Genomic DNA, 126844 nt, shown 5'->3' with positions numbered 1-126844 from the left:
TAAAGATTTTAGTCTTGGACTAGGACATGTCTTTGGGTGATCAGCAAACAGACCTCATTGACTCATCACATCCTTATACTGGGCTCTGTGCTGTGGCACCTACACAAGCATCCTGGGGTTAAACAAATAGAAAATGGACTCAAACTGTGTTAATGTCTATTGTAGAAATGTGTGCAGGACTGTGTCTCTCTTTTATCGTTTCTTTCTAAATCACATTAACTGCAGAGTTTTTTGTCTTTTGTTTGTTTGCATCCACTGTTGACAGTTTCTAAAAGTAGTTGGTTCTGTTTCCCAAAATAAAAAGAATCGAGTCAGTTTATATAAACCACTACTAACCAATGTGACTGGGATAAAGCGCTTCCAGCAGACATGTTAAATGTGCCAACGGTTTAGCAAGTTCCAGGAGCTTCATGTTTGCTTGTACATAACTAACCCTTTGTTTACAGTAGCAAGCAATGTCAATCAATTTCCTCAATTCTTTGCATGTTATGAATCCAAGGATTCCTCAAAGCAGTTCTATGGTACGTGTGAGGCAACATTTCTCCAGCTCACAGCTTCACAGCCTATTTGCAGTTTATCCTCACAGAAGCTTTAAAAAAAATCAAAGAACCATGATTTCATCTAATTCTGTAATATTTGACCTCTTATTACATGCATATAGAGACTTTACAAAGAAAAATCTAGGCTTGGATGGAAGTAGCAGATATTTTTATACTTTGCTAATCTAATTAGGGAGTCCTGAGAGTACAAAGCCAAGCACATAAGACAAAAGAACAACTGATAGTGTGTGGTTTAATTTGTTGATTGTGTTGTTTCAGAAGGTATTTGTTGAAAGTAGCTGCTTCTTTTTATTACCTTTAAAAGTGCTAGCTAGGCCACGCCTACTCAAAGCAAAATCATCCGATTGTAGCATGCCGGTGTGAACTTTGTGTAAATAACAACCTCTACATTGGGTCCTGCAGGATTTGGGAACTGCAGAGACTCAAATCTGAATGCGTTTCATCCACTGACACATGAAGAATGGCTGACGTTATTTGACATGTCTAGGTAAAAATAGAAAGAGAGAGAGAGAGCATGGTATGACTGTCATCAGTCAGTAAATTTTGTACAGTTTAATTTTAAATCCAGCCAAGGGTTTATCTGGACATGTGTTCTGTCCTCATGGATGATTTGCTCTGTGTTTCATATTTTAATCATTTGCTCATTATTTAGTGTGGCCTCACTGGGGTTTGAAGTGACCGAGAAAGCACAGGTCCTGAGGTCCAGCGCAGCAGGAAGCTCTTCTGATCCTCTCGTACACTTGACTTTGTGAAGCTGAAGAAACCTTCTGAAAGAGAAACTTGCCTGATTTGTGCATTCTGTCAAGCAAAATTTTCTTCTCTCTTTTTTTTTTTCAAAATCCATCCTGTGGAAATGAATCAAAGTCAAGAACAGAGCCTTTGCATCTTTTTTTTTTTTTGTTTGTTTTTAATTAAATTTACTCATTCGTAGTCTCCTATCTTTCTCCAGAAAAAAAATCTCTAAAATTGAAATGCACATTTAAAAAAAAAAGTATTAAATCATGCATGTGCAATAGCTGTTCCCTCATGCATAATGTATACCACCATTCAAATTCAACTGAAGAAAGGAAAAAAAAAGGTCTTCTTTCTTCAAGTCCCGCCCACAGAGTTTGACTGACAGTGCTACCTTGTTGACAGGAAACGCAAATGAGATTATGTAAAGATGAAACATTGCAACATTTAAAGGAAGGATTGCAATTAGCTTTTCAGCATTGCAAAATCATACCGGTTATGTGCAATGAATTTACATTTTTTCTCAAATTCTGCATTAAAGGAAATCCAGTTGCAAATGGAGGTTTTTTTTTCTCTCCCCAAAAGTTTAAAGTCCAGAAATGCTGCAATATTCAATATCTTTGCATGTAAGAAAAATTTACATTTTGAATTATTTGAACTGAATGAATGAATAATAAGCATGAAGTCTGGTCTTTCTTTTGTCTTTCTGAAGTTGGTTCATAAGCAAAACTGTTTGTCATTAATCAGTGTGCTGCCACGAGAGTTTCTTGACCCCCTGTTGCTCTGTATTGTTGTGCAGCCTGATCGGTTCAGGGCAGGTTAGGGTTTTAATTTCTCCCACACTGACTCTCTCGCCTCTGAAAGCTCTCAGCAGGGCATCGGAGGCTGAAAACACCAGCAGGTGCAGCTCTGTTCCAGGAAATGGCTCGGGAACACAACTGATTAAGATACGCAGGGGCAAAAAAACACAATAGGCGCCGAACGCCGTGGGCCACATCAGGGTCTCGTGGTTTTTTGCGTCAGACAGAGTAGATAACACTTTCACACAGTAACTGTTCCGAACCTTTTCACCGTTTCAGTTGGTGGGGGTGAAAGATGTTATTAGTTATTGCTGACAGTTTGGAGTTAAGAGTTCTCACAACCTGAGACTGAACCTGATATAAAGTGATAATGCTGTCTGGAACCGAACAAACCTTAATGGCCTCCAAGGTCAGGTTTATCGTCACGTATCTCCATATCCTTGAGATTCCTGCGAATGGAATGCTGAAGGTCGAAAAATAACTTCTGACAAATAACGTCAAATACTCCAGGCTTCATGCGGCAACGAAGGTTTTGCTTTTTTCAACTCTGTATCCAAGCAATTTGTAACGAATCAAATACTCCGAAAAAAAAGCAAAAACAAGTGGATGTGATTAAATCAAGTTACTGTTCACATCCTGAGATCTCAAAGTGACTGATATCGAAGCACAGACACTGGAAACTCCTTCCATAAATGTTAAATAAACACATTTAATTCTTTTTAGATTATGTAGAGGCTCTGCTATACAAGTCCCTGATTTAGCTATTGCTGTAGAAACCACAACACGTCATTGTTAGTTTAAGTATCTCAGTAAAAGTTGGTCTTTACATATCGTTTGAAGACGGTCGGTGACTCCGCTGACTGGATATCCAGAGAAAGTTTATTCAAACACCTCAGTGTCAGAACAGAGAAGTCTTGATACATGACTTTCTTGTCTCTTCCTTGTATTAAACCTGTCATTAGTGTTACAGCTGGAACTATTGTCACAGCTGCTGTTATAGAAAATTAATCCACATCTCCAGACAGTGTTCAATTTGTGAATGAAGCAGAGCTGTGCTACAATAATGTAAGGATGTAATGCAATGATTGTGTAAGGTGCAGACGTGTGCAATCGTATTCACAAAGGGCCGGAATGGGTGCAGCTTTTCATTTCAGTCATGCACCTGATTCACACCAGCCCTCTGGCTGAAATTGTACAATCTTGGTATGTGATGGGAATGATAACACGTTACCATACTGCTCGTTTGATTTGAATTCTTGTTGCTACGAAGCAGTTAATCTCAGACGATGACATCATACGAAGAGCAATCAACTCACCTAGAGCACGAATGCATTAAGATCCATTTAGAACATTTTAAACCCGGAATGCTAATGAACTGAATGCTCATCATTGTGTATGGACATTAAGTACAACACGGGGTGGATGTGTAATCCTTGCTTTTGTAAACACGGTCATGTGCAGGTCATCAAGCAGAGGGAGGGATTTTATCCACATAACAGAAACAAATCTAAACAATTTAAACAGATCATTAAAGTTATACAAAGGTTTTTAAAGTGCAATCATATATCTTAAATGAATTGTGCATAACATAACATGTGGGTCCTCAAATTTCAGTGGAACTCCAAAAATCTGCATATGTTTAAATGACTCCTGTGAGTGTCAGGTGATGTACACATGACTAGAGATCCACACACACACATCCCAGTGTGATTAGATCATCAAACAGCTACTTTGACCCCACAGGCAGACAGGATTGTGCCGTTAGTTCTATTTGAATTCATATCAAGCTTTTTATAAAAATGAAGATAGAAAATTTCTTGGAACATCAGGTCAATTAAACACATACTTTGATAAATAAGTGCACCTTCACTTATAATGAGGTTGTGCTTTACTGTTAATACCACAGGACTGTAGAATTGGAGATTGTGATTGGTCAGAAGTTGCTGATGACTTTTCTAGACCAATCACAGCTTTATATAATTGCGCTCCTTCTAATATGTTATTATTTCTATGAAGATGATATGGTTACTATATACTGGTATACTTGTAAGGTGGCAGTGCTTTGTAACAATCACTAACCTTTCTAAACATTATCCTTTTCGTCAGTCATCAAGACAAGGAGTTTACACCTTGCATTTTATTTGTAACATGTTTTTTTTTTTGGTCTTTGTCTTATTAATGTTAAGAAAGAGAAAATAAGAGGCTGGTAAAAAAGTCTTAACTGTAAATGGATAAAAAGCAATTTTATTTTTAATTACTGTTGTCAAATCAGTGCATTATAAGAGGAACAAAACACTTTTATATGTGGATGCATATTTACTGAGATTTGGTGAATACTAAAAATAAAAGTGGTCTTTTTTCGGGGTTTATACGAGTTTGCAACGGATTGTAAACATACAGATGCAAAGCAGTTATTGTGAGGATGTGTGGTAGTATTTCAGGCTTAGTGCTGAAAGCATAACCATGTTTTGCTTTGGAAATCTCACATTTCCATAGATGACAGTAACTGCTGTAACTGATAACACCCTGCTGCAAACGAATCAAACCGAGGAATCTGGCATGTTTGCTGAAGGTACCGAATACAGATTACAGAATGCAATACAGAGACCAGCCACTCAGCTAGTGATGTTGGAAACTTATCAAAAATGATAAAGCATCAGTCTGAAATATCAGCCAAGTAAATAATAAATAGATAGATAAATAGATAAATAAGTAGAAATAAATAAGCATGTTTCTAACCTGGACACAAGGTAGAGGAAACCAAATGTACACAACGTTCTTATTTGTTTTACTTTTCTTCCCATTTTAAAATTTTATCACTTTCACTCCATCTGTATCTCCATCAGTTTACATCTTACCTGGTTATATATTATAATTTATAACTTTATGTTAAGCCATTATTATTTTATGCTTTAAGAAAAATTACTTCTGGCTCCAGAGAGGCACAACAGAAAAGCATCTGCCCTTCCATTGGAAACCTGCAAGGTTGAATCCTGCCATCTTTGGCCAAGGGTCTAGAGATTGTATGTTCTCTCTCCTTCTCTCTCTCACCAATAACCTTTGTTTTTGTGTAAGCCAGTTATTGATTGCGGTTGTTTCCAACAACCAATCACCATTTTTCCCAATGACCAAACACTATTCACTGTTTTCAATGACCAATAGCATGCATTCTGAAAGTAGATTTATTTTCCACACACCTCTAAACTAAACTGTGTGTGAGTACAGTAATAAATAATGTCGAAGCTGTGTGTGTGTGTGCGTGCATGTGTGCATGTGTGCATGTGTGTGTGTGTGTGTGTGTGTGTGTATACACTCTAACAGCTCTTTGGTTCGACTGACCTTTAATCTGTTTGTTTTCTTTTAGTCACTGTGTTGTATGTGTGTGTGTGGGCCTGTGCGTGTGTGTGCACACTGAGCAAAGTATCAGAATGAAAAAGGTGTGGTCATTATTCACCTGTAACTTTGGCCTTTTCATCTGTGAAACATTGCCAGGATAAAGAATATGTACACAGATACTAGTTCATGCTGGGACATTTAACCACATTACACCTGCCGACTATTAAAGGAACAGCTTAACCAAAACTCTAAACATACACATCTTCCTGTTGCCTTAAATTCAGTGAGAGGGCATTTATACATAAAGTTATTCAAACCAGCATGTCTGTGATAAAAATTGAAATATACACATCTTATTAGACTTACAATCTCATCTGAATCACTTTTAATGACAAAACTCCTTTGTGAAACATTAGGCAATGCCACCTACCTGCGTCTGACACCAATGTATGTGCTGCAGAAGAAGAAAATAACTTAATACTGCACATTTTTCACTTTGTGACTTTGTACTTGTACATGTTAATAGATAACAGCATGTCATACAGATTCAGAAAGCTTTTCTTACTTCTTAGAAATATAGCTAACAAGTCAAGTCAAGAAGTTTTATTGTCATTTCAACCATATATAGCTGACGCACATAATGAAATGAGACAACGTTTCTCTAGGACCATGATACTGTATAGAACAAAGACAGAGCTGCATAGAACAAAGACAGAGCTGCATAGAACAAACACAGAGCTTCATAGAACAAAGACAGAGCTACATGGAACAAACACAGAGCTTCATAGAACAAAGACAGAGCTAAGGACTTAAAGTAAGTTAGTCCTAGCCACATAAAGTGCATCTGTGCAACCTTGTGCAAACAGACAATACAAAAAACTACAAGACAATACACAAAAGCAGCAGGGATCATACTGTATATTCTGTATTACATGTGCAAAAATACAGGAATGAACACTTAATATAATAGCAGCATTATGCAACAAAGACAAAATAAAGTAGATATTTTTTAATATACAAAAATGTTCGATGTAGCATCATCACTGACTTCATGCACTGATGCTTGTGAACATGCCCAATGGTTTTAAATTGAACTGAAAATATTTTACCTAAAGTTATCAGTGTGTGTAGAATTCTGGCTCGAATTTGTCAGAACATTCGTTTTCTGTTCTTTTTCTTTTCAGAAGATTTTTTTTTTAAATGAATTTTGTACAACAGCAGCTCTGACAGCAGTGTACTTGCAAATCACACATTTATATTAATGCTCTTATACTAATAAGTTGACGTTTCTATAGTAACAGCTGGGACCTGTATAGCTGACCCTGGATTAAAAAATGTCTATAGCACTTTTGACATGGTGAAGTTTCCTGTAAGGAGAATTGTATTTACATTCAATACGTAATGAAAGAGTGTCCAGTGTCAACGCTCTGTAACTTGAAGGTTTACATAAAAATGCACAAGATTAAAATGCAAATAATAATAGTTCAAATAAGATGGATTCGTTCTTTAATAAATAAAAATATATATTAGTAATTTTACCAAATCACTAATATAAGAGATGAATAAAACTGATTCAGGCTGTTATAAGAAAAGATTTTACTTGAACTGTTTTTAAATGATTAACAATTTGCTACCCTTACACTAGAGATTGGATCGTGATGTTGATCGAATCCTTGATAAATTGACGTAAGTTATGGAAGTTAGAAAAGAAATACATTGCATAATCATATTTTCTTTATCTTTGAGAAGCAGCAGTGAGAAAATCCCGATCCGCGCCCCGGTGGTTCGGATCCGTGTTTTGTCGCGCGCCGCGGATCGACCCGAGCTGACTTGTTTACTGCTGGAGGGACACACGGAGAGAGACAGGAGTCCATACGAGACACGACGACCAATTTTACACACTTTTTTGTCTACTTTCTACTTTATTAACGCTTTCATACGTGTTTAACGAGAAAGAGGTTTGTGGTTCGGTTTGTGGTGTCGGGAGGCTTTAAGACTGTCGTTAGTGACGGCGCGGCGCTCACGTCCAACACAAACCGCACCATTTTGACTCGGAAAAAACACCAAACAGAAGCTTTCCAAACGCCCGACTGAATGCGACTCGTCTTAAAACGGAGTATCTCCAGCGTGTGTGTGTTTCAGAGGGAAACCCGTGTGCTTTACATGCTATCTGGAGAAATAAACACGGACTTGTTGAGGAAGAAAACAGCAGCGGATTAAAACGCGGATTTCTGCTGGAACTAATCGAAAGTCGTCTCAATAATCCTTTTGGGATCTAAATAACGGAAAACGTCTATCTCTCTTAAGTAAACAATAGAAAAATAAACGTGTGAAATCAATAAGTTCGGCGTGTTTTTGACCAGTAGTTTAGAGACTCGCTGGATTTTCACTGAACAACCTGCAGGCCTGATAAACACATGTCAGATTTTTCCCAAACCACCGTCTGGATTTTTACTAGTTATTTTTCTAAAGGATGTCCAAAACGACCGGCTACAATGAATGTCTGCGTCGGTTTGTCTGTCTTTGAGGATATAAGCTCACGTTGTTTACCGTCAGTCCCCTGTGTGGACCATCAGTAGGAGCTCCCAGGAGCTGCAGAGCCCCAGGAGCAGAACTCACTCACACACTGAAGCACCACGTTGGGCTTGTGGTCCGTGTTCGGGCCGCTTCGCCTCAACTTTTCCCAACTTTCCACTGGACTTATTAGACTCTTTTAACTCTTGTTTTCTTTCCCATAAGCAAGAGTTTGTTGCAAAGCTTTGAAAGCACCGCAAATAGGATTTAAAGATATTTTTCCCTCCCAGTAAACAGAAGAGTTTAAGAGACACGATGCGACCGAACTCGTCACTGCTTATGTTCTTGGTTTTAATCAGCCTTCTGTGGCATTATGGATGTTTACATGCTGAAAGTGAGTATTAATGATTATATAAATGACTACTGTCTCAGCCACTTGGCTTTGATACGGTGTGATCTCGACGTAAAGGGGTTTGTTTACAGCACAAGGCGGAGGATTAAGTGTTTTGGTGCGCGTGCAGCATTGTGTACATTCGGCTCAGTTTTATTGCATGTTTTTTTCCTCTTTCATGAAGAATTTTACAGCCTCTTCCTTCCTTCCTGACACACAAAAGCGTTTACTTTGACTTGATCTGGTTTTCCACTCGAGCTCGAGTTTCTCCCTGCTCGGTAACGTGTCCCTGAGGCCTGGATGATCCTGCAGCCTGAAGGCCACATTAGCTCTCCTTCTCGTTGGACTCGGCTAGTCGGAACCGGAAGTAGTGGCTGGCCTCTTCCGCCTCGAATTCCAGACGATATGACAATGCCGTAGATCTCGGTTACGCCTGCTACGATAAAAAAAACCCAACTATTTGTTTGCTAGGGAATTATTTTTACTATAGAACAAGAATAAACGGCGGGGGAAACGCAAAACAATGCCGCGGCTTCGTCCCAAACCACATAATTCCTTACTTAATAGTGTGCACGCGACCACGAGTTACATCATGTTGCCATAGTTACCGCACTATTTTGATATACCATTTAGTAAACTAGCTTTCTGTTTTAAATGACCAAAGGATATTCACGCAAATTACAGTATAAAGTATTAAGAAATATCGAAATTTGTTTTTATACCAGATCGCAATTGATTTATTCATCAAACGAGTAACAGGCGTTTTTATTTATTTTGTAATTAATCGACTACATGTATAAAACGACCTGCTACTTTTACACACGTGCTGCAAGCTTTGTTTATGTAATTGTTCGTACAAACAAAAAGTAAGTTTAGTGTTTCACTTACTAAAAAAACACGAGAAAATCGTTAAATAATTGTTCCGTTTTCAACGATAACGTTTAGTGATCTTAGTGATTTGTGTAATCCTTAAAGTGATAAGAAGGTACATTTTATAAAATGGCAAATTTTCAAAACAACACACGTGTTTAAATTGTCCTCGAAATATAATAGTTCTCCTAAAATCTTGTAGTTTTGATTGTTTGGTCTGTAAGTTGATGTAAATTGTTTCATTCTTTTTAATGTTTAAAGCAAGTTATGTGTTATTTGTATGTAAATCTGAGGTCCGTGGTCTTCTACATATAAAAGCACTCTTGGTGCAGTCAGTAGTGGTGTGTTCACGTCTCCACAGTCCCTGGGTTGATCCCGAGCTCGAGTTACAGTGTATGTGGTTTTCCATGTTCTCTATATGGGTTTCTTCTGGGTTCTCCGGTTTCCTTCCATCCTCCAAAACCATGCCAGTTGGTGTATTATATAAGAGGAATTACACATGTGAATGTGTACGTGGTGTCCTGCAGTGGCCCGGTGTCCCATCAGGATGTATTTCTGTACTCCTTTGTTTCACAATATGTTTTTTGAGATGCTGCACATTCTTTTGAGATGCTGTTTCTTTTTGTTATAAATAACTGTTAGAAACTCTTGAACGTCTCTTTAAAAAGGTAAAACTTTCCACTGTTATTTTTGCAAAAGAATTGAATAAGGGTGTCAGACTCGTAGTTAATAGTTTTATTTAACTTATATAATTTTCAGGTAATAATAAATCATTTCTGTTTTTCAGTTCATTCCAGGGAGCCTTTATCTATGGGCTTAACCGCTTTATCTTCCAAGTGCACCTGCCTTTATTAAAGAACTCATTTAAAGACATCATGATCCAAAAACAAGCAGTTAATGGTGTATTATTTTGTTTACTTTGATAAAACTTGTAACTGTATTTTTTGTAAAAAAATACAGTCTCCTCAGAGAGTATTAGATTCTCAAATCATTTGTTTTTACTATAGACTGAAATCAAAAGATTTATGAGACAGTAGATCAGAATGTCAGCTTTTACTGTGTTAAAAACTAAGAACATTTAAACCCATCTATTTTTAAGTTATCATAAATATTGGGACATGTGACTGACAGTTGGTTCTAGTTGCAAAAGTGTGTCCTGTTTGAGCGATAGCTTAAGAATTGTGTTTTGAGCCCTTGGCTTGCCTGTGAAGACCGCAGTTGTTAGAAAGGATAGACACTAAAGCTGTCTGCTGGGGAAGCAAACCATTATGAATTTGTTATAGAAAATCACTGATAGCCATTGCACAGTCGTGTGTGTGTGTGTACGTACACACATCATATCTCCTGATATCATCTCGATTATATTTTTATGCACTAAAGTGGGGTTAGAGATTTTTAGTTGGACAAAAGATTGTGTGTCCTGTAGTTCAGTCTGTTTCGGCCGTTGCTGTCTCGTGTTCATGCTCCTCTGGCGCTCTGCTCTTTGGAAAGGTATTTCTCCCAGAGTGCATTGCGTGTGGAATGTCTTTGAAGTGGCCCACCCTGTAGGTTCCCTCACTGCTGAAATGGGGGCTGGAAGCAGAGTTTCTGTTTGGCTCCTTCTACTGACCTTTTTTTTTTTTTTTTTCTTCCCCCAGGTCACAGGGCTGAGCATGTACTGTTTAATATATGTTAAGGTTATATTTTTAGGTTGTTTATTTAAACCTTTTTGTTTTTGAATTTTAAGTCAAAAGAAAAAAACAGCAGAAACTAATCTGTTTTGTAAAACAGAGCGTAAAAAAAAGAAAACCCATTTTACCAGGTAGAAAAAAAAAAGACTTTTTTTTTTGCAGCAGCAGTTATCTTGAAATTCTGACATGTTATCCCCAAGCTCATTATCACAAATTTCTGACTTATGTCAAGGTTTTGACTATCTCAGATTTCTGACTTACCCTGAAATATTTATTCAATTATTCTAAACCTCAGACCCATTATTTCAAGTTTCTGACCCCCAAATTCCGAATTTTATCAAAACAAGACTTATCTTAAACTTCTCACTAGTCCCATAATTCTTAGTTTTTTCCCCCCTCAAAAACTTTCAGGTTATAAGATAAAAATGTAAATATATTAACAAATAATCTGCTGCCTCTTTTCTAACTGGTGGAAGTATGTATTCATGGAGCATAGACAACCAAATGTTAAAACATTTAAACATAAAATCCCGTTAAAAAGTGTGATTTGGATTTAAATAGCTTAATGGTCACGTCTGTTTCGTTTTTCTTATATATATTTATATGTATGTATGTATAATGATATAAAACTGAATTCCTATGGCAAGTGCAATTAATAAAAGTGGTGATGACACTTTATAAACTTGGCATCCGTGGGAATAAAAGACAGTATGTGATTAGGATCAACTCTTTCTTTCTGTTTCATAAGAAGCTTAAATAATCCATCATGTAACTGAAGCTTAAAAATGTGTCGTGTTACTGTTACTACATGCAGCTTTATAAAGGCACAATCCTAACAACTTTTTCACAGTGAGAGTTGGCTGAACCACTGAGCTTTATTATGTAGTCTTACAGGGCTACTGTTTTTGTTTTTTCTTTCTCTGCCATTCATTTTTTTTAAAAAATTTTTATGATCTTGTTTGTTAGGCTGTGCTTGTTTAAAATGCACTCAAATGCTCTTGCTCAATTTTTTTTTTATTAGAGCTGAACAAAGGAAGGTGGCTTTTGAACCCTAAAATGAAACCTGTGCATCATTCACATATAATTCATCCAACACCAGCATGTATTTGTACATCTATAGAGTACATGCATATAAATAATCAGAATACAGCTAAATGTGATCTCAATGGCTTTAACTGGGACCTGGTTATTGGTGCCTGATGGGCTGGTTTCAGTCATTTTAGAAACTGATCTGGGATTTTCACACACATCTTTAGAGTTTATACAGATTGATGCAAGAAACTAAAAAAATAGTGAGTGAATGATATGGGTGAGTGGGTGTAAACACAGAATAAGAGGACATGGCTAGGAAATGGCCAGATTGGTTCAAGCTGTCAGTAAGGATACAGGAACTCAACAACAACTATTATTGTATGAGTTATTGTATATCAGAAAAGCATCTCAGCATACACAAAACGTCAGACCATAAAGTGGATGTGCTCCAACAGCAGAAGACCATATTGGGTTGCACTCAGGTCAGCTAAGAACAGAAATCACTTCCTGTTGTCGTTTGTCCAGGTTGGTTGAGTCTACACTGATTTTATATTTTCTATAACAACATGAATGTGAAAGTCCTAATAAAATTAAGTAAATCAGTGAATCAGTGTTTCTGGAGTAGTTTCTGAATCCAGCACCCTCCTGACCAGGCTAGACAATCTGGAAACATTGATCAGTGCCAAAGCAGATCCTGTGTGGTGTAGCATAAAAGGTAATCGACAAATGAGTTGATTTATTTAAACCTGTGATTTACTTTCAGACTTTGATTTCAGCGTTGAGCTTTTTAAAACATGTAGCTGTCAAACTTCTTATTATAAAGCTTCTTGGTCTGAGATCTGACTTTGGTAGGCAATACTCTGCACCAGTGTTGAAATCATGCCATGACAATTTGATCCGATGAGCTTGTTGCTGTTTGTAGCTGTAGGTGTCAATGATCTCATGCTTTAGCGACCCTGTTGAGCCATGCTTGTGTTTCTGGTAGCTTGGTTACAGTATCTGACGGGTTAAATGTATTTTAAGAAAGTGCCATATCACTGGAATTTGGAGGAGGCATGACTACTTGCCTTGCGTTCCAATACTGTTTTAACACGCCCTTGTTGACTTTCCCTCGCAACTCGGAAATATGAGTGGTTTGTTATATAATACTCTGCAATACTCAACATGATATTGTTATCATGGACACTTCAAAAATAACATCCCTGCCTTAATAGCATGTTTGGGCAACATTTCTTTTCCTCACACACGTTCCTGGTGTGATTTGTAAAGAGTAAAAGTACTCTATAAAAGTTTACTTAAGTTTGGTCAGATTTAAAGCTAGCTTTGCATGTGACAGTTTGAGATGTTCATTAGAGTCCTAAACGCATGATGAACATAAGTTGATTCCAATTCAAAAAGCAAGTCTCCACTGCCATACTTAATTTAATTTAAAGTCAAAATTGTTGAGCAGTTCATATAGAACAAGTCTGTTTAAAAATATTAGCTAAGCTAGCCCACTCGGCTAGCCCACTTTTCACTTTTAAGAAGCTTTAGATTAGAATATTATGAGCTTGTGTAAGAGTGAAATCCTGTTAGCTATCAGGCTAATTCAATCTGTGTAAATCTGAGATGTATATAAGGGTGCTTCCACATCTGCCTTGTTTAGTTCGGTTGAATCGTACCAGAGTTCGATTGCTCATTTGGTGCGGTTCGTTTGGGCAGGTGAGAATGCAGCAATCGAACTCTGGTGCGCACCAAAAGTGGACCAAACAAGCGTACCGAGACCTCCTTGAAGGGGTGGTCTCGGTACGCTTTCAAACGAACTCTGGTACAGTTCGTTTGTGGTGAGAACACGGTCCGAGATCGGATAGACCTAACTGCAAAAAGTATTACGCATTTTGGACTAAACCAGCTGCCATAGTGGGTCGTTGGCAATATTTTCGGAAGATGAGCATGTCACAGTTTCGCAAAAGCAATGCTCGCCGCCTCCTGAAGTGTCTTGCGATGCGTCTTCGCCGTTTGCAGTGCATTAAAATGATATTTTCAAGCCGCATCCGCACTTTATTCTGAAAATTAAGACTTGCTTGAATGTTGTATACAAGCGATGTAGTAGATTACAACCACGAACATAATTGCAGCGCGCAATCTTCTCTCCATGGTGTATTTTCCTCTTTTTGTTTACTTCCGGAGTTTCGTCGAAATTTCCCGCACGTTTATTCTGACCAATCGAGAAGCAGTTTAGGAAATACGCTCAAAGACATGTGGCCAATGAGTGATGTGGATGTTATCACATGACTGCATTTTGGTTCATTTCAACTATTGATGTTTTGTGATGCTACAAAATGGCACGCTTCTTAATTGTATGAAAAGAGAGAAAAGAGGTTATTAAATAGAAGCACTTTTTTGGACAGAAGATCAGGACCATAATTATTTTTGATACTGCCTTATTCTCACTTTTAGCAGCACTAATTACAATGTCAATATTCACTTTTACTTTTGTGCGTGAAAGAATTGAGGTTTTTCCCCCTCGGGTAAAGGACAAGGTACTTTATCTTGGCGATATTAAAGAACTTCTGTTATTGTTGGAATGCATTAAATGAATAGTTTAAAAAAATCACATTCATACAATGTTGTCTGTGCTGCAAAAGTAGTTGATTAGCCAAGACAAATCTGTGTCACCCAGAAACATTTCTCTAATAAATTCTTCATATCAAATCTAATTCATAAGATACATAACTGAACCGGTGTACAACAGGATGGCTGTGTTCATACAGTTTTGTTTGTTATGGTGGAGTAAATAATCAGAGTTAGTTTCCACCCTGAAGTTCATTATTTTTTATTGTTACAACAAGATGGTTTTCAATTTTATTTTATAAAATGATGTTATGGATAATACATCAATACAATAAGCAAGAATACAACTGTACAAAGTCTTGGAACTTATTTTGTGAGTTCTATCATTCAGGATGTTTTCTGAATTTTATAGGAACATTAAATAGATTATAAACCTTCCTGTACACCTGGAAGCATGTGAAATGACTCGTGATGGAAATGTTTGATATTTCTAAATTTATGGGTTTGTATTATAAACCTGAAATACAGGCTACTCTCCCACCTTCATTAGTGTGTGTGTGTGTGTGTGTGAGTGTCTGTTTCTGTGTCTGTGTGTGTGCGTGTGTGTGTGTGTGTGTGTGTGTAAAGGGGGGCAACTAGGGAATAAGCGTGAACTCACTCACCTGTTTCTAAATGAGGAAATCTTACACACACTTCTCACTGATGCAGGTCCATGTTCATCGATCCAGAGAACCTTTTTAAGAAATATCCCGCATTAACCTGTTTAAAAAACAATCCGTTCTATAAAAAAAGACATATTCCTTCATGTTGTAAAAATACAAGTGTAAAGGGGATAAAGGCTATATTTCTGGCTTTAGTCATAGATTTAAGTCATAGCTTTTATTGTTGTCTCTTAAAAACAAAAGCAGCTTTAACCTACTCATCTAGTCAGTGATGTAGGAGATGTCTAGCATGATGGCCTGGATAGCTATGTGGAACCATAGTTTGAGGTGGTGAGAGATATAGACAGAGGGAAACATTTAAGCTCTGCTGCATCAGTTCTCAAACTAAGTTTGCACAATTAGATTTTTTTCCCCCCATCACTTTGACATTTCTTGCCCAATTCACACTTGACCTACACTGATACAGGTTTACAATATTTTTAAAACGGGCCAGCACAAATATGTAAGGTTGCCATTTATTTATATGGTTATATAGTATTTTCACAGAGCTACTGGAAATTTAGAAAAATGTGTAGTGTGTGTTTCAGTTCAGTCTTCTACAGTGTGTGTTTTTACTGCTTGTGGCAGACGCTGTAGCTGCATGGCTCGCATTCAGAAGCAATTTTCAGAAACGGGTCAAAATACCGCAGTATGCCAACTGCTGAAGCCACAGCTCGTGCCAGTCTGGGAAACATGCCAGGGGGAAACATAACAGAGATTAATACATACTGAATATAACAATGCTTTACTACAGAGGAATGGACTTGGTCTACAACTACACACTATTTCTTGTGCTATACAGTGGAGACCATGAGTATTTGGATAACATCAAAAATCTTTCTCTGTACATCATTACAGTGGATTGGAATGATCAGGATGTGATTTAAAGTGTAGGCTTTCCGCTAAGGAATTACAGCCATTTAGTCCCACATAGTCCCTCGTTTTCACTGACAGAAGTCTGCAATCGAGAGACACCTTCAGGAATGTAAATCCAATCGAGTTCCTTTGGCCTTGCTGCAATACGAGCGTCTGAAATGACAAAACTAACAGTGCTGTGTGTGAATATTTACTTTTCACCATTATGACAACTAGAGAGGTGATTTACAGGAAATACTAAAAGTAAAAATAATAGCATAAGCTCCTGGGTTTGGTGTGTTAAAGTAATATTTCCTAGTAATAATTGGTACTTCCCTTTTAAACGTCAAGGTCGATTATTTTGTGAATAATTACATTAATAGAGGTCATGACATTATTTTACACCATATGTAGTGCAGGGGTATAGCAGCACACAGAGCTTTAGCCATCCCAAGAAGTCTAGATAATTACAAAAAAAAAACAAACATGCAAAGTATTTCCTCCAAAATTGGGAATAATAATATAATGTGGTGTAATAACAAGGCATGTAATCCAAACCACCTTATACATGAGAGTTTGGCAGACATCTAAATGGGCACCATTAGGACCTAAATTATTGTAAATAAATCTATCAAATTTAATGATGATTAACATTTTACTGCGGGGTTTTAGCAGTGTTTGTTTTTCTACCTGAATATACACTCCCGACCTCCCCAACATTTCTTCATTAAATGCCGATTATTTGTTATTTTCTTAACCAAAGACAGAGAGACATTCCTCATAAACATATTTTTCTAATTGCAGAATTTAATGAGATTACTTTCAATAATAATTGGACACCTGGCGTTTTGGAATTATTTGGGAATTTATAAAAAATAAAATGTAATTAATAAGCAGATAAATCATGTTAATTTCCTACTTAATCATATTTTTAGTTGTATTTTTTTAAATGAATGCAACAATAAATTTGAGTGTTTTATTAAAACAAAAATAAAGTTGTATTTTTATTAGAAATGCTTATTAAATCATTAATAGAATTCATTAACATTCGCTGTGGTGTTATAGAAACGAGACCTTTTTCGCAGACCTTCAGCAGCGTGACGTAGTGTTTTATTCATTAGGTATTTTGCAAGGTGTCTGTGGGTCTTCATCACATGGGTTTGTAATCCTGTCTGAAAAACAACTGTCTGGCAATAAGCTAAACAGCCCTCTGTCTTTCGCTTTCGTTACGCTCATGATGGATTTATGTGTCTTTTCCTCCTCCTGTTTTGGGTGTGAACTCTGAAGAAAATTCACAGAATAGTCAGGATGCCTTTTCCCATCTGGTTTAGCAGAGGTGTGCTACAGCTACTGGAGTGTCTCAGAGCCTCGGGGCTTCAGCGGCTGCTTTCAGAAAACAACGGCAACAGTTTGTAGAAATATTCATACAAACCGAGTCGACCATCTTTCTAGAGCTTTCAGAACAATTTTCTCAAACAGTTGAAATATTATTTGAATTTGTACCGTATTTACACTCGCAAATGCAACGACCTCTACATGAATGTTCACTTTGAAGGTAGACGTGAAGCTGAAGTCGTGCCATGTCACCAAGGCTCACTAGAGTCAAAGCTCATTTGTACAACTAGTTTATTCTGCAGGCATTTACATTTTAAAATGCAACATTTCTGGCTATGGAAGGGAAACGAAGATTAGGAAAAAACACAAAGGAAATGAAATTGGTTGCATGAGGCTAGACAAACTCTTTGGAGAGTTTAGTGTCTGTGTTTTATTTATTTATTTATTTATTTTTTATTGAATGCATCTAGAAAATTGAGACACAGATGAAAAGCTGCTCCTTAATTATGAGCTCGTCTTATTGGTTGTGCTTTTACTACCGTAGGGTTATCGTAAGTGACATGTGCACTGTGGCACAGCGTCAGCTCCTTGACTTCAGGCAAAGTGACACCACTCTTGGCTTCACCAACTCTCAACAGTTTTAATGCTGATCATCTGTAGGCAGCATAACACAAGTCCTTCCTGAAATTGTTGGCTAAATGACCCCTTGCTAAAAAATTATAAAAAATATTCAAATAAGGAATGCGGTAAATTTCATTTTTGAAAGAGAAGCTCTTGAGATGTTTCTTCTGGACCCCGATGTACACTTTTGTGCCATTTGTGTTGGGAATAAATATTTAGGTGGAGCTCCGTCCTCCATTTCCCAGCTACCCTGCAGCTGTGTCTGTATTTCTGTATTTCCTGTTTCTTTCCTCACTGTAGTAAAGTGATTAATTTGAATATCTGTAGTGAGATTAATGATGTATTTATTTATTTGTTTATTTATTTATTTGTGGAACACTTCTCCATATTTGTGTAGCGTAGCACACACGTTAACATGCTTTGTCACCAAATTTCCTGCACGGTTGAAGCTTGTTTGAGGCTGTGGATGTTCTAGGACAGGGAACATATACTACATGCGAGCTTCCTTTCTGGTGCTGGTGATTTATGTTGGGCTGTTCGCTGTGGCGGTGAGGCCGTGACAGTGGCGGCTCTCGCTGTGTTTTTCCTCCTGTAAGACAGGCTATAGAAAAAAACACCATCACGGTGACGGTGTGCATCAGCGTCCTGATGTTTACTCAACTGTATTTAACTTTGAATCGTAATCAGTGTTTAAAGTCAGAGTTCATTTTTTCAGCCGAGATGGAGCCGCAGCTGTGAGTCGCAGCAAACAAAAGCACAAATCATGCGCCTGTGTAATTTACGGCCCATCTGTGGGACTTTAATCGCTCTTCTTAGTTTCCGAGTAATAGAAATGTCACACCGGGTTTTTAAAATACACAGCTGGCTTCTCCAAGTGTTACGTCTGTTAACACGCCACATGTTCCCAGCTGTTTTAATGCAGCGTTCACTTAGCACATTAGAAATGCGACACAAGTGTCATGTAGACTTTGGCTTTGATGATTTGGAAGTATAGTCTGTAACTGTAAGATAGATGAGGAGCTGGGATAATTTGCCTGCAAAGGAGGTAAAGACAGAAAGGTGGGCAAAAAGCGTTGAATCATCATCTCACTAAAAGTGTTCTTATTGTATAGTAACCTCTGTGTTTTGGCTAAAATCCTTTGAAAAGGTGAGAAAACAAAAACAACTCATGAGCTATATTCATGACTTTTATTACACATCCAGGCTAAAGTGACCTGCTGAATTCTGGGCTCTGAATGGACAGAAGGTATTGATTCATTTCCTATAACAGCAGCTCTGAGTGTAGGAGCTACAAATCACATTATTATTATTATTATTATTATTAGTAGTAGTAGTAGTAGTAGTAGTAGTAGTATTATAAATGTGCACTAATAAATGTGTGAATGTAAATCGTTTTACTCAATTAATCTTAGGACTAATTGCTTTTATATTACATATGCATATTTTATTATTAGAATATTACTTGAACAATTATATATTTTCAGATGTACAATGGGTTTGGTGCTACATTTATATATATACATATATATATATATATATATTTTTATATATATATATATATATATATTTTTATATATATACATATATATATATATACACACACACACACACACACACACACACACACGTGTGCATGAGACATTTGAAAGATGATGATTAATTAAATCTGCTTAATCAAGGATGTTAGCCTAAGTGACGTACAAATGGAACAGGAATCATCAAATAAATAATAACTGGCATTTGCTAAGTGAGCACAATAAATAATGACCAGGTTTGTGTTGTGAATAATCAAAGCACCACCCGCTTGGTGTGTTTGTTTAGCAGAAGTATGTGTACGTGGAGAAAACGGCGTATGAGAGTCAGGAGTTAACCCTCAGTCTCTCTCTCTGTCTCGCTCTTTCTTTCTTTGTCTGTCTGTTTCCTTCTTCCCTCTTTCTCTATGCTGGGGCAGTTGTTTTTTTTTTTTAAGGACCTTAGGAATGTGTGTGTGTTGTGTGTTGTCACAGTTAAGGCTAAGATATTTCAAGCCAATATAAATCATAAATAATATTCTAGAGTTAATTTTTTGTGTATCTATGCGAATGTGTATGCGAACTATGTATACGTTTACAGAAAAATAATCATTTATTGAATCAAATAAGTAAAGTCTCAATGTATACTAGCAACAACAGAGTGTTTGTTATTGCTTAACAAAAAATGCAATAATTTTCAATATTTTGGAAAATTCCTCTGAAATATATTGGTAATATTATAAATATTTAAACAATTGAAAGAGTAAAATATGTCGAATATCATACGACTTCTGCGAATACGAATATTATATTGTTTGTAGCAAATAAAATAAGTAGGTTTGGAAAATATAAATCGATGTCTCTTCTCAAAACAGTAAGGAGGTTGATGTTACATGTGCGTTGCAGCGACACACACACACGAAGCACTAAGACTCTGATGTGTAGGTGTGATAAGGAGTCCCAGGTGCTAATCTAGTGTGTGTCTGCGTGTGTTTAGTGCGAGCGATTCCATGACATGTTCGTTATGCTTTCCACTGCTCAAAAAACCCTGAAGCATGTCATGTTTATGGAAGAAAGCCCAAAGCGTAAACTGAAGGTGCTGGAAATGATAGTCACAGCTTTACCACTGGCATTGAGGAGTTTTTCTGTAGATGTTGAATTAATAGCTCCTTAACAGAAACTTTCATGTGACTTATCTGTCATACAAGTCCCTGTGAATGAGCTGTTACTATAGAAATGATCGAGAAAATGGTTGCAAATGGACATGCAACACCTTCTGATTAAAAAGAATGTAGAACTGAACGAGCCCGAGGAGCAGACGAACAGAGAAGAAGGAGCACTAGAGTTAGTAACAGGGGAGGCGTGGACGCACAGACTAGAGCGAGGACTAGAGTTAATAACGGAGGGGAGGAGTGGGAGTACAGAGAAGAGCGAGACTAGAGTGAGTAACGGACGAGAGGAGTGGACGTACAGACTAGAGCGAGAACTAAAGTAGGGCTGAAACGATTCCTCAAGTAATTCAAGTAACTCGATTACAAAAATTAATCGAGGCAAATTCCTCTGCCTCGAAGCCTCGTTTAATTAATCTTAAAGCTCACGTCACGTTCTTGTGCAATTATTGTGTGTGTGTGTGACAACGCGCTTACAGTACCTCAAAGCGGATGGAGACGCAAGGAGTTATTAGCGGTCTTTTGATTAGAGCGCGGGCGCATGCGGGCTGAAAATGTAAAGGAGCGATAACAATGTCAGTGAGCAAAGAGAAGAAACAAAAAAGAGAAAAACGACAGAAAATGTCCAAAGGAAACATTGCTTCAAAGTGTGGGGCAAGTCTCAGTTCTGAGCATGTTGATATGTTTACCTTTCTTCATTGCAATCACACTTTTATATTCTGATTAATATATATATATACTTAAAGCATGAAACCATGCATGGCCTCTAGGTCCAAGTTCATGTTTTTTGCCTCTTAAATACCACAAAGTATTTCAAGAAGACAGTAAAGTTTTATGTTATGCCTGAGCTGTAGATTTTGAAAATTTTAGTTCTGAATGTTAAGTTGATTTAAAGGCAGTACTTTTACTTATTTGTTTGTTTGTTTGTTTGTTTTAATGTATGCCTTAGTTTTGATACTTTAAAAAAAAAGTAATTTGAAAGTATTTTTTGTTTTGTTTTTGCATCTCAGAAAAGGGTTCATTTAAAGCCCAGAATGTTTGGCACTTAAATGTACTTAATTCTTTTCAGTCAACTTTGTCGTTGTTCACAGTACAAGTACAGACAGAGAAATAATGGGTAATATCTAAATGTTTATTTTTGATAGAAAATATTGTTATATGCACTGGATTCTATGCATTTAAAAAATAAAAGTTCATTTCAGTCAGGACCACTTTGTCAAATGAGGATTTATTAGACGATATGCATACAGTTAGTGTTGGCGGTATGGTTCTGTTCTGGGCCTGCCTGAACTAACGCGATGCTTGATTTTTCTAAAAAAGGAAACCAATTAGTTGTTCATTTTAAGAGACCCGTCTTATTTTCTCTTGTATATTTAATATTGCTCTTTAATTTAGCAAAAATACATTTTATCTGATTAATCGATTACATTTTTGGTAGAATACTCGATTACTAAAATATCCGATTGCAACAGCCCTAGACTAAAGTGGACATACAGACTAGAGTGAGGACTAAAGCAAAGAGTGGACGCACAGGTTGAAGCGAGGACTAGAGTGAGTAACGGACGAGGGGAGTGGACGTACAGACTAGAGTGAGGACAAAAGCAAGAGGTTGACGTACAGACTAGAAAAAAGAGCAGACACACAGATTAGGGTGAGGACTAGAGCGGGGAGCCGACCTGAGCAGAGGACATGGAGTAGAGCAGAAAAACATACGTGCATGAAATTATCATTGAGACGAATAAGGAAGGAAACAGCAGTGTGAAAAGCTGAGGGACAGAGAGAGAAAAAGAACAACAACAGAGGAGAGAAAATAAGAGGGTGTAAGAGTAAAGGAGATGGAGAAGAGCGAGACAAAGTGCGCTTCGGATAATGAAGAACATTGAATAAAATTTTTCCCCAGGATGCCTCACTGCCTGTTTATTAGCCAGTGTGTACTTTTAAGAGCTTTTCACTCAGAGACATTTGCTCTGTATTACTGAGTAGCATCAGAAAATGTGCTTTATAGGACATTCATTTATTTATCCTAACATCTCCGATTTGTGTTAGATTTTAGATTCTGTATTTAGATCTTTAGATTCTGTATTGATTGGTTATTTTATTCCATTTCATGGTGTATTATATTTTCTTTGTTTGTTCAAATGATAAATAAACACAGGTTGTGTTTTAGGGCCACTGCAGTTTTTGTAGTATTCTTTAGCTCTTGGCTGCGAATCATTCTCCCGGATATTTAAAACAGCTTACACATCCCCAAGACTACAAATCATTCTGTTTGTTTTTGTTTTTGTTGTTTTTTTGGACGGAAGGAAAGGCTGTGTTATGTGTAGCGACACACAGGCGCACACACACTACACACTTTAATGTTGTAACAGCTCCGCAGCACAAAATTCAATTTTCAAAATTCCAAACTCTATCAGTATAAAGGAAGCTACTTAAGCTGCTCTGTGAGAGATTTCCTAACTGAAGAGGGTGTTAAGTTGCAGGTTTGTTGTATTACACAATCATACACACACAACACGTTAAACATTCACAGTAGATCAGTCAGCGTCTTTAGCGTTTGAACGGCTCTCTTTACAGGAGCCCTGATGCTAATGAAACTAACAAGCATGGGAAGATTAAACACTCGTGTTCATGTTTAAAATCCTCGCACACACTCCTCACATTCCTGTGTGTAGCCAATCCAGAGCTCAAAGATGGTTCAAAGGCTAAAAACTTTGCACAGCGTCACTCATTGATGGGGGTTTGATTGTGTGATGTGTCTCGTTAACATGAAATTGAAGGAGTTACAGTTTAAATAGCAGTGCTCATGTCACAGCGTTGTTAACGGATTGACTCGGGAAATAAATTTCCAGTTACATTTTTTATAGCGTCTCAAAGCAGCTTTTCACAACATAAGAAATGTAGTACAAAAGTTCAAGATTATTATTAGACTTATATTTAAATGTGATTGCATTGTCACCCAAATGAGGATGGGGTTCCTGGTTCCTCTCAAGGTTTCTTCCTCATATCGTCTCAGGGAGTTTTTCCTTGCCGCCGTCGCCTCTGGCTTGTTTGTTAGGGATAAGGATAGATATATTGTATTTAAAATTTTAAATACTATTAAATTCATATTTTTAAATGAATTTTAAACTTTACTTGTATACTAATGTATTTATTTTTCTTCTTATTTTTTCTTCTTATTATATATTTTTTCCTTTTTTTTTTCTTTTTTTTTTCTCTCTCGCACTTGTTTCCATACTTCTGTAAAGCTGCTTTGAGACAATGGGAATTGTTAAAAGTGCTCTACAAATACAGTAAATTGAATTTGAAATTTGAAATATTTATGCACAATGAAGAAGCCTGAGGTGACTGTGGTGAGGAAAAACTCTTTTAGACGAAAGAGGAAGAAACCTTGTGAAGAACTAGACTGAAAAGGGAACCTGCTCTAGACAACAGAGAGTTTTACTATGAATAATGTCCTTTCTACATAAATGTCACAATCGCACCACAATCCAAAAGAGTGCAGCAGCTCTGAGCTCATAAATAGTTTAAGTTAAAGGTGTTTAAAGTGAGCAACATGAAGTAATCAGGCGAAGAACTTTGTATTGAAGGCTTCACACACACACACACACACACACACACACACACACACACACACACACACACACACACACACACACACACACACACACACACACACAGAGTCAGTATGCATCTGGACCTGCTGCTTTTTCTGGTTGAAATCTTTAAATGCATCAATTTAACGCTCACTTGCGTGTGTTTAACGTGATGTAGATAAGTTCCTAAAGCACAAAATTCTCTGAAAGAGCTCTTTTCAACAACTTTATAGGTTAGTTTTGGGGGAAAAGAATCACAGTGTATTCTAATGCAGTGATTTCTAAAATAATGCCTTTTTAAAATTAAAAAGATATTTCAATAGAAACTCTGAATACCTGATTGCTGACAAACTGACAGCAAAATAATTGTCGTATTTCAAAAAAAAAATATCTGATGATAGTTTTATTAAACGTCCTCAAATATCAATTATAGAAATAAAGATCAAATGCATTATAAAGGTAATAGTTGAGTGTGTTGAAGATTCTTTACGACTTTAAAGATTTATGGAAATTGTTTTTTTTAAATCATTTTGCCATTGTAAAGTCGGTGCAAGCTTTTTATCACACAGTAATTTTACAGATCAGCAAATAAATATATAATATAATATATAATATTAATATTTTTGAAGTACAAATTGTACATTTGACAAACTTATTTACAAAATGGTAACATTTCTTTTTTAAAGATTCAAAACACTATATTTAAAATCTGGTTAATTTTATGATGACATTTAACAGTTTAAGATTTAGTACAGAAGACATCAGAACTGATGGTGTAATTGTTATAAAATTACTGCCTGTATTTGAGATCTATTCTGTAAAAGTGGAATGTGTTTCGTCTTGTTGAGTTTCACTTGGCTAGTCTTGGCTGTCCTGCTACAAGGCTTTACTACCTTAGTTATTGCTGTAGAGGAAACATGAATGTGTGCTAAAGTGCTTAACATTCAGCAGTGATTTTAGCTAATGCTGTACATCAGTCAAATTAGTCAATCAGTAATGTATGTCTGTAGGCAAAAAGACCGAGGTAAAGGAACGTGTCCTGTGATCACGTTTTGGGTTTTTTTTATTGTGTTTGATTGAAACACTGACTTGTGTTTGCAGTATTTATTGGTTTTGTCTCAAACCACTGGACTAATTTTTTTAAAATCTGACCCATCTCTCTCTGTGTTCTCTCCCGCTTCAGTTTGCTCCAGCAAAGACATCCGGAATGACGTGACCAACATGCGCTCTCTGGAGAACTGCTCAGTGATCGAAGGCCACCTGAAGATCCTGCTCATGTTCAAGACCCGAGCTGAGGACTTTCGTGGCCTGAGCTTCCCCAAGCTGGTGATGATCACTGACTACCTGCTGATGTTCCGCGTCTACGGCCTGGAGAGCCTTAGGGATCTGTTTCCCAACCTGGCCGTCATCCGCGGCAACAACCTGTTCTTCAACTACGCCTTGGTGATCTTCGAGATGCTCCAGCTGAAGGAAGTGGGGCTTTACGGTCTGATGAACATAACCCGCGGTGCCGTGCGCATGGAAAAGAACCCCGACCTCTGCTACCTCTCCACACTCGACTGGTCCAAAATCCTAGACTCGATGGAAGACAACTACATTGTGGCAAACAAAAACGAGCGCGAGTGTGGCGACATCTGTCCTGGAACCATCGTTGGAAAGATCACATGTGTCCAGACCACCATCAACGGCCATTATGGAGAGCGCTGCTGGAACCAGGATCACTGTCAGAGGAGTGAGTGTTACTCCATTTATTCATTTATTAGCTCGATTTCAATGCTGTTTAGGATGTCAGGACCAGTTTCACCAGATTTCTTTAGATTTATGTATTCAAATACAACCAAAAACAACATCCTGCTTTTAAACTGCCTTTATACTGTGTAATGTTTGGCCTGAGGCAAATATACAAATCTCTGATAAATGAAATTTTAGCGTTAAAAAGTAATCGGAGTTAATACCAAGAGGTTCTGTGGCCTCCAAAAAGCTCAGCTTCTCGTAGGGAAATGCTGCTCAAACCTATGAGAGTAATTGACACTTGACACATGCGTGTGAGTAAGAGAGTGTGACATTTCCTGAGCATGTGTCCCTCCTCTGTGATGGAGTAACACACACTCCCCTGGTAGTAAACACTCATTTGAAATGCAAAGTTGCTATAACAGAAATGAGAGAGAAATGGATGTTGTTAGCAGGAACGTATTCAACGTGTGTTAAAAATACTCTTTTAGCCGATTGTGGTTACCTTTACTGTTGTACAACGCCCATGATGCCAGTCGTTTCCTGTTCTCATTCACATTATAGCAGCAATAAACTGTAGTTTCCTCAACAAGTGCACAGCAACATTAGCCAATCGCACCTCTGTGAGCCGAAGCAGGTGTTAGCGGTAGATAGCTCTTTACGCTACACTTTTGTACAAGTGTTTGCAAAAGTCAAGCTCCATTTCTGGAGAATGATGAAATGGCAGAAGCAGAGTGGATTCGGTAGATGGCTTTAAATGTGCACTACTGTTACAGGAGCTGTGTGTGTGTGTGTGTGTGTGTGTGAGAGAGAGAGAGAGAGAGAGAAAGAGAAGGAGTGAGTATGCTGAAAGACTCCTCACTGGTATGGCTGTGGTTACACTCACACTGAAGTATTTGAGTGCTTTTCTGCTTGAAACTACTCAAGTGTGTGTAAAAGTGGACACATGACGATAAGAGATGATGTGCTGGAGCCCAAAGGCAGCTGAACTCAAATACACAGCAAAAACCAGCAGAAATGTGTACATGTGTATATACACCACTGTACTGAAGCTAATAATAACCATCTATAACCACTTATACCCACTAATCACCGCAAACAGCATTAATAACCATTACCAATATAATTACACAGTAATAACAACTAGTAAACATTTATAAACAATAATACCTACAAAAATGAACAATAAGAGAGAGAAAGGAAATGTATACACAGTGTCTGTCTTTCTTTGTTTCTTGCTCTTTTTTCCATCTTCTTTTATCTTCTTGTTCAGTTTTGTTGTTTTGCTTCATTTTTTTCTTTTCTTTACTGCAGTGTGTGCTGATGACAACTTATGTCTATGTGCACACACACTCACACACAGGGTTGATCTTGTGGTTAAATGAGTGATTTTCTCCTTGGGCACAGCATGTTCTTGCACACCATGTTACGCAACCTCTGATTTTCAGGGTCAGAGTTCACTGTCACAGTCAGAACCGTTTCTCCCTCTGCCCTAATAACGCACTCCTCAGCCTCGGCTTCAGATCAGATCAACAGTAAAACTGATTATTGTGTGTGTGTGTGTGTGTGTGTGTGTGTGTGTGTGTGTGTGTGTGTGTGTGTGTGAAGAACTTGGTGTGATATCACAGCTGTCTATGTGAGGGTGCAAATTATTGAGTTTGTTGCTGAGCGAGTTGAAGGTGTCACATCACGGAGGAGATTGAAACAGTTTCATCTCTACTGTGACGCTGTCCACATCCCATCACACACCTCACACACTGTCGCAGCTTCTCTTTCTTTTCTTTACTCACGTCATCATCCTTTTGTTGTTTTTCAGTTTTGTCTTTGTTCTTACTTTCTTTTCTTGCTTCACTCTTTTTCCTGTTGGTTCATGTGAATATATAATTATATTTAAGTGGTTTTTACTTGCTTAATATGTTTTCATTCTTTCTTCATTCTTTGCTTAATTTGTTCCTTTTTCATTCCCTCGCTTTTATTCTGTTTTTAAGAACTGTTTATTTTATTTTTTCATTTATTTGCTTCTATCTCTTTCTTTTTTTTTTTCTTTTCTTTTTTTTCTTTTCTTTTCTTTTCTTTTTTTTTTTTGTTGCTCCTATTAACATTTTTCACTTTTGGTCTTTCTCACTCTTGACAGTTTTTATTTTTATTTTATTCTTTTAATTTCTTTCTAAACCCCCCCCCCCACACTCTTTTTTTCTCCTTTTAATTTTTTCTTCTTTACAATACACTATTTTTGTTCTTTTCATTTGTTTCTGCTGCTTTCTTTTTTCTTAGTTCAATTCATTCTTTATTTATTCTTGTTTTTGTTTTTCTTTGTTCAAGCCTTAATTCTTGTTTTTTAGAGGTTGTTGTTAGAGGGTGAGGTGGAGGGGGAACAAACTGAACACATTCCGCACACAGTTCCCAGTAACTCTCACACACACTTTGTGGGGTGGGTGTTTTCTGGTCCACTCCCACTTCCAGGGAAAGTGCCCTGACGTGGGCAGATAAGGACCTCGATTGCACCTTCCTAGCATGTTAGCATCTCCTGCTAAGTTTGTAACTTAGTCTGTGTGTGTGTGTGTGTGTGTGTGTGTGTGTGTGTGTGTGTGTGTGTGTGTGTGAGAGAGAGAGAGAGAGAGAGAGAGAGAGAGAGAGAGGGGTTAATCTCTCACGCATGACCACGTATGGCATGTTATTCCCTCGGTCGTTCTAAGTGCCGTTAGCTCAGTGTTCAGGGAACTTGGCTGTGACTCAAGACATCATGAGTTTAATACCAGCTGCTGTAATGCCACTCTGTCCTTGAGCTAGGCCACTTGATCCACGCTTCCTCCAGAGGGAGCACCCTTCTCTCTTCCAGCACTCTTGATATGACGCATCACGTAATTCTGGATGCGTCACGTCTGTATGTATGTATGTATGGATACGAAGCTAAAGATTACTAAGCTAGCACACGAACACTACACAGTGCTTCAGCTGTAGGTTTAATGCTTTACTCTTCAAGGCATGGTAGCAATTAGTCTCAGAAGGTAACAGCAGCTCTGACACTAGTGCAGCTGGTTTATTTTAAGGTCCTGGATTTTATTACTGTATGGTTTCTATGGTAACTGCATACGACAGTAGACTGTCCACGCTAGCAGGTGAAGCTGAGGTGAAGCTTTGCACAGATTCTTTGCTGATTCCAGGTACGACTAGCACAGGTTCCTGTAGCTAACAGACTCGACCAGACAGCAAGTCAGAGTTTCACTAACAGGAAACAGCACAAACGTTCACTCCATAACAGTCAGACATCAGCGAAACGCATCGTAAATCAGATCCTCTAACAAATGGCAAAGATTGGATTTGGGAAAGAAATGTGCTTTGGAACTGGAAATGTTTAGCTATAAAGAGGAGGAATTGATTCTGTAAATGAGTTTGTGTGAAAGAGTTGAACTATGAAGTGCCTCAGTTTAAAACAAATCTGTCGCATGTCAGCAGACAGACTGCATCAGACTTACAGGTAAAATGACAACTGATGTCAAATCAAATCAAAGTCTTCTTTATAGACCTAACGAGAGTTACTGTTGATTCGAAAAACGTGAGGTCTGTGTCATTACATCACTTAAAACACTTTTGCTTGGAAAGGAGTCACTTCTAACCTGAGTGTAGGATATTTTTTCTTTTTGGCTGGATGATTCCTGTAGTAGCTGAAGAAGAGTATCTAAAGTTTCACTAGATTTCATTAGTTTTCCACCTTCGGACTATGAGGCTCATTTCTTTTGCTCATTATGCAAATATCCTGTGTGTGTGTGTGTGTGTGTGTGTGTGTGTGTGTGTGTGTGTGTGTGTGTGTGTGTGTGTGTGTGTGTGTGTGTGTGTGTGTGTGTGTGTGTGTGTGTGTGTGTGTCCGTCCAGCAGAGCAGAAGAGCTTTTTGTTCAGAGGAAGAGTGGTGACCTTTGTTCCCTATACATACACACACACACTGAGAGCAGGGTGCTTTGTTCTCTGGTTGTAATGGGAGGTAAATAAAAGTCTATTTCTGTGTCTGTGTCCTTTAATCAGGTGTTTAGAGAGAAACTGAGGCACAGTAACTCGCTCATCATGTTCCCCATGTGCTCTTTCTCGTTCCTTATTGTTTACTTTCTTGATTATTTATTTAATTATTTCTGCACTTCATTACTTGTTCACTTGTTTGTTTATTTAATATATACGTGTTTATTTACTAGTTTTAGCTTACTTACCTATCTACCTAGCAAACATTTATTGTTCTTCATGACATCTCTGTACACACGTAATGAGAGGTTGTATATGGCAGGACATTATGAAGTCGTGCTTATCTATTTTTCTTCTATTTTGGTGGGAGCTCAGTGCTGGAAGGAATTAATGTTCAAACAAATAGCTTGTATTAGTTCTTTAAAGTTGTACCTGATTTGCCTAGAAATGAGAAAATATTTATGCAAGTAATTGTGTGTATATACATGTTGCATTAAAATTTGTGTGTTCGCTGTCTCTACAGGAAGTGATGTGACGTGTCCTGGAATGTGGCACTGTAACGACACAAATTAGAGCTGTTAGATCACATGACCTTATTTTGTGTGTGTGTGTGTGTGTGTGTGTGTGTGTGTGTGAGAGAGAGAGAGAGAGAGAGAGCTGACCTGCTTCTGGGTGGTATTCGTATCCCATAGTGTGTGTGTGTGAGTGAGTGCGCGTGCTTGCATGAGCGTGCATGCGAGCGTGAGTGTGTGTGCGTGTGTGAGCGTGCGTACGTGCGTGAGCTTGCGTGCGTGTGTGAGCATGCATGTGTGAGCGTGCGTGCGAGCGTGAGTGAGTGTGCGCATGTGTTCGTGCGCGTGCGTGATTGAGTGTGTGTGATTGTGTGTTGTGCTACACCAGCCTCTATTCATTAACATAACAGGAAGCCCTGAGGGATCCAGAGGCCTTGTTATCAATGACTGTGCTTTTAAAAGCCGTATTTGCATAACAGCAACACACACATTATTCTCTCTCTCTCTCTCTCTCTCTCTCTCTCTCTCTCTCTCTCTCTCTCTCTCTCTCTCTCTCTCTCTCATTCAGTCACTCTCACACATACACACTACAGTGACTTTCCAAGCTCACAGCATTGGAACAGCTGTGTCACACACACAGTTGAGTATAAAACACTACACAACTCGGTCACATGATTTGACTGTTGTCACGTATTTGAATTTCCGACTGCGAGTCACAAAGCAAATGTAATTAGAAGTGAAAGATGATTTAAATGACTCGTCATTTTTCACAAGAGAAAAAAGCAGACTGTGCTCCTTAAGGACTTTTCCGACCTACAGTGGCAGTTGTTCTCATCGTGATGGAACAGGTTCTCTTTTCTGGAAACAGCAGTTCAAGGGAAGGGAAATCCACTTCAGCCGACTGAATAACTTCTGCTCGTATTAGCAATGTGCCGCTCCAGATGTTCCATAACACAGCTGGATAGCTAGCATAGTTAACAAAAGTCCAAGGTAGCATGAGTGCATTCTGCTGCTTGTTGAAGATGTGTAGTGATGAGCAGAGATTTATCAGCATCGTGAGACATCACAAGAACTAAGGTACAAACTATAGCTTTTCACAAGAGGTAGAAATTAAGAGTTTGGTTATGTGAATAATAATTTCTTTTTTAATTTGAAATCTGTAATGTGTTTACATTGTAGTAATAAATGTCCACTTGCAATCATGGCACTACCGAAAGTGATTTGGAGGAAAACTCTGACTCCTTAGCAGTCACGTCTCATACTCCTTAAAGTCTGTAAGTCCGTGGCAGAGCTTAAGGCTTGCTGAAAGTTGCTAGGTTGCAGGTGATGTGGTGCTTGAGGCTAGTGCTTAACCGCTGCCAGATTTTGAGTGGCTGATGTCAATGCAGATGATATTTACTGAGCAGGGGCTGACAAAGTCACAAATGGTTCAAAAGCCTACTTTCATATCAGGAGAAATTTAAGTTCTAATGTTGAATATTTCTAATAATATTCTGAACATGGTGAAAGATGTGTAATTACATTTTGGCAAAAAAGTCTAGTGAAAATCTGGTTACAGCAAACTTCGAGTGTGTGTGTGAAATCAGATACATCCTCTGAGACTAATACATGACTAACTGTTACTGCTTTAAATAATGACTGATCATCATAATTGATTGGATTTTTTTTTTTTTGGCACTCATTAATTACTCCAGTCAGATTATTCCGAGCAATTATCCGAATAAAGCAACGGATTGGATTCAGGAGGATGTGTTAAACACGGGAACGTGCGTGTGCATCATACACGCCATCGTTTGGTCTTCTTTTAGCCACAGCCAGTGCTCTGTCCTTATTAAGAGCTCCAGCTCAAGCCAAGCCCAGCCGTATATCAGAGCTCACACCGCTGACCTCAAAATAATACCGGCACGCTCAGAACAGGAGTGCAGACTTAGTGCACAAGGCTGGATGTGGACACAGCCTGAAATGGCCTTCTCTAGAAGCTGCTTCAGGATGGGCCTATTGGATTCCTACTATTATTATTACTGCTAATAATACTAATACCAATAATAAATCTGTGTTTGTATAGCAGCGACCAGAACTATAACGGAATAAAGACGTCTTGCGTTGATGCGTCTGGGCTACTGAAGAGATTTTAAAGTGCAGATAACGGTGTTTGTCCTCATTAATCAGACACTTAGTAAAGCAGTGTGTGAAGGTTTCCACCACGCTTAACCAAGTTTTCCTGCCAGATTTATAAGATTTGTTTCTGAGATTTTGTGCATACTTGTGTGCCTGCCGATTCACGGCACAGCTCACAAAACTGCATAAAATGCTCCCCGAAGCCTGAAGAGAGAGAAATTGTGGCTGAATTATGAAGGAGCACCTCCAGTGTGCGGCGTGTGCTAAATCTTTAGCTAACAAAACGGCAGCTTTTTTAGGGCACCATTACTTTTGGTCTATTTGAACGATCACGGTTAGTCGTCACTAACTATACAGTTTAATGCTGAACAGTCCGGTTCAACGTTAGTGATTGTGACCATACAGAAATCTGCACACGCACAGCAGCAGCATGGAGGACGGACACTTCTCTCTCAAATAACTGGATTTTCATATCGGTTCTCCTGTAAGCGAGCATCGAATTCATTACTCATAAATGAGGCCTGCTTAATATGGTGCAACCATGGCAACAGCTGTCCATTTCTTTTTGCTGTCTCAAATCGCACCCTTACACACTATTCTAGAGTCGCGTGTTTTACTGTGAAAGTTCCAACATGAAGCAGTACACTTCAGAGCTCTGCATAATGCACTTACTGAGCTGAAAAGAAACAAGTGCGTGAGATGTACAGAATGAAACAAGTCACTTCGGATACATCAGACCAACATTACAATTTGATTGGTGGACATACTGGTGAGCAAACCGTTGTTTCTAGCTCCTATAATCCAAGTGTTATAGCTTCCTGGGCTTTGTAGTAGTTGGAGTTGGGTGTTAGGGGAGAATTGAGACTCTTCAGGACATTCTGTTAGGAAGGTTGCCGTGTTTGGAGTGATAACAGTAATTCTGCTTCATCATGTGTCCTTTACCTGTAACAACTGATAGATGGCAGGAAATGGCACTAGTTCATCATAAGCAGTGGTGATTAGTGGTGCAGTGCATGATGGGATTTTGTGTTTATCTGTTTGAGTAGTCTCACTCGAGTTACAGATTCTATTTTACCAAGAGTTAATAACACTGGAAACACAGTTTGGTTGCTAAGCAATATGACAACATGCTGTGTGTGTGTGTCGCTGTGTTTGTCTACATGCGAGCACACGTGTGTCTGTTTAGTTCTCTCTCTGTGTGTGGTGTCTGTGTGAATGTCTCTCTCTCTCTCTCTCTCTCTCTCTCTCTCTCTCTCTCTCTCTCTGTGTGTGTGCGTGTGTGCGCGTGTGTGCGCATGTCCCCATCGGGCAGTTGGAATGTGTGTGTTGGAGGAAACAGTGGCGCCATGTTCGTGGCCTTCCTGACGTGAACAGTATGACCTTCCCGATTGTTTCCTGCATTTGTGTGGCCGCTTCCTGTTTCACGTTCATGAATGGCCTTCTGGGACTGCGAGATGGAATCTAGACAAGTGTGAGACACTGAATTTGGAGCCAAACAACAAGTGGGTCTATGTAAGGATTAAAGAGATATGATATACTGTATTAAACTATAGAGTTGCTATAGACACACATTATATTACCGTTAGTAGAGAAATAAAACAACAGCGTGGGAAAACAATCAGTAACGATGTGCTCTGAAGTGGAGTTATTTATGATTTCCTATCATAGCTCATCCTCATGTGTTTTATTCCTCCTCATCCACAGATAATTACCCACCGTTTTAATATTTTATTTGTTAAAGAGCGAAGCCTTGTGTGTTGTAGCCATTTATAGTCGTTCCACTTGCTGTGCACATAGAACCACAACGTTAAATAAGTCACTTCCTTATCTCACATACATTAAGAGTCATTTCCTCACTAGCCTCTGTTTTTATTCTACCTTAAGACAAGACAAAAAGGAGCTTGTCGTGTTTGAGAACGAGCTGCTCTGTGCCTTTGACTGCTACACAGCTCTGACACTGGAGACTCCTTATGTAAATCCATTCATGATGAGTGTTCACCGTACACATCCCTTCAGTAGAAATGTTTTGATTTTCAGCTGCTCTATTTTCCAGAGCCTCTGTTAGAGAAAATGTACCTACTTGATAGTCTGATCAATTGGACTCCAGCACTATACGGAGCTGTAGTGAACGCAGAATTAGAACGAATCATTTGTTTTACTGATTTTAATGTCAGAGCATGCTGTTTCACTTCTTACCTGTGAACCTCTGTGTGTATGTTTTATTGCATCCAGCTGAGTAACTATTGTGGGGTGTGTGTGTGTGCGCAGCTGTGAGGAGTCACCTTGCACAAGCTGTTGGGAATTCCCCTCTTAAATGAGCCATGTTTGGAGAAGCAGAGGCCGAAAGCCTGCTGCTTCGCCATATTCTCTTTGGCGTGTTATTCAGACTGAAAACAAACACACACACACACACACACACACACACACTGTACTCCATCTTTGACCCAAAGCTAAGCGCTTTTGGCTTAGCGCATGCACACACACACACCAGTTACTTGAGCTCCGGGTCACAATCTGAACATAAACACTTTTTTCTTTTTAGGGATTGAAACATATTTTTAGAGCTCCTGCCGCTTGGTGTCAAAGAGTTCGGTGAGGAGTATTTCAGGGTCCTCATCTCTCATAAAAATAACCGCTTCAGCTGTGATTATCGGCATCGTGTGGTACTGCTTGGTCCCGGACGCATGGGCTATTTACGGAGCGGAGCTGCGGATGCGTTCGGTTTGGGAGAGATGTCGTCGCTGCGCTCTGGCCTCATTATGCATGGAATGTGACCCGCAGACACAAGCTCTTATTTTCACTCGCAGACTTGTTGCTGCACAACAGACACACAACAGCATCTTCTGTCTGATCATCATTTATACTTCATACAGTTAAGAAAAAAGAACCTGACCTCATTTCTAAAAAATCTTAATGGATTTGGTGAAAGGCATGAGCTCAGATTTGATCAATTCTTATTACTAAAGTCATTAGAGAAGTTGAGAATAATATCCCCGCCCCTACCTGTAGGCTTCTCTAACCTTTATAACTCGTCATATGAGTGTTGCAGATGATTAAAGGATGCGTAAGATGGCAGAATACCTGTCTTTCTTTGTGACAGGAAAAACTCTGATAATCATAGAGGGACTGATACAAAGAGATTCACAATATCTTAGAAAAAACAGATTGTACAGAATTCTAGTCCTCAACCCTGTTAGTACCCCATGGGTTAAGTATTAATACAAATACATTCAAAATGAAATATTAAAGATTAAAGAAAATGGAAACACTTGAGTGAATTTGTGAATTGTCCTCTGGTTTCTAAATAAATATCTAGAACGTTTGAAAGCCGTTTATGTCCAATTAGATCAAGGCGAGTAGATCAGTATGTAAATCACATTCTTTCTGTCTTTCCCTCTGTCTCTCTGTCCTCTCACTCTTGTCCATGATGTGGTATGCAGACAGGCTGGAATTTTTTTGGGCCTCCAAATGATAGACCAAACATGTCATCCCTGGCTCGGGTTACAGGAAAGAAAGATGGCCGCCTCATGCGTGGGGATGTGGTGTGTGCGCACGAGTTCGGACTCTCTGACCTCGCTGCGTGTTACCATGTGTCGCTTATGTACTGCACTGTGGATGAACTTATCAAAGCAGCCAGTTCATTTTGTGTTCTCACACACACACACTGCCTGCAGATCCGCTCTATACTTGGCTTCTCACATTCCACATCTGCTGTTTCCATTTCTCCCTCATCTTGCACGTGCATTCGTCGCCGTTCTTTCTTTTTAATGGCTTCCCTGGTTTTCTCTCCTTCCCAGGGACCACCATTAATCATGCTTAGGAATCAACCATGCTGACTAGCATGCTAGCACTGGCCTGAGAAAAGCCGTTTGCCAGGTGTCTGTCGCTTTTTAGACCAAAAAACGTAGGCTGGTGTATTTTTCCACAGCTCGTGGTTCGGAAACTTGATGATTCATCGCAGAGGTATTTGCTGTTCGTAGTTTGCTCAGAGCGACATGCCGCATGTTAGCCACCCTCACTAATATTTAACATGCCTGTCTGCCCTCGCGTGATGCCATTGTTTGAACTTGGGTAGACATGGCTAGTGAACCTTCTTTTCATCTTAACCACTGATGGGCCTACAAATACACTCTTTCTAGACATTTTTCTTTTCCGCATGTGGCAAAAGGTGCATGTTTCCCCCCCCAAAACGCTGTATTACAATCCTGTTGGTCCATGTTGAGCACTTATCTCAACATCTGACATCAACTGCAATATAATGTTCTATGATTGATCAAGAACACACTAACCATTAGCAAAGAAACTATTAGAAAAGCTCCATCTCACTACTGTTGTTCTGTCCACATGCTGTGGATACAAAACCCAGCTATAATTGCAGTGTCTAACACGACCCCCCTGTTGCGAGCTGCGCTCCTCATATCAGCAGGAGGAACCTGGTGACGGCAGCGCATGGAATCTGGCACGGATCTGGGAAAGGAAGAGGAAATCCAAAGATTTATGGTGCTTTCTGTTGTATTTGTAACTCCGGTTGCTGAGGCAACAAACAGAGTTCGTCTCAGAATCGCGCCAGGAAGATTTCAACCCCGGTTTGAACTTGGTGTCCAGACGGGGTGAGATGGTGGACAGAGATAGTGGTCAAGGTCGCGCCCAACAGTAAAACAGCAACACAAAACACTGCTGTCCAACTCGACCAGTTAAACTTTATTATGAACCACATGGTTACTGCTTGTTTATTCACTTGGACTGCGCCTGAACCAAACGGATACCGGCTGTTTGAGGAAAGCTGGATGGCTCCAACTCCGTGCCACTCGTGATCATCATCAGCTTTTAGCCTTGTTAGTAAATGTCTAGAAGCGTAAATGAATGTTTCTTCATCTGTCTGAACTGATCGACTCCAAAATCCCCACCAAATAACATGGACGATGTTCTTCAAAAGAATTTAAATATATAAAGAACCTTACATTATCTTTGTGCTGTGAAATGGGTGTGTAAATATAATCCATCCATCTGAACATGGTGGTGAAGATCATTCAAGGACGTGCTCATTCTTTTTTTTTTAATGCATAAACCAAAATGAAACCAGTTTTAAGGTGGGGTCTCCGATTTTTGAGAAATGCTTGCGAAAACTTGAGTCGGGCCGAATGCTAAACAAAAATCAAAACAAAAGGGGCGGGACTTGTCAATACAGGCGGAGAGAGTGTTCAGTGCCCATGTGTGAAATTAGCAGAAATCGGTTTTAACATTGACACGGAGGATAAAAACAAAGAAAGAAAGCGAAGAAAGGTTTACGATAAGGCAAGAAGTAGGACGTGTTAATATAGGATCAGCTTTCCAGCGCTGTAGAGAACTGAAGGAGCAGGAAGTTGGCGCATATTTACAGATTGGAGTTTCCTGAGTCAATAACTCCTGAGCTAAACGCTGTTACTACACAAATAACACCTCTTTTCTATCGTAGTAATGTAGAGAGGCAGCTACAACCGCGTTTTGTGTAGTAACAGCGTTTAGCTCAGGAGTTATTGACTCGGGAAACTCGAATCTGTGAATGTGCGGCCAACTTTACTTACGACGCCGGGGCTCTTTTTTCCTTCTCGATAGGTGAGTAACGTTGGTTTTGCTAACACAGAACTAAGTTATGCCGTCCTTTGCATGATTATGCTTGTGTGTCATTTTTGCTTGCTTGTTTATCTGCAATCGTATTGTTCTTCCCTTCAGCTATGATAAAGACACTTCTTTCTTTCCAGTAGTTGCCTGGGTTGCGTATGTGTGTGTGTGGGCGGAGCTATCAATACAGGAGTGGGACCCATTTGGGTTAGGAGTGTCTTTGTTTTGGTGATTTTATATGTCAACATTTGCTTTCAAAAATCGGCGACCCTACCTTTATACAATAAAATCTAAATGTCTTTATTAAGGGTGTGACAGAGGAGTGGTGATTCTGGTGGTTTGGGGGGCATTTGGGTAAAAGATTCCAGATTAGGGACACTTTATATGCATGTTATGGTCATGTGACATATACTAATGATCCCTTATGGCATGTGAATTGATTAGAATAAACAAAAAAGTCCTCCTCTAACGTTACTTAACACACATTTGTACAAAGTCTCTTTTCATAATTTCATTATCAATATTTTCCTTCATTTTCACCACCAGCCTGTGTGTTTTTAACACGGGTGATTAATAGCCAGAAACAGTAAAGCTGTGATGTATTGAGACTAAGTTCTTTTAATTCTGGTCGTCATAAAGCAGTAGCCCCGAGTCCATCATAGTTCAGTGTCTGATCGAGTTAAAGAGGTTTTGTCTGATCTTCTGCATGGTTAGATGTCACTTCCTTCATGGTTATGTCTCGTAAAGCATCAGATGATCTTTCGTTCCTCAGCGCTGCAGCTCTCCTGCTCTGTTAATCTTTAACACTCCAGCTGCTCGCTCTTGTCCGTATGTGCCCTCAACCATGGGCTCAAAGAGTCCAGATCCTCCATCTGACATGTACCGCTCCTTCTACCATTATCACAGATAATTATCCTCTTAATGCTGTCTCTGATTACAGTGTGCGTGTTGGTGTGTGTGTGGGTGTGTGTGTGTGTGTGTGTGTGTGTGTGTTGGTGCGTGTGTGTTGCCAGCCAGACTCTGTAGAAGAAAGATGACCGCCAGTGTGAGCCTCACTTTAACGATGCATGAGCTCTAAGCTCTAATGTGTGGACATTACGGCTATTTATTGAATCATTAAAAGGAGAAATGCACTAGCTTTTGATGAACGTGGCTCTCTCACGGTGTATTCAAAGGGTTATTTGTGACTATCTGTGGCTGTGCAAGGGGAAAAACAAACTGACAGAATGTTCTGGCTCTCTCTGATTAACAGAAAACATTTAGCGTCTCGTGCTGTTACTGTGGCACTCGTTTCATTTCACAAGCGTTGAACTTTTTTAGAGACAAATAATATCAATAAATTGTCTTATTTTTTTCATCTTTCTTGCACATAAGAAAGAAAGATAAAGATGAAAATTGTCTGCTGTAGTTTTTGTTTTCAGGACTTTTTTTGGGATGGGGTAGTTGTAACTTGACTTAAAGGATTTAGAGAATGAAGTATACCTTTGAAATGAATTCAAAGAACATGAGACAACATTAAACACCGCTCTTTACACAGTAGATCTTTTTCCCCCTGAGGTTGGAGAAAATAAATATCTATAGTCTGGAGGGATTTGTAACGGTTAATGTGAAACTGTACACTTTATGGCCAAATGTTTGTGGACACGTCAGCATCGCATCCATATTTGACCCTTCTCCAAACTGTTTCCCCAACGTTAGAAGGGAAAAGTTGTGTAGAATGTCATTGCATACTGTTGCATTATTATTTCACTTCATTGGAACTGAGCGGCACAGACCTGTTCCAGTATGATAGTACAAGAACTGTCCACTACAATAACTCTATAAAGACATGATTTGCCAAAATTTGCTGTGGAAGATCTCAAGTGTCCTGCACAGAACTCTGACCGGAACCCCACTGAACACCTTTGGGATTAACTGGAATGCTGAAAATGGCCCGGACCTTCTCACTCGAAATGAGTTCCCACCTGACAAATGCTATTGTGGCTGACTGAACAAATCCAAGCAGCATCTCTTCAAGATCTAGTAGGAAGCAACGGTACATACGGGTGTAATGTTCAGGTGTCCACAAATCTTTTCCATATAGTGAGTCTTCTGTTTAAACATCGGTGCATGAAGAATAAAATTCAATTAGAAGGTTATTCCATCTGTAGTAAGGCTTGCTTCAGATAGACGCTGACTCTTGCCCAGCCCTGAAACTGGAGACTTCTTCCATAAGTGGAGGAGGAATTGTATTTGCTGGTAGTCCATCTGCTCTTTTGTGAGATTCCCATTGGCACAGTATCTCAAGAACACATTGGGAATTGGTTGGGAAGTATTCTTAAAAAACCATCAGATAAATAGATTAGAGTTTGCCACGGATCCAAACAATGTCAAGGTCACAGCAAGGTCATGCCTGGAATTTTTCTTCAGTAATGAAGTTTAAGGATTTGTGGCCACTGAGAAATAATTACTTTTAAATCAGTATTTTGCAACAAGTATCAAAAATTCAGTAATTTTTTTTCCAAGTTTACAAATTAGTAACAAGAAGGACTAGACTTCAGTAGAAACATCACTGTTTAAGTCTTTAAATAGCTTCAGGTTTATTGTCATGCGCATAAAGAGTGTTGTTAGCGTCACACACTCTTACTCAGCTACAGTGCAAAGATCACGAGTAGAATAGAAAACTATAAACAGTCATAAAGTGACAGTAAGTATCCTAATTTATTAACGTAATAAACAAGTAAACTAATTATTTGCTTAAGCAATGTAAAGGTTATATCCCATCCAAAAGTGTCACAGTGGGGAGTATTAACAATTCATAACATTTCGATTGTCTCGCAGAATGAATGCAATAAATGCAAATCTTTGATTTACTGCATTAGTGTCAGAGCTGCTGTTGTTGAAATAATGAATCAATATCTTCAAGAATTCAACAGCAGTGTGGTGTAACAATGGAAGACGAAGCGCTAAAATAATATCAAAAAGCCGTCACTTTTACTCTGGTTTCATGTCACTATCAGTGAAGAATGTAGTGTCTGAATTGGGCAGCTGATTCATCTCTTTAAAAACATTGCAGTATATTTAGCTTATTCTTATTATGAACTCTTCAAAATAGATCAGAGTTTCTCCCCCTGAATGAGGACTCCTAGGTAATCATTGTGTTTCATGTGTCCTTCTCCTACCCCTGTTTACCGTACACCAAGCTCTATAACAAGCCAGCAAACACACTTCACCCAGTGAAGAGCAGTGTTTAACAACATTTATTTTTCTTATCCGACATCTCAATACCATAAGCCATATCATGATATGAAAATGTGATCAGTCATGCCTATAAATTCTGCACAGATTTTTTTTTTTTTTGGTCATGCTAGTTTGAAACGGAAGTCAGGCACCTTTTTTTGCCCTTCAGCTACTGCACTGTAGTTATCTAGCATGACTCATTCTCTCCACTGGCTTTGCATGCGTACACACACACACACACACACACACACACACACACACACACACACACACACGCACCTAGCAGGCAGCACAATTATTGTCTAACTTTGTAAGGTTCCTGCATTAGTTGCCCTATAGTAATCTCCAGTGCCCTTAAGGACACATCTGCTGAGACAGCAAGAATCGCATATGTGAAACACGTGTCCAGTATGAACACATCCCTCTGTCTAGCCTCTAGATTACATGGAATTGATTTATTCTTATTTTTGTGGTTAATCAATCATTAACACAAAGGTAAATGATTAGCAGTGTCTTAGCATGCAAGCTAGAAAGGGCAGTGATTTGTTTAGCCTGATATGATGTCAGCAATGTCCAGCTGTCCTTCCAAAGATGTTGGAAGATTTGCTGAGTTTGATAGAATTTTTTCTTCTGTTGTTTTAATTAGTTTTAATGAGGTTTCATTCTGGTTGTCTGAATCACTTTGTGGTTTGGCTCAGTGTTGGCACTTTGGATTGGTGTCGATAGTTTGGGACATCACTGGAAGTTTTGGATGGATTTTGGCTTTTCATCTTTGATTTGAGTTATTGTTACAGGTTTGAATCAATTCTGCTGGTTTGGGCCTGGCTTGCTGTTGCTGATTGACTATATTGGTGGGTTTTGCTCAGTGTTCATAAAGTGTTTCATTATGGAAAAACTTTTGGGGTTTTCTTTTGCATTTATTTTTGCTTTTCGTTGGGTTCTTTAATTCGGAGTTGTTTTATTTCTTTAATTCAGATTTGTCTTATTTTTTTTTTTCGGTTATGCCTGGCAGTGATATTTTGTTTATCATCAGAATATGAGAAGTGTTGGTGTTTTGATTAGCTTTCGGTCACATACAGTTGTTAGAATGCGGTAATCCATTTTGTGAGCTGTGTGTGTAGTGTGCTGCTGAAGAGGCTAGCATGCTTAGTGCTGTGTGTTGAATATGAAACAGCTCTGTATCTGCAGTGCAGCCATTACACTGCTGCAGGGTCAAACTCACACACATGGCACTTTGTTCCCGACTGCCTGCATACTTCCCCTGCATTCAGCACCCACAATTACTTCCTGAATCAATGTATTCTCTTTCTTTTGACCTTTAAACATGTATTTTATAGCTTAGTTTTTAACTGCTGACAAAATGGTCTTTCTTAGCACTTTTTCCTGGTTTTTGTCTTTTTTGTTTATTCAGCATAATTAAAAATATTTAAACTTTCTCTCTGTATGTATTTATTGAGAGATTCATTCGTTCAGGCCAGTGAGACCTCAAAGCGCATGTTCGGCGTGCATGACGTGCTCTTTAAAACTGAAGTGATTGATTACATGAACTACCTTTGTTTTTAATCTCATCCATATATGGCTTTATTGTAGATGTAGATTTAAAGTCATTTTAAATCGTTGTATTGGTTTTCATACTTAAGGGAGCACTTCACTCACACGCTGGAAATGTTGAATGAAACTCATCCAAATAAGGCTACACGAACTGCTTCTGACTAGCATTTACACCGTAACAATTTTGTATAAACGTGCTGGTGGGCCGAGGCCTTCACTACAGCAGGATTTCAAAATACCAGGATAAGGAAGACCTAAGATACGAGTTCCTATAAAATCTCTATTTATAGCTCTGAATTTTCATAGTCTTTGTTGCCATCACAGTTCTTGTGGCTAATCTTTAAGCTCCGGCAGCTTTTCTGAACTCGGTGATACAGGATTACAGTTTATTTTCCAACGAATTCTGAGGGAGAAATGAATGAAATAGTGGAAATGAAGAAGATTTGAAGACAGGTTTAGTTTTCTCAGGTTGCATCGAGTTAACATGTGAGCTTTCCCTGCAGCACAGCTGTTTGTGATGGAAAAAAATGAACCTGAAATCTTACAGCTGTGCAGAATTAGCTTACCTAGATGAACTGACAGGAAACAAAGCACAGGTAGCTCGTTTGAAGTCTCGAACACGGATCATTGCTGGGGGATCGTCTGCATAGAAACAACGCAACTTAAATGAAGATACAGTGAATAGGGCAGTGTTTAGAAGACAATGCAGGCGTGTGTGATGGAGGAGGAAATGCAGACTGGCTCCAACGCTAGAGAACATGAGGAAATCAGTGGCAGCCCGATGCCACGAGATGCCAGAAATTGTAAGCTGAAATCGCGGATGAAGGTGAACAGGAACATGCAGAGTCTTCTGGATGATGTGTGACAGACGAAAAAGAGAAAAAATAATCAATGCACATGGAGCCACATGCTGAACTTTCATTACTTACGCACTTAGAGGGAAGCTAAACACTGGATGAGACCATGACCTTATCACATGCCTGACTTTCTTATGGAGCTCAACAAAGGGGAATTAAATCTGTTTATTATTCATCTTAAACCTCATGGCTTATAAGATTCACGTCATGTTTTGTCTTTTCAGGATGGGGACAAAATAACATTTAAAAATACTGTGTATTTGAGACACACTATATGACAGCTGGTGGGCTGGGTGTGTTTGCTTGTGTGGGTTAATATTGAGCTAATATACATATGAAAAATGATGTCACTATGATTTTTCATCTTTGATATCCTGGATATCACAATGTCTTTTATCACAATCCGGTCCAAATTGGGACTTTTTAAACATGGCTTTAGTTCAGTTCTGGAGAATAACGTGAATCTCAATTTAAACATGAAATACACCAAGCTTTTTTTCCTCATGTAAAATGTGTGGCTTGCCTTGCTACTTAAGACAAGATCTCAATATAACACATTGTTTCTATTTACAATACATTAACTTGAGATTATTAAGATTTTAAGATTATTTCTAGCTATTCCTACACATATATGATGCTATATTTGACATTTTAAAGTTAGATTCTTCATAGATGGTTCTTTAGGTGTTACAAGATTTTATGAGCTAAACATCATTTATAGGACCTTTTATTCTCCATCTATTCAGCCTCCAAAACACACACACATGCGCGCACACACACACATGCGCGCACGCACACACACACACACACACACACACACACACACACACACACACACACACACACACACGCATCCCCAAAGACCAGGTTGAGGTATGAGTCATGTGTTTAGCAGCTGCTGTGAGTTAAGTAGCCTTAACGCTAACACAGGTGACTCACCTCGCCTCTGAGGCATTTGTTTATTTTTTCATTATCTTTTATCAGACATGTCATTTTCTTGAGTTAGTTCGACCTGGCCATGTTGTTTTCGTAAATGTGCTTTAATAATAAACTGGACACGACTCTGCTCAGCTCCACAGGAACTTGTGACTCGGTCGCTGTTGGAACATCCTGATTGGTTCAGACTCTGGATGTTCCGTTTTCTGATATCTAATCAGTTATTTGAGCTTAAGTCTGATTGACCCTTATTTGCCTGAGTGAAGCGGATGGCAGTGATGTTAGACCTTTGCCCGAGGCTTTGATTGCAGGAAGGAGGAAAACATGACGTCTAAAACATGACACATTTCACTCATTAATGACCAGGAAGAAATGGCTGAGATGTTATCAGTGTAAGGAAGACAGAGTTTACTCTTTATCCTGCTTTGTTTGCCACAGTTTATAACAGTGTTTGTATTGTATGCAGACTTATCTCATTTAAAATGAAAAACTGAATATTTACTCAGCATTTATTTTATTTAAAGTGAATTAGAGGTGACCTCAATTCGTGCAGGTCTTCATAAATCGCAAAATTTCAGCCATTTGTCACGTGTGCACAATTTTTAATGGTTAAGAAATTCGAATCGGTATTTATGACCAGTGTAATGTGTCTTGGAGCATATTAGAACTGGGGGGAGACGACAAAGAGTAAGTGTATTTTCTCTAACATCCTAAATAATATAGAAGCCCAATCTCATTTGAATTTTGTATATTGACTTTCTGAACTTTTATGTGAAGTACAAGTAAACAAGCTAAGTATTAGACTTGATTTATAAAAACGTGATAGCAGTAAACAAGCCAACTCTCAAACTATTATACTTAATACCAGTCTGCTAATTTCATCCATAAGTGCTTTCATTTATTATTCATTCTGCTTATATAGCAATAAACAAACTAGCAGTGTAGTAAACAAGTTACTCATGAACAAGGGTTATTAGTGAAGAAGGTAACTCTCACACTGTGACTAAACAGCCGCTAACTGGGACAGTGTGAAAAGCCATTAGAGAAACAGTTCAGTAAAGTACACCACAGATCTGCTTTAACGCCACACCATCCAGCCGATCTGTTTTTTGAGCGCCTTTCAGAAAGTCGCACATCATTTATGGATATGTTGTAGATGATCAGAGATTAAAGGTACTGTTTGATGCCTTTGTGTTTTAAGTCAATAGTGAATCACTCTTTGTGTTGTGGGGAAAAAACAAGATTAGCGGATGTAGGAACCTCTTCTTTTGAGGAAGAGTCTTTTACAGTACTGTTGAATCACCTCACCACTGATTCCACTTCAAACGAATCCCAGGTGATTATTCATACACAAAGCACGACGAGGGGAAAGGTGAGGAGTCAAGTTCAGCATGATGGCTTTGTTTCTACTTGTTTTTTTATCAGTTTATTAGACTGTGGTAGGTTTGTGTCTCATATACTGCTACAGCTGTAGTAAACAGGCTATCCTGAACTAGCAAACTGCGTTCTTGTTAGCACATAAGTGAACTAGCGGTTTAGAAGGTGATCATAATAAGGATCATAGTACATAGAGCAAAACAGCTTAGTAAATAACTTGGTGCTTAGGAGCTGGATATATTTGAGCAGATCATTAGCTTCAGTCTTTAGCTAGCATAAATCCCAATGAGGGGTTAATAAAGGTGTAAAGTATGGGTGAATTACAGTTACTGTAAATGTGTTACTTTTACTTTGGAGTGTGTCACTCCCACAACTTGCCCAAGCAGGCCTATGTTTCATTCCTCTGCATTCTCAAGACACACAGATTAATACAGAGCATTAACCAGTTTATTCTACACTTATTTGGCTTGTCTGTGTGTGTGTGTGCGCACACATTTTAGGGGGGTTAGAAGTTGTCACTCAGTGTGTTGCATGTGGTGGCAGGTTGTCCCACGCTTTTCCATGAACGTCAATTACATATCATGATTGTGATAGAAACATTAAAGCTTTGTGTTTGGTCACAGTGTGTGACTATGAAATATACGGCTTATTCACTGTGCAGTATATTTGGGGGTGTGGTGGAAAGTGGTTGTAGTTATGGGGCGCGTGGTTTTTAGTGGGAGTTTCTGGGAGCTCTTGAAATAATAAACATTAAACAATTATTATCTCTCTCAAAACCAATCAAATCAAAACCCATTGTCCCTCTTTCTCCTGCCAGTAGTAAAGAAGCTCAACTTCTGCATCCGTTATGAGTTGACTGAGCTCAGCTTCTGTGTGAATTTGGTGCAAGTTTCAGGATCACAGTCCTTCTCATATGAGACACTTTTCCACTAGACACTGTGGCACAGTACAGATAATAATCCAAGTCCACTACTCTCCGGGTTGAATCCCTGTATCCGGTTTCCATCACAGTATTACAATACCTGTGGAAGTAGGAGGAGTTTCTCTGGAGGCACAAAATGTTTCTCTTTAGAAATAAACAATCCCATGGTACTGGAAGCACACTGGAGCAGCAGTTTGTCATTTATTATAAGACATTAGTTCCTTTTCATTCTTGGAAGAGATGTAACCATTCGTTCTCACCAGCCGCTCTCTTTTTTTCATCTCCCTAGTCATCAGGTGGATTATGCATTTAAACAATATTTTTTGAATGGAGAAAAATGAGAGAGCTCAGTAAAGCATCTGGTTTAAGCCAAAAAACACTTCTCACTTTTCATTCCGTCCAGTAGGCGAATCCACAGTGTATTCAGCGCTGCTTTTTTCAACAATTTGAATCAACAAATTCTATCAGCAAGCTTGTTTGACGACTTCAAATTTTACTTTTAGTTAAATGACTCCCGGTTCGCCAATATTTAATTAATTAAATGTCCTGTAATGTTCCCTGTCAATCTGTCAGTTCCTCAAGATGTGATGTTTAAAATTCTCTAAAAAGTCTTTTTTTTTTTTAACTAACAAAAATGACACAGTATTAAGAAATGAAAGAACTGTTATATTTCTTTTGACTTTTGAAAAGTTTTCGTATATAAAGTAAACATGCGACTCTATTATATTTAGTCATTTCTTCCCTTATTATTTCTTTGTTTAAATTTTTTTTTTATTATCGCTGTATGTACTGGACAACAAAATGCCATCACTGTACATTTTAAGAGACATGAAATATTTGCATATAAACTAGCAGCTAAAAAATACCCAAAAATAAGGATCATTAAAAAATGGCCGCACACAAATCAGTAAAAAAAACAACAACAACCAAATATTAAGTGTACTTTTAATATTATTTGTTCATATTCTTTTGCTAAAGAAAATGGTTGTCTGCCACCAGATGTGTGCTGTTAGTGTTCTAAGTGTTAAAACAACTGGATGTACATGTGAGGAAATGAAAGCTGACATTCTGCTCATCTCATGTTCATCTTTTGGTCTTAAACCCAAACGCCTTCAGTGTACAGTAAAAACAAAAGAAGTGGGCCACGCTGTGTGGGTGTGTGGATGAGCTGCATCATTTATGTTGAAGCTCCATGTTTTGTGGGCGTAACAGTAAATTAATTAATTATCTGAGCATGCGCGCGCCCTTCTGTGTGTGTGTGTGTGTGTGTGTGTGTGTGTGTGTGGGCTCCTGGTGAAAAGACTTGCCTTTGGGATCAAGTCGTGTTTATTGTTCACATAGTTAAAGGGCCGGGTTATGTTCCTGAGCCGGAAGCGCAGTTCCTCTGCGTCCTATATCCGTGTGACGCAGACAATGTAAACATAGCTGCTTTATTCGTGGGAAACACACAAACGTGAAGTGTGAATGGAAGTGAGAAGCCTCACTAAGTGCAGATACGTGTCACACTGATCAGGAGGGGTGGTGTGTGTGTGTTTGGGTGGGGATTGAGGGGGATGGGGCCTAAGTGGGGAGACCAGTACTGTTGTAGCCCTGCGTTATGGCTTTGTCTTAACTCACATTTATTCCTGTTGCATTCCTGGAGGTGTGTGTGTGTGTGTGTGTGTGTGTGTGTGTGTGTCTGTCAGTCAGCTTGTGAGGGGTTAATAAGGGGCGGATCTCTCTCAGCAATAGAAGAAGCCATTGAATGGCTGCCTTCCACGGACAGCAAATACATTGGTTAAGGGTGAGGGCGGATCTCGGGCTGCAGTGAAACTCCTGAGTGGAGTTTTCCAGAAACAGGAGTGAGTGCATGTGTAAAAGGAGCGTCAGTGAAGGAGAGATGTTTACACGCTGCATTCTCAGGATTGGTTTAGTCTTCTAAGTGACAAGTGTACATTTTCTTTCTTTCTTTCTTTTTTGAGGATCATTTCTGTATATTAAAAATATATATAAAAAGAAATGCTTGTGCAACAAAAATACACAAGGTTTAAAAGTAAACAAAAAAAACCAAAATTAAACGGTAAAGATAAAGAAATACAAAAGACTGCTCTGGGCCACATCACTGTGTTTGTTTGTCACATAATCCCTGTTGTGATGACTGCAGCAGAATCGGTGAGGACTACACGGCAAATGGCATGTTTTTTGTGAATATAAAATTGAAATATAAAAGCAATGAATTTGTTTGCGTCGACAGTCTTTGTGCCTGTGCTGATAGTCTGTATAACTGCACTCCTGCTTGTGATCCTGTTTAAACATTCATTTGAAATATAAACGAATGTAATTCCCTGTCCTGTATATTACATTTAGGACCATATCAATTAGTAATAAATATGTTCACCATTTCAGCAAAACTGTTCAATTATCTAATTATTCATTGAAATAGAATTGAAAATGAAATCTTAAGATTTCAGCATTAACACTTGTTCTCAGCTATCAGCACTTATTTAAGCACTGTTGATTCTGATTGCTCAGAAACAGTTGATGAACGTGTAACTTCATCTCTGACAGTAGTGCAGCTTCACGTCACACATCTCCACACATTCGTGTTTTGTTTTATTAGATTTAAGATAGAAAAATATATACAAATGACCAAGTCCTATAAGGGTTAAGTCTCCCACCCTGTCTATTTTTTTATTTATTTTTTTGGGAACCCGCCTCCTCTCCAATCTTCCGCTGTCCAGTTGTCCAATCAGGACAATCTTCATGCGTCTTGAACTCCTTCACCCCTGTCCCTCTTCTCAGCCAGGCGGAGCTCCAGGCTGCTCAACACCGAAGGGGGTTTATGTTGTTTTGTTCCAGTGAGGCCCCCTAGTGTCACATGACGCAGGGGTTCTTACAGGACATTAATGAAGTCCGGCAGATTTAACGCTGATGTCACACTGCAGACAAAAACACTCGCAGTGCAAAGGCTGAAAAATCCTGCAAGTGCACTGAACTCTCTCCATCTGCCCCCCCCTCCCTCTCCATCTCTCTCCCCATCTCTCTCTCTTTCTCTCTAAATCTCAGTCTTTCTGGTTTTTTTAATGACTAAACAAGACATTCATTCATTCAATCCTTTATTGCTTCTTTTTTTATATATATATTTGAATATCTCTTGTAACAAGAAGCTGCATTCTTAAAGTATAAACTATTCTATCGATTCACAACAAGTCACTTTTCTTTTAGTATTGTCATAAAATCCAGCTAACAACCAGACTTCAGGCCACATTACTTTTTTTTTTATTAAGTATTAATTGAAGATTTGGTTAATGATGATAATAAAATTTCAATGCTAATAATAAAAAGGGTAATGCTACTCATATGAGTACTGAGGTTGTATTTTGTCTGTCCTCAGTTTGTCCTACTGCGTGTAAACATCACGCCTGCACGTCGTCTAATCAGTGCTGTCATGAGCAGTGTCTGGGTGGCTGTAAGGAGCCGGGGAGTGCCAGGGCATGTGTGGCGTGTCATCACTACCTGCATGAAGACAGGTGTGTGGAGCGATGTCCTCCCGGTTACTACACCTTTAAAGGGTGGCGCTGCGTCACCTTCCAGTTCTGTCAGGAACTTCACAACCACTGCAAACAGACCAAGAGCAAAGACTGTCACCAGTACGTCATCCACGACGGAGCATGTATCCCAGAATGCCCTTCAGGATACACCGTCATGGACTCAACGTGAGTAACACGTTTCTTTACACTATATTAGTTTATATATTAGTCCTGAACAACATGAAAACTTTCTCCCAGGGACAAGTGTACAGTTCTAGTATCTGTAGCATGCACTACTGTTTTCAAAAAAATCTATCTTTCTTTCTTTCTTTCTTTCGCTTTTTCCCCCTTACTTCACGCTTTTGCTCATTCTTTTCTCTTCTTCTCATTATTTTTTTCTTCCTTCTATCACTATTTTTCTTTTTAAATTTTGTTTTCCTTTGTCTTTCATTCTTTCTTATTCATGCTGTTCTGTTTTTATTAATTCTCTCTGTTCCACTCTACTTCCTATTTTACTTTAATTCTCCCTTCTTGTGGTCTTTTGCTCACTTGTAGTCTTTCACGCTGTTGCTCACTCTTCTTCATTCGTTTTTATTGACTTACACTTTCACTGTTTCTCTTGTTCTTTGGCTCATTTGCTTTCATTTGAACTTTTTTTTTTTAATCTTTTGCTTTATATATATATATTTTATTCTTTCAGTCTCCTGCAACTTTTGCTCTCTTTTTTGTTGTTTATTCTTTAACAGATTTATTGATGATTATATTTTCTTTGTAGAAGCCAACATTCTGATTTCCTATTTAAGCTTAGACAAAAATGTATAAATAGTAACTCCTCCTAGGGATTTCGTGCCACATGCACCAAATTCGGATATGTTGTAGACCCCGGTCTGGAGTTTGTTGCTAAGTGGCCTTTTTTCCCCATAGACTCCCATTATAAACTTTGGAGGTTTATAACTCAGCAAGCTTTCAAACTACCTACACCAAACTCGGCCAGCTCCTTTAGGGTGATACTCTGAACAAAGATTTAAATTGGTGTACCGACTGGCCTTTCGGTTGTGCCGCAGCCCCGCCCCCAATATATGCAAAATCAAAAAACTTTTTACAACATGGACATGTGACATATAAAAACACTCAGAACAATGAGGGGAACTTCCTCATGGGTATTCTGATGACGTCACATGGCCTCGTGTGACGTCATGTAGCCTCGTGTGACGTCACGTGGCCTCACGTGACGTCACGTGAAAATAAAAAATTAGCACAACATGGCCATGTGACATATCAAAACACTCAGCCCAATGTGGGGAACTTCCTCAAGAGTATTCGGATGACATCACATGCTCGTCTCCAATTGCCTCCAAACGTTTTGTCACCCTAGCTTTCTGTCCTCTTGACTCCAAACATAACACTGATCCTTATGTCCACTCGCCTCCAAAAAACACCGGCCTTTGCGAATACTTGCTTTGTCAAAGCCAACATCAAAGTTTGTCGTGTCAAACTTTAAAAATCTAGTTTATTATTTCTTTCTCTCTTTCACGCTTTTGTTTATCTCTTTTGCTGTTTTTTTTGTTTGTTTTTTTTTTGGTTCTTTTACTCTTTCTTTGTTTCAGTTGTTCCTGATTGTTTCTTTGTTTCTTGCATGCAGTCTGTAGATTTTAGTGACTTGATTGGATTTCTCTCTTCCAAGGACTCGGAAATTGGTAATTTGGTTGTTTTTCTGCTGCAGCCACCTTTGCCTGGCAGGCGTTCACTAATAAGCCCTCACTCCCCCTCACACAAACAGTTTTTCCTTGCTGTTGTTTCTGCAAGTAGACATGATAAACCTTTCTGTTGGTTCATTTGTTATGTTGTTTTCTTCTCAGACTCTCTTTTGTCCTGGAAAAAAAAAACACCACTCTCTGATAAACCACAATGTGTAAACTCAATGTGTTCTGCACCAGGTCACAGCTTTACCTCTGACACCGCCAACTCCTTCCATAAATGCTAAACCGTGTTTTGTCTTTTGTTCCAGGCTAAACTGTACTCTGTGCGCTGGCCTCTGTCCTAAGCTGTGTACCGGAGTGCAGACGATCGACTCGGTGACAGCGGCTCAGGCTTTGCGTGGATGCACCGTCCTCAATGGCAGCCTTATCATAAAGATCCGCGGTGGCAGTAAGCACCATTTAGAAGATTGATTTCTTTTCCTCCCCAGGAAATGTGAAATGTCTGAACAGTCCGTTTGATGTCTGAACATGTTATAGTGCATATATAATGAATAATACACATTTCAAATGAGATGAGGCGATGATTTGACGGGGCAATGATTTGACAAGGCATCACTCAGCGGTAGTGTGACTCTATTTTAAAACGCCGCTCTGTCTTGTGGATAATGAAAATAAATAGTAACGTCTACAACAATCAAGGGTTTCTGCAGAAACAAACAGGATTGGGATAAAGTAGATCAGAACATTGCCCTGGGGGTATAAATAATCATTAGTGGAAATGAATGGCTTGACTTTTTAGTGTCTGTGTATGCTATGTTACTATGAAGAAGTTCAAATATCAAGCTTTTATGTGATACCTCAAATATTTTAACTAACTTCATCATCTCCTCATCTACCAAAACCGTTTCCAATAAGATTAGCTTTGTTTAATGCTACGTGCTCAGTTGGTTTAAACCCCTGATAAGTAAGAGTTTCATTTACACTATGTGCTTTAGATATAAGAGATCTAGTATTCAGCAGTGTTAGGCCATGTTCACACTGCAGGTATAATTGGCCCAAATCTGATTTTTTTGGCGTCAAGTGACCAGGTCAGACTTTTTCAGGAGTAGTGTGAACACTCAAATCTTGCCCCGATCTGATTTTTTCAAATCAGATTTAGACTTTCATATGTGGTCCTGAATCAGACCCAAATCTGATTTTTTTCCAATGTGGCCGCAGTGTGAACAACCAAGGCGGGTTTGATGCGACTTTTACGTCAATCTACATCGACATTCGTCACAATTATGCGCCCGGCGATTACACACACAAACGTGACTACGCCTACAAAATGAAGAACAGTGATGGAGCAAGTCAGTGGAGGGAGAGTGAGGTGTGAGACCTAATTAGTATATGGGGAGATACTTCTATTCAGGCAAAACTGTTAATGTTACGGCTGCCATTACACAAACAGTTTGAAAGAAAAGCGAAAATGCTTACTTCTTCCATAACCTCGCCAAATTTTTAGCGCAACGGCGTGTTGTGTGTGACGTCATCGTTATTGTTCGTTTGCGCATGCAGGTCAGTTTGAAACAGCAAACAGTGGTTCACACTGGTTTCTGATAGAGGCCACATTTTAAAAGGTAATGTGAACAGTCAAACAAAAAAATCAGATCTGAACAAAATATCTGAACTGAGCATTAAGACTTGCCGTGTGAATGTGGCCTTAGTTTCAGCACGAAGATGCGCATTCTTAATTTTAGTTTAGCTGAGTTTAGTAAAAGCTGAGTGATGACTGAAGGTAGCTAGCATACGGTCACTTTAGTCTGAGAGTCTGCTCACTGGCCTTGGCTCTGGATCGTGATGGATTAACTCGGGTGGTTCTGAGACGGAGAAAATTTTACTCTCCTTCAATTAAGAACTAAAAATATTTCTTTTTTCTAACAATAAATAAAATGTTATTCCATGTGGCTGTGCAAGGGAAAGTTTACTAAAATAGCCAAGAATAAATGTGGAGTTAAGAGTTCCTGTTTATGTGGTTAAGCGGTTCCTGTGTTCCTCAGATAACATTGCGGCGGAGCTTGAGGCCAACCTGGGTCAGCTGGAGGAGATCACAGGCAACCTGACTATCCGCAGGGCTTACGCGCTCGTCTCGCTGTCCTTCCTCCGGAATCTCCGCCTAATCCGCGGAGAGGCTCCAGAAATTGGGTATGGCCTCAGATCAGCACGTTCACTCACAAGCTCTGTATTCTAGAACATTCCTACGAAATATAAGAAATATGATGGGGCTTTTCTCTGCCAGGGTGCTGTGATGAGCTGCATTGTAGATTTACTATGTTTCTATTAAGCTATTTTTGTACAATTTTGGCATCAGCGTTTGAAGCCACCCTGATTTACCTAAAAAGATTTATTTCTCTTATATCATGCTTATAATGCTGATTTCAGTAATCAAATCTATATTTGAATAAATAAATTGTTTAAAATTTGGCAACAATTTAGTTTTGTGTTGAATTTTATTGGTTGTTTTTGCAGAAACTACTCATTTTATGCGCTGGATAATCAGAACTTGCGCCAGCTCTGGGACTGGTCCAAACACAACCTGACCATCCAGCAGGGCCGCATGTTCTTCCACTACAACCCCAAACTCTGCCAGTCTGAGATTGAGAAAATGGAGGAAGTGACAGGGACCAAAGAACGACAAATCAAGAACGACATTGGACCTCGCACCAATGGGGATCAGGCCTCCTGTATGCTTGCATCTTTCCCATATTTATCATTTACATTTACATTTACATTTACAGCATTTGGCAGACGCCCTTATCCAGAGCGACGTACATAAGTGCTTAAATCTCTAACACTGAATACATTAATGCTGGTTATCATGTTATAACCCTTGAGACACAAGAAGTATCATATAGCACTGAAGTTTGTACACTCTCTTGCATGTTTTCCAAAATCATTGTTTATCCACCAAGCACTTAATCCGCACTTTATTATAAACACTGATCAACAGATGAAGTTTAGATTATATTAGTCTTATTTTACATGCCATTAATTTCTGTACATAAAGTATGTACCTTTTATGACTATTTTAAATTGTATTCATTTTTTCTCAAAAATATTTCTAAAAAATGTTTTTACAGTCACTGTTTAGATAGATAGATAACATGGTCCTAGGTGTCAAGGTCCACTTATCGATCTGAGTCCACCTTTCTCACCACCTCTCCGATCTTATTTCTCTTAGGTGAAAACCATATTCTGAATTTTACCAGCATCCGTACGATGGCCAAACACATACTGATAACATGGGAGCCGTTTTGGCCACGTGACTTCAGAGACCTGCTGGGCTTCATGGTGCTGTATAAAGAAGCGTGAGTGTCATACGTGGTTTAGATATATAACACACTCCAGCACCCAGTGTGTGTATAACTGTTTACTAGAACAGAGCAACCTAACTTCCCTCTTCCCTCCTTCTCTCTCTCTCTCTCTCTCTCTCTCTCTCTCTCTCTCTCTCTCTCTCTCTCTATACTGTCTCTCTCCAGTCCGCATCAGAACGTGACTGAGTACGATGGACAGGATGCTTGTGGTTCTAACAGTTGGATGATCACAGACGTGGAGCCACCAGAGAGGACAACAGACATGAAGCGTGACCCCGGCTCTCTCCTGACACAGCTGAAGCCGTGGACACAGTATGCCATCATGGTGAAAACGCAGCTGTCGGTCTCTGACGACCAGCAGGTCAAAGGAGCCAAGAGCAAAATTATCTATGTCCGCACCAACGCCAGCAGTCAGTGCCTTTTTATTAACTTTTTAGTTAAAACAATATTGCATTTGTTTTAATTATTTTAATGAGGATGTGACTGAAGTCGGTAAAAACAAAGATACTTTCTAATTTGTGGGTTTTCTGTATTTCATTGCAATTTGTAGTCATTTCAAAAATTAAAACATGAAATTGACTAGATTATTTTTAAAACTGTAGTAAAGATCTGACAGAAAAAAGTTAGAAATTATTGGAAAAGGTTTCATTACCTTGCATTCCATAAAATATCTTTTTTATAAACATATATTTTTTTATATATATATTATTTAATGTACAGGGAAAGAATTGTACTCAAATTTACCTAAAATGAAAATGTGTTAAAATGTAAGTGTGCTTTTGTTTTTATTTTACTTTCTTTAACTAAAATTAGTAGATGAAGTAATAAATGTTTGTGTGTTTCAGGACCCTCTGTGCCTCTGGACCCTGTCTCCATCTCCTCTAACACTTCATCTCAGATCATTCTGAAGTGGAAAACCCCCTCAGAGCCTAATGGGAACATCACACACTACCGTGTGTCCTATCAGAAACAAGGGGAGGACAGCGAGCTCTACAAGTATGACTACTGCCAGAAAGGTCTGAACCCTGCTTGTCTTTCCTATGAGGTGTAAAATATTTTGTCTTTGTCATGGTGTTATGGCAGTGTTGAAGAGTTGTCCTGGTTGTTTTTCCCCTGCAGGAATGAAGCTGCCATCCCGCACTCCCACAAACCCCAGTCAAGACACCAATCAGAAGTGGAATAACACTGAGGATTACAACCACGGGAAGGATAAGTGTTGTAGCTGCCCCAAAACCGAGGCACAATTGAAGAAGGAGGCAGAAGAGCGCGAGTTCCGTAAAACCTTTGAGAACTACATCCACAACGAAGTGTTTGAACCCAAGTAAGCGCTCACTAATGAGAGGGTCAAGAATGAATCAGCACAAATCAGATGCGAATCACACTGATTCAACTCAGTGATCGTCTGTCAGTGTCTGGGAAATTAAATATGTACTTGTTATTTGTGGAAGGATACCAAGCAGGTACCACACAGGTTTATCATTGCAGTTGTCTTGAAAGACATGGAGAAAAATCACTTTCGCTCTCTCTTTGCTCCCATCTTTAGATCACACCGTCGTCGCCGCTCAGTGGGAGTGGCTAACTCCACCTTCTCCTCACCCGTTACCCCACCCCCTCTCTTGGACAACGGGTCGTCCCCTACTCCGAAACCAGAGGAGAAGTTGGTGCTGAAGGTCGTTGGGAAAGAATCGATTGCCATCTCGAACCTGCATCACTTCACCAGCTACCAGATTGAGATCCAGGCGTGTAACCACCCAGAGAACCTGGATTTCTGTAGTGTCGCCACCTTCGTCAGTGCCCGCACCATGCCTGGGGGTACCGTCTCCAACTCCATCTTTAACCTTTATTCATACTATTTGCTATGTTACTCAACTCTGCATGTAATAATGTTGTAAGACTATCTCGTCTGCCTAATCTTAATCTAATCCAAAAAATCAATATAGGTTACAAAACAGATATTTACTGTTTTCACTGTAAAGCCCATAAATAAGCTATTTTTAAATGCATTGTGGTTACAGCATTAGTGTAGAATTTCTTGCTCTGTTTTGCCCCCTAGTGGAATAACAGAAACTTGCACTTTTTCTAAGACTTCAATTTAAGTACATCCACAAGATGAATTTGATTTAGAGTATTTCATATAGAATTTTGTTTGTTGAGCCAGATAATCTAAATGTCAGCCTAGTTCCAGTACATGGGGCATGTCACCCATGTGATATGATGTCTTTAACTTCTGTTTGCTGTTTTATTTGCAGTCAATGCGGACAACATTTTGGGTCGTGTGACTCATGAGATCCTCCCCGAAGAGCCTGAGTTTGTGTACATCAAATGGCAAGAGCCCAAATCCCCAAACGGCATGATCATCCTGTATGAAGTCAACTACCATCGGCTGTCTGATAATGAGGTCAGCTCGGTGTCTCTCTCACAAAAACACACCAACCTGCAGCACACACAACACAATTTAATTTTATACGTCTCTCTCTTCTTCGCTCTCGCTCTGTCCGTCTGTCTCAGGAGATGCATCACTGCGTATCGAGGATCAGTTATGAAAAGAATGGAGGTTGTAAATTGAGAGTTGGACATCCGGGGAATTACAGCGTGCGAATCCGTGCCACTTCCCTGGCAGGAAACGGGTCCTGGACCGAGCCAGTTTACTTCTTCATGCCTGACAGTAAGATTTCAATGAGTTCCATGTGCATTCTGTATGGGTTTTTCTTTATATAGCACTCTCCCATGCAGCTGAAATGAATAATTTACCACCACTTAAGCTTATTAATATTTTTATTATTGTCGTTGTCGATCAGTCATCTCTAAACTGTCTCGTGCTCCCTTTAGACCACATGAATATGAAGATCATTGTCGTCCCAGTGATTCTGCTCATCCTCTTCTGTTTTGTTGGAAGCATTGTCTGTTTCGTACTCAGGAAAAAGTACATAACCTACACACACACACACCCTGATGATTTCTTTACACTTTAAAGTTTCGATACTGGTTTTTGCTGACTATTTAAACTCTTTGTGTCACCTCAGACAAACTGAAGGACCAACTGGCCCTTTAATTGCCTCGTCAAACCCAGAGTATATCAGTGCAAACGATGGTGAGAGTCAATATCATAGTCATATTAATATAACATACCTACACATTCATATCCATACATCTACAATTATATATGTGTATATAGTTAAAATAATAGATAGAAAGAAATAATAATAAACTTTTTATTAAATGTAGCTGTGATGTTTGTGTGTCTCTTATGTGCAGTCTACATTCCCGATGACTGGGAGGTGGCACGTGAGAAGATCGCTCTCCTGCGCGAGCTTGGTCAGGGCTCCTTCGGTATGGTGTACGAGGGAAACGCTAAAGATATCATAAAAGGTGAAACGGAGACGCGGGTGGCCGTCAAAACAGTTAACGAATCTGCCAGTCTGCGCGAGAGAATCGAATTCCTTAACGAAGCTTCAGTCATGAAGGCATTCAGCTGCCACCATGTGGTGAGTGTGATTTAAGGTAGTAGTGATAAGACATATGTTACTGCTGTGTCAAATATTGTCTGGACAGTTATTTGAGGTGCCAATATTTACAGAACCGATATAGGTGACGAGTGATTCGTGAAATTTCCTTGTTTTATTGTTTTCCAGCTAAAGCAGTGAATGAAAATGAACCTAGTTCAAAACATTTTTACTGAAGTGGTAAAGAAACACGTTTGCATCCGTTAGCAATAGCTGTGGGTTTGTTAGGCTCTGCCTTGGGAGCCAATAGAAAAGAAGTGGATGAGGCAAAAACACTCCTTTATCTGTCAAAGAATGTTGGAACTGTTTATTATTCAATAGGCTTGGACAGAATTTTGCCTCACTCCACACATCCAGAAAAGAAATTGGCGATCTTGTCCACTTACTTACAAGAACCTTATTGCTTTTTCTGGTTAGCCATGTTGCCACCTTGCATGCGTGAGGGGATGTTTATAATTCGCCTCGTATTTTCCAGCACACAAATCCAGAGGTTAAACCAGCCGATACAGAGCACGATGTATGGCAGTTTAATAACAAATTAACATTATGTTGCTCATGCAGCCCAAGATGTTTTTATTGTAGCTCTTCCATAACCACAGCTTACACAAGACACGGCTGAGCGCGAAGCCAGTTTGTAAAGCTTTCTTCAACATGACCCAGAAATCTCTTCTATCCAGAAAGAAAAAATGCACAGTTTGGATTGGAGGTGATATTTAATCAAATATTGAATAAGGTGGTGTGTGTGGTGTGTAGGTGCGTCTGCTGGGGGTTGTATCGAAAGGACAACCGACATTAGTGGTAATGGAACTGATGACACACGGAGATCTGAAAAGTTACCTGCGCTGCCTCAGACCTGATGCTGAGGTACACACACACACACAGAATCACACATGCACACGTACAATCAAACATGAGAATGCCCATACGAACAGATACAATCACATCTAAACCCACACACACTCATACACAAAACTACTAGATGTGCACACACAAACAAGCACTTATGAATACACACCTCACACAAAACAACATGTACCCATAGAGAGAAATTAACACACATGATCACAGATTTGCTCACATGTCCATGGAAACTCACGCACATGCATGCACTCACACATGGAAGTGTACAAACACAAATATACACACAGGTGTAAACAAAAAAAAAAAGAAACACACGTGCACAACCACTAATATATAGGTATGTGTATATATACTGTTTATACATACATAGAAAAATGTTTATACACACACACACACACCCTTTCATAGTGTCTGGGATGTTTTTTTATACCCACTGATTCAAATGATTCTAAAGATTTATATTCTTTACTCTCATGAATCTGTGTGCATCTCTGAGCATGTCTATATGTTCCCTTGTCGTGTGAAGTCTAATCCCGGCCGTAGTCCTCCCACACTTAGCGACATGATCCAGATGGCTGCAGAGATTGCAGATGGCATGGCCTACCTCAATGCAAAGAAGTTTGTGCACAGAGACCTCGCCGCTCGCAACTGCATGGTGGCTGAGGACCTCACTGTGAAGATAGGAGGTACAACAGAGAACATTATAGGAGTAAACAAGCTAACTTGGAAACTAGCATTATATTTAACAGGCTAAATCCTACTAGCATTATAATAGGAGACACACATTAACCTGCTCATTTTCTGCAGACTTCGGAATGACCCGGGACATTTACGAGACAGACTATTATCGTAAAGGAGGGAAAGGACTGCTTCCAGTTAGATGGATGGCTCCTGAGTCGCTGAAGGACGGAGTGTTCACTGCTCAGTCAGATTGCTGGTGCGTTTTTCTTCACAGGGTTCCAAACAGTTTTCAGTAAAAAATAATAAAATTCTGCAGTTCCACTGCCAAAGCTGTAAACCCAGGTTAGAAAACAAATAAATTAAAACATTGGTAAACTGATTGTGTGTGTTTTTGTGTGTGTTTTGCAGGTCATTTGGTGTGGTTTTATGGGAGATCAGTACATTAGCAGAGCAGCCATATCAGGGCCTCTCCAATGAACAGGTGCTCAAATTCGTCATGGATGGAGGATATCTGGATCGGCCAGAAAACTGCGCTGAGAGGATGTATGGTTAAAAATAATTATTATATTACACAAATACTGAAAACCTTCAAACACTGCTGAGCGTTCCACCCACTGAACACAGTCATGTATATTGTTGGTGTGATTTTATTTGTCATCATTCTCTTTTAGGCACAACCTGATGCAGATGTGCTGGCAGTACAACCCAAAGATGCGTCCCACCTTCACTGAGATTATTGAGATGCTGAAGGATGACCTTCATCCGTCATTTCAGGAGCTCTCATTCTTCTACAGTGAGGAGAACAAACCTCCTGAAAGTGAGGAGTTTGACATGGACTTTGAGAACATGGAGAGCATCCCGCTGGACCCATCCTCCTACAACCAGAGGGAGGAAGGTAGCTTCAGCCGAGACAGCGGCCCCTACGACGAGCATGTGCCCTACACACACATGAATGGTGGCAAGAAAAATGGTCGAATCCTCTCTCTGCCTCGCTCGAGCCCTTCATAACATTTCCTCATTGCGCTGCTCTGTTTTTCTTTATGTTTTTCTTAGATTTTAATTATTTTTTCAGAGGCCCTTAAAACAGATCTCAGGTCTTTTTTTTTTCTTATTTTTGGACTTCCTTCCTGCTGTGGCGACATGGTTGCAACGTCTTTTCTCCAGATTCATCCAAATCGCAGTTTGCTTTCTTCTGCTTTCATTTTGCCAAGTTTCCTGGTCGATGGAGAAATTATTTAAAAAAAAAACTGTGAATATGAACCTCTGAAAACCAGAAGGCTGCTTCAGCACAACCTCTTTTCCCACTCAACCTTTTTTTGCTTTTTTTTTTTTTTTTTTTAATTATTATTATTATTTTTATTATAATTTTTTGATTTTCAGATTGTGGCCTTTAGTAAGTGGCCTACAAAACAAAGAGAATATCCATTTCCTCTGAACAATGACTTTAAAGACTATCAGAGGACTTCTGAATGAGGGACGGCACAACATTTTCTAAGAACAAACATCATCTTTGCCTAAAGGAGGATTTTTACTTCTGGAGGATCCTTGATTCTTTTCGCTGATCCACTCTGGTGTTTGGTGAATGCGTGCTTAATTTATTGGCTTTTGTTTCCTTTTCTTAGTTTTTGCTTGTATCCTTTTTTATGACTGAAGGATATTTAAAACAGTTAAGGATTGGACAGGGGCGTTTCCTCAAGACTGACCAAAAAGCTGCTGCTTTGATATCTAATTGGTATAAATATATAATATATACAATATATAGAATATTGATGGGATGTCAATATTATATATATAATAGAGGCAACATTGAAAATTTTGTACATAGTTCGGTTTTTTTATGTCTTCTACAGATGTTTCATATTTTTCAGTAATGAGTGTCTTTTTATTTAAAACATTCACTCACCCATTAAACAGAATCACACACTACTCAGCACTCACACAGGGAAATAGCTGTAATTACTAATATAAAATGTAGGGGGCGCTAATTAAAGCAGGTGAGACAGTGAGACCTCAGATTGTAGAAAAATGTAACCCATATTTTAGCCAATATCGGTTTGTGTTCGTGGTTCATTTTTGACTCACTGCGTTTTAGGGTTTAGCTTAACGTTCGGTTGATGGTGAAACGTCATTTCAGGGTTTTAACCATACTTACGAAAAAAATATCTGAAAAATTTTTTTTTTGTCAAACACTGTTGTGTTGAATATTCTACACAAAATGGCTGAATTGTAAGAGCACTACATCCAAAATTGCTTTAGAATATGTTGCTAATTAGCTAAGCTTTTAACAGCTGAGCTACTAGCCACTGTGACAAACACCATGCCTCAGAACAGTACACCATCATAGGCTACAAAATATTATCACCACGTGTTACAGCGTTGTTTATCTTCACTTTATCCATATGCCAACTTATTACCTCAGAACTTTTTTCTTTTAATGTTTAGGTGTCAAACATGGGTACTAAATAGTAATAATAATGCTAATGTCTCTGAGGACTGTGTGGTGGTCATGAGGCTGGATGTTAAAGCATGAGGTTTGGTTAAACCATTCAGCAGACATCAAGACATTCCAGTGAGCTTCCCAGATTTTGCAACCGTAATTTAAATGTCACATACGGGGGAAATTTTGACCGCTATTTGACAAAACTGATCCCAGAATTTGACTGGAGACTAGATGCATGAGAGAAGACTGCTTTTTGGTTTAAGTCACCAGATGTAAAGCAGTGAAGATTTAATAATACATTTATATGGTTTTGAAGGTGGACAAGTCTCTTTATTTGTGCTGGTTAAGTAGGTGATACAGGGTTGATGCGTGTAAAGGAGTGGCTAATGTGCTAGATGGTAAATAGAACATAGCAGGATATAAAGCCAGGATTTAGAATTACTGTTAGTCCTTTTAAACTCCATAAATGTTAACATGGTTAAGAGAAACTAGCATTAGTTTTCAAAGGTTAGTGTGTCTGTTAGAATTTATGCCCTGCTAACTTCCACAATTCTTAATGTGGCTAACAAATGAGCAGAGCATTAAACCCAGAGAAACTAGTAGAGTATTAAAATCCATTATGGAATGCTGCCAGTAACTAAAGATTAGCAGAGAACTAAACTCATGTTAGAATTAACATTACTGTGGGTAATCATCAAGTAAATTATAAAATTGTTAGCACACCGATGTTAGCGTAGCATAAAAGTCAACACTGTTGTCGGAAAAGGATGCTGTGTAGAAACTTGTACAAGCAGTCAGGGAAGCTAGCAGAGAATAAAACCCACAGAATTCACACTAGGTTAACAGTTATTAGCAGTCAGTGTTCCTCAGATAGTAACTTACAGAACTGCTGACATGGTTCAAATTTCTAACCTTCTCAGTCTAAAGTTGTAGAACTTGCTGACAAGAAATAATATAAACTCCTCACTGCTGTCTACAGGCAATTATCATGAAGGTGTGTGGAATTTTCTTCAACAAGATGACATATCTCTAATGTTTAACATATTTATTTTTATTATCTCTAACCCAGGGTACATCCTCGTTCAAATAACTAGAGAGAACAGGTATTATGGCTGAACAGTCAGACTCGGTTTAGTTAAAAAATCATTCTATTTTTAATAGTTTGGACACAGTCTACCTCAGTAATTTACAGAACAGAATTAAGCAGAGGACGTTTCTTTCTATCTCTCTCTCTCTACAATTCTGTTATTCAGTTAACGACATTAAAGGTGATGGTTATCGATCGTCCCCAATCAGAGTTCCTAACTTTTTTTTTTTTACACCAAGGATCTTTTTTTTTTCCTTTTCCTTAGGGGAAAAGATTGATTCAGCTGATCACATCTCAGTATATTTCACAAAACAAATCTCTGCAATGGGACCTAACCGAAGTGCAGAAATTCTCTTCCCACCAGGACACGTCATATTTTATCTTAAACCATTATGTGATTTGTTCATTTGGTATTTAATCTAACCTGTTACTGTAAGACAGGGTCTCTAGACGAGAGTACACTTTAGATTGAGCGCCCCCTTTCGGAGTTTAGTCAGCAGTGTGTGATTACCTCTGGTCAGCGTTTCAATACATTTCTCTAGACTGAATAAAGAACAGAAAATATCTTTACCACAATTTCGGTTATGATGGTGGTCTAGATTAGCACAGAAGTCTAATGCACACACTCACTCAGCAGGGGCTCCAGAGATCTCTGCTGCTTCCTTCCAAACTTTATTGTATGCCTCTATACTTGTTTAACGAGAGCTGGTGTATGACAGGGTTAGATGAAACCATGGTAACAATTTTGTCTACAAAATGGGAGCTAATGGCAGGTAAGGATTCAAGGTGGGAGCAAGGAACTGGGTCAAAGTCACAGCACACGGTTCGTCTGAGGAATCTTTTCAGCCGAGCGATTTCTCACCCCACAGCGTCGTCCCTAAAGAAAGAATTGAGTTTCAGTTCAGATCTGGTTTGTTACTGAAACTCCGGCTGTTTGTCAGGTTTTAGTGTGAATGCAGGAGAAGGGTCATTTTGAAATCCATCAAGAAGTTTACAAACCGTATTTTTGTTGAATGTTTAATTGGTACATTCAGACAAAAGTCAGCTTTAAACGAGGCTCTAAATCTTCGATTTCAAACGTGGGACTACTTTTGTGGGACTACTACTAACCTTTTTTTTTTTCTTTTACTTGATTACTGTCACAATGGAGTTAAATAAAACTCCACGAGAACCACTAGGGTGAGATGGTCTTCTAACAGCCTTACTGGAGTTAACATTACAGAGATTGTGGATTAAAGAAGTTTTCTGTCCTTTTCTCAGTGAATGGAAATGTTTAAAAAGTTCTTTTCTTTGGTAATCACACAGGTGCTAGGGCTATGATGGAGCTAGAGTTTTTCTTTCAGATTCAGTGTGAAAAAAGGAGAATTTACATTCAGTCTAACAACCTCAAACAAACCTGTCGTTTTATTCACACATCAAACTTTATTAAAAAACAAACAAAAAAAAAAAAAATCTGTGGAGGCGAGTGATTATAGAAATGTGTCACAGGACACACAGAAATCCAGCATAAGCTTTTTACACTCTTGATTTTTTTTGTTTTTTTGTTCTCGTGTCAAATTTTTTTCTCTTGTTCTACACAATATGAAATGCCCTCGTCATGTCCCTCTGTTCTGTGAACTGAATGTGTTTCCTCTTCAATGTTTTTGTCTGTTGTTTCACAATGTATTTTTCCTTACTGTGAAAATGGAGAGTTATTTGTAGTGGTGTTGATTGGTTTAGGGGAGATGGACGCTATAATCCTCCCCTTTGTGCATGGGTTAGCTCTTCTAGGACAATCCTGTGTGCCAAAAATGTTGTATTAATGTTTTACTTTTCTTTCAAACAAATCTCTGCTTAAGATGAATTCTCAGGAAGGCTCGAGCATGGGAGGCACTGCTTGCTCCCTCAGCCTCTTGATCATGCTAGAAATTTGTTGCGCTCTTTTTAGGTTTAATTTTCCGGCGGATTCTAGCGACACGATTGAAGAGCGTATGTGGAGTGTCGTGTAGCCTGAAGGCTCTTACCCACAGTGCCTTGCACAGACTTCAAACCAAACCCAGCCATCAGACTTCCCTGGACTGGAGCGTTCCTCTCAGACAGAGAGAAGAGCCTTGTTTGGGACACGTCCTGTCGTATTAACCCATCAATGGAGTTTTAAATGCTTAGTCTGAGATAAAGGTGAACTTTTAATGGGTTAAACATTTTTTTTGTTTTTTTGTTTCTCTTCTTCTGCTTGGCTCAATATTACTGTATGGGTATATGTGAATGATATTCATATGTTGTTGTTGTTTTTTTTTCTTCTTCCCTTTGTGTTCTTTTCTTTTCAAAGTTGAACTTGTCTCTGCTTGGAATTGCTGTGGCGTTTTGCTTTAACGCAGCAAAGCGAATGATCATTTTCACATAAACTTTCAATCGGTCCCTCGTTCATTACCAGAATAAGATCCTAGTGTGGAAGAAATCACAGAGCTAGAAGCATATTTTATTTAGTAATTGCAATTATTTATAGAACACATGATGAAAAATGTCGTACTGTAGATTGCAGCAGGTTCCCTACAAACACACAGCACTTAATTTTAAGTTTAGGAATTTTTTTTTTTTTTTTTTTATAATTAAGAAAGAAAGCAAGCTGGCAGTGTGACAGGCTGAAGACAAGGCATTGTATGTATTTTATTGTTCTAAAAAAAAAAGAAAAGGAAAAAAAAGGAAAAGTATTACATTATTATTATTAGAGATGTTCATTTCTATTTTTTTAGGCAAAAAAAACAGGGAGGGGCAAAAATTCAAACTACTTTTCTGACTGTAAACTTTTTTGCTATTCTTGTACATTATGAAATGAAATTTGCATTAACAGTGTATATAGTCTTTTTTGAAAAGAAAAAAGGAAAAAGCGGGACGTCCTTTTGGCCACCGCGGTCATGTTTGTGTACAGCCGCTTGTTTGCCTTCCATCAAATCATCGCTGTCTGTTTCTAAATGTTTTTGTATCACCGATCTCACATTTGTATGTACGTGTGCTTTGTGCTATTTGAATGAAATGAAACTGTCCGTGTGATGAGGTGTGAAAACACAAGACCATTCATGAAGGCTCTCATGATCATCTAAAATAACTTAAAGTTTAACTAATGCAATGATCCAGTGAGTAAAATTCAAATTTTGATCTAATTGAAATTTTGAAATCCACTGCTTTAGGTGAAGAGGCTGATGGAGTTAACAAGTACTCAGTTTCACTCAAATGATTTTGTGTCGACTACAAACATGAAGTAAACGTGGTGTAGCAGAACACTGGAGCTTAAACGCCGCAGCCGCCCCTTTGTCTTTTAGTGTAGTTTAATATCACATCGCTTCACTGCTTAGACTCCACTAAAGATTAAAGCTGTACATTAACATCAGTCATTTCAATTTCTCAACAGATTCCACATTAAAATCTGAATCCGATTTAAATTCCAAATTAAAAATATATTTTGTATCATGATAGTTATGTTTGTTTTGGCACTAGTGCAGCACATTTTTTTAAAACTCATATTTAGCATGAAATAAATAAATACGGCAATAAATAAAAGGCGGCAATATGAAAATAAATAACATGGGCGTGAGTCCCTTAATTGTAATCAGCAGAGTCGATTCACTCAGATGTCTATAGTGAGTATTAATAAATGCTCGTGCTATTAAGATTATATTCAGAAAGTTAATGGTATAATTCATAATAATAGCACTAGATTCTGCAGTGCTGCTGCTGTCGGTTTATAAGATTTGGGTACAATTGAGATTACAGGAGCTTATCGATATCATTGGAAATAAGATTGTGATGTAAAATCTGGGCTTGTTTTGACTGAATCATGTGAGTGAGACGACCTTCTTTACTTGTTAGCTCATTTAGACTCCTTGCTTCAGGAAGAAAAAATAAAGAAGTAAATTTTTAGGCTAATTTTTGAATTTCTAGATCTCAAAAATTGCAGATTTCAAAATGTCTAAAACTTCTTTTTCACCTCGCCATCGTCTCACAGTCGTTTCTTTCACCTTTTTCCTCGTCATGTCCTCATAATGCATCGCGCTGATAAAGCCATGATGTATGGAACGCTATTTGGTGACGTCACACACACAGCAACACAAGACGAATCCATCAGCCGTGCCATCAGCCTCACAGTGCTCACACACTCCTTTGGGTGTATATGTGTATATAATACCACAAACAAGCTCCATGACAAAAAAAAGCAACTGTATCGGAACAAAATGTGCCATGATTAGCTGAAAGTCCCGCTTTCTGACTTTTTGTTTTTTTCTTCCTCAAGGAGAGCCAAGCAGTGATATGTACAGAAATATGTTATGTTGAATGACGAAAATAAATCTTGCTGTGTGTAAATTATTCAACAATTAACTGTTTATATAAAAGATTATGAATAAAAAAACTTATTGGAGAAAGATTTGTCTGTTACACGTGCTGTTTTCCAGCTTGGACTCGTTTTCTTTTCTTCAACAAAATATCAATGGCATTTGAGAGTAATGAATACAAATGTAATACAAAGGAATAAAACATTCTGTCTGACATCGTTACAGTTAAAAAGTTAAAATCCTCAGCAGTATGCAGTTATTGTTAACAAAATCCTTACAGCTTCACCTCTGACTGAAAACATGCTCTGACACTGGAGATTCTTTAAATACATTCTGAATAAATGTCTCATTCCAGAAAACTTCACCATATTAGAAAATGTACCATGTTCTCTGTACAAGTCTCCGAGATGTTACTTATATTTTCCCCTGACGTCATTAATTCAGTCTTGGTCACTTCGCACCCACGCATGCATGAGCTCACAGATGCTCTCGCAGGCAGAATGCTAGCTTTACTGCGTTGGACGTCTGGCATCATCAGGATTCAATATTGCAGTCTCTGGATAATAGGATCCCTTTACTGTTGTGATGCTCAGGATGTCTAAATGAGCTGTTACTAAAGAAACAATAACATTCTAATGAAGCTGTGATGTGTAGCTGCACCGCTGTCAGAGCTCCTGTACTACAACATTAATCAACACCTTCTGACCATTCACAATCCAGTGAGTTTAATAGCACTGTGATACTAGTGATTACTAGTGAATAACAGGAGACAGAGAGCGAGACAGAGAGAGCATAGATAATTTTGTTGGATGAACAATCCATACAATTGATGCAAAAATATCTTTTCTAGATGTACAATCATATTGGCATAAATAACACTATCAGAGGAGTGCAAAAAGATCTGCAGGACCAAATTCAAGCAAATCCAAATTCAAGCCGAGCAGAAATGTTTTAAGAAAGTGTTTCATGTTGAGTTTGGATGTAGGGCGAATTGGTGTGTGGTGCAGTCAGATGGAAACAAAAAGCTTGTGCAAAGCCACTTACTTCCTTTTTGCCCTGCAGCAGCTGTAAAGTGCACACTTACTCAGATCATTTTTGGTAGTGAGATCACACTTGTCTGAAAAAAAACATACAGACACATACAAACCTACAGACACATACACACACATCTTCGTATCTACAGCTGACAAGAAAACAAGCTGCTGTTTGATGTCTATCAGCATCAAACAGTCTTTTTGCCAATGTGGCATTTTGAACTCTGTGTGTGTGTGTGTGTGTGTGTGTGTGTGTGTGTGTGTGTGTGTGTGTGTGTGTGTGTGCGTGCACGTGCGTGTGTGTGTGTCTATATGTGTGTGTGGTGTGTGTGTATGTGGTGTGTGTGTGTGTGATTGAAGGAGGAGTTTCTCTGCTTTTCAAACATGTATAACAAGGAAGTCAGAAAGAGTTCAGGGTTAAAACCTTCATTCTTCACACTGTGTCTAACAGACACAACGTGTTTAGTAAAACCTGCTGAGGAATTAGTTGTTCATTCTTCCATATTCATTTCCAGGCTGTTTTTTCCCATTTAACAACATAAAAGAGGTGAGTATTATCTCTTTTTTTTTGGCTTAGGTCCCCACTACTAAACTGGGCTTTTATTTTCACCGGTAAGGCTGTCGCTCAAGCTGATGCTGATACTGTACTGATGCTGATACTGTAATAACAACATTAAAAGCAAGGATTAGTAGTAATAAACATTAAAGGGATAAACTGCATGTAGGAAATATAGAATAGTTTAATCTTCCCATGTCATTCATGTGCCTTTCTAGAGGCCCTAATCCATTCCAGATTGATGTGTGGTACATTTGTTTTGCTCAGAAAGCTGCAGCTGAATGCTGTGCTAATCAAGTGAAATCATTTGGCTGCAAAACATACTGACTTATCTGCATATGTAAGAAGGCAAACAATATTAACACTGAAATCCAGACTGTAAAGGAATATATTGTGGTTTATGTCAAATTTCTGGTAGAAGGTTCCAAGAGTTTATATTAATGTGCCAGTTCTATATCGTTTCTATAGTAACCGTTCAATCGCAGTTAGATCGCTAATGTAAAGTATAAATTCTTTAAGTATAAACATTTTAATGAAGGAGTCACCGTTGTCAGAGTTGTGTAGTCAGAGATAAAGCTGTAAAGTTCAGGACAGATTTATCTTTTGCACTTTCTTGTTTTTCCTAAAATGAAATTCAAGAGAGAAAAAACAGAGCTGTTGATTTTTATTTTTTTAAGAGTTTTTTATTTTTGTTGTTGTTTTTTATAGCTGCTGTAATGGAAGTGAGAACAGGGACTATGTTTGTTTCTTGGATGTTCCACAACATGAAATGCAAAGGGAGAAATAGTATGCATCTTTTTATTAAAAAAAAAAAAAAAAAACGAAAACAAGAATGTAATTGTTGCGTAGGTGCTCTGGGGTAAGACTGGGACTTGCTGGTATTGGAAACAGTGTGGAGAAGAAAGTTTTTACCACCAGAGAGTAAATCATTTTCCAGTAATAGTACTGAAGTATTTTATTCCTTACATAACCCGCACATAAGATTATTTATTTATATTTACTTACCAACCAGACAATAGTACTTCACTTTTCTTGTCAAAAGGAAGTGAGCAGAGTTTGGGTAATCGACTGTGTTGTGAATGAACAGAGGCTCTACACAGGCTTAAGCCCTTTTTTTAGGTTATTTTTTTCCCACATGCAGCTCTTTCCGTTTGTTGTTTATCGTCACTGGAGCCTTAGTCTGATTTCTCTTTTGGTTTTAATTCTGTGGTATAGATCAGTATCTGCATTTGTGGACCAAGTGTCTGAATGTGTGACTTGTGATAGACTGATAATGACTTACCATGTTATTACATACATAAAGCCAAAAGTCATGTGTTTCTTTATCCACTCTGTGACGATTAGTCGATTAGCAAGCAGGCTTTTACAGTAGCTTGTGGCTAAATGTCACATTGCAGTACAGCAGATGGCTGTACTGATTTCTTGGTAATCATTTTAGATTTTATTTTCAGGTGATCACAAAGTGCTGTTTTTAACGAGCTATAAATATAGTTGAGTGCTAATGCATTGCAAGGCTAAGTCAATTTTAGTTACAGTCAGAATCAGTTAGTAGACTTTAGCTACGTATCTTTTCTGGAATGCAAAAATGTATAACAAAAAAACAGACACTTGTTTTGGCTTCTACATAAAAATAATAGCAGCCATTAAAATTCACAGTCATGGTCTTAGCTGAGTTAACTTTAAATGAGGAAATTAGCTAGTTACTTTAGATTTTGTAAATGAGCACCTAACTTAATGAGCTAGTTGTATTTTGTTGTTGCTAATGTGCCTTAGCATTCATTACAATGGGTCATTAATTGCTAGCTAAATAGGAATCTAAATTCTGGGTCTGTGCGAGTTAGCAGAATATTTTTCTTTGATCACTTAGCAAACTAGCTATTTATGCAGGATGAGACAAGATGAATTTGTTGTAAAAAAATATATATATATACTTTTGACTATGACTTAAGTAGGATTTTGACTCCATGCTTCTCTTTTCAGAATCAGAATCAGAATCAGCTTTATTGCCAGGCATGTTTACACATGCGAGGAATTTGTTTTAGTGACATAATCTCTACAGTGTAACAGGACGTCATATGGAGTATAGAAGAAATTGTATGTACACATTTACAGGTGTGAAAATGTGCAGTTTAAATAAACATATGAAATATACATATACATATGAAATATACATATACATATGAAATATACATATACATATACATATACATATTTTTTTATTTGAGACTCTGACACAGTAGATAATCTTTTCCATTGTGCATTTTTTTCTGCACTTGATTCACACCAGTTATGAGAGAGATATAGTAGCTACTAAATTACTAAATGCTACTTGCTACTCATTTGTATTGTTGTGTTGTAGCTATTATTAGCTTTCAGCAATTAGCTACTAGGTAAAGTTTTAGCAGACTCCTGCTGTAGCAACTCACTCACTCTCACTCATTTTCTACCGCTTATCCGAGCTGTAGCAACTCCTCTGTGATAATTGCTATGTTTACACAACAGCTGTCACTTGTTAGCATGAATTCTCCTCTCGGCTACAATGTGTTTGTGTACAAGCGCCGTGTTGTCTGAGTTTTTTCTTCCTGACTCTGTCCTGGCCTGTATGAAGGTGTCCAGGCTGTGAGATATGAGCTGGCTTTGGGTTCAAAGAAACAAGTGATGAGTCCCAAACTTCAGTCCAAATCCGTTTTCTCTGAATTTCTTTATCCTGTCCTCATTCTGTCAGCACTAGACCAAAACACACTCTCCATCCACTCCACATCCTCCTGAGAGCTTCAGCCTCCGACATGCGTCATTCCTGTCCATCTCCATCTTCACCCCCAGCCTGCTCTCTCTCTATTTCTCTGTCTGTCTCTGTCTCTATTTTACTGTACATCTCTCTCTCCCTGTCTTTCTGCATCTCTTGCATCTCTCCGTGTTTGCTTTACTGTGTTCTTTCTTTCTTTCTTTTCTTATTTTCGCTGTCTATCTCCTTTTCTCTCTACCCACTTACTGTAATTCCTTGCTCGTTCTCGATCTCTGTCCCTCCCTTCTTCCCATTCTTCCTACTTCCCTCCCTCTCTCTCTCTCTCTCTCTCTCTCTCTCTCGCTTCATTCTCTTCTGCTCAGCTTTGAATCATGTTGTTGAATCATGAATGTTCAGTAAATTGAGTTGGCTCTTGGTGCTGCTGTATGTCAGGCTTTTCTTTGTTTTTCTTGCTTTCCTGCTTGAACGTGTTCTCGATGGCTGATTCTCTCCTCAACCACTCCTGGCCATCCTTCTCCAAGTTCTGGATGAAACGATGGTCCTTTAAGAGAGGTAGACACTTTTGATTCATTTCTTTTGTTTTCTTTTCAACAAAATAGATCAATACACTGACAAGATTGAATAGAAGGGTATTTATAATGACACAGCTGTCAGCATTCATACAGCACAGATATTGACTACAGTGCTGCAGGAAGATGAATCATTGAGCCTTATGAAGGCTGTTAATATGAGATAATCATTGCTTAATTAGAATCTAAGTAGAGTTTAACCAGTCTGTACTTAGTGTTGTTAGCGTGTTTACTTTTTTTAAACTGGAGTGGTTCTTATATTGTGAATAGGTCTTCTGTTTCTAGGAAAGTTTATGACGTTGATGTTCTATATTTGTCTTCTGGCCATCCAGCGCATGAATGTGGTTTTAACCATCATTACACTTCTCATGATGCACACACTGTTACAGCATGTGTTAAAACATCTTCAGGACAATGTGATAGCCATGCGCCTACAGTCATCTCATGATACGAGTGATGAGTACTGAAAGAAGAACTGGACTTGGGTCACCCCCACTGATTTAATCCCACCTCTGACTTGTTGTAATAAATTAACAGAAAAGTACAGCCAGGAAACCCCCAAGTTAAATTCCAAGGCCAAGATCAAAAACTTAAATCTAATCATGTAAGAACAGCCAAATACATCCAGAAATTTCCCAACAAACTTTATCTATCGTTAAAGGTCAGTGCTTTATTATTACACATTTAAAATGGGAGTTTTTTTTTTTTTACTGACACTAAATATGAAATTAGGTCAGTTTTTTTTAAAAACTGTTTAATACATCTGTTCTAATATGTCATTACTAACCAACTTATTCAGAGACTTGTATGAGGCATAAATGAAACTTATAACTTACATGATGGCATGATTGTAAACAAGTTTTTGGAACATTTATGGAAGTTGACTCCAGTCTCAGTGTAAAGCTATAACTACAAGTTTTCTGACATCTTCAGGACAATTAAGTTTTATGTCTTATTAAGAGCTAATTAAAGTGGTTTATTATTAATGATGCAGTTGGTTAATGCTAACTACTGCAATAAATGATAAAAAGTGAATCTTCATGTAAATTGTCAATGATATTTCATTAGGCATGAGCTCAGTGACACATACTGTACATACACATACATATAAACATACTGCAAAAAGTGTAGTAGTGAACACACTGTTCCATCTGAGCCACTAAAACAGTAGACTCCACTTTCCCTGGCTGTAACGTATGGTGTCAGGAGTCGGCCCATAAAAGGAGAGCAGTGCAGGAATGGCAGCAGTGAGGTTTACTGCACGTTTGATGTGGATGCAAACCAATCTGACGTTATGAGCCGGAGTGAATTCTGGGAGGGGGAAGGAGGCTTGAAGGGGTTCTGGCTTGTGTCATTTGCATGTTATGGACATCTGCAGCAGCAGCAGTGGCAGAGAGTGAGAGAGGAAGTTCCTGTATTCCCAGATTTATCTTATTCATATCTGATCTGTTATTAAACACAATTCAGCACATACCGATGGGCATCAAGGTCACAGCCATGATACAGCACTCTAAATATGGAAGAATTAAAAGCATGTAACAGCAAAGAGATGTAGATAGATAGATAGATAGATAGATAGATAGATAGATAGATAGATAGATAGATAGATAGATAGATAGATAGATAGATAGATAGATAGATAGATGGGATGAGGGATGGATGGATGGACAGATACATAGCTGGAATGGATCGATGGATAAATGGATATGTAGCTGGGATGATGGATAAATAGATGTATGAACTAAATTTATCGCTCTTATGATTATCATTTCTTTCCTACATCACACATGGCCGAAGCTCCCAGCTGCGCTGTTAAAGCTCATTTCCGCTAACAAACACAAACGGGTTTTGCTAAAGTAAACCAGAGCTTCTGTGCTATAACTCATAGAGAAGTCACTGTTTACATTCTGGCTTCCTCACTGCATCTGCACTTCCACTTCCTGTTAATTAATGTGTAGCTTTAATTGACTGTTTTCATACTGGATACACTCAGAGATAAGACATGGATAAAGATAGATTAAACACACGTTTATAGTTTATACAGCAGGTTGCTGCTGTTTATCTCCTACCAGAATAGCAGTGTAATAATGTAAATACAGTCAGGTCCAGAAGACCTGGTTTTATAATTAGAGATGGCAATGATATGATTCTAGTATCAGGCCATTACCAGCAAAAAGGATGGATCTGATATGAGAGGATGCCAAGATGCTGTAAGAAATTGCAAAAATGGGAATTAGCAAATAATGTTTATTTTTACAATGTGGGGCATTTTTTGTGTGAAACAGTTGCGCTGCAAAATGCCTCGGCTAAAAGAAAAAAACACTAAAAGCATTAATTTTTAAAGATATGGAATTGGAATCAGTTCTACCTGACACCCAAGGCACCAGTTTTGGAAAGGAAAAGCTGCCATCTTGATTTGTTTTACAAAATAGATATAACAACATTTTTCTGTCCATCAAAAAGGTTCTGTCTATCTGTCTGTCCATCCGAGATTTGTTGAATGTCCACAATATTTATATGGAATTATCATTGTAACCACCAGACAAACCGATAAAATATTCAAATGAATCCAAACAGGATCAAAGTCACAGCAGGACTAAATGTCTGAAACAAATTTCCTTCCTGTTTGTCATAAAAAGATGTTAATTATGCATTTGTGTTCAGGAACTCAAGTCAATTCAATTTTATTGGTTTAGTGCTTTTATGAACACATTTACAATGGAATGGTATTTTTGCAATGCAATGGTATTTTTTCTACAGATATCTTGATATAAAATGTATTTTGAATTTGTCCCTAATGAGCAAATCAGCTGTGATGATTTCATCACTGTTTAAGATTATTTGCCATAGATCCATCTGTCCATCCATCCATCCATCAGTGTGTCTGTGAGTGCATCTGTATGTATAAAATAATTTTCTTTATTTTATTCATGTGTTTTGATGGTTTTGTCAGTTAGCAGAACATCGGCTTTTCTAAAAGCAACATCACGTGTAAACAAGTTAACCAGAGTTTTAACAATTCTTCCAATAATCTCAAACACAGCTGGATGATTTTCTTCATGACTTTTCTTAGTCTCTTTTTTTTAGTATTTCCTTCCAAAAAACTAACCAAACAAAATAAAAACACAAACCAGTGTTTATGGGTGAGAAACCCTTGTAAGAAGCTGAAATTCATCTGAACATTTTCCAAAGTTAGAACACTGTATTTTATATAAACAGAGCGGCTGTGACAAAGTGTTCTAGATCGTCACATCTCTGTGTGTGTTTTGTGTTCTCTTGCCGGTGGCTTTCAGTAATAACACACTGTATTAAACTGATATCAGTGAGGAATGATGATCACGTCTGAGAAATCTAATAGAAATATAATTTGACCAATATAGTATCAAAGTGTTTGATTAATTGTGATATAAAAGAAGTTGCTGGTAATGCACTGAGAATTTTGAACTCAGATGTATATAAACAGAGGGGCAGATTGGTGGGCTAGAGGGTGGATGGATCAATTGTTTGAATGACTGATTAAATGATTAATTTTGGTTGGCTGCTGGATGAATGTTTCGATTTTGTTTTTGTTAATTGTTTGGCTGGATGATTTATTTAGGTGATCTTCTCTGATAGGTTGCTTGTTTGGCTTTAATTAATGGCTTGAATGGTTGATGGTAAATGGGTATTGGTTGAAAATTAATGATTGTTAATGTTGTTTTAGATTTAATCTGTTAATTATCTATGCTTTTTCTAAGCTTCAGAGAGTAAACCATGCACACGACCAAGCGCTCCTGTCTCAGGGTTGAGATCTTCCTCCTCACCTTCACCCGACAGCTTTTTCAGCAGCACGTCTGAAGATCAGGTGAGAAAAACACTCACAAAAATGATTTTAAACCTTTTTAATAAACATGCTAGTGTAGGAATAAATTAAACTACAGTAATACAGCTGCAACAACATGCATGGGCCCTTAAAGGCAGGGTCTCCGATTTTTGAAAGCCAATGTTGACATTTGAAATCACCAAAACAAACACGCCCCTAACCCAATTGGGCCCCACCCCTGTATTGATAGCTCCGCCCACACATACATACGTAACCCAGGTAAATAATGGAAAGAAATGTGTCTTTATCATAGCTGAAGGGAAGAACAATACGATTGCAGATAAAAAAAACAAGCAAAACAATGACACACAATCATAATCATGCAAAGGACGGCATAACTTAACACGCCGAGGTTGCTTTTTTCCTTCTCGATCTGTGAATATGCGCCAACTTCCTGCTCCTTCAGTTCTCTCCAGCGCTGGAAAGCTGATCCTATATTAACAGGCTTATCGTAAGCCTTTCTTTCTTTGTTTTTATCCTCCGTGTCAACGTTAAAATCGCTTTCTGCTAATGTCACACATGCGCACTGAACACTCTCTCCACCGCATATTGACAAGCCCCGCCCCTTTCTGCTCAATGGCTACATGCATGGGCATAAAACAGTAGGGGGGACAATAAATCTAAAATTTCTCATGAGCAATTTTTGAGAGGGGGGGGGGGGGCACAAATAATACAGTCAAATTGTACTTACAAAGATATGTCCCCACAGTGAAAAACTTTGCATTTATCATTATTATTGTAGCATGGAGACGTGTCATTATGGTTATTTTCAAAGTTTTTCTCAGGTTCAAATTTTCCATTTCTCCGTCATTTGATCTAGTCTATTACACTGCAAGGCAAGTTTATTTATACTGTAGCACATTTCATACACAATGGTAATTCAAAGTGCTTTACATAAAGAAAGTAAAAATATCATAAAAAATAATCACAACAATAAAAACAAGTAATTAAAAAAGGTTTAAAATGGTATTTAAAATTAATTAAGACACTTAAGAACAGAATAGAAATTGATTATAGCAACAAAAAAAAAAACAGTGAATACAGTTCGGACGTAGCGCAGTGCTCATTTAGTAAATGCACAGCTAAACAATATGCTAATTGTGGCCGTTAATGTTAAGTTAACATTATGCCAAGTCGTCCCAAATAAAACAATGCATGGGAAACGGCGTTGGCGTGTTAGTTACAGTGCACTATGCAACAAGCAAGTAAACAAGCTAACGTTAACTAGATAAGTCAGATTTTAATCGCTAATATAGCACATTCATGGAAAATTACATCGGTAATCAGCATTTTTGGCGCAACTAATTTATGAATGAGTCTGTATCAACTACATTAAAGAGAATCGTTTTATTTAAAGTGAATAAAATCTCCTACTTAATGGAGTTCAACATTAATTGAGCCGCAGCCACACACCTGACTCGTGTGTGCAGAGTAGGGTAGAGTAGTAGTAGTAGTAGATGAACTGGGAAAGCAAGCAGTGGGTCAAACCACTGTGAGGAAGGGGAGGGGGAACTCAACTGTTTCCAAGTGCATTTTTTTGCGTTTTTTTTCACTTACACAATTATTTAGGTATACATACATATATTTTTCATAATAGAGAGTGCGATATTTTAAAAGGGGGGGGGAATCCTCCGCCTCCGCCTCCGCCCCCCCCCCTCCCCCCCCCGGGATTCACGCCCATGGCTACACGTTTGTTTTGAATTTTGTTTTTGATTTTTTGATTTTTCGGCCCGACTCAGTTTTCTGAAGCATTTCTCAAAAATCGGAGACCCTGCCTTTAAATGTGCTTGTGGAAAAGACTTTACACTGTTCTGTATATAAATCCCAGCTTTGTTTTTTGAAATCTTCCTTAAAAATAATTCTTCCTTAACCATTATTTTTTCTAGATGTAAAAAGAAGAGACTGATAAGACAGATGAGAGATTTAGTGAAAAACACCTCGATTAACCTTGTTCAGCTCTGGGCAAAAAGAGAACAAAACTGAAGAACAAAAAGATAAAAACAAAAACAGACAGAAACTGGAAAGAAAATGTATTGTAAAGTGTCAGAATTCCTTAGTGTTAATTTTGCGACTTACTATGAGTCTACATCATTGTAATATTTTACTTTGTGTGTTCTCCAATAAAGTCATTAATATGACTCTAGTGTAATCTCTATACACCACACTGAAGTGAAGTGAATTAACTGCAATTGGATGAAGTTCCTACAGTGAATTATTGATATGGTGAAGTTTTCTTTAAGGAGATGTTTATTTAGTATTTATCGAATGAGTTCCCAGTGTCAGTGTTTGTATCAGTCAGAGGAAAGGGAATGACTTCAAGTTCTCCAACATCTCTAGCACAGAGGAGTTTTTAAGCTGATTAAAAAAAAAAAAAAGGCAAATAATAAAAAGAAAAGTTGTGATCGGTAGCAAATTACTGTGGTACAAAAAGATTTCAACATTTTAGGCAAATAATCAATTTCAGGTTTGTTCTTTTTAATATTTGTGTTTTGTGGAGTTACTAGGCCAGGAATATTAGGGTTTTTTTTCACCTGAATAACCTACACTAATGCAGTGCTGTTTTTCTTTCACTTTTTCAGAGTTCCTGTTTAGCTGAGAGCGATTTTGAGTGTGAGACTGACGACTTGTTGGACCTGAGTGCTTCTCTGAGAGACTCAGAGTATTTCAGAGACCTACAGGTCAGACCTGTTGGGGAGTGTGAGCCTTCTGAGAGCCCCCTGCCCGTGGCTATTGACACAGAGGACAAAACACAGCCCAAGCCAGGACTATTCATCTACCCATCACCCACACTGCACTGTGGATCACACATAGAAAATCTCTCCACATCTTACTGTAAAACAAACCTGCTGTCTGATCAGGGAGAAAGGATGGAATCAGCAGGGAGTTTGGAAGAGATGTACGTGGAAGACACGGACAGGGACAATTTCCCTATCCTGGTTAGGTCTATGTCCACTTCACGGAGACACAGCTCGGACATCCCACTGAATCCGCTCGACCTGGGGAGAAGGTGAGATAGAAATGTATTTTTTAAAATGTCATTCTTAAATAAGGTTCAGGTCCTAAGTGAACTATGGAGTGCATTCAGTGTAACGATATGGTTTATTATAGCATAACGTTGGATACGTAAGGCTCTCGAATTCATTACTTGTATATATCAAACAGCCTGCATAATAAAATAGACTGCTTACAACATACCATTTATATATTGTGAGCTATAATAAACATTCAAACTTAATCATGCTCTATCTATATACATCACTTCCTCTTTATCACAAATAAGAGTTTGACAAAACAACACTCTCTTCCTAAACATGTGGATTTGTTCTAAATTACTATGACAACATATTAACAGGCAAAACTTGCTAGCTCAAGATAAACAGCGGTGACATCAGTCAACAGCCATAAAGCTGGAACCACAAAATGTATTCAAGTTATTAAGGGCTGGTGGTGAGTAGGCAGCCTTCAGCGTCATGATATCACCCTTCTGTAAAAATAAGAAGCAACTCAAAAGTTGAGAAATGCTGTATTCATGCTAGGTTTCAAAATGAATAATTTTATATATAAAATTATATTTCAGATCTTATATATTATCTAAATAATGTCATAAATCTTTTAAGAGGTTTTCTTTATGATATATATTTCTTTATGATACCCCAGACTAATAATAAACAGATTTACTATAATGTTTGAGATTGTAAGGAGATGTTTATTTGACACTCACAGAGGGAGTTTCCAGTTTCAGTGCTTAGGAACTGAAGGAGGTTTACTTCAAGTCATTAATATTAATAGAGAAAAAAGTGCAGAAATATCTATTTCTAGATATTATAATGTAAATGAGAACAATCTATAAGTTAACTATATGCAGATAAAACATATAATGTATCATATTGTGTTGTAATAATAATTCTAGTACAAATTGCTGCTATGTTTCTTTGGTACTGGTGATTATAATACTTTACACTGCATTATAAACACGGCTGAAAATGTGTTCTTTCTGAGTTCTGAGTTCTTTCAGCAATGCATTCAATTCTTTGTAAATGATTTTAAGGGTATGAATGTAAGCTCCTGACAAAACAGTACGTTTAAGTCAAATTCAAAACAGAAGTAGAAAGTTTTTGCATGTTCACTCAGTTGTGTAATTGACTCACTGCTGCTAAGCAAAAGAGGAACTAGCTAATGTACAAAGAGTGCAATAATGACACACCTGAACATACACAGTGCATAGTAACAAACTACACCAAACCACAAGACATGACAAACTGCACACATCAGAAACACAATCCACGACTGGAGTGTCATCTAAAACCCTTATACTTGTTACAAACCTAATTTTATTTTGGATATTTTTAAACATTTATTAATGAAAACATTGTGTCAAAAATACCATTTTTGGTTTTAAGTAAATTACAGGGTTGTTTGTTAAAATAGAAGATGTGGTTAACTAGCATCCATGAAAATACCTTTCTTCTTTCCATGACCTTCAGGAAATTGAAATGATGCACATTCATGTGGCTTGTGGAAAATTCCATACATTTCAAACAGGTGAATGTGTTCAGGTAACAGTGTTGAGTGAATATTAAATAAATAAATAAAATGGATTTCTGAAGTATTTTAATAATTATATCTGAAGGTAAAGTGTAGTCATAGTTGGCTGCTAGAGGCAAAAATATGCTGCTGATGTATGTGAAACATGTACAAATGTAGTGTGAAGGACACTTTACATGTGTTTAAAAGGCTTACATACAGATTTGTAAACATATTATCAGCCTTTACATCATGGAATCATCCATAAAACTGCACAGAGACAAGCGTCCGATTTGAGATGTCTAAACCACCAAACCTCCGCACACACACAGCTCAAATCCTGCTTCTGTACCCTTTTAAACCAGTGTAATAGCAGAAGACGGAACACTCTGCGGCTCTACTACATTTTACTACATTCTACTACACCTGCCTGTTTAACATTAAATCAGACGTTAATCCCATCTTGTTTTTAGAAAGATGCAGTCAATTTTCAAACCACAGCATGGCTCCATCTAGCCACATCCATAATTTCAATAAAAGGCTGCAAGAAGGTATAAACTCAACTAAACTCAGTAGGGAAAGATCATTGTACTGTACTGTGTGTAGCACAGTAGCTAGCATAGAGACACACAAACTAATTTTATTTGTGCAATTACTTTTCTCATAAGAGAGTTATATTAACATGAAAAAAAATCTTAATTAAGTTGGTGTGTAATTAAAATAAACGTGTTTTTAACTTAACAGCATAATCTATATTTAAACTTATCAACTGTTAAACAGACTGTTAGTTTGAAGCTGATTAGATGAAATGTATTACAGTGAGTATTGTAGTAGCTTTATTGTGTGTGTGTGTGTGTGTGTGTGTGTGTGTGTGTGTGTGTGTGTGTGTGTGTGTGTGTGTGTGTGTGTGTGTGTTTGTGTGTGTTTAGGTTTAGTCTGGACACCAGGAGTATAGACAGTGATGGGGAGCGAGAGGATCAGAGCCAGTCTCTGAGCTCGGTGGAGGAATTTGCTACAAATGAAGAGACAGAGCTCACCAAATCCCCAGTAATGCACAATGCAAAAGCTATAGAATCTGTAATCCTCCGTAATACACACACGCTTACAAACTCCTTTGCTCTTTAGCAGCTGTATTCCCGATCGGAGATTGTGTCGTCAGATGAGAAGTCTCAAGCTGATAGAATCTCACACATTCTGCAAACTTCTAAACAGGAGGCCCGAGCTGCTGGAGGTTAGAGCTGATCACACAATTACTCTCTACCTTATTAAGTTAAATGATTAAATTGAGAAGGGTTTATTTAAGGGTTAATTAAAGGATATTCTGTCTGTTTCAGAGGAACATGACTCAGATGAGAATTTGCGCTCAGCAGAAGGCCAATGTCACATGTAAGTTCAACACATTCATATGTCAGCAAACACTCCATCTTTATTCTGTTCACTTAGTCAAATGAATAAATCTGCAAGTCAGACAAAACCTGTATACTGAATGTTGTATTAGGCTCATTCAATTATGCCTTTATTTTGTTCTATACATTTAGGCAGACATCCTTATACAGAGTTATTTACATTTTATCTTGTGGGGTTTTTTTTTTTTTTTTACAATTAAGGGTTAAGTGCTTCGCTCAGGGCTTAGTTTAGTGGCCCTGGGATTTGAACTCCAACACCTTAACCACTAGGTCACCACAATCCTGCCCCCTGCTCTTTGTTATTTGAGTCAGATCCCTGTGTACCATCAGCTGAATTGGGTTACTGATTTTCATTCTCATCATTTTTTCCTAAATTTTTCTTTAAGTAGTGGTTTATGCAAACACACACACACACACACACACACACACACACACACACACACACACACACACACACACACACACACACACACACACACACACACAACACACACACACAGAGCCTGTTAAATCAATACCTCAAAACTTTTCAACAGTTTTTTTTTGTCTCTCAGAATGAAAACTTTACTGAACTGTATGCTTTCTTGCTGTTAAAGCGGTCCTGCCAAGTCTACCGCATTTGTACCTTTAACATGCATCTTTTGCCATGAAACCTGCATGTAGGATATATTTAAAGCTTTAGTTTTAAAAGTGCATTGGGTACGATATGTCAATATTTGAATGTTAAGTAGGTTGGGTTGAATAATATTTGAATTTCTGTTTTACCTCCATGAATCTGCACAGAATGTCCACCAAAATACACAGATCTCCACCAAGTCAACAGTTTACTAGAGTTAGCATCAGTGAGAACTTTATAAACATCACTTGAAATTTATCTCATACTGGTTTATAAAGATGGTCAGGAGTGTGTGACTGTGACAGATTTTTTTTAAACATATTTATGTGATATGTTATGTAATAAATGACATTCAAAAACTTTCTCATCCTCAGCCACATAGTACACTTGTGGTTTACGCAGTTTATTTTTTATCATGTTGTACACATTTTCCATAGTTTGAGGTGTATTATAACTAGGAAAGGTACAAAAGCTAAAGGGTAAAATCTCAACAACAAGAAATAATAGAGTTTTGATCCCTGTTTCCTGGGCATGTGTATTTGTTTCTCTTTTCTCACAAATTCCTGTTTGTCTCTTGTATTTTGTTGATTCATATGTACACCATATTTCTTTCTCTTTTTTCTCTAATATTCTGCTTTTGTGCATATTTCCTTTGCTTTTTATTCTTCACTCTTTTAGTTTGAGGTGACACAGGCAAAAATAGTCAAAATATTGCCAACAAAGTTAGATGTCAGATGAGAAATTCTCTTTTGTGAATTTAGTATCCTGAAACAGAGTTACGCTGGTGAGCTTGTGGTATGTAAATGACTCATGATTTATGAACCAAAGAATCAATCAGTAAATCACAGGTTGCTTTTCTGTTACTTACACATCCAAAATACATGTTCTTCATGTTCTAGCTTGATCTTTAAGAGCACTGAATTTGTCCTTTTCAGAGAAGTCAATCAGATTATTCTGTACAAAGAGACTAAACAGAGTGAGGTTGTGTGATTTGTTTCACAACCCCAACATTTATCCCAGCTCCTCCTCCTAATACTACTACTACTACTACTTAACACACACACACACATACACACACACATACACACACACACACACACACACACACACACACACACACACACACACACACACACACACACACACACACACACACACACACACACACACACACACACACACACACACACACACACACACACGTTTAGTCTCTGTGTCTTGTTTGTCTTAGGATAATGGTACAAAAGGTTCTGCATGAGCTTAAGCTGTATCATTGGTAAGTAAACAGCATGACAGGAGCCTTGTATATCTAGAGCGCAGACACTCACACATACTGTACACACACACACACACACACACACACACACACACACACCTGACTGGCCTCCAGCAGCATGCAAGGACCAGTGACCACACAATCCGCAGAGCATGGTTAGCATTACAGGAAATGTTTACCCAAAAATAAAACGCACACTCACTGAACACACTTTTAGTGTCTTTAATTAGTGTAAATTTGCTAAAAATTATTGGAAGCTTACAGTTCCTTCGCTCACACCATTTGTAGTCACTAGACTATATTCCCTGTCTGTGTCTGGCTCCCAGCTACAGTATGTGCTGAGAGAGAAAGTTATTTTTTACTACCCACATCAATCACCAAACATACCTCAGGACACTGTGTGCATTTCATTTTTGCCTAAATCGTTCCTTTATTTATGCTAATATGAGAGTTTGATGCTTCAGTCAATGATCACAGTCATTCACTGCACTTATTTTGAGACAAAAATAATACCTGTGATTCAGCATGAGCACTATGAGTGTGTCTGACATGATTTCCTGGCTATAGTGTCTCTGTGGTCTGCACTTTCATTTGTGTTATACAGTAAAAGTAAATCTCTCTCTCTCTCTCTCTCTCTCTCTCTCTCTCTCTCTCTCTCTCTCTCTCTCTCTCTCTCTCTCTCTCTCTCTCTCTCTCTCTGTGTGTGTGTGTGTGTGTGTGTGTGTGTGTGTGTGTGTGTGTGTGTGTGTGTGTGTGTGTGTGTGTGTCTTGCATAGGGCCAATCGTAGAAGTGCTGTCAGGAAAGAAAATTTCACCTGGTATGAATTTCTCTCCATCGAGTAAGTCCAGCCATGTTTTTTCTCCTATATGCACTTTATTAAACTAGAAGCAAGAAGTGAAGGAGGGGTAGTCTCTATACTGGCCTCTATGTTTTAATGATGGAGACTAATTATTTATTTAATATTTAGAGATGCTGAGAAAAACTATTAACCAAATATTAACCACCCGATGTTTTCCCATCCTTTTAATTTTACTTTCACTCACATACTCTAAAATCTTCCACTAATCCTGGTCTCTGGAAATGTTAGGAATGAGGAGGAAGAGGAGAGAATGGAGAGAACAGAGAAAGGCACAAAGGTGAAGCGTACTCTGAGCTCGTTGAAGAACAAAATGGCCGGATCCTTCAACAAAGACAAGGTGAGGACACATACACTCATGGTGATTGTTATTCTGCAGGATAACACACTTCCTCTGGGTTTGAGCACCATGCATTGGTTTACAGGAAACACTGCTGCAATATATGCTGTAACTTCCTTGTTTTTTTCTTATTTAAGATTTTAACTGTAACATTTATCTTGTAATAGTTTGGCCATCTTACTGAATTCCATGGCACATCGTGTGCATGTGTAGATTGTAGCAAGTACATTAGTGGATGTTTGTGAAAATAGGTAGAGAAATTGAAGATAGATAAATAATCAGATGGATGAATATTAGGATGGGACATTGTATAGATGACAGGATCTATCAGGTCTTCTGGGTGGATGAGTGGGTAAGTGGATAATGAGTGAACAAATGCATGAACATATATTTGGTGCTATAGCAGGATGTTAGAATGAGTGATGGAGTGAATAGATGGGTGGTAGGATGATAGGATGAGTGGATTTTATTGTTCAGTGGTTGATGTGATGGATGGCTGATTTGAATTAATGACAAAATGGATGAGATGGAACGTCAAGGATAGATGAATGGATGAGAGCATGGATGGCTTAATGCTTAATGGTGTAATGACAAAATGAATCAGGGGTGGATGATTGTTTAGAAGGGTTTTGGGTTAGAGGATGGATGGATGATGATTGGTATTATATCACTGCACACGCATGCACATACTGTAATAACTCACATTGCTACTGTATGTTAGACATACGGTATATAAACAAATAGATTAAAGCATGTTCTTTTCTGTCTTGTTTCTGTTCCAGGGTAAGAACCGTGAAAAAGAGCAGCAGAAAGAGAGAGACAGAGAGAGGGAAAAGGAAAAAGAGAAGGAAAAAGAGAGAGAAAGGGAGCTGAAGGAGAGCACTTATGCGGTTAGCAGCAGCTGTAATGGCCACCAGCTTGTGCGTGGCTCTTTCTCGAGCCGAGCCACATGCTCAGTGTGCAGCAAGACCCTGCAGAGGAAGCATGGTCTGCAGTGTGTCAGTGAGTACTAAACACACAGCCACTACACCAACTTGCGAACATCTGCATGTGTACACGGCCCTGCATGTGCTCCCCACACACAGCACACACCCCACAGCATTAACCACAGCTACTGTCAAAAAGAAGCCTGTTTAATTTCTATTTGCTCCACGTGTTTGCTCTTCCCAAGTTGCATGTAGTGTCTGCACAAATCAAGAGTCCCAGTGTGCACAAAAATCCCAGTCTTAACCTCTAATACCTTGTTAGAAGGGATTAAAAAATGATCTATCCAATTATAATGAGCTGCCACTAGTCTAATATAACTACAGTGCAATTTTATATTTAATAGATAGTTTGATGTCAATCACCCCAAATTTAGACCTTCTGCCAGAAAATTTGGTGTCTGTTGTTTGCTTTTTGAGTTTTGTAATTGAGCTAAAATGGGTATTGTGCCTAGCAGGTAAAGGGAGTTTGTTCTATAACTACCAGAATAGAATAACTATCAGATAATTATTTATTATTTAGTATCACAACTTATTAGATAAGATACAAGGGTTAAGCATACACAGTGAGTATTTACTACAGAAAATATGGATGTGTGCATTTACAGTAGACCTCAGATGTAACTACTGACTTGTAAGATTATTAAATAGCTGCATGAAAGATACACATGGGGTGGATCATGTGCAAATGAGACGTGTGATTATGATTGTGATACTGTCTGCTTGCAACGGACATATGAAAATGTTGTATCAAGTTATAGTTTATCAGCTGTACAATCTGAATAATGTGGCAGACACCCTTATCCACAGCAATTTACATCTAATAAAAAAGGGCCTTGCTCAGGGTCCCAGCAGTAGTAGCTTGGTAGACCTGGGATTTGAGCTCACAACCTTCTGATCAGTAGTCCAACACCTTAAGCTACCACATCCCCCAGAGTAAGTACAGTAATAATAATGGAAGTTATTTTGTTAAATATAACCACATTTTTAGTGATTAATGTGATGATAAGTGCAACTAGGACTATTCTTACTATTCATTCGTCTCGAAATTAGATGATGAAGAGCGCTATCACAGAAACTCAAGAATAATCTGCCATCCATGCAGGTGTGAACTACATACATATAATCTGAATATTCTGAATGTTGTGTCCAGAAAAAATAATAAGCTGCAAAAAGCTGTGTAAAACGGCAGATTGATATGCTACATAAAATTGCTGCATGTGGTGACAGTACAAAGAAATTTTGTAAATCACACAAATTATGAATTATATAAGGCACAATCTAATCTCTGCCATCTTCTTTTTACTGTAAATTCCAGGCATTGTTGCCTTATAATAATCCACCCTATAGGTAACAAAAGCATGAAGTTTTTGTTTTTTTATTATATTATATATCGTAGCAATATTTCTGAGATAAGTGATGGCTATCCTAGTAATATTATCAACAAGAACTTCAAATAAAAAAATCACTGGTGGTCATTTAGAGAAAGCGTGAGTTCATTCTGTCTCTCTTACTTCCTCAGTCTAATGAAAATGCAGCATGGCAGTTTTTACACCTCGCTGTTTAGAAGAAAGGGGAAATAATGTCTGTACAGCCCATTAGTGCTTTTTTTTTAAAAGACCACATCACTTTTGAATACCAGGAGAAAGTTCCCTGTGCTAATTTTATCCAGCATGCTTACATTTACTTTCAGATATGTTCAGCTGGATTTACTGTAATTTGGTGTACATAGTTTTAATATTTTGGGAAGTCATGTGGCATGAGGTGATTGACTTTGTTAATAAAGTCACCATTGTTTATATAGTTCTGTTTGCTAATGTCATTGATTATTACGATGTTATTTGGATACCTAGTTATAAAGATTATGTAATTATCCTACAGCTCAGATCTAAGGATTAAATTTAATCTGTAATGTTGGCCCTTTGAGATCATAAGTGAATGATTGACTCACTCTTTAAACTAAGGGGTTTAATAATGAGCTGATGGAATATTCCAAATGATCGGAAGTAAAGGTGCAGGACAGGGAAATGCTGCTTGTGTGCCAGATAAAGAATTGCACTGGGTTTTAGCTTAAACTGGGTTTGGCAAGTTCACACTGAAATGATCAGCATAAAAGAAAAGAGGAAGCAACACTGATGAGTTGTCTGTTTGTGGCTTAGGTTTATAACTACGTGTCCAAAGAGGGTCGTTCATGTTCATGTTTAGTCACACAGGCTGAGGAAAGCCATGATCACTAAGGAACAAGCAGCCATTGAAAAGCATTACTCTGTGTGACTGGGGAATATGATGGATAATTGTTTGAGCGGAATTTGCTTACTAAACAAATCGAGCTGATATATTTCATCAGGCTCCATGTGGCATGAGTTGAAGGTGGAAAGCTACAGCTTAACGTCATCAGTCTCAGGAACAGCAAAGCTGCACACACAAATTACACTCATCGATTTTCATTTTCAATCTTAAGGCATTTTTAGTCCAAAATATTATGCCAATATTTGTGGGAATGTTATGCATATTTCAAGTTGGTTTAATACATCTTTTTATATCATATTTCCAGGCTTCCCTTAACAGATTATTTAAGTCATCTGTGTGTAGTTCATACCTCTGTGGTACTGTGAGAAAAGTGAGGGGGGAAAACGAAAGAAAGTGAAAAACACAACACAGTCGTTTCCTCACCTCTTGAAATCAAGTGAACAGTAAATTATTTTTTATTGTCTCAGTAATATTAATTGATGGCAGTCTAAATATCTTTCTCCACTTAAACAATGACGAGAAGTTATTATATTTGGTCATTCGGACTCTACAAGAGCTACAAGAGCCAATAGATTCGGCCACCTATTTACCTTTTTAAAGCAATGACAAAAATAATGTTGACTTATTCCTCTTATACCACAGCAATTTGGTAATTATTACTTTTATTTATTTGTTTGTTTGTTTGTTTATTTGTTTTTTTTAATGAATGATTTAATTGCTATAGTTTATATGGTTTCAATTCAGTTTATATGTTGGAATTCAACAGTCGTGTGATGGTACTGTGATTATTATTATTATTATTATTATTATTATTATTATTATGTTCATGATCAGAAACAGCACTGATTGGTTCACTAAACCTCCTGTAAACACTTTTGCTCCCACAATGCTTTGGGAGCTCGGGAGAGGACAGAGGAAGAATCACAAACCACTTCATGTTGTATATGTAGTGAACTACACAGGCTACAGTGACTAGTCTTGGATGGAGGACCCATGTAGTGCAGGACCATAGGGAGTAGGCTGAGATTTGGGATGGAGCCGAGATAACTCCACTGTAGCCCAAGCAGTCGGATTACTAGTGGCTGTAACGAAGAAGCGGTTGTCAAATAGAGTTGTTTTGACTTTGAAATAAAATCCTGTAAGGAAACGGTTTGTATGCGAGAGCAATCGTGTCTCTGAGCCGCTCAGGTGCGTCACGCGCGCTACAGGTGCCGTTTGTCTCTGTGTGTGTGTGTGAGTGTGTGAGAGAGAGTGCGCGCGCAGCTTTTATTGTTTAATGTCTACCATCATTAGCAAAGCATTTCGGCCTGATTTGTTTATTGTTGTGTATATATATATATATATTTTAATATGTTTTTATTAAGTAGATTTACTGAATCTGATCCCACGTTGTACGATGTTACGTTATTAATTACACTGATATTTGCGCTTCTTTTTCTTTAATTGCACGCATCACCTGTTCGCCATCATTATTCCTAATAAGTATTCACTTTAGCTTTAGCTTTAGCTCACTAACCCGACCAGACCCCAGTTATATCAGAGTTTTCGCAGTTATGTTGTATTCATTTGTATTTTTTTAAATCACAAGAATTAGCTTGAACCGTTTTTCTTTACACAACGTTGATTTGTTTATTTCTAACTATTTACAAACGCTAGCACCAGCTAGCCTAGTGTTTAAAAACATTCAAAGTAAATGGAGGGCTAAGTTAGCTTATTAGATCACAATACTTGGTCGCCTTTTGATGACGCGTTCGATGCCAAGACAACAAACGATGAAAAGGACGGTTTTAATTTAGGTGTGGCTAAAAGCTAATAAGATTCTTAACAACATCATGTTTAACAAAATACAAACCAAAAATTCATATATAAATTGTGCCAAATAAATAAAAAAGTTGCTTTCTTTTCATGAGGTAGTTTTTCTCTCCTGTGTAAACAATAGTCATGTTTGTTGACTCCTACTGACTCTTGTGTTGACCTGCATTTCGCTCCAACGGCAGCAGCTTTTTAGCAGTAAACTTAACATGTTTTGTGTGTTTTTCTAACCATCACTTAATGGTGAATAAATGTGTTGAGTTTATTTATTTGGAAAAGGTGGTGATTGTGTGTGTTGATGTAACATTTTTGGGAGATTGAGATTATATATTGTAATCGGTACAAGTCAGTATTTTTACTACCACTCGTGTCTCCCAGTGATGATCCTGTGTTTCTGTTTAATGCTTTAACCTTGGCTTAAACTCCTAACTTCCAAAAACCCAGCCTGTTGCTGTCTTGGACCTTGTCCCGGTTACGGTATACACGCATGTGTGAAGGTGGTGTTGAGCCCTCACACCTGAAAAAAAGGCTCTTGATTAAAAACATCACTGTTCTCTATGTACTGTCTAGTTTGTTTAGCTTTGAGGGAGTGTGTTGTATCTCGAAGGCTAATATGATGTCAATTGAGCACTTTAGCATGCTGCGAGTGAGACGAGGCACATTTTATCGTGTTATAATCAGAGTTCATACTGATGCTTAAATGTTTTTTGATTTCTAAAGTAAAAGTCTTGAAGAGCACTGGATTAAGTGCGATGTATTTTTTTTCTCTCTCTCCCTCCCATTAACATTTCCATTGGGACTGTATTATTGGTCTGTTGTAGACTTGCGGGAACTTTTTGCTTTGTGTATTTTTTTTTTCTTAGCTTTCAGCATCTGAATTAAATGCCGTGAAAAAAGCTTTACAAATTCTCTACAAAAAAATTATGCATTCTTTGCTTAAAATGAAGCCTTTGTGGACTTCCTAATCCTTCATTTCACAAACCCTGTCCCTTGTTTCTCTGCTTTAGAGCTCTTAGACATGAAGTGCTGACTTTTTTCCTCTCACATCAGCATTTCTTGGCCTCTCTGTGTGTTGGACCGAGTAGTCACATGGTGCTGATTGCACTTGGCAGGTCTGTGACACTGTGTTTTAACACGCTTCCCTGCTCCCCCCCCAGATTTCTTCCTTGTGATCGCTTGGATTATTATGAATATTACTTTTACAACAAGGTCTTTCCAGTTAAAACAGAAGTCAGAACGATGTGAGTAAAATGTATTTGGTGGAAAAGTGGATTTGCTTAAGGGTAAGGGATGCAGGACGTGAACATGTTTTGCTTCTGAAAGCTCCAGTTTTGTGAGCCATTAGAAAACAAAAACGAAGCACGGCTTTGGCTTTGCTCTTCTCTTTACTGTTGCTTGGCACACATCTGGGAAGAAACTAGTAATCAGGAGGCATAAATACAGGATTTTTTTTTTCTTTTCTGTTTGTGCCTACTAGTATGTTCTTATTAGCAGTGTTCATGCCTCTGACCAAGGTTCCTCTTCAGATTGTCTGGATGATGCGATGTGATAAAAGGATTAGTAAATGAGGAGATAAGCCGCTCCCTGTTCTAGCGCATGTGAAACTGGGGGTAGAGTAAACCTTACAAATCGTGTTTTTAACTTTTTTTTTTATTTGTTTGTTTATTTATTTATTCGTGTATTTATTTTCTTTGGTCTTTTTTGGCATCAGAATAAATAGCTTACACTTGAATATTCATCTTGCATTGGCCCAAAAGGTCACATGACCAGACATGCAAACTGTCACACCAATGTTAAAGGCAGTGAGACGCTTTGCAAATCAGCAGGAGTTCAAATGCCTCATTCAACACAGAATGTCTTGATGAAATCCAGCTGTTAGATAAATAGGGTTCTATGGAAGGAGTCTCCAGTGTCAGCACTAAAGAATTACAGCTGTTACCTGACAAAGGTGTTTGTGTGTGTGTGATTTTGATTCTGTGGGAAAAAAAGAGGCTGATGACCATAAAGGGAAAAAGTTTTAGTTATGTTTTGTAGTTAAGTATATGTTTTAGAAATGCATAAATGTAATTGTGGCAAATTGTTGTGGAACAAGAGGAACAAAATGCTTCCGGACATGTTGATTTTTTAAAATAAGAGTTATCCTGCTGCATCACACCACTCCTCCGCTGGCTGATTTCCTCTACCAGCATGACAGCACGTTTTATTCTTCACATACACAGACCTTGGAGTTACTTCTGTACACATCATTGTGTAGATTTCTTCTTTGAAACATAGAATGCAGCAACTGTCTAAGGTTTCCCCACATTGTGAACAGGTTTAATCCTAGTGGTGTCACTAAACAGGTGTGGGGTTTTTTTGGTTTGCGGGGGCTTGCGTGACTCCGTATAGTGTGTGTTATAAACAATTTCCTCCCTACTATAGCTGAAGTGTGAATTAGGACAAGAAATGTTTTGCTTGAATAGAAAGAACCCATACGTTTTTTTAAAGCCTGATGATGTTATGGTCTGTATCTTCACAGTTCACTTTTTTTTGAAAGGGCTCATGATTAATGGTACCAGGATGCTTTTGGGAAGGCAGTGGAAAGGAAGTCATTATCTATTGTTTTGTTCCTATTTGTAATCATTTCCCTTTTATTTTTGCAGATTGTGCTGTTAACGTTCACAAAAGCTGCAAGAGTCTCCTGCCTGAGTGCAGCAACAGTACGAACAAGGTAAGATGAAGTTTCCTCATACAAATCGCCCACAGGGATCAGAAACAATTTACATGTCTTTTATTCTTCCGTCTAAGGCGTATTACTATTCTTAGACTTCTGTTCCAGCTTTCCATGCCTTCATCTTTTGTTGCAAACTGGTTAGAATGTACATGGTGTTGTTTATGTGATTATAATATAGTAGCCTACTCAGTTTATCTGAAGTCTAGGGTAAAATACAACCAAACACTGCATAAAAATCAGAAAGGTGCAATTGTGTGGAACATTTTCAGAGCATTAATCTACTTAACACCATGATTTGTTACTTGCCCATCTTCAGAAACACAGTTATAGCAGCTAGCTTGCATCAGATCTTCCTCTAGCCAGGTATACAGGAAGTGTCAAATTCTAGACTGGACTTTAGGCCTATTGGGGGAAATGTTTAGGTTAAGGCTGTACTTATGTAATAAGGTTATCAACTTATGCACTCTTAAAAACTTTTTTTTAGCATTTTTTGGTGATTTTTGATAATGTTCATGACAACATTTGTTGGTTTGGTCATAAGCCACGCCCACTTTGGGATACGGTTCTGTACGTCAAGTCTTGACGTCTTAAAGTGATTTTCTTTTTTCCCCCTTCACAGAGTAAAGATTTTGCCCAGAAGAACCAAGCAGCTGTTCAACCTAGTAGTCAAGGTGAGTTTAAAAAGCTTTTGTCCTTCATCTTGTACCCTGAGCCATCTACAGACTCCCTGCAACTCTGTGTAGGATAAATATTACAAAATTGGATATATGGAGGGATGAACTATCAGAAGGTGTTGTTTAATACTCTGTATCAGCAGCACTGACGGTAATGCATCTGCCAATCCCAGGTTTAATTTAGAATTCATGTATTGAATTAACGCACTTCTAATTCGAGGGTCGGCACCCTGCGGCTCTTCAGCCCCTTGCTGTGGCTCCCTGCAGCCCTGACAAAAATGCCCTGTAAATAAAAAAATATTCTTATTTATTTTATTATTTATTACACAGTGGACAGTGTTTCAAAAGCAACAGCCCTTATCTTGGTGTTTTGAAGTAACAGATGTGACACTGAAAATAAAGATTTATTATTTTGGCGCTTGAACACCTGCCTCTGCATCTGCTTCCTGCACCCTGACCTGCGAGTAGCTGATGTTACAGTCCAGACCCCTGCTCTCGTAAGCTAACTATGGATAAGTCTAGAAAAGAATCTTGGATGAGTTTAATTCTGCTTGGTCAGATTTATTCGCTTTCGCTGCCAGCCATTCCGTATGTTTGATGTATCGTATTGGCAGACAACAAAAACAGTAGCGCATTTGCTGAGTAGCCAGGGCCAGTGACAAAAAGGTAACTACATTAGTGCCACCTTGCTGTGCAACTAGGCAGCCTTACATCTGCATGAAACAAGAAATTGTGTTCTATTCTTTAAGTTCAGATGTTTTGTGGCTCCAGGTTAAACTTTATCTGGTGGCAGAGGGGCCAAAATGGCTCTTTTGGTCTCCAAGGTATCAAACCCTCGGTCTAATAGGTTATTGTTGCTCAGAGACATGAACTACAGCGAAACATCCACAGATTTAAAAAAACATGGAACATTTTCTGTAAGGAGATGTTTAACATTTAGGAGGAAGGAGTCTCTAGTGTCAGCACTTTGTAACTGTCAGAGGTAATGTTGTAACTTTAAACATTAAACAGGGTGACCGTTATTATAGACTGATTAAAAACATACACGTCTTGTTTCTCCGATCGAGCAATGAAGCACTTTTTGGCATGTAGTTCTAGTTAAATCATTATAAAGAATCACATTTCAAATCTTTCATTTTAAACTGCCCAGCCTTTGCACTTCCGAAGTGGAGTCACATAAATCCTGTTTATATTTGATATTATTTTTTACAAACAGGGGTCATAAAGTCTGTCGTTTTTCTATATAATCTCCATCTCATTCATTGGAAGTTATCGTGTTGTTTGAGCGAATTTGCTGGATTTTCTCGCGATCCTGATACTCTGTGTTTTTCTGTCTTTGTGGCTTAACATGGATAAATCTGGGCAGCTTCTCCTGTGAGTTGGAACCCCCTGACACCAAATTAAAGCTGTTGTGCTGTAGCTGAGATGGTAATTAAAATGAAAATATGGCCCTTACACTGACCTTCAGCATGGTCTAGAAAATTCGGTGCAACTCGGATGGTTGAATTCTTTCAGGGTTGTAGTAAGTAATAAAAGATGATGATGATGATCTGTTACTCTATCGACTGCTCCTGTAAGGAGTCACCATAGCAGGTCGTTGGTCAGCATGTTTTATTTGGCACAGGTTTTATGCCCTTCCAGGTGCAGCCCTCCCATTTAATCAGGGCTTGAGACAGACACTGCAAGTGCACTGATATGTGCAGTCTCCAGCCACTGAGTTGGTTTCCTGTCTGTGAATCGAACCCAGGCTGGATCTATGAATCAACTCGCACATCTCCATGTTTGCAGCAAGTGAGCCAGCTAACTGTAATATGATGTGATGTTGCCTCCACAATACACCAATAATAATGATAATGGATTCAATCAGCAAATATATCTGTATGTGGACTAAATCATACACTTGTGTATAAGGTTGACTCATTTTAAAGGTAAGATGTGGGTTTTTTTTTTTTTTTACTGATCTCAGAGATTCAGGTTGAGCAGACCATCCCGAGTTTTCAATCTGAGGGGATGTTTGGCTTTGTTTTTGGCCTATTCCCAGCTCATGAACCATGACTTACGAGTTTTAGCTGATTGCATTAGGAAACACCTCTTTGCTTGATGTAGGTGATTAAATCCTGAATGCAGTTTTTTAACATCCATGGCATCTGATTCTAGGCAAATAATCACAGACGGTGTGGTGTGAGCTGATGTTACTTAAAGCTACACATAAGAGAAAAAGGATAAAAATAACCTATTGAGATATCACAGAAAACTGCCCACGGTAATATACCACTGGCTCACTAGTCACCTGCATATTGCTTGATAAAATAACATGCATGGGTGTGTATTTGGGAGGCTGATTATCCTCCCCCATGGGATCTTTCTAGTTATAATTAATCTCAGCATAAAGCATTCTGTCACTAAGCTTTCGCATTAAGCTCCTCTCCCACGCAGCAGGAGAGACGAGAAGGAGAGACGAGAGGCGAAAATCAGGCTTGTCTTTTCAGAATTATAACTTGTCTCTTTTATTTTTTTCTCCATATCTGTTGATGGTTCTTCCTCCTCTGAGAAGTTGTGTGAGTGAAGATGGCCCCTGCCACACGCAGGAAACATAAAGCATGGAAAAAGTTCACATCTGCTTCACTGGGGTTTCTCTTTGAGTGTCACCGCATCGGCTGGCATCTCGGCAACTCGTGGCTTCTCCATTCCTCCCGTTCTTACTTGTCTCGTCTCTCCACAGCCTTGAGGGAGCCGTGCCTCGCCTCCGATGGCGCCATCCACTTGGCTACAGGCATGACCGTCCTTCCCCGAGGAGCCAGCAGGCAGCAGAACGCTCACAGCACCAACCACACGCCCAGCCACACCAGCAGCTCCAGGTCAGTGGTGATAATGAGATGGAGTGGTGGTTAGACATAAAGACTGGATTCCTTACAGAACTTTGGGCTCTTCTGTTTCAGCTCTATCACAGGGGAGATGGATGAAGTAGACGCATTCAAAATCAAACGGCACACGGAGGACACCATCTCCATTGCCCCTTCGACGGCTGAGTCTGTCATCGTGGAAGGTGAGATAAATGCTGTTTTTATATATATATATATATATAAATTATTATTTTTTTTTTTTGGAACAATTTTATTTTGGATTTTAACCAATATAGTGTCCAAAACCACTATTTTGATTGAGGGCATAGACTGCAAAATCTAAACCAAATGTTACATTTTGGACTGGTTCTATCTAGAAACCCTGACATTCGTGCACAGAAGACACTCTCTGCACTCTGTGGCAGTGGCTGGTATAAAAGCTGTGTGCAGTGCCACTACACTGAGAGCTAAAAAAAATGTTCTACTAATAATCTTACAGTTTTAAGTAAAACATTTAGAAATAGCATTTTATGAAGTACATTCTAAATGGTAAAGGAACCATGTGTGTGTGTGTGTACATGTAGATGCATACTACAGCTCTGTGAGATTGGAGCTGGACTTGATGGCTCAGGACTTTGAGGTGGAGTCATGGAGTTTGGCCGTGGATCAGCATTTCTTAAAGAAATATTCCAAAGAAGTGATTAAGAGACAGGACGTGATATATGGTGAGTGTGTGTGTGAGTTGTACACCTACACACCCCATGTGCCACACCTTTCACAGTGATGAGTGCTGCACAGCCTCAGAGCACGTTATCTCAAGTCTTATCTCTTACCAGCAGGTCAGCTGAACCTGTACACATGTAGTAGTGAGTTGAAATGGTGAACAAAGTAGTACTGCATATATATAATCTTTAATGAAATTCCAATATAGGGCCTTTAAAAGCTTAAACCCCACACATACACACACAGTCATCACTAGAGGATGTTATTCACTGGAGAAGGAATGTGTCTGGGATTTTGTTTTATTAAAGTAAATGCACTCCATCAATCCCGCAATGCACCACGAAAGGTAGTGCATTCATTTCATGCAAAATGCCCATAATGCTCTGGTGATTTGTTTTAAATAAGACTTCTTAGCAATATAAAGAGTGTATTTAGCTGTTTTGTAAAGTCTTTGCTTTAGTCACATGACCTTCATTATCCTCTAGATTGATGTGTGTATATATCATACCTATCATTCAGTAACCTAAAAAACATCAGTAATGTTCAATGGTTTTTAAATATTCGTTATTATAAATAAAAACAAATAATCTCTTTCCGATGTAAAGATTCATGAACTTTTTAAAAGCATGTTACAGTTCTATTAGATTTTAGATTTGCCACAAATTCTTAACATTTTACAATGTTGAAGATTCAATATCAAATTTCTTACACTTTTCAAATATTTGGCACAAAATGCATGTGTTTATTCGTCAATATTAATTCTGTGTGACTTGTTTGTTTTAGAGCTGATCCAGACAGAGATGCATCATGTGCGCACACTAAAGATCATGCTGCTAGTGTACGTGCACGAGCTGCGTGAGACTCTGCAGCTGGACGAGCGCAGACTGGACTGTTTATTCCCACAGCTTGAAATCCTGCTGGATCTACACGGCCATTTCCTGTCCCGCCTCCGTGAACGACGCCAGGAAACGTTGGAACCGGGGAGCCAACGCAACTACGTCATCCACAGCGTGGCAGATATCCTCAGTGAACAGGTAGTTTGCATCGCGGATAAAGTCAGGATGATCACAAACACTATATCACAACGCTGTCAGGTTCGAGATTCTGATTGATTGCTGTGAAATGCTGTTTAACTTCAAATCACAGATTTATATTAATGTTCTCATAGGTTGGCATTTTTATAACAGCTTCTTCAGATGTACTTGATGCGCCACATAAACAAGGACATTTCTGACACACGAGGGTCAGTGCTTTGTAACATAGAAGTTAAGAGAGAGCTTGGTGAGGTGACTGTTTATAGCCGTCACTGGTAATAATGAGTATGACCTCGTTTCATACGAGTTCACAGCATTCAATGTGTCTTTAAGCATCGAAAAAGTGCATCTTATATAATAAATGGAAATCATAGTTTCCTGCAGATAGCTGGGATATCAGAGGGATTTGGAGAGCTGAAGTTAACCCTGCTTCATCACACCATCTTGTTTTACATTACTTCTTTATACCAGCCTGACACGGGTTGCTCGATTTTTACCTTAACAGTAAAGAGACGGAGTTAAAATGACTTCGTAAAGGGGGGGGTAAATAGAAATGATGTAGAACTTTTCCACTTTTAATTTTCCACTGGAATTACAAAGCTGAAGTAGCCACCTTGTGACAGAAGCTTGGAGCTACCAGTTCAGCATCATTCTTCTCGATAGATTGTGTTCTTTTGATGCACATTTAGACCTTTGTTTTCTCGTGCAGTTTTCAGGTGAACTCGGAGAGCGGATGAAGGAAAGCTACGGCTTGTTCTGCAGTCACCACACCGAAGCCGTCAACTACTACAAAGAGCAGCTGCAGAGCAACAAGAAATTTCAGAACCATATAAGGGTAGGTGGAGAAGATGGCGTTCCTCTCTCATTCCTTATTTTGTGAATAACTGCTGTATTTATTTAAACCTTAAAAACACATTTATATCATTCTAACTGACTACTAGTGAAGACTGTAAACAGTATTATAATGACATGGTCCAGAGTTCTTTTCATAACTTAAGCACATAATTCTTATTCTATTCACGTTGCTTTTGAAATAAGGAACTTGTGCTAAAACAGTGTTGATTATAATCTTATTGTTGTTGTTATTATTATTATGAGCATCCAAATAATTTAAAGTCTGATTTTATTCAGCACTGTGTCACTGTTTTGTCATTCCTTTTATTTATAGAAAATAAACAACTTGTCTATCGTGCGACGGCTCGGCATTCCTGAGTGCATCCTGCTCGTCACACAGCGCATCACGAAATATCCCGTTCTCGTAGAGCGCATGCTGCAGTACACAGAAGGTCTGGCCTGGTTTAATAAATGTACCATTTATATCAAAATACATAGAGAATCAAGTGAGAATAATGAAGGACAGTTGGACTTGAAAAAAATCCCCAAAGCAAAGACGTGTCGTACTTCAGGTTTCTTTCGGATTGTAGTGATGGGAGATGTTTTTACTTTATTTTAGATACTTTTCTTTAACGGTATCTTTAAGGTAAAAAAAAAGAATCTGTCAGTTGCACTTCTACTGGATTATTGAATATATATAAAAGGTTATTACACAGAAGTGCATCAGAATTAGTAAATATCAGGAAATGAAAGCTGTCACTCTGAGCTGTCTATCAGCGTGTAGCAAAACCTTCTGATACTTGTTATAATGTTGTCCGTGTTTTCTCCACAGCCAACTCTGAGGAACACGAGCAGCTGGCACGAGCTCTGGGTCTGATAAAAAGTGCCATAGTTCAGGTGGACTCTCTGGTGAACCTGTACGAGAAGGAGACGCGGCTCAGAGAGATTGCTGCCAAGATGGAGCCTAAAGCGTTCGGAAAGATTAAGGATGGACGCATCTTCAGGAGGGAGGACGTGACGCAGGGCAAACGGAGACTTCTTTTTGAGGGCATGGTCAACTGGAAAGCCGCCTCTGGCAGACTCAAGGGTACGTCTACGAGTCCTGAAGCTGTGCTCATGTGAGCTGATGACAAATAACTAGACCCAGATGCTGTAATAAATACACGAGTGATTTTCCTTCGATCACTGTATAAAATCAAATGAAATACACTTCCATCTTAGGCTGCTTTCATTTTTTGTTCTCAATCACTAGTGAATATTTGATCATTTTAGACATTAATTTATGTATTCAGGTTAACACTGTGTGACTTTTTACCTGAGGGATAAGCGTGTAAAACAAACATGGTTGTCAAACTGCTGGTTAAAGCGGCTATACAGAGATTTCCAACCTGCTGAATTAAAATATGCAATTGCCAGAGTTCCAGTGTTGCATTTTAACTAAAAATAACAGCAAGTATATTTCTGTGACCTTCATCGGGACAAGCAGCTCGGACACTTTTTTGATTTTCTGTCTTTCTTCCTCAGAGTTACACCAAATCTACATTGTTTATAATAGTAAATCTAATTTAGCTACTGATACTTGCTAGAACTGACTAGTCTAGTTTTCCCCATCAGCAATTTAATGTCAGTAAACCGTAATAAACTAAACCATGTAATCATCTGGTGGCTTTAAAATACTGTCAGTATCAATTCTCTTCAGCGCTCGGTCATAGAGCTTTAGAATAAAGGATCAAACATTAAATCAAATGATCAAATATCATTTCATTAAATCTTTGGTCTTTTATTATAAAGCTCTATGACCGAGCACCGAAGAGAATTGAGTATTTTAAAGCCACCAGATGATTACGTGGTTTAGTTTAACCTCCTAAGACCCGAGCTTTGGTTTGGCTTGCATTTTAGATGCAATGTGATGTCCACGTATGTTAATACTGTCTACTGATCATTATCATCAGTTATTCGTGTAAAAACAATTCATTTCATTAGATTTGAATGCGTCTGTACAAACGTTTGCAGGCTACTGTACGAGTTTGGGAAATGTTTCTCTTTAATTCACTTTAACTCATCCACAGACACTTAATTTCTTTATTCTGTATTAATGCTTTACAGATACAGAAACGTATACAGAATCCATTATGTTATTGTTTTTATGTCTCGTGTTGTCTGACTGATTTTCTGAGTGATGTCACTGTAGAATGAATGAAATCTCAAAAATATATTGTGTGTGTGTGTGTGTGTGTGTGTGTATATATATATATATATATATATATATATATATATATATATATATATATATATATATATATATATATATATATATATATATATATATATATATATACAATACTTTTGGTTTTTACACTGAGAACTTCTCAGAAATGTTTCTCACATTCTTTTCCTCACTTAAACAACACCGGATTAAACCTGAACGCTTCTCTTTCCATCAGATATCTTAGCTGTGCTGCTCACAGACGTTTTGCTCCTGCTACAAGACAAGGACCAGAGATATGTCTTCTCTGCTGTGGTACGTTTAAGCTTTCATGCTCATTCTCTACAGCATCTATTAGTGAAAATATTATAATTAATAGAATAGAATATCCACTTTTTTGTCAGTGTTAGTGCTTTAGGAAAATAATAAAGACAATGTAAATTTAAATGCGTTTCAGTTTCCTACACATTTATAATACATACGGTTTCTATAGTAACGGTCATTCATTGGGGATTGAATCAATCGCAGATTTAAGTGTGTTGAATCATTCTTTGTTTAACTGTCATTACAAATAATACTTTAACCACACTCACTCATGTGACATCATTATGACCCCCCCTAGTGAACTGGAGTCAGGATTTTTATAGAGGGTAACATTTTTGCGGTGTTTTGCAGGACGGGAAGCCGTCGGTGATCTCCCTGCAGAAGCTGATCGTCAGAGAGGTGGCACACGAGGAAAAGGCCATGTTCCTCATCTGCGCCTCGTCCAACGAGCCTGAGATGTACGAGATCCACACGTCCTCAAAAGAGGAGCGCAACACCTGGATCACATGCATTCGCCAGGCCGTCGACAGGTACAGCCAACGTTATCACTTTAAATGAAAAAATAAAAGCGGGTAGAGTGAATTCTTTCTTTTTATTTACATTTACATAGGAATCGAACTCGCAACCTTCCGATCGGTAGCCCAACACCTTAACCACTAGGCTCCCACATCCCCATTATGATTTAATGTCTTACAGAAAAAGCATTAGCTATAATAAATCTAATTTTGCTTCATGGGTGTTGTTAAAGTGAAAACAAAACAGTATGAGGGCAGTGACATAATGAAACAGGAAATTACAACTAACAACAACTTCTCAATCATTTCTCAGAATATTTTGGAATTTGTGATGTCAGCTTTTCAATGTATTTACAGTAATCCCTCGCCACTTCGCGGTTCAAGTTTCACGGTTCAAGTTTAGCGGCCTCGGTGCATCAGTGATTTAGATTATTCATAGAAAAATAAAAATAACAACGGTTTCCCAGGATGCCAGACAAAGAGAGAAACTCTCTGAGGCTTTGTACATAACCACGGGCACTCAGACAAGGCACGTGATTGGCTCCTTGCGCATCATCGCATCCTCTCCCAGCTTCTTCCCTTGTTGTATCTCGGCACACTCGTTAATACTGTGTCTCACGTATTGTGTTTTCGTTAAGCCCTTACAATGCCTCCTAAGCACCATGCGCTTGCAAAAGATTCCACTAGTGAGCCCAAGAGGAAGACGAAGATTATGACCATAATTGAAAAGGTCAAACTTTTAGATATGTTAAAACAGGGCAGAAGATATGCCGCGGTGGCACGCCATTATGGAGTGAAGGAATCGACAGTGCACTACATCAAAAAAGACTTAAAGATTTAAGTAAAATATATGTGAGTGAGTGAATGTATAATATTAAGGTTTTATAATTAAATAGATTTAAGAAAAAAATATATATAAAGTATAAATATACATATCTTAAACATTCTGGTACCCACACACACGCATACGGAAATTCCTATGTGGGCAGTCCTACTTTGCGGATTTTCACCTATCGCGAGGGGTTCCGGTCCCCATTAAACGAGATAAACGAGGGATCACTGTATACTTTTTTTTATTAGCCTTTTTTAGTTTTTTTATTGTGCCAATTTGATATCACATGACTCCACTCAATATGAGGAATTTGGTAGCATTTGTACTTGGCTTTGCTTTCTTTTTGACGGTGTGTGTGTGTGTGTGTGTGTGTGTGTGTGCTGCAGCTGTCCTCACACAGAGGAGAAACTCTTTACTGAAGAGGAGGGAGTGAGACAGCAACGCTTCAGAGAAATTCAAGGTAATGTATAACTTGAGCTAATTTGGGGTGCAAGCAATCAGTTGCTAGGTAACTAGTTTGTGAGCATTTTATGATTTGTAGAAGAACTGAAATGGATGTGATAAATACATGCATACATACATACACACTGTGAACTATATATGTCTTGAATTTTTTACTATATTCTCTATATTTCTCCTTATGTTTACCTTCTGTTCTGTGTTTACAGTATGTTCTGTCCATTGTAAAAAGTGCTATACAAATAAACTTGAATTGAATGGTGCTTAATGCCTTGGATCCCAGTGATCCTAGCATCTTGTGCTTGGGGCCATGGATATTAAAAATATTAAAAAAGCTGAGAAGATTAGTTGAGTAGATAATCAGCATCAGCAAACAATCTCATTTTTGTCTTTATTTTGAACAAAAATATTTTTTTGCCAAGTATTTTATTAGTTGAAACTGTGACTCATGACAGACTTTTAGTCTATGCAAATAATGATCTAAATCATAAAGAATGAAAGAAAAGCAGTCCGTAAATCTAAAAGATAAAACCTACTTCACTTGCATTTATGTGAATTGGCCATTGCTGGGAGGGGTCAGAACTTTAGCAGCTATCTAAAAGGAAAAGATGATGATGATCTAATAACATTCCTCCTCACAGAACATCTGACGATGAAGGATGCTCAGATCAGGCAGGCTCTCACAGACAAACTGCGGTTGTTTGCCGATCTGGCCGAGTGTGTGGGTGTTTCAGAGGACGCGGGAACTCGGTGTCATCATCTGCTGCGGGGCGACACATCAGAACTCCAGCAGGGGGAGCAATTGCTCAAAGGAGCCATTACAGAGGGTATCTTCCGCACCACACCTCCGCTGTTATCACTTCACAGTGCTGGGCACATAGACTGCACTGAAACTCTCTCATGGCCACTTGTTGGAAATTTGTTTATTAGACAGTAAAGGAAGCGTGTGAGCGTGTGTGTGTGAGCGTGTGTGTGTGTGTGTGAGCGTGCGAGTGAACGTATCTGACACCGTGTTGAGTGAGACTCTTTCTTTCTTTCTTTCTGTGTCTCTTACCTCTAGTGGAGAACCTGCAGAACATTCTGGTGTCTAATGTGAAAGTGTTTTCACACACACAAGAGAATCAGAGTTCCAACTCACTGCCCAGGAGAGTGGGAACATTTGGAGGCTACGACAGCGCAATCAGTGTACTGCAGAAACGTACGAACTCTTACACCTCATTCTCCTAATTTTCTGTACTTGCAATACCTGAGCAACAAGTTACACACATCTTAATCTCTGCAGAAGTGCACACTACAGAGTGCTCAGTTATTTCAGCTTCATCTGCTGTTATAACATGCAAAACATACTTGGGACTTCCAGCCATTATAGAAACGTAATGACATATAGTACAATGCCTCTGTAACGTCATCATTTATCAGTCTCGCATCATGATTAATGACTTGTATCATCACACATCTGTTATAATGGCTCATTTGCATTGTACTTCAGTAATAACATGTCCTTTATATATCTGCCATGTTATAACAGTTCACAAATCTATCTGTAATAACAACTTAACATCTGTTCAAAGTCACTCCATCATCTTGAATGTTATATTGGCTCTCTTAATGTGATGCCATTTTTTGCAGCATGCATGATATACATATTGTAACAGCTTCTTAATATTATTCATCTTTTATAGCATGTAAATGTGTGTTTGTGTGTCTGTTGTACAGAAGGCAGCATGAAGAAACATTCAGGTGGAACAGGAAAGACCAGGGATAGGAGTCAGAGAGCCAGTTCAGACCCTCAGCTTAAAGAAATGGCTGCAAGTCATGGACTAGAAGAGACTGTGAGAGAACACGCACGCGCACACACACACACACACACACACACACACACACGCGCACGCACACACTTAGTGTTCATCTTTCTGAATTCCCCTAAAAGACACAAGAACACGAGTCACTTTGCTGCGTTTCTCTTCATGCACTTCAACATCATCAGAGAGATCTTCTCTCTCTCTCTCTCTCTCTCTCTCTCTCCCCTCCTGTTTCTCTCTCTCTCAGGATAACATGACTTTACCCAGCTGGAATATGATCTGCTCCAAGTTTCCAAACACAGAGGTGAGAAACTTCCTCTGAGCTCTGAGCATATTCGGCTCATTCTACAACTACTACATACGTTTAATGTTGTTAGCCAACATGGTCCGAGATCACGTCTCTCTTTCTGTGACCGAGACCTACGGGCTGTGTTAAACATAACTGGATAAAAATGTGGCCGGTTCATTAAATAATGAAAATGGTAGTGGTTGAGAAATTGCTGTGTTCTAAGAGGAATGAAACACTTCCGGATGTGCTGTTTTAGGACAAATCAAGGGTAACTCTGCTGTAATCACACCAATCAGTCACTGATTATTTTCCACTGACACTATGACAGAGTGTTTTATTTTATTGTCACCCATGGCAAGTCTCATTGTTTCTCTTTTCCTGTTTTTGCAGTTCTCTGACCGGGTTCTGCGGCTTTCCCAGCAGCTCTACAGTCTACAGGTAATGTAATATCAGCACAGTTAAACAAGAGAATTATACCTATGTGTCAGGGAAGGTTTAGAAAAGCATCAGGCTGTAAACCTTCACCAAGACATGATTTGAGTTAAGCAGGGTTTATTGTGTTTTAGTTGAACCCTGTAGTTCTCCCCTGTGGGGCAGTTGTTTAAGCAGGTGAGAACACAGCAGCCAGGCTCATGTCCGTGATCATCTTAATAACCCCGTCCACATATAAGTGAACATAATTGCAGTTTTAAAAAAAATGATAGTTTGGTAAAGCGATTCAGCTTCGACTCGACTGCAGGAAGCAAACAAAACACACGGTGTGTTATGGGTTTGCAGACCTGAGGTGATGAAATGCAAACAGGCCAAAAGATTTTGTTTCTCTCTGATTTGGACTTTGGACTAACAGAAGTGAAAGCAACCAGAGGAGACATTAAGAAGTCAAAGTCAAAATTAAAGATCATCCATGAGGTCCTTCTGTTTAACCAATCTGTTTTTTTTTCTGTCTTCTGGTTTACAGGCAATCGTCTCTCAGCAGGACAGCGTGATTGAGCTGCAGCGAGCATCTCTGTTCTCAGCAGAGCGGCAGCGGGGCACGGATGTGCTCCTGGAGCAGGAGAAACAGAGGAATCTGGAAAAGCACCGTGAGGAGATGGCTCACTTCCAGCGGGTCCAGGCGCAGCAGCAGCAGGAGCAAGAGCGCTGGGAGCGCGAGCGCGCGAGACAGCTGAAACAGAACGAGGCTGAGCAGCTCCGGCTGCAGGAGAGAGAGGACATGTGCAGGAAGCTGGAGGAGAGACTTGCTCAGGAGAAAAAAGAGCTGGAGAACCAGAAGCAGAAATACCAGCAGGACCTGGAGAGATTACGCGAATCCACGCGAGCTGTGGAGAAGGACAGAGAAAAGCTCGAACAGCAAAGAAAAATGAATAAACGCAATACGTCAGTCATCACACCAACAACATACAGTGCTGACACAGTGCAGGTGAGTGTAGAAGGTCTTGGACATTGGCCCAGCAGTTCTTCTCCTTTTATTGATTCTTTTAAAAAATAACAAGATAGTAGATTCTGATCAGGTTTATACTTCATCAACCTATATGAGCTTCCTTTAGAGAGTGTAATATAATGGAGTTAAGGCCTGTGTAGTGCACAAGATACCTGATAGTACACCTTCACATGGATAGAAAGAAGAAACATAAATTTAGGATCCAGTTGCATAACACATTTAGATGGTTAAGTAAAGTAATACATGATAGAAAATAAATATGTTGTATCAAAAAAAAGCCAATGCTTTTATTCTAAACTCTTCTCCTACATCAAGCAGCAAGATTCAATTTATTCAAGTTATGAAATTCACTTGAACATCCCACTCCTTTTTTGTGTTGAATAAAAAAACAATCAGTTTGGCTTGAAATACACCACATGGCTAAGGACACATCCATGCAAAAGGAAAATTTATGTTTGCAAAAACCTGGCAAGTTATACAAGAGCGTCTTGAAGTATTGGGAATATATAGTGTATATATTTTGTACAGTCCATCTTTCTTACAGCCTGTAAAATGTGCAAGCTGTTCAAAGAAGGGATTGTCTGCTTCTCCATCTCGCACAACTCTAGTTTATTGCTGCGTGTTGAAACGTTTACTATGTACAGCAGTAAGGTAATAAAACTTGCCCATGTGTGTATCAAGCTGTAGTCGTGGAAACGGTGCATGCTGTGTAGCCTTAATTACTCTGCTGTTTGCACAAACGACATAACTGTATTTATAGCTCCAAGATGTTACTTTGTGCAGCTTTTCGAGGACTTTAACACATTCAGTGTGGAACGAGTGAGCAGACAAAGCTATACCGAGTCCGAGTCGAGTCTCCTGTCTGAACGCTTTGGAGGGGTTAGTGTTTCTATAGTAACGCAGGGGACTGTAGGCTACACGGAAATGCTTATTGGTTTAACGAGTCTCCAGTGTTTGCGCTTTGTAACAGTCAGAGATAAAGATGCTTCTCCCAAACAATCAGATTTTTTTTTTATTGATTTCAAGAGAGAGAAAACACTGAGATGATGAGGGCACATGGCTGTTTCTAGCTGCATATAAGAACTAGAAACGGGTGACTATTATGTTCTTTGTGATTGTGGGCAAATTACTGTGGTGGTTATGAGGAATAAGACTCTTTAGGGTGGCATCATTGTGTTCTCATAAAAAATGGAGCCTCAATGGAAAAAAAAATCAATAGAAGCAAATCATCACATCTTGTGTATATGAAGAAGGAAGGGAACCGAGTCTGTGCTAAGTAAATTGTTGGAGTATTTTAGTAATACAGCTGGTATAAAAATGTATACACTTCAGTTTAGCAGCACACATCTAAAAAACAAAACATCAATACTCCAACCCATAGCTCTTCCTGCAGTCGAGACGATTTGAAATCAACTCGTTTTCTCGAAGAAATCGGTGTCGCTTGAAAGCAGTCGGACAACGCTGTGATCAGACACTCGCGGATCTACACCGAGGAGGAGGAGAACACACCAGGGTTCTGTTTGAACACACTAAGTACTGCACACGTGAAAACAGCCTTACTCTCCTTTCTCCTCGGTTTTATTTTCTCACCAGTTTCGTCTGCTGTACTGTAAGCATAGACCTCGACCTGAACAATAGACCACTGTGGCACTGAAACACTCCTCCGTTTCCTGCCCCCCCTCAGAGTGGGAACGAATTGCTTTTGAACTGAAATCACCTTCTAACGACTATCAGCTGAGCCGCTCGACCTGTCTCTGTGTAAACAGATCACACAGTACAACACAAAGCCGCTTATTGTGTAGTGCGTCGTAGCACTGCCAAGCTGAGATAACACAGTGTGTGTGTGTGTGTGTGTGTGTGATGGTACACTGAGATTTATGGGTTGCAGTGTTTTATGACTGTATGTTGTGTGTGTGTGTGTGTGGAGATGAATATTTAATCTGATCTAAGCCTTTTGTCACACACCTCCGGTTCTGTTTTCTGTTTCTTTCTTTTTTTTTCAGCAAATGTGTGTAAATGTGTTTGCACATGAAGGCAGGAAACAACAGTTGTCTGTCAGGAGGGTGCACTTGATTTTAAAAGCTTTGACTAATCGTTCATCCATCACTCCAAGTGCCAACGGGTGAAGACTAAAATCTTATAAAGTCTTTTACTGTTCTAGGGAAATAATCGGTGTGGTGACAGCATGGTGTCATGACGCAGAGGTTCTGTTGGCACCCTGAAATGAAATATTTTCCCATTACTGCAAATCCTGAAGTGTTTTATTTCTATGAAAAGCACAGAATTAAGGAATGATGGTTGCATCATTCCTCTCCTTCGTCAGCCAGAAATCAATGCAACAAAACAATACAAAATAATAATAAATCCTAGCTGAGCAGATAAAGATGTAAAGTTGGTTGAAAGCTCTGACACTGGAGACTCCATCCATAAATGTTAAACATCATCTAGAAACCTCCTTACCTTTTTTTTTATTTAGTTCTTTAGAAAGATTTATGCAGTTAAGTGTCATCCGTACAAGTTAATGTGAATGGAGCTGTTACTACTGATGATTAATTAGAATGAGTATGTTCATATAAACCTGCGACAATGTATCACCACCTTCTGACCAGTCAGAGGCTATGTCTGTATAATTAGCGATGAGGAGTGTGTGTATCTACCAGTTTATTGCTCTACTACGTTAAGACATTGATATTATGCACCTAACAGATTCTAATCTGCCGTGTCTCATCTAGAATTTGTTCAGCTGATTATCTGTGTGTGGTTAAGTGAATTAGTGCCAGACTGGAGGTGTCAGACAGATGATTATCTAATCGTTGGTGATCAGAAATGAAATGAAGTGCGTTGGTGATGTTGGGGGGGGGGGGTGTTTGTCGGTGGTGGTGGTGGTTAATGTCTCAGGTGCGGTCACGGCTGACAGAAAACTCCTGGGCTCTCCTGGGTTAGCTTTGGTCTGAACACAAAGAATGATGTCACTTAATAAGTAAGGAATCAAACATTACATGTCATGCTGTTATAGGAAAATAATTATCAATAGACTCGTATTCTTTTCTACTAGCAGCACATATCTAAGTGTTTATTTCTCAGTAAAATAATACATTTTTTTGTATTTATTAAAGAATGAAATGAGACTTTTTATTTGTAAGAAATCACTCAGAATTCTTATTCTGGGAGGTTCACAAAATGAGGCATTTCCTGTTCCTTACTTACTTTATAGCCACTGTAAACAGTTATAACCTGTTTATATGGAAGTGGTAGCTCAGTGGTTAAGGTGTTGGACTACTAATCAGAAGGTTGTGAGTTCAAATCCCCAGGCTACAAAGCTGCCACTGCTTGCTTGACCCTGAGCAGTGTGTGTGTGTGTGTGTGTGTGTGTGTGTGTGTGTGTGTGTGTGTGTGTGTGTGTGTGTGTGTGTGTGTGTGTGTGTGTGTGTGTGTGTGTGTGTGTGTGAGAGAGAGAGAGAGAGAAGGACAGAGAGATCAAGTGAGCGAGCCAGTGTGGGCTTGTCAGGGCATGTTCACACCTTATCAAGCGTCAGTTTAAATCTCCTGTCTGTGTGAGTGTATATTATGTTTCATGCTTAAGGGATTTACAGTCCAACCAAACGAATTGTGAAATGCATTGTGTATTTAGGAAATGAGGATTTATGATAAAGGTTATCTTTGTTCAATTGGGGATGCAGTTGAGAGATTTACACATGTTCATGCTGCACAGTAGTTGTGAGATTTAATGTGAGGCTCACAAATGTTTAACCCCAGAGAACTATCAATGATGTGTTTATTTGTCTTCACTCCTGAATGTGTTCTTTATTAGTTTTCTTGGCCTTCACCTCATTAGTGAAATAGTTAACTTGGTTGATCACGGATATGAAGATGATGTGCCGAGAAGTCGTGGTCTCAGTGCAGGAGGCATGTCAGTACCAGTGGAAATGGTCATGTGTATTAAAGGTGGGTGTGGTCACTGTGCTGGTCATCCCATTGGAGATGGTTCCCCTGATCACCAGTTCTGTTGCTGGTTGGCGTGTCCTGTATGCCTCAGTGTCCTGCCACTCACATTGAAGTAGGCGTGGCCAGTGTACCTGTCACTCACATTGAAGGAGGTGTGGCCACTGTACCTGTCACTCACATTGAAGGAGGCATGGCCACTGTACCTGTCACTCACATTGAAGGAGGCGTGGCCACTGTACCTGTCACTCACATTGAAGGAGGCATGGCCACTGTACCTGTCACTCACATTGAAGGAGGCGTGACCACTGTACCTGTCACTCACATTGAAGGAGGTCTATGTGCTTGTCATGGAGGCATGACTTTTATATCAGTTTAAGCTGCATTGATGTAGATAATGGATTTTCTGCTGTCAGTCCACAAGAAGAGGGTGTGGCATCAGCTTCCCGGTAAATGTGCATCCACGTATTGGTCCCAGTGAAGTTAGGTGAGGTCTCTCACACCAACAGTGTTAACAGTGATGCATATTGTATCTCACTGAAAAAGCTGTAAATCATATTGTAATGAATCGTTTCTGCCTTTTTAATAGCATGATCTAATTACTACCTTCCACCTCTCATATAAACACATCTGTGTTTATACTCCCAACGTAAATGTTTTTATTCCAGTACTGGAGTCATGATTGTACGATTCTTTATGATTCTGTCTTATTATTGCCTCTCCACTGTAGTTTAATTTTCCTGAATGTGTTTATACACAGCACACATCTCAGCCTCAAAAAATCCTATTATTTTGTTTCCAAGGAATTTGTTATGATCATGTTGAGTCCTGGTTTCTGTGCAAGGGGAAAACTTCTAAGGTAGGAATTTATCACTAGGATTTAAGCGCTAGCTGTTCAAAGGGAACTCCGCTGTTTGTGGCCAGAGGGCCTGAAATATGTTGTAGAAGGAATTCGGTAAAGTGTGAGCACTGGAGGAGCCACAGCGTGTAATTTGCTTGCCAGAAACCTCTCGTTACTGGTCCACAGCCAGCTTTAATTGTTTGGGTGATGTCAGTCAAATGTTTTTTTTCCTCCCCTTTTCCTTCATCCTGTCGTTTTTCCCCATATGCTCAAAACGACACTGAGAGAGGGAGGGAGGGAGAGAGAGGAAACAATGGAGCATCTGTTTGAAGACAGACAGGAGTGTTGTTAAAGCTTGATGTGCTCTGCAATAGCGGTCTCGCCTCTGGGGCAGATCGCAGGGCGTTCAAACTTTAAAGCATTTTTCTGCTTTCGTTAGTTAATAAATGAGATTTGGTCACAGTGATGCAGCCATCACAGCTGGGAACATCTGCCTCTACAGAGAAATGGAAAGTTTAGTATATGTCCTGTTTATCAGCATACAGAGGTCTGAGTCCTGCACCTGCAATAGAATGTCTGTGAAGTCGGGGCAAGGCTTATGATAATGGATTTGGGAAAAATATCAATGAAAAACAAGATTCTTTTTTGTAGCTAAATTTCACATTTATTAAATAGCTGCTGTGTATAGCTATTATTATTATTAATATTATTATTATTATTTTGGCTTGGTATTAATTATTCATGGATGTCAAGGAAGATTTTATGTAACCCTGTTCATGTGTATTGCTGCAAGCAATGAAATCGTCATCCTTGTGCTTGAGTTTTCTGTTATTTAGGATTTATGATGCACAGTGCAGTAACACTGAGCATGATCAGTAAAATTGAGCACCTGTGAACTGCATCAATAAAAGTGTAAACACTGCTGAAAGGAAGTGGGCATGTCTCATTTCACAGTGCTCGCAGCAGGGAAGGTACGCGACTGTTTCTCCGCATGCCTGCTTCACTGCGCCATGCCATACTCCACTGCACCAATATATGTGTGTGTGAAATTTACACCACCTTTCTTTTATGCCCTCCCTCGCTGATACTGATATCATTCACCATGTGTCCTGGGTATACTAGGCTTACTACACTACACAAGGCTACACAAATAATCAGATGTGTGTTTATTGGATTTGTAGGGAGAAGGAGCCACACACACACACACACACACACACACACACACGTGTTTGCTGTTAGTGTCAGGAAATGAAAGATCTTTTCTCATCTCTCACACATGCAACGAGACGCTTCGTTTCTCCAGCTGTGTTTGATCAGTTTATCCACAGCTCTCTGATCTCATCCTTGTGTGTGGGTGTTGGTTGTTTTCCCACTCAGCAGGATGTGGTACACATCTGCTTCATTTGCCTTATACTCCTAAAGTCCTCATCCATGTCAGCTCTGTCGGCTGTCTCTTTCAAAACCCGTTAGTCCTGTAACTGAACAGAGTCGTGACAGGAAATGCCTTTCCTGATCCTGTGGTTCGAACTTGGCTTCTCATGTGACGCTTCTTTTGCTGTGGTTTAATCAGGTCCTGTCTTTCTTTTTCTCAGAAATTCACCATCAGGCATGCTAATGTGCTCCACACACATCACCCACAGCTGTACTGCCTTATTAAATTTTTTTTTTCTTCCTTTTATTTAATTTTTTTTTTGTTACTGTGATCGTTCCTGTCTCAGAAGAAATTATCCACCCAAACACATAATCAGTAAACTGTAGCTATGGTGCAAACGGATATGGTGCGTTTGTGTCAGGAGATATTTAACATTTATGGCAGGAGACTACTGTGTTAATGATTTGTAACGAACAGAGGTAAAGCTAGACGTAACCAAGATATCTCATACCATTTACCTCAGATGTTCCAAATCATTAAATGTAGTTATTAACGAAAAATGATTTTTAATGAAAATGCAATTTTAGTTAATAAAAAAACGTACAAGTCTTAACAGACTTCTGTGATATAATAGGAGTTAAAGTTTAATAAGTTGTGCTATTATATAATAAGAGTCATCCAGCTCATGGTGTTAACAGGGACTAAATTTTGTCACACTGTGCTATTGTTGACACAAAGAGCTTACTTTGTTCTAACTCTGTGCTTGAATTCTCTGATCTCTTCAGTGCTATTCACATTAAAATGTTTAATTCTCCTTCTGAAACTCTCCAGCTTCCCATGTCCTCCAGTTTTAACGGTGACAACTCCGGCTCGGATTCCATCCGCCAGTCCCTCCGCTCCACCGTCTCCTTATCTACTGCTGATTTTTCTGAAAGGATAGACCTGCCATTGCGCCGGGAGAGTGGCACCACCGTGCCTGCCAAAACAGAGGTGCCCATCCACCTGGTCAGCACCACCAACCAGCTTCACAAACAGGGTGGAGTCCAGCAGCAGATCCCCACCAAGCTGGCCACACTGAAGAGCAAGGACAAGAGCAGCAGAAGCAAAGGCTCCCAGCGCACTGACAGCTCAGGTAGAGCTACTGATCACACAAATACATGCTGCATGTTTAGGGTTGAACCTGCAGTGACAACAACTAAGTCAAGATCCAGAACTTTTATAGCTCTTCTAAATGAAGGAGTGAGGTGAGAAAACAGGATTTTGTGAGTGATGAGTTATGTGAAGTGAACACAGTAGCAGAGTCTCTGGAGTTTCTCACGTGATTTGTAATTGGTGAAATACTCGAGAGACTTTTAAATGAAACCGGGAATCTTTCAGTTGAGCTCAAATGTGTGTCTTTGCTGACAAAGACGAATAGCATGTAGGTGCCTACTTTAATAATAAAAGGTGCCTGTACTTTAATATTTAGTGGAACGTAAGAGGAGAAAACATTTGCTTTGTTTATTCTCCTGAACATGCCCAAAGGGTGCCAATACTTTAATCTTTAAAAGTGGAAGTGGGATTAAAGTGGAACAAATGTTCATTATCTCCATGCACTTAAACACAGCTAAGGGTGCCAATACTTATTATTTCATTCAGTTAAAAAGAAGCAAAGCTTCACTATGGCCAAACCTCCAAGTATTGCTATGTCCTGTTTAGGGATAATGCCTAGTGAAGAGGAAACCATTTGGGATTTGTTCCCATTTAGATTTTACTCTGACCTCGGGAAAGAAATGCAAGATCAAAATCAATAGGAATGTGAAATTTTAATTATATATTGATTCTTAATTAAAACACCAAGTTAAATTGAGTAACTTTGATTGACTTTGAGTAAAGTTTAAGTTAATGTTTTAAACTCTTAAATCTGCCAGAGAAATAAGGAAATTTAAGACAAGGGAGAAACCGACGCACTACACAATTCTACAGGAGATGTTTGTGCTTGCAGAGCAGCGACTCTAGTTAGAGGAGCCATTAATCAGGACGTCTGCACTGTTTTAGCTCTCTACACACGTCACTGCTCAGCTTACAAGCTGCCCGGGTAAGAAGGGGAAACCAGATTTAGCCCCAGTGTGGAAGGACTGTAAGTAATTTGCTAAGTTGAGGCATGGCTTCCAGTGGAAAAGCTCTAGCATTCACACCAAATGCAGATCTCTAATGCACTTCAGACTTCACTTCCTGATCGAACACACCTGCTGTTTCTTATTCAAGCCGTGTGCGTACTCCCGAGCTGTTTTGGCCATGCCCCTTCTCCCTTTATACTGTTACATTTGCAGATTGAAGTGAGAACTGTTTATGTAAGTATAGTAAACTAACCTGAGCTAAATTTGTCGTTGCAGCTTCAGTAGACATGAAGCACATGCTCTCTCTGAAACTGTCCCGAGAAACAGAGAGTTCTGTAAAAGTTCGACGCTCTGTCAGTCCTCATCAGCAGCCTCAGCTTGCTCCAGCTCCAAATACAGGTGAAATCAACAGTATTGAGATGTTTAATATTGTCAGCAACCTGATAACCTGACTATGTTTAATATTGTCAGCATGGTACCTACCTGCACCTGGCAGATTGTTCAGAAGGGTTTATTTTTTACACGGATTTATGAATTGTAAAATTAGAACATTTAGTGACATGTAGTGACAAGTGGCATGTAATTTCCTGAAATATTGTTTTGTGAGTTTTAGAGAAAAATGGAGCCTGATGTGGTAATGACACGGTATAGTAATAGCCTAACTGAGATCAGGAACGAACTTTCACTGACGTTCCACATCATTGTTTGTTTATTTATTTCTATATTCACAAGTGTAAGTATGAATGAATGATTACATAGTCGGTATCGTATAAGATGAATAAAACACTTACTAAATATTCAGCTTTGCTGTGGTGACAGTAACTCATCACACCGGCAGGATTAGTTTCCTTATCCAAAGTAGAAAGAATAAAGATCAATATACCAGCATTACTTAGCTTCATTAATGCAGAAGTCTATAGATGTCCCCTAATTGTGTGTCTGTCTGTGTGTGTGTGTCTCTCTCTCTCACTGCAGATCCCCCTGTCATTGGAGAGAAATACACATCAGAGCCTCAGAAAGTACAGAACCAGAGCCTCCTACAGTCCTACCCTCTCCCGGGTGACAAAGAAAAGGAGGATGTCATCTATTTCTGAGTGTCTCGTTGCATGCTGGGAGGTGTCACACGCCTGAGTCGATGCTGGGATGTGCCGGACAGAGCATCACAAGAACAGAGATTTTTTTTACCTTTTTAGTTCCCTGGAGGAAAGAATCTTACACCTTATAATTCCCTTTTTAATAATGACAATAGAAGTACAAGATAAAAGAAGAGGATAAAGAAGTTTTTAATGGGAGAAATGAAATCTCAGAGGAGCATGTGGAGGAGAATGAAGTGACCCAAATGATAGGAAGGACATGAGATTAAATGAAGGGTGTATGAACAGGAGTGAGCTGTGTGTGCATTTACCTCTAAACCTTATTTCTAGAAAAACTGTCACGGAACGATTTGTGGTGTGTGTCACGGTAACAAAAGGAAAAAAGCACAAATGTTCGGTTGTATGAGTCCTGTTTTGTTTGTGAAGGAAGCTTTTTATCACACTACCACCTCATTTCACTGTTGGGCAGAAAATGAAGCAGAACAAGTAGTGCTCAGCTTATTAGATTCTATAAGATACCCAGTGAAATCCTGCCATGTTAATACCCTGAAGATTTTCCTGAAATCTTTTTATCAGATAATATGTAATTACTTATTAGTAATTATTAGGGATGCATCGAGCTATAAAAAAAAATCTTAAATCCTGGATTGATATTTTGGAATTTGTATCTTTTTTTTTTTTTAGATCCGATCTGCTGCTGCTCTTGTGCGATGAGTTAAAAATGTCTTAAAGCCAGCTATCAGTCTCAAATATGTAATGGCAGGAAAAGCTTCAAGGATCAAGTCTCTTCACAACTAGATTTATTAATGTTTAAGTTAGAATGTGACGATAGAAACATAAAACACAAACAAAATATCATGATTTTCAGAGCTGTGCGTAATGAAAACGTGTGAGCTAAACTAACTTTATAAAGATGCTCCATATTAAGTACTACTGAATGGGTTTTAACATGGTGCCAGGAACATGATTCTTACCTTAAGGCAAGTTACGTTTGTCAGAGTCATCTTCTGTTTCTCTCAGTGCCAAACAGATCAAACAAGCGAAGATCAAACTTCTGCCTCTCTGTGCTTGAATGATGTCTCCACTGAGAGTGAGCTCATTAAACACACAACACATGCATGCTGACGAGTGCAGAAAAAGACTCCAAAGCGTGTGTAGGTGTGTGCTGTGTATGCACACTGTTCTTATTTACCATGTACACTGAAGCTTTTTGGCACTTCTTTCATTAATATTTTCTTTTCCAGCTCTTCTTTTCAAGTTCACTAAGCTGAGTTCTTTTCTTTTTTTTTTTTTTAAAGATGTATTTATTTTAATTTGAGACACACAGCATCATGACCCGAGTCAGATCAGCTTGGATAGAGAGGGACGTGCTGTTGGAAAATAAAAATACAAAACAGAAACCCAGTGAAAGAGTGAAGATGACAGACACTGATAATTTAATATTCTGTTGGATAGTGTTATTTCCCGTTTGGGTTTTTTTTAAATTTCTTACACCATGGCGATAAAGAGCACGTCACCCATTAATACAGACTCAGCACAGGGTTCTAATTGATTGAACACTTTAAATATATGTAAAAAAAAATAAAAATACTGGCCTTTTAACTCAGCAACATTTTTCAAACGTGGACCATTAAATACAATGTTAAAAAAACTAAACAATTAAAACTACACAAATTAGCAAACCGGTGCCCATTTGAACAAAGTAAAAGCGATTGGTTACACATTACTGCTAACGTTTCCGTGCTCTGTACATCACTCTTTATTCTGCAGTTTCAATGTAGTTTAATTGCTACTTAAAAATATTTTGTTGTTTTAACTGCACATTTGAGAGGCATACGCGGTTGCCATGGTTACACTCCAACAGGCTTACACAGATTGGAAACCTTGATTTGGAATTGATCTAGTTTAAATAACAGGAGCTGTCAGCCAATCAGAAGTGAGTATTTTATGGCAAATGAGATGTTGAAGACTGTCCTGTTGTTACTTTGGTTGCAGCACTGATTTTGACCTGCTCACTGTTTAAAAACAAACAAAAATCCAGCACCTGTTAGCCAATCAGAAGTGTTTTTGTGGCCATAGTAAAAGATGCTAAGTTAATGTGTCGAGATCATTTATATGCCTGTATTTGTTTTTTACACTCATTCGTGTGAATCTGGGACTTCCCTGTGATCAGAGAACACACTCTGGAAGGATTTGTGTATATTTGCTGTTTGTACTGCAGAGTGCAGGGTCTCTGTGCACGAGCCCGTGGTTTTATTGTGTATATATTGTACATACGATGTAGATTTGATGCTATGATGTCTTATAAGACAACAAACTTTAGAGCACATTTTTTGGAGTAAGGGAATATCAAATTTAAATGCTGTAATTCTTCTTAGCCTGTCAATCATTTTTCTTTCTCCTCCGCCTTATTCAGAGCTCATCCTTTAGTGAGGAACCAAAGATTCACTCCAAGATTCTAACAGCACCTTTGCATCATTTCCTGTAACACTGTAACAATAATCTCTCTCTCTCTCTCTCTCTCTCTCTCTCTCTCTCTCTCTCTCTCTCTCTCTCTCTATCTATCTATCTATCTATCTATCTATCTATCTATCTATTTTTATCTCACTGTCTCCCTCCCTCTCACTTGATCACTGTGATAGTCTTAAGAGTTGTGATGTTACATTGTATTCTGAGATGGTTTATTCAGCCATGTCTTTTTCAGTGTGGTACTGTGCTCTGTTGAAGCATATTTTCCTGTAATTTGTAACAAAAGAAAAAAAAAATTCATCATTGCCAATTACACTAGTCACTTTTAGTATGGAGCTTGAGGAGTGTGAAGGAGAGTTTTGTGTGCTTGTATTTCTGCAGATGTTTTAATGAGGTTTGTAGCACGCAGGAGCACTGTGATTATTTTATACTTTTTAAATTTTACTCACAAAAAGAAATCTAGCTGTAAGACGCAAAAACATTCTTAGATGTTTCCATTTTAGTAATAAAACATCTGATGGTACACGTGTCTGTTTTATTCTCCCTTTTATTTCTTTTTTTATTACATTGGAATTATTACTTAATATTTCATTATGCTTTATGATGTCCATCAAAGTATGTTACTGGATTTGTGTGAAAACCGAAAAAATTGCATACGGTTTGAGTTAAGTTGCTACACAAGGGTCTCATAGGAAAAAACTATGCTGAATAAGAAGAAAATGGGTTATAGAATGGTTACAAATATCTTGCTATAATGTGGGGAAAGAAGGGTAAAAGGCAAAAAATGAATTAAAATAATTGAAATGGAGTTTGTTTATTTTATTGTTTATTTTAATGTTATTCCTGCAGCAAGACTATTGAATGGCGAGTAGAGAATAAACAATAGCATAAAGCATTAAAGTATAAAATCAGATTTAGTGTTTGTTTTCATCTCACAATGGTTCGAGGATTAAACTTTGGTGACCTCTACCATGACCTTTGGAGCAGTTTCAGTTCCCTCAGGGTATCATATTGTGGGAAACATGGAAGCACTTCTGAACCTCCCACAGACATATGAGTACTCTGTGTTCTTTTTGTCTGTCTTTGTCTTTGCCTCTCCACTGATCAGGCCTGTCTAAGCCATTCTGATGCACTACTGATGGTTGGACTTTGCTCACTGCTACTGAAGATGACCCGTATGGACAGCCTCGAAACACATGGGACTGCTGTGGGTAGAACCAACTGGAGAAAATTAAGGTGGCTTCGAATTAGTGTTTCTAAGCATCTCTGATGTTCATTCTTATCAGTTTCTCCTCATTACACTATTATAATCTCCCTGTCCAGTGTCACCCAGAGGACAATAAGTTCCTGTTCATGCTCTCAAGGTTGTTCATAGTATTTTCTTCGGGTGTTTTTCATAACCTCCTCTGGCTTGCTTAATAGAGATAAATATTAATTTTTACTTTAATCTTAATGTTTTGTTCAGAATTGAGCTATACAAATAATATTTGACGGTTCATTGAAATTGTGAGTGTATGAGAGAGTGTGTGTGAGTGTGGGCAATTTGTCTCCAGCATCAGCAGGAACGAAAGTAGGTCTGCTGTATAAGCACAGTTTATAGACAGGTGGAAAATGTATGATGATATGATAAGGAGCTGCACACAAACACAACACTAGTGAATTGTTCTTATCAGTAATGTGCTCATGAGAATGTGCAGCTCACATGTTTTCTCCTGCAGGAGACACAAAAAATGTTCTCACGATTCAGCATGATTAAAAAATGCTACACAAAAATAAATGTTAGACAAATGTCTAAATATTTTATTTAACATTTATCATTTATCAACATCTTCAGGACAGAGGACTTTGCGGTTTCTCAAGAACATGAAAAGCTGTGGCTTTGTTTTTGTCTTGTCTTTAGAAAAGAAAGAAGCCGGTGAAGGAATGATTAGTTACAAGTGAAGACAGGAACCAACCTGTTTGACACACAGGCCTCAACACTAAATGTTACTGGTAATGGATTTAAATGGGCATTTATAAATAAATAGCATATAAAATGAGTTTTAGTGATATATCTATAGTCAGGATTGTAATATTTGGGCAAAGTTGAATAATATAGCATTATATTGTTATATATTGGATTTTTGGCTTTAATTTGAGGGAATGTACATCCAGATTAAATGTAGCAATTACAGCAAATTTTGAAAATATCACAAAAATGTACAAAGCAATGCACATCTGGATCAATGTCCTGTAGACAGATGAGATGAGGACAGATCTACTTGTACCAAAATGATGGAAGAGTAAGGAAAGGAGGAAGAGACTGCTTAAGATGTGAAGCATGTCACTTCCTCTAATGGTGTGGGTTTGTGGATGCTAATGGAACTGCTTCCTCTCGGTTTCTTGACTTGATGCAGAAGGATGAACTGTGAAGTGTTCAGAAATTTCTTCCCTTTATCTGCAGCCAAATGCGCCAGCTCATTGGACGTTGCATTGTCACAGTGCAAATGGGCAACGAACTGAAGCAAACCAAGACTTTTTTTGAGGAAAAGACGTGAAATGTCGGCATTAATCTGATCAATCACCTGTTCAAACTGAGGTGCATTTCACTTTCATATAATAATATATAATATAAAAATATAAAACCCTTTTAAAATGTCATTTCAGCCTGAAAGATTTCACTTTGTTCTAATATGATTATTGAATTGTATCTGCATGTCTGTACTGCAGCTCTCTGGCCACTGCTCTCTGCTCTTTTCTATAATGAGGAGCAGAATTTTCTGTACAATGCAGGAGTAATGTGTATTCCACATCACATTGTATGGAAACAAACGTCTATAAAGCCAGAGAAAGCCTTTCATTCGTTAATGTTCGTTATTATTCCTCTTTTCATGGGTTAGATGTTTTCATTGCTCTTCCTGTGGTTTGTTGATAAACTCTTTTTTCCCTTTAACTACGAACTGATGCTGTTTTTCTGCAAAGTTCAGAGAAAATCTGTTTTAGGAAGCTGTAATGGAATGGATTTAGTCCTAAATGTGATTATTGTTATATTTTTTAGTTTCTATTCAGGAGAAAGCAATTTAAAAACATCATGGGGTTGTTAGAAAGTTTGGAGCATAAAAACTGTTTACATATTCCCAGCCAAATAAATAAAAAAAGATTCATTATTCTATTTTATAAACCATTATAAACACTGTAGTTAATAATATTTTCATGTTTTTTATTGTCCACTCAGCTGAGAATGTTGCATGAGGAAGTGTACACATATTAAAAATCATATTAGTTGATGAATCTACTCACATTTTCAACCTTATTTGTGAATTAATATACTTTATGCTGGGCTCTTGATTAAAGCCCTTAACCCTTAAACCTCATCTCACTGTATCTCACTGCGCTTTTTTTAATGTATTGCATTTCTTTATTTGCTTGTTTAATTATAAAGGGGGGAAAGCATAGAGGCAAGATCATTCTCATAATTTACATGTATTATCATGTTTTTTTAGTAAAATAATTGAATTTTAAAAAATTACATTTCTAAATTTATTTCTTAACAAAAAGATTTTTTGATTTTTTTATTTATTGTCTATTTGTTAGTTTATATATTTAAAGGAAAAAATATAAAAGCACAAACATGACTGTACTGTTTAACTATTTACGTATTATTATATTTTTTTTAAATGTAAAAAATCACACAAGCATTGAATTTGGATCATTCCAGAGATCTTTAGGGAATCTTTGAAGGCCAGTCCTTGAGGCATGCTGCACCCTGTCTACTATTCATTTTTCAGGTTTTCATCAGAGTTGCTTTAATTAGAGTCAGACCGACACACCCAGCCTGCTTCATTAACGTCTGCCATCACTTCATTTCCTCTCAGCCAGCCGTGCTTCAACTCACTTCCTCATGCCGATAACTCCTACTCACCCTGAAAGAACTGCAGTTATGTGCAATAGGAAGGGATTTTTTTGTGTGCATTGTGTTTTCAAAGATGGAAATCTCGTGTGGAATGAGTGTGAGTAAGATCACTGGCATGTGACCACGTGGATTCTACATTTTTTCCATTTCTCTCAGTGGAAAACAATCCACTGCCCAAAACAGCATCTTACGTAAATATTTATCCTTAAATAATGAGGTTTAGAATAATGTTAGGGTGACTCAGGGGAAGTGCAACACACACACACACACACACACACACACACACACACACACACATATACATGGTGGTCAAATGATGTAATCTGAATGTAGATTAGTATTCTTTGTTCAAACAAACATCAAAGCCCCAAAGAAAACCAGAAAAAAAGAGAATGTAATATCAGTGGAAGACTAAATAAAATGATGTTTAGCGGATGTATTTTCTATACTACCAACTGTCATGTGTCACCTATTTGAAGACACTTTAAATCACTTTGCTACTAATTACTGTATGAAGCATCTTGTTCTATGATAGTTAAACTTCTACAAAGAGAATTTCTTTTTTTTATGAATATAAATATAGCAAATTCTATCAGTTCAATAACATTATATTTACAATAGCTCATTTATATGAGACTCTTCAGCTCCTCTGAGGTAATCAGAGAGGAAATCAGAGACTGCTGATTGCTAGTCTTGGAATAGAAAGTTTAGACTAAATTCTGCACCACGTTATCAGTACATCGCATTTTCAGAGTAGAAAAAAAAACACTTTCAGTAACTACTGAGTTCCAGATGTCAATGTCCTCATATCAGATTCTACAATATCCCCAGACACCAGTGTGATAGATATCTGAGAGCACACAGCAAGTCTTCTAGGCCATCTGTGATCCTGGAGAAATGGCCTGTGTGACACAACAGTGGCTCTTTTCCCCCAGATTCCTCCAGACACACTGATCGCTTTGTTTGGAAAACCACCTCCTGTGTACACATTCCTCAGGTGGAACCACACACTTCTCTACAAATAGAGATGATGGAGGCGGCTGATGTGGGGAGCCTGAAGGACAGAATGTCTTCATTTTAATGCTATGATACAGATGTAGAGAAATTGGGCCTGATTTGTAGTGTGTCAGATCCAGAGAATTGTCATGTGTGATTGATTATATTCTGCTTCAGGACAGTGTGCAAAGACACAAACACAAAGAGGAGTCACTAGGGAAGAGGAATAAAATGCTTCAGAATTTGCTGTTACAGAAAAATCTAAAACCTTCACTGTGGTAACGGTAGCTCAGCTTTATCGCATCATCCTGTCATGGATTAATTTCCTATAACAGCAGTGTTTTATTCTTTCACAATACAAGTTATTGTGCCTGGCTTTACTCAGCAGCTTCTTTATTTTGCTATCATCTATTCTCAGTACTCAGTGTATTTTACCCATCATGCCTAGCCACTATATTGAGTATTGAGTGGCTAAAAGATTGTATTTTTGCCTTTGACAAAAGAAGTACTTGTTGAAATTGTTCTCGGGGCTAGACTGGGAAGCTGTCACGAAGATGCTATGGACTTTAACAGGCAACATGACGGCACATCACATGCCACTGCTGCCACACTGGGAGCCAACTGTCTCTATTGTCAGTGCTTTGTAAACAGTCAGGTAAAAGCTGTAACTTTAGGTTTTCTGACAGCTTTAGGACAGAGAAGTTTATTCTTTGCAGTTTCTTGGTAACTGTGTTTTTTGGCCATACTGTATAAACCCAGTGAGAGAAAACGAGAGGCTGGTGAAGGCACAGTTTTATAGCTGCTAAACAGATGTAACTAAAGGGGATATAATGTGTTATGTGTCCTCTAATATTGTTAAGTTTTTGCAAATCATTGTGGTATTTGATGCTCTTCAGGACATGCTGTTACAGAAGAATAATCAACCAAGCTGTGAGCCAGTGGTTGATGATTTTCCAGCAGTATGATACAGTTATTCCTTAAAAAGTACTGAATAGTTAATAAAGACATAGATCTTAATTCACGGTGCTGAGCTATCATTTACTTTTTCTTTTCTGTTCTTTTCTTTCACTTTTTTTCCTTATACATCCTTGTCAGGGAAGAAAGGAGAGGAGGTTAATCCGCTATAATTTAGGACTTTGTGTTAAGTTGCAGAGGCAGTGGACTAATTTCCAACTCACTGCCTCTTTTCTGCAATCAGACATGAACCTCCTCCTCCTCCTCCTCCGCCTTGTTGTCCTCCTCTTGTCTTTTTGTCTCTTTTCTGCTTTTTGCCAGGCTTCAAACAGCTATTTATGCGTGCCGCTGTAATTGTGTCACTTGGCAGAATCTGCTTGATTTCTTTTCCGTTTTTCATTTTGCATGACAATAGAGCTTTTCAGCAGCTGCCGCTTTCAACAGACACGCACAGTCACACACGCACACACACACACGCGCACACACACACAAGGAAGGAATATGTTTCATCTCATGCCTGCTTAGAAAATGTGTGTGTATTAGAGACTCTATTTGTAAAATTTTGGCCCAAAGTGAATAAAGTCATTGATGTTGATGTAGTTGATTTTATTCCAATTTACTTAATAATTAAGTTATAAACATCCAAACCGCAGAGCTTCTTCTCTGAAATTAAAAATACATATATAATAAAATAAATTTACCCAAAACTGGCCACAAATACTGTGCAGCTGTTCTTGAATTTCAATCTTCTTAATCTTCTTACTCACAGTAAAGTTGCAATAAATAAAATAAAATAAATATTTTCAAATGCAGCCTCTTTCAGTTCTTGCTCCAACGGTCAGTGTTGTTTGTCCCATGAGAGAGCACCCAGCTGTTTTTGGGCGGGTTTTCCATCTGGTGTCTCTCCTAACCTTTTCATCCTCCTCCTCCTAAGTGGTCTTTACACACACACACACACACACACACACACACACACACACACACACACACACACACACACACACACACACACACACACACACACACACACACACACACACACGGTCCTCATGAGACTTGAGCTGGGCATGAGGCCAACCACTCTGTTGCTGTGACTGAAGATTATGTGATGTTTATAAAACTGCTCGTATTCAATCTGTACAATCTTTTGGATTTAATTTCAATTGTCGTAAATCTAACTGACATTTATTTTTTTAATCCCGGAC

General features: G+C 38.5%; 3 protein-coding genes and 1 long non-coding RNA gene across 10 annotated transcripts in view; 3 read left to right on the top strand and 1 right to left on the bottom strand.

Moving 5' to 3' along the window:
* Nucleotides 1-224, top strand: part of use1 (unconventional SNARE in the ER 1 homolog (S. cerevisiae)) — a 7150-nt gene extending 6926 nt beyond the window's left edge. The window contains exon 8 of the mRNA XM_027158756.2: nt 1-224. This exon is cut by the window's left edge and continues 459 nt beyond it. The gene's annotated coding sequence lies outside the window, so the exon portion shown is untranslated.
* Nucleotides 225-7087: 6863 nt separating this feature from the next.
* Nucleotides 7088-68552, top strand: insrb (insulin receptor b). The gene is made up of 21 exons (XM_027158413.2): nt 7088-8336; nt 25427-25975; nt 50393-50714; nt 52537-52676; nt 54268-54412; nt 54737-54951; nt 55449-55575; nt 55747-55991; nt 56427-56597; nt 56701-56902; nt 57125-57393; nt 57831-57979; nt 58090-58246; nt 58411-58504; nt 58605-58672; nt 58837-59066; nt 59838-59948; nt 60472-60631; nt 60753-60882; nt 61035-61169; nt 61298-68552. Exons 1-21 carry the CDS (start codon nt 8258-8260, stop codon nt 61632-61634), a joined length of 4035 nt encoding a protein of 1344 aa, XP_027014214.2. The 5' UTR covers nt 7088-8257; the 3' UTR covers nt 61635-68552.
* On the bottom strand, nt 25844-27990 carry LOC125139849. Its single transcript, XR_007138976.1, has 3 exons — nt 26480-27990; nt 26199-26390; nt 25844-25964 (listed from the first exon to the last, which is right to left on the bottom strand). It is a non-coding gene; the product is annotated as an uncharacterized LOC125139849 (long non-coding RNA).
* A 4626-nt stretch (nt 68553-73178) lies between the features above and the next one.
* On the top strand, nt 73179-120320 carry arhgef18b (rho/rac guanine nucleotide exchange factor (GEF) 18b). 7 transcript variants are annotated; one of them, XM_027158337.2, is made up of 31 exons: nt 73186-73348; nt 77103-77209; nt 79807-80234; nt 82681-82798; nt 82880-82982; nt 83086-83137; nt 85005-85049; nt 85826-85888; nt 86138-86246; nt 87029-87248; nt 93934-94001; nt 94624-94675; nt 97401-97536; nt 97618-97724; nt 98106-98246; nt 99028-99278; nt 99988-100113; nt 100447-100564; nt 100945-101199; nt 102557-102633; nt 102994-103172; nt 104376-104449; nt 105090-105275; nt 105509-105646; nt 106165-106280; nt 106498-106554; nt 106930-106977; nt 107498-107959; nt 114967-115267; nt 116511-116633; nt 117210-120320. In XM_027158337.2, exons 1-31 carry the CDS (start codon nt 73222-73224, stop codon nt 117326-117328), a joined length of 4506 nt encoding a protein of 1501 aa, XP_027014138.2. In that variant the 5' UTR covers nt 73186-73221; the 3' UTR covers nt 117329-120320. The 7 variants fall into 7 exon arrangements, with proteins under 7 accessions (XP_047664385.1, XP_027014172.2, XP_027014138.2 ...); XM_027158330.2 differs by having other exon boundaries at nt 82877-82982; XM_047808429.1 differs by lacking the exon at nt 116511-116633 and having other exon boundaries at nt 73179-73348; nt 82877-82982.
* Nucleotides 120321-126844: the final 6524 nt, after the last annotated feature.

The sequence above is a fragment of the Tachysurus fulvidraco genome, chromosome 2, assembly GCF_022655615.1.
Source record: "Tachysurus fulvidraco isolate hzauxx_2018 chromosome 2, HZAU_PFXX_2.0, whole genome shotgun sequence".
Taxonomy (NCBI): Eukaryota; Metazoa; Chordata; class Actinopteri; order Siluriformes; family Bagridae; genus Tachysurus; species Tachysurus fulvidraco.
This window is presented reverse-complemented; position numbering and strand designations above follow the sequence as displayed.

Coding starts and splice junctions, on each gene's coding strand:
- insrb (XM_027158413.2), top strand. CDS start 8,258: ATGCGACCGAACTCGTCACTGCTTATGTTCTTGGTTTTAATCAGCCTT. Junction 57,394..57,830: donor TGCCCGCACCATGCCTGGGG/GTACCGTCTCCA, acceptor TTTTATTTGCAG/TCAATGCGGACAACATTTTG. Junction 58,247..58,410: donor TTACTTCTTCATGCCTGACA/GTAAGATTTCAA, acceptor TGCTCCCTTTAG/ACCACATGAATATGAAGATC.
- arhgef18b (XM_027158330.2), top strand. CDS start 73,222: ATGTCAGGCTTTTCTTTGTTTTTCTTGCTTTCCTGCTTGAACGTGTTC. Junction 85,050..85,825: donor GAGCTTAAGCTGTATCATTG/GTAAGTAAACAG, acceptor TGTCTTGCATAG/GGCCAATCGTAGAAGTGCTG. Junction 106,281..106,497: donor GTCATGGACTAGAAGAGACT/GTGAGAGAACAC, acceptor TCTCTCTCTCAG/GATAACATGACTTTACCCAG.